We start from the raw sequence: 144179 nt of genomic DNA on the forward strand, positions 1-144179 counted from the left end.
CTCCTCCTCCTTCTCCTCCCGCTCTCCCTAAAATCAATAAAAACATATCCTTGGTATGTTCTTCCATTTGTTTATGTCTTCCTCTATCTCTTTTTTCAATGTCCTGTGATTTTCTGAGAACAGGTCTTTTACGTCATTGGTTAAGTTTATTACTAACCTTAAGTTTATTAAGGTATCTTAATTTTTTTCATGCAATGGTAAATGGGATTGTTTTTTTCATTTCTCTTTCTGTGAGTTCATTATTGGTGTATAAAAAGGCCATAGATTTCTGGGTGTTAATTTTGTATTTTGCTACATTGCCATATTCATTTATTTGGTCTAATAGTTTTTTGATGGAGTCTTTGGGATTTTCTATGTATAATATCATGTTGTCTGCAAATAAGGACAGTTTTACTTCTTCTTTTCCAATTTGAATGCTTTTTATTTTTTCTTCTTGTCTGATTGCTATGGCTAGTACTTCTAGTACTATGTCGAATAAGAGTGGTGAAAGTGGGCATCCTTCTCTTATTCTAGTTCTTAGGGAAAATTAATTTAGTTTTTGCCCATTGAGAATGATGTTGGCTGTAGGTTTGTCATATAGGGTTTTTATTATGTTGAGGTGTGATCCTCTATTCCCACTTTGCTGAGAGTTTTTATCAAGAAAGGGTGTTGGATTTTGTCAAATGCTTTTTCTGCATCAATTGATATGATTATGTGATTTTTGTCTCTCAGTTTTTTTATGTGATGTATCACATTTATTGATTTGAGTATATTGAACCATCCTTGCATCCCTGGAAAAATCCCACTTGGTCATGGTGTATGATCTTTCTAATGTATTGCTGAATCCGATTTGCTAGGATTTTGTTGAGGATTTTAACATCTATGCACAAATGGAAGAACATCCCATGTTCATGGATTGGTAGAATCAACATCATTAAAATGTTTTTACTACCTAAAGCAATCTATAGATTCAATGCAATACCTATTAAAATACCAATGGCATATTTCAAAGATCAAGAACAAACTCTTCAAAAATTCATCTGGAATAAAAAAAGACCCCAAATAGCCACAGCTATCCTGAGAAAGAAGAACAAAGTTGGAGGGATCACAATACCAGACATCAAACTATATTACCAAGCCACGGTTCTCAAAACTGCCTGGTACTGGCACAAGAACAGACATATAGGCTGATGGAACAGAATAGAGGACCCAGAAATTGACCCACGCTATTATACTCATTTAATATTTGACAGAGGAGGCAAGAACATACAATGGAGTCAAAACAGTCTCTTTAATAAATGGTGCTGGGGAATTTTGTTAGATACATGCAAAAAAATGAAACTAGATCACCAACTTACACCATACACAAAAACAAACTCAAAATGGCTAAAGAACTTGAATGTAAGTCGGGAAACCATAAAAATCCTACAAGACTCCATTGGCAGCAAAATAGCAGACATATGTCATAGCAATATATTTACAGACACAGATCCTAGGGCAAGAGAGACTAAGGAGAAAATAAACAAATGGGCTTACATCAAAGTAAAAAGCTTCTGCACAGCAAAAGAAACCATCAACAACACAAGAAAGCCCACTGCATGGGAGAACATATTTGCCCATGTTATCTCTGATAAGGGTTTAATCTCCAACATTTATAGGGAACTCATACAACTCAACAAAAGGAAAGTAAACAATCCAATCAAAAAATGGGCAAAGGATCTAAATAGAATCTTTTCAAAAGAGGACACTCAGAAAGCCAAGAGACACATGAAAACATGCTCAAAGTCACTAATCTGAGAGATGCAAATCAAAACAACAATGAGGTACCATCTCACACCTGTCAGAATGGCTATCATCAACAAATCAACAAATGACAAGTGCTGGAGTTGATGTGGATAAAAAGGAACCCTCCTTAAATGCTGGCGGGAATGCAGACTGGTGCAGCCATTGTGGGAAACAGATTGGCATTTCCTCAAAAATTTAAAAATGGAACTGCCATTTGACCCAGTAATACCACTTCTAGGAATATATCCCAAGAAAACAGAAACACCAATCAGAAAGGATATATGCACTCCTCTGTTCATAGCAGCACAATTTACATTAGCCAAGGTTTGGAAAAAGCCTAAATGCCCATCAACAGATGAGTGGATTAGAAAACTATGACACATCTACACAACGGAATACTACGCTGCTATAAAAAAAGAAGGAATTCTTACCATTTGCAGCAGCATGGATGGAACTGGACAGCATTATGGTAAGTGAAATAAGCCATGAAGTGAAAGAAAAACACCGCATGATCTCACTCATTTATGGATAATAAAGAACATTATAACCTTATGAACCAAAAGATAGATACAGAGGCAGAGAAGCATGGAACAGACTGTCAAATTACAGTGGGAAGGCTGGGGAGTGTTGGGCGAGGGGGAGGTAAGAGATCAACCGAAAGACTTGTATGCATGCATATAAGCATAACCAATGGACAAAAGACACTGGGGGTGGAGTGTGGTGAGGGCATGTGCTGGGGGGTAGGTGAGGCCAGGGGGAAGGTCAATGGGGGGGAAAAGGAGTCATATGTACTACTATCTGTAATACTTTAAACAATAAAATAAAATTAAAAAAAAAACATACCCTTGGGTGAGGATTAGAGAGAAAAAAGAATGTTTCTTTATATTATTTGAAGAAAAACCTGATTTCTGAATTCTTACTCTCAAGAACATGAATGTTCATTTTTACTTTATAGAATGCCCTACTGTGTCTGTTAATTTATGTGGCTTTGTTTAATTGCTAATTCAGTGCTGTTTCTGAGGTACTTAAAATTCAGTAATGAAGACTCACATAATGAAGTATTATGTAGACTAATTAATGAGTATATAATGCCACATAAAGCCATATAAAGTTATTGCAAATGCCAACTGTTATCATCATATATGTCAGACTTAATTTTGCTTTTGAATACTGAGCTAGGTTCTTCATTTAGTATAGCAATAGCCCTAACTCCTCATTATAGGAACCTTCTATTTAGCAGAAAATCAGAGACACACGCTGATTTTGAAGAAAAACAAAACATATATTTAATTAATTTTTAAATTGGAGTATAGTTTACATGCAATTTTATGAGTTTCAGGTGAACAACATAATCATTTAACATTTATAAATCTGATGAAATAATCACTGCAATAAATCTAATAATTATCTGTCCCTATATAAAGTTACCACAATACTATTGACTATATTCTGTATGTTGTACATTAAATCTCCATGACATTTATCTTATAACTAAATATTTGTACTATGGCCCTCCCCTTTGGCAATGATCATTTTAATTTTTTGTATGTATGAGTCTGTTTCTGTTCTGTTGTTTCTTTTGCTTGTCTTTTATATTCCACACATAAGTAAAATGATATGGCATTTGTCCTTTTCTCTCTTACTTCATTTAATTAGTGTAATACCCTCTAGGTCCATCCATCTCATCACAAATGGCAAGATTTTATTATTTTTTATGGCTGAGTAATATTTTATTTTATATGAAATTATATATATATATATATATATATATATATAGAGAGAGAGAGAGAGAGAGAGAGAGAGAGAGAGAGAGAGGATGATGATGATGTCTTCCCAAAATGTATACATACACTTTGAATAATTACAAAGGGAGTGTTTATTAAAATACATTTTATTTTCAAAATTGAGCTATTGGTTATTAAAGTGTGTATATATTCTGGTGGAACACCATATATAGATTAGATATAGATTAGAGGATATAGATAGATATAGATATAAATTTAGAAATAAAGATATATAGAGAGATGATATAGAGATAATACTGGTATGTGCACACACACACCACATCTTCTTTATCCATTCATTCATAAATGGATTCTTAGATTGCTTCTGTATCTTGGGTACTGTGAATATTGCCGCAATGAACACAGAAGTGTACATATCTTTTTTAATTATTGTTTTCATTTTCTTCATATAGTTATCCAGAAGTGGAATTGATGGACCATTGGGTAGTTTTATTTTTAGTTTTTTAAGAAATCTCCATACATTTTCCATAGTGCTTATACCAGTTTGTAATCCTACGCAATACAAAAGGGTTTCCTTTTCTCTACATTCTCACCAACACATTACTTCTTGTCTTCTTGATAACAGACATTCTAACATGTGTGAGGTGGTTACCTCACTGTGGTTTTGATATGCATGTCCCTGAGGGTAAGTAATGTTGAGCATGTTTTTTATGTGTCTGTTGACCATCTGTATGTCTTCTTTGGAAAAAAAATGTTTAATTAGGTTCTTTGATGTAATCGCATTTGTTTATTTTTGATTTTGTTGTTTTTGCTTGGAATGACATATCCCCCCTCCAAAAAAAAAAAAAAAATACTATTTAGGCTGATGTCAAAAAGTTTAATGCCTATGTTCTCTTCTAGGAATACTATAGATTCTGGTCTCACATTAAGTCTTTTTTTTTTTTTTGCTTTTATAGATTTATTTTTATTTTATTTATTTATTGATTAAGGTGTTACATATGTGTCCTTATCCCCCCATTTCCCCCCTACCCCCAACCTCATGCCCTCACCCCCTGGTGTTGGTGTCCATTGGTTAGGCTTATATGCATAAATACAAATCTTTTGGTTGATCTCTCCCCCTTACCCCAACCCTCCCCTACTACCTTCCCTCTGAGGTTTGAAGGTCTGATAGATGCTTCTCTGTCTCTGGATCTGTTTTTGTTCATCAGTTTATGTTGTTCATTATATTCCACAAATGAGTGAGATCATGTGATATTTATCTTTCTCTGATTGACATTTTGCTTAGCATAATGCTCTCCAGTTCCATCCATGCTGTTGAAAATGGTAAGAATTCCTTCTTTTTACCACAGTGTAGTATTCCATTGTGTAGATATACCACAGTTTTTTAATCCACTCATCTGCTGATAGGCACTTAGGCTATTTCCAACTCTTAGCTATGTTAAATTGTGCTGCTATGAACATAGGGATGCATATATCCTTTCTGATTGGTGTTTCTAGTTTCTTGGGATATGGTCCTAGCAGTGGGATCACTGGGTCAAATGGGAGTTCCATTTTTAGTTTTTTGAGAAAATTCCATACTGTTCTCCACAGTGTCTGTACCAGTCTGCATTCCTACCAGCAGTGCACTAGGTTTCCTCACATTAAGTCTTTAATACATTTGGAGGTAGAGTTTATTTTTGTATATGGTCCAAGGAAGTTTTGTGGTTTTTTGCATTTAGCTGGCCAATGGGGAAATCATATAATTTAAATGAGAGTTCTTTAATTTACTAGCTCTTTCATTTTGCCTAACCACTTTGAAATTCAGCATTATAAGTTTTAAAATGAAAATAGTTATATTCTTCTACTCAACAAATATTGGCTGAGTATATATTATATTTCAAATCCATCTCTAGGCACTGGGGATACAACAGTGGACACAATATAGCCCATGTCTCAAGGAATCAAGTGGAAAGTAGACAGATTTTGACAAATACACTAGAATATATGGATTCTTATGGGTTTGTTCCCTCAACTCTGAGGTCTGAGGAGAGTTACTGAAGAACAACTCAATTTGTTTGACTTCTAGGTTGTTTACTTGCTAAGCCTGACCAATAAATGATTTCTGACATTTCTAAAAATTAAATTCACTATTCAAGTTAGCCATTCAGATATATGTCAGAAGTGCTGAAAAAAAAAATCTCAAAGAAGAATTTTAAAACAATCTGGAGTCAGTTGGTGATATCTACTATTTGTTAGTCATTGTTTCAGTTTCTCTATAAACAATATTTTATTTTATTTTCCCCATAATTCTATGATTAGATCCTTTAATATATTTCCATAGTAACTGGTTTTTGCAACCATCATGGCACTTAACATACTCTACTTCCCATTAGACTCCTTGAGACAGGGACTGCATTGTATCCACTGTTGTATCCCCAGTGTCTAGAGCAGGGGATTGAACATGACATACACTCAGCAAATTCTTGTTGAGTAGAACAATATTATTGTCTTCATTTTAAAATGTATGACACTGAGTTTCAAAGGTGTTGGCAAGATCAGAGCTAGTAATGTCAAAACTATCATTTAAAATAAATATATTGTTTTCTGTATTAAAAATCCAGCTTCTCTCTGATTTTCTGCTAAATAGAAGTTCCTATACTGAGAAGCTAGGAAACAACTGTGATCCATGGTCATAAACTAAATGACGTTGTAAAGGTAGAATTAAGTATCAAATATTGTGACTAATTCAATAATGAAGACTCCAGTTGGGGTGCAATACTGTTGTGGGAATACAAAATGGTACAACTATATTGGAAAACAGTGTGGTAGATTTTTTTAGAGTTAAGTATATACATACCTCATGACCTAGCAATCCCACTCCTAAGTATTTACCTAACTGAAATGAAAATCTATGTTTACATAAAAAACCCGTACATGGTTATTTACAGCAACTCTATTCACAATCACCAAAACTGGAAACAAAGTACATATCCTTCAACTATTGGATGCATAGAAACAAACTGTGCTACATTCCTACAATGGAGTACTACTCAGGAATAAAAAGGAACAAACTATGAATAGATACAAAACAAGGATAAATCTCAAAGGTATTATACAAAGTAAAAAGTCAGATTTAAAAATTTAGTTACATATTATAAGATTCCATTTATATGATATTCTGGAAATGACAATACTACAAGAACAGAAAACAGAAAGAAATTGTCAGGGGCCAGGGTAGGAGGAAGGATTTACTACAATGTACTATGAAAAAATTTGGAGGAGCAATAGAACAATATCTTGATTGTGATGACTGGTACACTTGTTGGTGATCACAGTACTTTGCAATAAAAAGGTTAATTTTACAATAGTTTTTAATTAAAAAGAGCAAAAGACAAAAGAAACAAAAAGTTGTAATTAGGTACACATATAAGGTCCAGCAATTCAACTCCTAGGTATTTACCCTATTCCCCAAAACAACAAACCACTAAAAAGAGTGTTTATAAAGCTAGAATCTATACTAATAATAGAGGAATATGCAAATTATCTGGGACTTCATCACAGAAACAGTAACAGTAACGGCCGAACAGCAAGCTGCATGGGTCAACAAGGCTGGCAGGGAGGTTAGTGATGGACAACCAAACAACTGAACAGCAGGCTGTGTGGGGCGACCAGGCTTGCAGGAGGGCAGTAAGGGGCAACCAGGCTGATAGAGGGGTCAGTTGGGGGCTACCAAGCCAACTGGGGTAGCAGTTGGGGGTGACCAGGTTGGCAGGGGGGCAGTTAGGGGCAACCAGGATGATGGGGGGCAGTTAGGGGTGATCAGACTGGCAGGCAGAGGCAGTTAGGGATGATCAGGCTGGCAGGGTGAGTAGTTAGGGGTGATCAGGCAGACAGGCAGTTGAGCAGTTAGGAGTCAGTGGTCCTGGATTGTGAGTGGGATGTCTGACTGCCAGTTTAGGCCCAATCAGACAGTCAGACATCCCCCGAGGGGTTCCAGATTGGAGAGGGTGCAGGCTGAGCTGAGGGGACCCCCCATGCATGAAATTTGTGCACCGGGCCTCTAGTATAATAATATTGGGCTAAGGAGATAGGGTTGATGTGAGCTACTTCTAATCTTTTATAATGGGAAAACAATTTATATTGTCTTAAGCAGGTATATTAAGAAATCATAGATGTCTGCATATTATTCAGAAACAATTAAGAATGTTGCCTCTAGGAGAAACCAAGATGGCGGCATAGGCAAACACCGGAAATTGCTGCCTCCCACAACAAATTCAAAAATACAACTAAAAGACAAAACAGACATCATCCAGAGCCACAGGAAGGCTGGCTGAGTGGAAATTCTACAACTAGAAGGAAAGAGAAAAGCACACTGAGAATCAGAGGAAGTGCAGAGGTACGGAGGCACATGCAGCAGGGGCTGGCAACTGAGGACACAACTGTCTTTTTGAATCGGGAGGGAGTCACAAGCCCCTGACTGCTCTGAACTCCAGTTCCAGGTGAGTCTCTTGGGACCCAGACTCATACAGGGAGAAACTGGACTGTCTGGCAGCGGGCAGAACTCAGAACTCGAGGGCGGCTTTCTCTCAGGGGGGGCTTGCAGCGATTACCAGGACACTGAGATGTGGGGCCCCTTAGGGCAGGGCTGAAGATCAGCCATAGTTTCTTGCTCCACCCTGTTGATTCCCTGAGACCCCGCCCCACCCAATCTGCGGCAGAGGCTTTTGCATATTAATGCCCTGGTCCTTTGCAATCTGAAAATTACCTAACAAACTGAAGCTGAGCCAGACAGACCCAGAACTTCCAAGAGAAGGCCCAAGGCCCCACAGCAGCTTGCATTGCTTCACAGCTGGGCCTCATTTGGGCACCTCCAAACCCCAAACAAGGAAGGGAAATCTGCAGATCTTCTCATAGCTCCTGCTGGATAGCCTCAGGCAGAGGCTAAATTAGCACCTCCTTAGATCCAAGAGCCAGTGTACCCAGTGGTCAGAGTGGGAGCATCAAATTACAACTCCTCAGATCCATAAGGGACACACTCAGGGTGCAGACTCAGTGAGCACCAAAGCCCCACTGAAGCAAGTCTTTCCCCAGAGGAGTGTCTCCAGCACAGAAGTTCTCCCACTGCAGACACAGCTGATTCTCACAGCCAATTGGCCTGGAGGTCAATTCCTTCCATTGATACCTACAACAATCAAGGCTTAACTACAGCAAGACTGCACAAAGCCCACAAAGGGGTACACCAAGAGTGTCCACCTCAGGTAATTGGGGAGGCTGAGCCACTGGGTTCTATAGGACACCTAGCACACAAAGCCACTCTACCAACACAGGGGAGCATAAAAAATGCAGAGAAAAAGAAACAAGTCACAAATGACAGAAATGGAGAAAAGTAAACTACTGGATATGGAGTTCAAAACCACACTTTTAAGGTTTTTCAAGAACTTTCTAGAAACTGCCAATAAATGCAGTGAGACCCTCAAGAAATCTAGTGAGACCCTCGAGGTTATGAAAAAGGACCAACTAGAAATTAAGCATACACTGACTGAAGTAAAGGATATTATGCAGAGTTCCAACAGCAGACTAGAGGATCCCAAGAATCAAGTCAAAGATTTGATATACAAAGAAGCAAAAAACACCCAACCAGAAAAGCAAAAGAAAAAAAGGATGCAAAAATATGAAGATAGTGCAAGGAGCCTTTGGGACAACTTCAAGTGTACTAACATCCAAAATATAGGGTTGCCGGAAAAAGAGAGAGAGCAAGATATTGAAAACCGCTGTGAAGAAATAATGACAGAAAACGTCCCCTACCTGGTGAAAGAAATAGACTTACAAGTCCAGGAAGTGCAGAGAACCCCAAACAAAAGGAATCCAAAGAGGACCACACCAAGACACATCATAATTAAAATGCCAAGAGCAAAAGACAAAGAGAGAATCTTAAAAGCAGCAAGAGAAAGAAACTCAGTTACTTAAAAGGGAGTACCCATATGACTGTCAGCTGATTTCTTAACAGAAACTATGCAGGCCAGAAGGGAATGGCAAGAAATATTCAAAGTGATGAATGCCAAGAACCTACAACCAAGATTATTTTATCCAGCAAAGCTATCATTCATAATTGAAGGTCAGATAAAGAGCTTCACAGATAAGCTAAAGGAGTTCATCACCACCAAACCAGTATTATATGAAATGCTGAAAGGTATCCTTTAAGAAGAGGAAGAAGAAAAAGGTAAAGATACAAATTATGAACAACAAATACACATCTATCAACAAGTGAATCTAAAAATCAAGTGAATAAATAATCTGATGAACAGAGTAAACTGGTGATTATAATAGAATCAGGGGCATTGAAAGGGAGTGGACTGACTATTCTTCAGGGGAAAGGGGTGTGGAGTATGTGGGAAGTGACTGGACAAAAATCGTGCCCCTATGGATGAGGACAGTGGGGGGGCAGGTGAGGGGGAAACCAGATGGAGGGGAGCTATGGGGGGCAAAAAGAGGAACAACTGTAATAATCTGAACAATAAAGATTTAATTAAAAAAAAAAAAAGAATTGAACCAGCAACCTTTTGGTGCACAGGACAATGGTCAGCCAACTGAGTCACACTGGCCAGGGCTTCTTCCCCTATATTAAAAAAATCTGTTCTTGAGAAATTATATTAAACAGAAAATTTACAAAAAAAAAAAAATGTTGCCTCTAGTGAGTGAGATTAAAGGTAGAAAAACAGCAATTTTTTTATTATGTGTTTTTTACTATTTGACTATTTTACATGGTCAATATATTAATTTGATTAAACATAATAAAATCAAGAAAATTTGATATTTCTCAAATGTAATATCAAATTAAATAATATTTTTCCAAGTAAATCTCATCATTACACCAAATATTTTTATATATAGCTACTAGTAGCCCAGTGCACAAAGTTCGTGCACTGGGGTGGGCGGGGGGGAAGGGCCCCTCAGTCTGGCCTTCACCATCTCCAATCTGAGACCCCTCAGGGAATGTCCAACTACCTGATTGTGCCCACACTTTTAACAGATAACAGTAACAGCTCCATTGTTGTTTCTTTCTTATGCTTAAAACCATTGGAATTAGTAGGTATTCAAAGTGTGTATACATTTTGGGGGGACACCCTGTATATCTCTAGTCAGCGGTGAAAGAAACCAACAGCAGATTTGGAATCCCCAGACAGGGAACCTCGCTCACTCTCCACATGTATCCCCACTTCACTTTCCACCTTTGTGGGCAGCAGGAGAATCAACGTTTTCTCTCATTAATTTGGAAAAGCACGTCCTGTCACCCGCTGCCCAGAAGGAGTGCGCTAGGCCCCAAGCAAGCAAGGCTCAGTCAGGGCAGCCTTCGCTCATGGGTACTGGCACCCAAAATGCACATTCCTCCTCTACAGTAGCCCCGACTATCCCACTGTTTCACTGAGAGGACGGAATTCCTCTCCACCTCTGGGTTCTTGATCTTGAACACTGACCGAAGACACCTCAGCGAGGGCTGCCCATGCCCACCAGGTGTGTCTGTCTGCATCTGCTCCCACCTCAGCACCTGCATTAACCTCCTAGAGGTGATCTCGTAGCTGCACTGGCCTCCATGGGAACGGCATCACCACTCCGCCCTCTCACTGTCATCTCACAGGCGCACACCCTCAGCACCCAGAACACCCAGACACTCTCCAAAGGACGTGAGCACATCAGAGGGGATGTGTGCACATCCTGTGGGGGTGTTAGGCATGCTGGGTGATGGAAGTGCAGTGGAGAGGTAGGGGAACTTGTGCATGCCTTGGTTTGCAACTGTTGCAGGCGCAGGAGGGTGACAGTGTGCTGGGGGATGTTCACACGCCAGGAGGGGATGTGCACACCAGAGGCCTCTGGCTTTGCAGATCCGCAAACCCCCGTGGTGCAGCCAGGAAGATGTCAGTCTGGCCCGCCACAGTGGCTGTCCCTGTGATCCTGCACCTTCTGAGCCAGGAGGCGGATCTTGCTCAGCCACTCCTGGGCGCTGATGGCCTGCAGGCGCTACTTCAGCTCAGCCTGCAGGCTCCGCTTGGCTCGCTCACATCTGTCACCACCACCATGTGGGGAGTACAGGCCATCCTCCCCTGACCTGCCTCCCCTGTCCAGAGGCTCTCTGCGCTGCTCACCTGCCCAGAGTAACTGGGGCTGGGTGGAAGCCAGGCGTCCTGCCCTGCCCAACCCCGGCCGATCCGCCCCTGTGCAAGCTGCCACCCCGCCAGGAAGGGTCATGGATCCGGGTCCCGGGACTGTGGACAGCCTCAAGCACTGCCCCCCACCCGCCAGGGTCATGGATTCGGGTCCCAGACCGTGGACAGCCTCAAGCACTGCCCCTGCCCACCAGGTTATGGATCCAGGTCCCAGACCGTGGACAGCCTCAAGCACTGCCCCCTGCCCACCAGGGTCACAGATTCGTGTCTTGGTCCTGTAGACAGCCTCAAGAACTGCCCCCCACCCGCCAGGGTCATGGATCCGGGTCCCAGACCGTGGACAGCCTCAAGCACTGCCCCCTGCCCACCAGGGTCAAAGATCCGTGTCTTGGTCCTGTGGACAGACTCAAGCGCTGCACCCCGCCCGCCAGGTCATGGATCCGGGTCCCAGATCGCAGACAACCTCAAGCACTACCCCCACCCAGCATGGTCACAGATCCAGTCCTGGACAGCAGACAGCATTGCCTGCTGCCACCCGCATTCAGTATGCAAATTAGCCACCATCTTGTTGCTTCAGGGTGGGGGTCCCCACTGGGGTGCCTGACCAGCCTGGATGAAGGGATGATGGCTGTTTGCAGCTGGTCACACCCCCTTCAGGGTGGGTGTCCCCACTGGGGTGCCTGGCCAGTCTGGGTGAGGGGCTGAAGGCTGTTTTCAGGCTGGTGGGCGAGTGAAGCTCCCAACTTCTCCTTTTTTTTCTTTTTTTTTTAATTCTGGGATTAATTTACCTTCTATGGCTGTCACTGGAGCTGAGAGCCGGCTTTAGCTCTGAGGCCCGGCTGCAGCTCTGAGACCTCGGCTGCTGAAAGCAGGGATCTGGGTTTGTTTGGGTTCTATAATTGAAACACTGTTGCAATCCTGCTGGCTGAAGCCCGGCTGGCTGAAAGCAGGTTTCTCGGTTTTGTTTAACTTCTATAATTGCAACATTGTTTCTTGGAGTGCAAGCTCAGAGGCCGGCAGCGGCAGGCGGGGAACCTTGGCTTCCTCCTTCACTGGAGCAAGCAAGCCTCCTGTTCGCTTCAGCTGCCTGGCTGCTGGCTGCCATCTTGGTTGGCAGTTAATTCGCATATTGCCCTGATTAGCCAATGGGAAGCGTGTCGGAGCTACGGTTAATTTACCATGTTTGTCTATTATTATATAGGATATTTTATAAACATAATTATACACATTAAGTTTTCAGCTGTACTTGAGATATAAATTAGAATAATAATTATTTGTGAATGTACCTGTGTATTTAAACCTTTTGCTAGGCACCGTACAGCGGAATAAGTAGAGAAGGAGCTCACTTTCTGGACAAGAACACATTTTGGGAAAACATAGAATGAGATTAATGTCAAGGAAGAAAAAACTTCCTTTTAATCTGTAAGGATGTGTAAGGCAAGTTTCTTTTCCCATTAACAGTGGTTCTCAACATTGGCTGCACATTAGAATCACCTGGGAATCTTTTTAAAATCCAGATTCCTGGGCCTCATCCTCCAGAAATTCTGTTTCTTTGTTACTAATGTTGTGGCCCCACCCCACAAAAAAGAAACAGAATTTCCAGAGGATGAAGCCCAGAAATCAGGATTTTACAAAGATTCCTAGGTGATTCTAATGTGCAGCCTGGGTTGAGAACCACTGCATTAAAACAAGCCAAGGCCAGAAGAGAAGTAAAATGGTTTCCAGGTGAGAAGGCTCTTAGGAAGTTTTATATGGCACAAAGGAAAGCAGAGCACATTCATTTGCTTCTCCTACCAGCTGTTCTAATGGCATAAAGTGCTGCTGTTCTACCCACATACATCTGTTTACAGACTGGCACCTGCAGATGATTTGTCTCAAGGTGTTTGCCTGAAGAAAGACCCTGAAAACCAATGCAGGCTGGAAGCCTGGCCTCCAGGGGCAGGTACTGGCCTGCAGGTTTCCACAGACTCTGCAGATGTATTTTGAGAAATAAAGTTGAGATCAAGTTCTGAAAAACAGAAATGGTATAAATTAAGAACTTGAAAAAGTATCTTCGGTACATTTTAAATTTACATATTTAAAACTTTTTTTATAAAGCTTCCGTGTGGCTTATGAATAAAACGTTTGGCTTCTATTTCTTTCTGAAGAAGACTCAGTCTGCAATTTATGCCAGATATTTTGTATTTGTTATCACAACTAGTCTAAAATCTAATAACTTAGAGATTCCAAAGGAGTAAAATCAATATAGAGTGAAGCAACTATGCAAAACTCAAAGACTGAATAATGGTAGGGATCACTACAATGTATTTCCATCAGTGAATTCCCCTTAGTTAAAAACAACAAAGCAAAATAAAACTTGTCATAAAACAGGAAGAAATATCAAATGTCATATTTACAACCACCTCTTTGAAGAATATTGCTCCAAAGAACACCCTGAAATGACCCAGGTTAAGCTGCAGAAAAATAAAGCAGAATAGATCATTAAGTTTCCTGTTAAATAGAAATGAATGACACTTCTTTGTGCATCCTGGTTGTCCCCATGAGAGTGCTCTTGTGCTACATATTCTGTCACATGTTCTAGTAGATTTAATTAATCAAAATCACAGTGGTACTGAAATTTGTATGTTGTTGCAGAATATTGTATGTGTGTATACTAATGGTTAAGCACATTTTTAAAAAAGAATTTAAAAAATATTAGGATCTGAATAGGAAAATAAAACGTGTAAAACCCATAATGTAAGCTGGAGTATAAATAGGAGAGATTCTGGTGACGCATTAAGGGGTTAGGGGACTGGAAATGCCACAATTTTTATGGCACAGGCGGTATTAAGACTGAGTCTTGAAGATGGGTAGGATTTAGGGAGACGAATGTGACAAAGAAATAACATTATAGTTAGAAGAAAAGGCTTGATATGTGTGGCTCCATGTCTTGTTTTGTTTGCAAAATATCTAAAATAAGCAGAAATACTAGATTACAACTTTTATGGTAATTAACTATTGGCAAAGAGAAACTAACAGAAATGTGCTCTAAAAGTCTAATTTCTTTAAGTAGGAATGTAGCAATTATACTAGATATGTAAATATGAAGCATTATATTAGAGGTCTTATCTAACACAATAAGACAAGAAGAAGTAATAAAGATTACAAGAATTAAGAAACAAAAATAAAGTAGTCATTATTTATGCATGACATGATTTTTTATCGGGAAAGTGCAAGATTAATTACAGAACAACATACAAAAATAAATAAAATCTTTTAAACAGTAAAAACCAAGGTGTATAAGTAAAAAGAATTGGAGTAGTGCCAATAATTCAAGTATAATCAGTGCTTTATTCTAGTTATGTATTAGCTCAGTTACTGTTCACAATAACCATATTGATAGTGCTATTATTGTTTCCAATTTGGAGTTAAGTAAATTGAGACATACCTTGTAAATGATAGAGCATGTATTTAAACTCAGGCACTTGAATCAAGAACCCAGACTTCTTAACTCCTACACTAGGAAATTCCATTAACAATACCAGTATAATCAATGAGGGTTTTAGGAATAAATCTAACAAAAGAAGAATAAGGCATGTAAAAAATATTACTAAATTCTAAGAAATGACATAAAAATCTTCAATAACTGGAGTTGGAAAGACAATAGCATCAAGTGCTATTTTCTCTATAATTAATTTATGGATTCAATGAAATCCAATCAAAATACCAACATATTGTATTTAATAGGCTTATCCTAAAATTAATATGAAAAGTGAATGACCAAAACTGCCAATACAAAATGGTAGAACTTGCTCTAGCATATGTTGAGAAATAATATAACATTAGTTAAAAGAATGTAACATTTGTACACAAATAGACCAATAGATCAATGATACATGATTGAGAGGACAAAAAAAACTCCACATATGTATGGAAATTTGGTATATGGCATCACAGTACAATGAATAAAGGGTATTCTACTCCAGAAAAAAGGCCAGGAAAATTCTTTTTCCATGTGGCATAAAATAAAATGTCTAACACAGTACATCAAAATAGATTCCAGATAGAAAAGACGTAAATTACCTCTTTCATGCGAAAAGAAGAAAATACGGTAATACATATTTATGAACTCATAATATGTAGCTTGTTTAAATAAAACAAAAAAGATTGATAAATGTGTCTGCTTTAAAATTAAAATAACTATACAATAAAGATACTATAATCCTATCTAATAAAAGAGAAACATGGTAATTAGCATGCGTCTGCTACCCTTCCCATTGGCTAATCAGGGCAATATGCAAATTACTGCCAACCAAGATGGCGACCGGTAGCCAGGCAGCTTGAAGCTAACATGAGGCTTGCTTGCTTCAGTGACGGAGGACTCCAATGTTCCCCGCCTGCCTTGCCGGCCTCTGAGCTTGCAGTTTGTTACACATATAGAAGCTAAACAAAACCCCAGAAACCTGCTTTCAGCCAGCTGGGATCTCAGAGCTGAAGTTGATACAGTGTTTCGATTATAGAACCCAAACAAACCAGATACCTGCTTTCAGCAGCAGAGGCCTCAGAGCTAAAGCTGTCCCAGAATAAAAAAAAAAGAAAAAAAGAAAAAAAGGAGCAGTTGGGAGCTTCAGTCACCCGCCAGCCTGAAAACAGCCCTCAGCCCCGCACCCAGACTGTCCAGGCACCCCATTGGGGACCCCCACCCTGAAGGGTGTATGACCAGCTGCAAACAGCCATCATCCCCTCACCCAGGCTGGCCAGGAACCCAAGCGGGACCCCCACCCTGATCCAGGACACCCTTCAGGGCAAAACAGCCAGTGCCCACCCATGCATCAGGCCTCTATCCTATATAGTAAAAGGGTAATATGCCTGCCAGCACCGGGATCAGTGGAGCCGAGAGGCCTCCCGGCATCGGGATCAGCGTGACATGGGGCAGCACCCAAACCCCCTGATCACCCTGTGGCTCTGTGTGTGACAGGGAAAGGCGCCCCAAGCCCTTGATCGGCCCTGCTCTGTGTGTGACAGGGTGCAGCACCCCAACCCCCTCCCCCACGGGCCCTGCTCTGTGTGTGACGGGGTAGAGTCATAACCTCCCCATTGACCCTGCCCTGTGTGTGAGAGTGGTGGTGCTCCAAACCCCTGATTGGCCCTGCTCTGTGCGTGACAGGGTGTGGCGCCGCAGCCTCCCCATCAACCCTACCCTGAGTGTGACTGAGCCCGACCAGGGGCTGCACCTAGGGATTGGGCCTGCCCTCTCCCACCCGGGAGCAGGCCTAAGCCAGCAGGTCGTTATCTCCCGAGAGGGCACAGGCTGGGCTGAGGGACCCCCCCTCCCACCCCGAGTGCACAAATTTTTGTGCACCAGGCCTCTAGTTATTTATAAACTAGTGACCCAGTGTGCGAAATTGCACAAGACCCGGGACCCCAGGGGCTCCTCAATGGATTGCCCTAAAGAAGTAGGCCGGAGCTGGGGGTCCCGACTCCATGGTGTGCAGCCGCGGACCCCCAGGCCTCACCACACAGAGCAGCGGCCGGGCCCGCCTCCATGGCACACTCAGCTCTGAGACCCCCAGGCTCCGCCCACCCACATGCACCAGCTGTGTACAGCCTCCTTGTGATCGAATGAGGGCATCATGGTGTGAGGGCTTGTTCACCACTTAGGCTATTATTAGTATAGATACATCAAATAGGAAGAGGATATTGAAAATGCATATAACTTAAGGGTTTTTTAGTAAAGAAATGCGCAAAGAATGTGAATAGGCAATTCACAAAACAGCAAACTCACAGGGCAAATAAACCTATATTACTTTGCTGAGTCTTACTAGAAATTAGAGAAATGCTAAAGTAAATTAAAGTGACAGTGAAATAAGACCTTATACATTTTAAGTTCACCTGATTTAGAAGAACATATAGAGGTTAAACCTTTTTTCATATGTTTATTGGCTGTATGTATGTCTTCTTGGGAGAGGTGTATTTTCAGGTCCTCTGCCCACTTTTTGGTTGGATCATTTATTTGTTTGCTGTTAAGTTTAACGAGTTCTTATATACTTTGGAAATTCAACTTTTGTCGGCGCTACTGTTTGTAAATATCATCTCCCATCTGTTTGGCTGCCTGTTTGTTTTGTTGTCCATTTCTTTTGCTGTGCAGAAGCTCTTCAGTTTGATATAGTCCCATTCATTTATTTTTGCCTTTACCTCTCTTACCTTTGGGGTCAAGTCCATAAAATGTTCTCTACCACCCAGGTCCATAAGTTTGGTACCTATATTTTCTTCTATGTAACTTAAAGTTCTGGTCTGATGTTTAAGTCTTTGATCCATTTTGAATGATTTTTTGTACATGGGGACAAACTGTAATACAGTTTCATTTGTTTACATGTGGCTTTCCAGTTTTCCCAATACCACTTATTGAAGAGACTATCTTTATTCCAATGTGCATTTCTGACTCCTTTGTGGAAAATTAGCTGTCCACATGTGGTTTTATAGCTGCGCTCTCTATTCTGTTCCACTGATCTGTGTGTTTATTTCTCTGCCAATACTATGCTGTTTTGATTATCATAGCTCTGTAGTATAATTTTAAGTCAGGTAGCATGATACCTCCAGATTCATTCTTCCTTTTAAGGATTGCTTTGGCTATTCTGGGTCTTTTGTGGTTCCATACAAATCTGATGATTTCTCATTCTATTTCTTTAAATAATGATATTGGGATTTTGATGGGGATTGCATTAAATTTGTATATTGCTTTGGGTAATATGGCCTTTTTAACTATGTAGGGAAATGCAAAGTAAAACTACAATGATATACCACCTTATACCTGTTAGAGTGGCCATTATCAACAAGACAAGCAATAACAAGTGTTGGAGAGGTTGTGTAATAAAGGGAACCTTCATTCACTGCAGGTGGGAATGTAGACTAGTACAACCACTATTAAAAGCAGTTTGGCGATTCCTCAAAAAATTAAGAATAGAGCTACCATATGACCCAACAACCCCAATCACAAAAAACTCTAAATTATTTATATGCAAGGATGTATGCACCCCTATGTTCATTGCAGCATTATTCATGGTGGCCAAGACATGGAAACAGACATGTGATAGAGGACTGGATAAAGAATATGTGGTACATATACACAATGGAATACTCTTCAGCCATAAGAAAGGATGAAGTAGGTCATTTAAAACAACATGGATGGACTTTGAGAACATTATGCTAAGTAAAATAAGTCAGACAGAAAAAGCTAAGAACCATATGATTTCAATCATATGAGGGATATAAAACTGAAACTTATGACCACAACCAGCAATATGGTGGTTGCCGGAGGTGGGTCCTAATATGAGGTGACAGGAGAAGATTTGACTTTGGGTGGTGGACACATGGTACTATATACAGACTTTGTAACTTAGAAATCCATACATGAAACCTATATGTTCTTGTTAACCTATGTCACCCCAATAAAATTTAATTAAAAAACACAACAAAAATATAGGACACATAGAATGCAACACCATTTATGTACATTTTAAGCATGAAAATCAATACACTATTTTATTTATAGATTATATTTTAAAATGCATTCAAAAACATGAAAAGTAAGTAAACATACCAACATCAGAACAGTGATTGCCTTTGGGGAAGAAGGGACGTGAAGGAAACTGAAGAAGATTAAAGTTTTTAGCTACTTTTAAAAATGATTTGAAGCAAATATGGCAAACTGTCAACATTTGTTACATCTATGTGTTTGCTACATTCTTGTTTTGTAGCTTTAAAAATTTTTAAGTATTTTTTAAATTTTAGTGATGGTTTTTCTAAAACCACTACATTTCCACAGTATTTTTTTCCCGAGTATTCCAATAAATGTACTTGTTGCTTTAGGTCATACAGTTCAGGGAAGGTAAATGATGAAATTTAATCCCTGCCTTCAGATTTCATAGTGTGGTTGGAGAGTTATATATGTTAAGAAAGGAAAGACAACTAGTCAGTGGGAAGTTCCTGAAGTTAATAAAAACAAAAAGGAAACAAGTTAGGAGTTAACAATATATTTTACCTATATCTGTTTTCTACCTATTTGTCTTTAAATTACTTAAAGGGACTATATTTATCTATTTTCTCTCATCTAGCTCTAATACCATAATTTTAAACACTCTCTACCTCTTTATGCATCTACCACCTAAGTACTGATTCCTTTTGAAAGTCTAGTACCACTGGGCATTAAGGATGTCCACATTATTTTTTCTTCACTCACATTTTTGTTTGGGCCAAACCAGACTCGCTAGGAGTAAGATAAATGATTTCAGAATAGTGAGTCATTTCCATGAGTATGAGCAATATGGGTTATTTTTTATAATTTAACGTAGGCTCATTCTCCAAATAGAATGATAAATGATAGTCACCATAATTCAAAGCACCGCTTCAGTTATTCATTGGTCATTCCCTTGTAGAGTAAATTCAAAATGGAGACAAATATTTTTAAAGACAACTTAATGTGCTTTTGCAGCATACATAGACTTATAACTGCAAAACAGGAGAAATAAATTATTTGAAGCAATTTTGCAACAATATTTTATTTTTCCAGAAAAATTAACTAACTAACTAACTAACTGAAAAGAGAACATTGAGGACAGCTAATTTAAGAAAACTGAACAGGATTTTAGATATACGTGTGGACATTTGGTATAAAAGTTTGGAGTCTAAATAAGTGCATTTCTTGCACAGTGGCTTTTGAGATTGCTTTTCAGAGAAATTAAAAGGTATTTTTTTTAAATCATGGGATTATGAAACAGGATACATAAACTTTTTGTTTTGATAGTATTTTAACAACTCTATTACATTGAAATTTAAAATATATTTATAACAGCTTGGTGTCCAACAAAGTAAATACTGATATTTCTAGAGTGCAAAATAGACCCAAGAATTTAAAACTATTATAAAATACCAATTATATATTTGTTTTACTAAGCCATAGTTTTCACAATGTACTTTCTAAAAAAAAAAATTATGAGAATTTAAAAAAATTATTACTTTTACTTGTATTTTTTTATTACAGTTTACATTCAATATTATCTTGTATTACTTTCAGGTGTACAGCATAAAGAGTACACAGTTATAAATTTTATTAGAGGTCCGATGCACAAAATTCGTGCAAGGGTCTTGACCCTTGCAAGCTGCAGCAGCTTGCCTCAGCCCTCGCAGCCCCTGTTCCATCCAGAAGGTCATCCGGAAGGATGTCCAGAATGTCGTTCAGATGTCCAGTCTAATTAGCATATTATGCTTTTATTATTTTAGATAAAATCTTCCCCCTGATATTTTCAATACCACCTAGCACTATACATAGTAATTACACTATTATCGGTTGTATTCCCTATGGTGTACTTTACATTCCCATGTCCATTTTGTAACTACCAATATGCACTTCTCAATCCCTTGACCTTTTTTACCCAATTCCATAACCCTTTTCCTCTCTGGCAACATCAATCTGTTCTCTATATTTATGAGTCTGTTTTCAATTTTGTTCATTTATTTTGTTCTTTGGATTCCACATATAAATGAAATCATATGTTTTTTCTCTGGCTGACTTATCTCACTTAACATAATACCCTGTAGGTCCATCAATGTCAGAAGGGTAAAATTTTATTCCTTTTTATGGCCAACTAATATTCCATTGAATATATGTAACACAACTTTGTTACCCACTCATCTACTGATGGGCACTTAGGTGTCTTCCAATTAAATAATGCTCAATAAGTGTAGGAGTGCATATATTGTTTTGCTTCAGATATAAAGCAGTTCCATTTTTAATTTTTTGAGGAACCTGAGGTTGTTTTTAAATGTTAACTCTGGCATAGAATTTGTACTGGCTTTTGGTAAAAAATTGCCATTACTAAAATTTCTCTAACTATGTTAATGGAGATATATGAAAGATATTTTAAAAACTAACATCATAACAGGTTTTCTCCCGAGGGCTTTGTATCAAGTTTCAGGGGAAGAAGAGAAAGAATGATTGAGGCTGAGAACAAAATGAGTAAATGCCCTATGCTATATTCAAAACTATGCTTTTCAATCTCAACTAACCACAGATAGATGGAGGTAACATTTCTTTCCCATAAGATGCAATTTCCTCAGAAAAATAAAATGGCCCAGTGGACCTATCTTTTTGGAAATGTATATAGTCAGCACAAATACAATTTAATTTGATGGAATCCTTGCTACAAATTTGTAAAAAAAGATAATATAGGAGTAAATATAGATAAAGAGTTCAATCTGGGAGAGGAGAAATCAGGTTAATTTTATATATATATATATATATATTTAAAAGCCCAGGGACCATTACAGTGGAACGACTGGAAGAACCAGAATAATTGGTTGCTATGACATGCACTGACCACCAGGGGGCAGATGTTCAATGAAGAAGCTGCCCGCTGGTGTTCAGTGCACTCCCACAGCGGGAGCACCGCTCAGCCAGAAGCCGGGCTCACAGCTGGTGAAGTAGTACAACAGCAGTGTCAGGAGCCTCTCCTGCCTCCACAGCAGTGCTAAGTGGAGAGCCAAGTGGTAAGGAGCAAGCAGGCGGGCAGTAAGGAGCTAGGAGGAGGGCAGTTAGGAATGAGCAGGTGGGACGTTAGGAGTGAGGGCTCCTGGATTATGAGAGGGATTCCAACTGCTGGTTTAGGCCTGACTGGGCCTAAACTGGAATACGGACATCCCCCAAGGGGTCCCGTATTGTGAGAGGGCACAGGTCAAGCTGAAGGACATCCCCCCATGCATGAATTTCATGCATCAAACCTTCAGTTTTAACATAAAATATTTAAATTAGGGGGCTTCCAAAATGGCAACCAGCAGGAAGGTAGGGAGGGAGAGAGTGTGAGAGCGCAAGGAAGTGATAGAGGAGTGTGTGGACGCGTGTGGTATGTGTGTATGAGCTAGGGACAGTTAGATTCTGCAGGTCTTCTAAGGGGTTGCTAAACCGGGCAGTCTTAGGCAGCGGAATCCCGCTCCCTGTGCGGACAATCCTGGGCGGCCAACACAGGCACAGCGACCACGCCATCTTGGGAAACAGAGCTGCTTGAGACTAGGATCCTGGCCTCAGCACCACCCAGTCTGATCTCAGACGCATACCAGGACCCTGCAGCCACTGGGGACAGAGACCTGTGACCACAGCTACAGACCTGCGGACACCAAAAGTTCAGAAATCCCCGTGGCAGATCCCCGTGAGTAACAGAACCCTTCCCCCCTTCCCGCAGGCTTGCGGGCAGCCCCAGAATAACTAACTGATAGACCCACCCCTTGCCAGGGCCTCAGCGCTCCAGGAACTTTAGCCTGGAAGTGCGCAAGCACCTTGGAACTGATCCCGCGTAGGGCCGGGTTCAGGACTCCTGGGCTAGGAGCAAGCGTGCGAACCCCAGGAACTGATCCTACTTTCACTGAGGGCTTCTGAGCCCTGGGCTGGGAGCAATCACGCGAACACCGGTAATTTGTCCCGCTTATCACAGGCCCAGGGACCCTGATTCTCTGGGCAGGAGGCAGCACCAAGCACCAGTGACTTGACTGTGTTTCTTAACACCTGCGCCTGAGATCCTGATTGCTTGTGCGTTCATACTAAGAGCCATTGACTCCAATTCCTGGTGCAAGGGCACACAGGGACCCTGATTCTCAAGGCAAGGTTGCGTGAAGCAACAGAGACTCTGATTCTGGATTCTGGGGAACTCTGACTCCTGGTGCACACTAGGGGGCTCTGATTTTCAACACGCTTCAGGGGCGTCTCTGTTTCAGCACGGTGCAGGCACGGTCCCTGATTCTAAGGGCATGTACGAGGCCACACTGAGCGCTGAAAACACTGACTCTGAGCGAGCCTGGTTCCCACCAACCCACAACAACAACACATCTTAGTGTCAGAGCTCTTCAGTGACTCTAGGGTGGTGGGAGGCTCCCACTGCACACGGCCCAGGAAATGCAACTCGACATTTGAACCATCGGGAGATAATCAGAATGAAGAGATGAAACAACACCCAGAGGAAAGACAATGAGGAGTCACCAAGAAAGGACATTAATGAAGTTGAAGCATGCAACATGACAGAAAAAGAATTCAGAATAATGGTTGTACAATTCATTCACCGGATGGATGAGAAAATCAACAACCTATGCAAGAATCAGGAAGAAATGAAAAGTGATATAGCTACAATCAAAAACACCATGGAAAGTTTCAACAGCAGACTAGAAGAAGCAGAGGACCGAATTAGTGAATTAGAAGATAAGGAAGAGAAACAAGCTCAATCTGAACAGCAACTGGAGAAAAAAATTAAAAAGCAGGAGGAGAGCCTAAGGGAGATTTGGGACAACATGAAAAGAAGTAACATACGCATAATAGGGCTGCAAGAAGGACAAGAAGAGCAGCAAGGATTAGAAAATCTATTTCAAGAAATAAAGTCAGAAAACTTCCCAGATATGGGGAAGAAAAAAGTTACACAGGTACAGAGAGTCCCAGGAAAGATGAACCCCAAAAGACCCACACCAAGACACGTCATAATAATGATGGCAAATGTACAAGACAAGGAGAGAATCTTAAAGGCTGCAAGAGAGAAACAGAGAGTTACCTACAAAGGATCCCCCATCCGATTATCAAATGATTTCTCAACAGAAACACATCAGGCCAGAAAAGAATGGACAGAAATTTACAAAGTGATGCAAAGCAAAGGACTGAATCCAAGAATACTCTATCCAGCAAGGCTATCATTCAAAATTGAAGGGGAAATAAGAAGCTTCACAGACAAAAAAAGGCTAAGGGAGTTTATCACCACCAAGCCATCAATGAAGAAATGCTAAAGGGACTGGTGTAAAAAGAAGAACACACACACACACACAAATAGAAATGGCTACAAACAAGTACCTTTCAATAGTAACTTTAAACATGGATTAAATGGTCCAATCAAAAGACATCGAGTGGCTGAATGGATAAAAAAACATGACCCATATATTTGCTGTCTACAAGAGACCCACCTCATTAGAAGGGACTCACACAGACTGAAAGTGAAGGGATGGAAAAAAATCTTTCAGGCAAATGGAAATGAAAAAAAAAGCTGGGGTAGTAATAGTTATATCTAACAAAATAGACCTCAAAGTGAAGGCCATAACAAGAGATAAGAAAGGCCACTTCATAATACTAAAGGGATCAATACAACAAGAGGATATAGCCCTGATAAACATATATGCACCCAATGCAGGAGCACCCAGATACATAAGAAAACTCCTGGAAGATATCAGGGGAGAGATCAACAACAATACAATCATAGTAGGGGACTTTAATACACCACTGACAGCACTGGATAAGTCCTCTAGACAAACAATCAGCAAAGATACAGCAATCCTAAATGACTCACTAGATCAGATGTACTTAATAGACATCTTCAGAACACTTCACCCCAATGCCACGGAATATACATTCTACTCAAGTGCTCATAAGACATATTCAAAAATAGACCATATATTGGGTCACAAGCAAAGTCTCCCCAAATTCAAGAAGATTGAAATCATAAAAAGCATCTTCGCAGACCACGATGGCATAATATTAGAAATAAACTACAATAAAAACAACCCAAAATACTCAAACACATGGAAGCTGAATAGCATGCTATTAAATATTGATTGGGTTACCAATGAGATCAAAGAAGAAATTCAAAACATCCTGGAAACTAATGACAATGAAAACACAACAATCCAAAACCTATGGGACACAATGAAAGCAGTCCTGAGAGTGAAGTTTTTTTTTTTTTTAAATATATTTTATTGATTTTTTACAGAGAGGAAGGGAGAGAGATAGAGAGTTAGAAACATCGATGAGAGAGAAACATCGATCAGCTGCCTCCTGCACATCCCCCACTGGGGATGTGCCCGCAACCCAGGCACATGCCCCTGACCAGAACCGAACCCGGGACCCTTGAGTCCGCAGGCCGATGCTCCATCCACTGAGCCAAACCGGCTTCAGCCTGAGAGTGAAGTTTATACCTCTACAGGCCTATCTCAAAAAAAAAAAAATGGTAGTAAATCATCTAACTCTACAGCTCAAAGATTTAGAAAGAGAGCAACAAGAAAACCCCAGAGTGAGCAGAAGGAAGGCGATAATAAAGATTACAGCAGAAATAAATGACATAGAGACCAAAAAAACAATACAGAAAATCAATGAAACCAAGAGCTGGTTCTTTGAAAGGATAAACTAGATTGACAAACCTCTAGCCAGACTCACCAAGAAGCAAAGAGAGAGGACCCAAATAAACAAAATCAGAAACGATAGAGGCGAAATAACAACAGACCCCACAGAAATACAAATGATTGTTAAATAATACTATGGACAGCTCTACTCCAACAAACTAGACAACATGGAGGAAATGGACAAATTCCTAGAAAAATACAACATTCCAAAACTCAATCAGGCAGAATCTAAAAATCTCAACAGGCCAATAACTATGGAAGAAATTGAAGCAGTCATCAAAAAGCTTCCAGCAAACAAAAGCCCAGGACCAGACGGCTTCACATGGGAGTTTTGCCAAACATTCAAGGAAGAACTAAAACCTATCCTCCTCAGACTACTACAAAAATAAAGAGGAAGGAACACTTACAAGCTCATTCTATGAAGCCAGCATCACCCTAATACCAAAACCAGGTAAAGACAACACAATGAAAGAGAATTACAGGCCAATATCCCTCATGAACATAGATGCCAAAATCCTCAACAAAATCTTAGCAAATCGGATCCAACAGTACGTCAGAAAGATGATACACCATGACCAAGTAGGATATATCCCAGGGATGCAAGGATTGTACAATATTCACAAATCAATAAACGTGATACATCACATAAACCAATTGAGAGAAAAAACCCACATGGTCATATCAATTGATGCAGAAAAAGCATTTGACAAAATTCAACACCCATTTTTGATAAAAACTCTCAGTAAGGCGGGAGTAGAAAGATCATACCTCAACATAATAAAAGCCATATATGACAGCCCCACAGCCAACATCATACTCAATGGACAAAAACTAACACCATTTCCCCTAAGAACAGGAACAAGACAGGGATGACCCCTCTCATCACTCCTGTTCAACATAGTACTGGAAGTGTTAGCCATTGCAATTCGTCAAAAAGAAGAAATAAAAGGCATCCAACTTGGAAAAGAGGAAGTAAAACTGCCCTTATTTGCAGATGACATGATATTATACATACAAAACCTTAGAGACTCCATCAAAAAGCTACTAGAGTTAATACATGAATTTGGCAATGTAGCAGGATACAAAATTAACCCCAAGAAATCTGAGGCATTTCTATACACCAATAGTGAACTTTCAGAAAGAGAGATTAAAAAAACAATCCCGTTTACCATCGTACCAAAAAAAATTAAGCTACCTAGGAATAAACTTAACTAAAGAGGTAAAAGACCTCTACTCAGAAAACTACAGGACGTTGGAAAAAGATATAGAGAAAGACATAAACAGATGGAAGAACATACTGTGTTCATGGCTTGGTAGAATGAATATCATTAAAATGTCCATACTACCCAAAGCAATCTATAAATTCAACGCACTTCCCATTAAAATACCAACGGCATACTTCAGAGATCTAGAACGAACTCTCCAAAAATTCATCTGGAATAAAAAAAGAACCCGAATAGCTGCAGCAATCCTGAAAAAGAACAAAGTAGGTGGGATCTCAATACCAGATATCAAGTTGTATTACAAAGCCACTGTTCTCAAAACTGCCTGGTACTGGCGCAAGAATAGACATATAGATCAATGGAATAGAATAGAGAGCCCAGAAATCGGCCCAAACCAATATGCTCAATTAATATTTTAAAAAGGAGGGAAGAACATGCAATGGAGCCAAGATATTATCTTCAATAAATAGTGTTGGGAAAACTGGACAGATATATACAAGAAAATGAAACTAGACCACCAACTTACACCATACACAAAAATAAACTCAAAATGGATAAAGACTTAAATGTATGACAGGAAAACATAAAAATTCTAGAAGAATTCAAAGGCAACAAAATCTCAGACATATGCTGAAGCAATTTCTTCACTGATACAGCTCCTAGGGCACTTGAAACTAAAGAAAATATGAACAAATTGGACTACATCAAAATAAAAAGCTTCTGCACAGGAAAAGAAACCATCAACAAAACAACGAGAAAACCCACTGTGTGGGAAAACATATTTGCCAATGTCATATCTGATAAGGCCCTAATCTCCAAAATTTATAGGGAACTCATACAACTTAACGAAAGGAAGATAAACAATCCAATCAAAAACTTGGCAAAGGATCTAAATAGACACTTTTCAAAAGAGGACATTCAGAAAGCCAAGAGACATATGAAAACATGCTCAAAGTCACTAATCATCTGAGAGATGCAAATCAAAACAACAATGAGGTACCATCTCACACCTGTCAGACTGGCTATCATCAACAAATCAACAAACGACAAGTGCTGGAGAGGATGTGGAGAAAAAGGAACCCTCCTGCACTGCTGGTGGGAATGCAGACTGGTGCAGCCCCTATGGAAGACAGTATGGAGTTTCCTCAAAAAACTGAAAATGGAACTCCCATTTGACCCTGTGATCCCACTTCTAGGAATATATCCCAAGAAACCAGAAACACCAATCAGAAAGGATATATGCACCCCTATGTTCATAGCAGCACAATTCACCATAGCTAAGATCTGGAAACAGTCTAAGTGCCCATCAGTAGATGAACGGATTAGAAAACTGTGGTACATCTACACGATGGAATACTATGCTGCTGTAAAAAAGAAGGAACTCTTACCATTTGTAACAGCATGGATGGAACTGGAGAGCATTATGCTAAGTGAAATAAGCCAGTCAATGAAGGAAACAAACCACATGATCTCACTCATTTATGGATAATTAAGACCATTATAAACTTATGAACAAGAATAGATACAGAGGCAGAGCTGCCTGAAACAGACTGTCAAACTACAGCAGGAAGGCCTGGGAGGGTGGGAGGGCAGGAGGGGGGTGGGTAAGAAATCAACCAAAGGACTTGTATGCATGCATATAAGCATAACCAATGGACATAAGATACTGAGGGGTAGGGGAGGCCAGGTGATTGTCAAGGGTGGGGGGAAAGAAAAAGGAGACATATGTAATACTCTTTGTAATACTTTAAGCAATAAAAAAAAGTAGTTTCATAGAAAAAAAATATTTAAATTAGTCATGCTTGGAGTGGTTCCAGATTGTTTCAGAGTAGGTGGAAGCAACATACACCTCCTACCAGCACCAAATTGTATTTCCAGATAAGTTACAGAGCAATCAACCTGAATGACCAACTGAAAGACAACGGAACAGGAGTATAATATATAAGAATTTGCAGAAGAGGCTATATAGAGACCGGTAAGAAGTGCAGAGATTCAGTGAGGGCTGGCCCCTGTACCCATGTGAGACTGTGGAGAAGTCAGAGAAATATCTCAGCAGCAAAAGTCCCCCATGATGAGTGTAGGGTCTCAACCCCATGCCAGGACCCCCAACCTAAATCAGTGAGAAGTATGACTTCCTGGAAGATAAGGAAGTTTGTTAGAAACCAAGGTGCTCTCTTAAAGAGCCAACCTTTTGGGCACTCACCCAAGGCTCTAGTAGAAAGAAGGTGACTAAGGGCACACTGGAGTAATAAAGGGAAACTCTAGGTTGCATGACCCCAGAAAGATCTGGAGGATCAATTACTGAGATCCCAGTCCTGAGCCAAATATTTCCCAAACCAACACCAGGCACCATCTTCCCAGGATCATGTCCTACTATTCTTACAGCATCAACTTGGGTAGTGCATAAATCTAGTCCTCTAACTACTGGCAACACCACCATGCCAAGCTTGAGTCCGGGAGAAAGGTCTTTTGGCTACACCTAACAGAGACCTTTGGTTTACTATTTTTCTGGAGACACTGTAGGTAAACACTCAGAAATTAATTGAGCTGTGTGGCTTTGTAATGGGGCAAGACTTGCCTCCCATCTACAGGTTCAGCAGGCACCACCTCCAACAGGAAACTGTTTCAATCTGTTTTCCCCAAGTCCTGGTGGCCCTGCCCTGCTAAGCTCAGTTCCCTTGGGGAAGGGAATGCCTCCCAGAGCTGGAATATTCAAAGCTTGTCTCCACCAGATCCTCCAGTTCAGGATTGACAGGCATGTCTGAGGAGCAATCTCTGTGGCTACCCCGTGCTGAGCTTGCTTCTGTAGTGGGGACAGCTAGCTGCACCCAATCTGAACCTGTACTGTGTTTCCTATGGGAGGTAGAGTGGGAGACTCTGGCAGAGACTGAGTGATGGGACTCTGCAGTAGGGGCCACATTCTCCCCATTGAGTGCCTGACCACACTGCTCCCAATAGGGGCCTCACTTGCTCCATTATTCTGACCTCAATGGCCCCCGTCTACCAAGCTTGTGCTCTGTGGAAGGGTCACTGGATCATGGCCATCTTTGGCCTACTCTATAGTGTTTCTTCAGAAGGCTCTGGATGAATCCCAGGAACCTACAGGGGGTAGAAGAGTAGATGACAGATGGACACTGACAACAGGGAGCCTTGGACCTTTTATTGATTTATCCCCAGCTCAGAGCTGCAGGAAACTGACCCTTGTACATAACTTGCCTCTTCCCAAGCATACCCATGCCCAGTAGATGCAGCCACAAATGGATAATAGTGTGGTAGCTCCAGACAGGTAGTCAAAGGTTGGTTACACACAATATCTGACATCAACCTGCACTGGAAAGCTGCCCAAGTGCATCTATAGCCAACACAACCAGTGGTGGTCTTCAGATCACACCAGAATTTCACCCAACTAGTCACATACACAGAATACCCAAAGGAGGAGCCCATCAGGCACCAAACCCTACTGGAAACAACTGCACCTTAGTGGGCAGCCCTTGAATAGTGACTCATACTTGGTAATTGAAGTGTATACTTATGGTCAGAGAGCCTGAGGGTTAACTCTGAATGGGATAAAAGCATTTAAGACTCAACTACCACAAAACGGATTACATTATGTACTCAAGAAACATTTTTGGAGCACCTATCCCAGATGATCTGAAAAAGTATGCTAGTGAGTCCTATAAGAAACCTACATCAGAAAGCCCTCATAAAAAAACACACACAAAACAAACAAACAAACAACCCTGGGAGACATAACAGATCAACCTAATACACAGAGGAAAACAAAACTAGGCAGACAAACTGAGAAAATAAATATACCCCCTGCCCAAAAGAGCAAAAAATATTTTCCCAGAAAAAGAATTAAATAAAATGGAGGCAACCAAGATATCAGAAGCAGAGTTTAACAATGGTTATAAGGAGAATCGAGGACTTTATGGGAAGAACGGATGATCTCAGTGAGAACATTAACAAAGAAATAGTAAACATTAAAAATTACATGGAAACCATAAAAAAGAAGTAGTCAGAAATGAAGAATACAATATCAGAAATGAAGACTACACTAGAAGGAATTATCTGCAGGTTAGATGAAATGAAGAATTAAATTAGCAATTTAGAGGACAAAATCAAAGTAAGCACAAATCAAGCAGAACAACAAAACTAAAAGAGAATTTTTAAAAATGAGGAAAGTCTAAGGGACCTTCAGATGATATCAAGTGTAACAAAATCATATCATAGGGGAATGGGTGTTCTAAGAGTAACAGTGTGAGCAAGGGATTGAAACGTGTTTAAAGAAATAGTTACTTGCCAGGTGAGTCTGACTCTGTGGTTGAGCATTGATCCATGAACCGGGAGGTTACCATTTGATTATGGTCCAGGCACATGCCCTGGATGTGGGCCCAATCCTCAGTAGGGAGCATGCAGGAGGCAGCCAATGGATGATTCTTTCTGATCATTGATCTCTCTCTCTCTCTCTCTCTCTCTCTCTCTCTCTCTCTCTCTCTCTTTCCCCTCTCCTCTCTCTGAAATCAATAAAAACATATTTAAAAAAAAAAAAGAATGACTAAAAATTTCTGTAACTTGTTAAAGAAAAAAGTCAAACAAGTTAAGGAAGCAGTGCCCCAATCAAGATGAGCCCAAAGGCCCAGACTAGATAGCTCAGTTGGTTAGAGCATCATCCTAATATGCCAAGGTTGCAGGTTCAATGTCCAGTCAGGGCACATACCAGAAGCCAACAATTAATACATAAAAAAGTAGAAAAACAAATTAATATCTCTCTCAAACTAAAAAAACAAACAACCCCCCCCCCAAAAAAAAAACCCTCAAGATGAACCTAAAAAGACTCACACCAAGACACATAATAATAAAAATGGCAAAGGTTAAGATAAAGAGGGGCTTTTAAGAGCAACAAGAGAAAGACAGTGAGTTACAAGGGAGCTCCCATAGGCTATCAGCTTATTTCTCAACTGAAACACTATAGGCCAGAAGGGATTGGCTTGAAGTATTCAAAATAATGAAAAGCAAGGAACTGAAAAACAACAACAACAACAACAAAAAAAACAGACTTTTCTATTCAGGAAGGCTATCATTCAAAATTGAAAAAAAAAGAGCTTTCAAGACAAAAATAAAAATTAAAAAAGGCTTAAAAAGTTTATTAGCACATAACCAGCATTGCAAGAAATGCTAAAGTGACTTTTGTTAGAATTAGAAGAAATATATATATAGAAAGAGGCACATAGGCATAAAGAATTAAAATGGCCATGAATACTTATCAATACTAATCTTAAATGTAAATGGATTAAATGTTTCAATCAAAAGTCATAGGGTAGCTGAATTGATTTTTTAAAAAGTATGAATCTAATGGGAAAGAAAGGGGGTGACATATGTAATACTTTCAACAATAATGACTGTTTTTATAAAAAGCTGACTCATATATATGCTGTCTACAAGAAACTAATCGCAGAAAAAAAGACTCATTCAGGTTGAAAGCGAAGGGATGAAGAAAAGTTTCCAAGCAAATGTAAAGAACAAAAATAGTGGGGTTGCAAAATTTATATCTGACAAAATCGATTTCAAAATATAGGCTATAAAAGAGACAAAGAAGATTACCATATAATAATAAAGAGATTATTCCAAGAGGATATAACCCTGGTAAACATATATGCACCTAGTATAGAAGCACCTAAATATATATATGTATATATATATTTACCCCCTGCCCAAAATATATATATATATATATATATATATATATATATATATATATATATACTGTAAGGGAGAGATAGACAGCAATAAAGTCCTAGAAAGGGACTTTAAAACCCCACTGACATCACTAGATAGATCTTCCAGACAAAAAATTAGCAAGTAGATGTTAGGAGACAAAATGGCAGCCGAATAGGCAGACTTGTCCTGGAGCAGATAGAAGGAGCAACTAAATTGAATAACATCCACCCAGAATTGATGAAGTAGACACAGCTGGTGAGACAATTGCAGCCAGTAAGGGTAGAGGACACCTGGAGAATGGTAAAATTAGGGATCTGGGCTGGAGAGAGTTGCGAGACCTCTGAGCCCAGAGGGTCAGAAGGAAGCCTCACAGCACCAAGGCCACATCCCTTGGTGACAGGCATAACATATGACTGTGGAAAGGAGGTCCACAGGGCTGCTGGTGGCAGGGTATTCAAGATCTAAGCCCACAGTCATGAGAGGCTGAGCCCAGAAGTGGCAGCCTGAATAACTAACTGCCCAAGCCACGCTGTACCGAGGGGAGAGAAACTAACAGTGGCACAGCTCTTTCTTCTCTTATTGGTCTTTGCTTTTATTCACTAAACCCAAGTTCATAGGACCTTTCAAATGCAAACTCTCACCCATGGCTGAGGTTCAGGTAGATCTGTGGACTTGTGGAGTCTGGGGAGAGGCTGGCGAGAAGAGCATGTCAAGGACAGTTGGCTGGGAGTCTGGCACTGAGACATACCTGACACTCCAGACCTAAGCAGCCATTTTCTCCTAAAGAGATAGCCCCTCCCTGCAGTATCCAGACAACCAATACAGCCACACCCAAACTACACCCTGAGTGGTACAAAGGATACAAAAAAAAAATCTGAATAGTTCCTGAGAGCTCTCTGACTGGGCTAAAGAGAGGCCGTTTGGTCCTGGAAAGCCATACATCAACCCCCCTGACTATAGCCCTGTCAGAAACAGCCGCTTGAGATATTAAGATTGAAAGCTGGCAGACAGGTTAAGTGGGCAGATTGGTCCCCCCTGCTGGCAGTCAAGGCTATGGAGATAAACACAAACAGAGTAGCGGTGGATGCTTGAAACTTAAATACAGTGCTGACTATCTAATAGGAAACTGAGAAGTGGCAGACAGTACAGAAGAGTGGGATCTCAAACCAGCCCCAATGGGGCATTAAAACTTGGCGAAAATGAACGACACTTCACTTCTTTTTATTATTATTATTTTATTATCTCTTTTTTCCTTTATTTTCTTTTATTTTCCATTTGTTTCTTTATTTTTTATTTATTTTCACATTATTTCTTCATCATTCTATTTTTATTATTATATCATACTAGAGGCCTGGTGCACAAAATTCATGCACTGGGGGGTGTCCCTTAGCCCAGCCTGTACCCTCTCCAATCTTGGATCCCTTGGGGGAAGTCCTACTGCCTGTGGGATCCCTGTGGGATCAGGCCTAAACTGGCACTCAGACATCCCTCTCACAGTCTGGGACTGCTGGCTCCCAACCGCTCACCTGCTTGCCTGCCTGATTGCTCCTAACTGCTTCTGCCTGCCAGCCTGATCACACCCTGACCACTCCCCTGCCAGCCTAATAGACACCTAACTGATCCCCTGCCAGCCCGATCACTCCCAAATGCCCTCCACTGCCAGCCCAGACGCCCCCAACTGCCCTCCCCTGCAGGCCTGGTCAGCCCCAAATGCCCTCCCCTGCCGGCCATCTTGTGGTGGCCATCTTGTGACTACATGGGGGTGGCCATCTTGTGTGAGGGCATGATGGTCAATTTGCATATTACCTCTTTATTATATAGGATTTTTATTATTTAAAATATTTTTAAATGTTTTTTTTTCTTTCTCTTTCTTTTTCTTCTTATCCACTCATCCTCTTTCTACCTCCTCTATAATGAACTGAGGCCCTCCCCATATTCATCCAATTCCTTCACATATCTTTCTGTATTCACTAAACCCAGTTCATAGGACCTTTCAAATACAAACTTTCATCCATGACTGAGGTGCAGGTGGAGGTGTGGACTTGTGGAGTCTGAGGAGAGGCTGGAGAGGAGAGCAGGTCAGGGAGAGATGGTCGGCGAGACTCGGCCTCTATAGATTCTTCCCCCACACTCTTTTCTGGGTGTATGTTGTTTCCATTTTATGGTTTATCTGTTTGTTCTGTGGAGTTTTCTCCCATATATATTTTTTTCCTTTTTCTTCCTTTTCTTTTCTCTTTTACCATTTTTTCTTTCATTGATATCATTTGTGCTCTTTTTTCTCTCCCCTAATTCTCTTTTCTCTGGTGGTCATTTATTTTGGGGTTATCGGTGTTATGAGTATATTTGTGTTTTGTTCCTTTAATGTCATTTCTTGTCAGGTTGCATTTTGTCCTGTTTGGTCAAAGTGGTAGAGAGTGAGCCACATAACAAGACAGCCAGAGAGGAGATTCCATCCTCAAATGAGTCAATAACACTCCAGATCCAACTACAGGGGCAGGAAGGTGGTGGCCAGGAGGACAGCAGTGAGGAAGAGAGTGTGGGTGAGGGAGTGAGGGAGTGAAAGGGGAGTGTGTGGACGTGTGGTATGTGTGTGTATATGTGATTGAGGGACAGTTAGATCCTGCAGGACCTTCAAGGGCTGGTGGACCAGGCTTGCCTAGCCAGGCAGCCTCTGCTACCATTGCAAAGAGTCCCAGGGTGGCCAGCTCTACTATAGAGGCCACACTATATTGAAGGAGAGAGCTGCTGTGACTGGGAGCTGGGAGACCAGCATCACAGAGTGCCCTCAAACACCACCTGGGACTCTACAGCCACCCCCACTAAGGGCCTGCTGCCTCAGCTACACTATTATGGACACTGAGACTCCAAACTCCCTGGTCACGAGATCCTGAAGGTTCCAAAGTGCGCTCTCCTCTGGCTGGTGTGATGCATTGGCTCAGGGGACCACAAACACGTGATCAGTAGCAAAATGAGCAGCCCTCCCCCATCTGAGGAGCTGAAGCCATGCAAGGAACCAGTCCCCATCCAAGGAGCAGCAGCTGTGCACAACCTGCCCCCATCCAAGGAGCAGCAGACCCGCAAGTGCCCCCCGCTCCAAGGAACACCTGATGCGCAAGCATCCAGCCCCCATCCACGGAGCAGCAGCCATGAAAGCAGCCCACCCCCATCTGAGATCAGCAACTGCCCAAGAAGCCAACCCCCCATGCTGGAGGAAGCACAACTGCTGTGAGCAGCCATGCAAGAGGTGCCCAACTGAGGAACCACTGCCAACTGAGGAGTAGCTGCTAAAGAGACCATGCATGGAGCAGCCACTGCCCAAATAGCCACTGCTGCCCAAGAAGCAGCCCCCACATGACTTGAAAACTAGATCATTTGGTGAGAGCAAAAATGGGGAGACAAAGAAAATCACCAGAAAAGGAGCTAAGTGAAATGGAGGTATGCAATATGTCAGAAAAAGAATTCAGAATAAGGGTCATACAGTTCATAACCGGATGGATGATAAAATCAATAACTTCTGTAAGAATCAAGAGAAAATAAAGAGTGATATGGAATAAAAACACTATGGAAATTTTCAACAGAAGACTAAGAGAAGTGGAGAACCACTTTTGCAAATGAGAACACAGGGCAGCAAAACAAACAAACTGAACTGCAATTGGAGAAAAATATTAAAAGACAGGAAGAGAGCCTAACAGAGCTTTGGGAAAACATGAAATGAAGAAACATACAAATGATAGGGGTTCCAGAATGACAAGAAGAGGAACGAGGGTTAAAAAACCTATTTGAAGAAATCATGTCAGAAAACTTCCCCTGACTTGGGAAAGAAAAAATTCACAAGAGCACAGAGAGTCACAAACAAGAGGAACCCAAAAAGACCCATACCAAGACACATCATAATTATGATGGCAAACATTCAGGACAAAGACAGAATCTTAAAGGCTGCAAGAGAGAGACAAAAAGTTATGTATAAGGGATCTCCCATTAGGTTATCAAATGATTGCTCAACAGAAACATGTCAGGCCAGAAAGGAATGGAAGGAAGTATACAAAGTGATGCAAAGCAAGGGACTGAGTCCACGAATACACTATTCAGCAAGGCTATTATTCAAAAATTGAAGGGGAAATAAGGAGCTTCATGGACAAAAATAAGGCTAAGGGGGTTTATCACTTTTAAGCCAGCAATGCAAGAAATGGTAAAGGGACAGTTGTAAAAAGAATAAATAAAAAGGGAAGAAAAACACAGGCACAAAAAATAAAAATGGTTATAAACAAGTACCTGTCAACAATAACTTTAAAAGTAAATAGACTAAATGCTCCAATCAAAGCACATTGAGTGTGTGAGTGGATAAAAAAAAACAACAAAACAAAACATGACCTATATATATGCCATCTACAAAAGAGAACCTCAGAACAAGGGACTCACACAGACTGAAAGTGAAGGGATAGAAAAATATCTTTCAGGCAAAAGGAAATAAAAAAAAGCTGGGGTAACAATCCTTATATATGACAAGGTAGACCTCCAAATGAAAGTCATAACAAGAGATAAAGAAGGCCACTTCATAATAATAAAGGGATTGATACAAAAAGAGGACATAACCCTGATAAACATATATGCACCCAATGCAGGAGTACCCATATACATAAAAAAAACCTCCTGGAATATATCAAGGGACAGATTGACAGCAACACAATCTTACTAGGAGACTATAATACCCCACTGACATCACTGGATAAATCCTCTAGATAAAAAAAATCAACAAGGAAACAGCAATCCTAAATGACTCACTAGATCAGATGGACTTAATTGACATCTTCAGAACATTTCACCCCAAAGGCACAGAATATACATTTTTCTCATGTGCACATAGGCTATTTTCAAAGATAGAGCACATATTGGGTCACAGATAAAGTCTCTCCAAACAAAGAAGATTTAAATCATATCAAGCATCTTCTCAGACCACAGTGGCATAATATTAGAAATAAATTATAATAAAAACAATAAAAAATTCAAACACTTGGAAGTTGAATAGCATGCTATCAAACAATGATTCGGTTACCAAGGAGATCAAAGAAGAAATTAAAAACATCCTGGAAATGAATGATAATGAAAGCACAACAATCCAAAATCTATGGGGGCACAATGAAAACAGTCCTGAGAGGGAAGTTTATAGCTCTACAGGCCTCCCTCAAAAAACAAGAAGAAATGGTAGTAAATTATCTAACTCTACAACTTAAACAATTAGAAAGAGAACAACAAGAAAAGCCCAGAGTGAGCAGAAGGAATGAGATAATAAAGATCAGGGCAGAAATAAATGACATGGTGACCAAAAAAAAAACAAAACAAAAAAAAAACACAATACAAAAGATCAATGAAACCAGGAGCTGGTTCTTTGAAAGGATAAACAAGATTGATGAAACTCTCGCCAGGCTCACCAAGAAGCAAAGAGAGAGGACCCAAATAAACAAAATCAGAAATGAAAGAGGTCAAATAATAACAGACCCCAGAGGAATACAAAGGATTGTAAAAAAAAAATACTATGATCAACTCTATTCCAACAAACTAGACAACCTAAAGGAAATGGAAATATTCCTAGAAAAATACTACCTTCCAAAATTCAATCAGGATGAATCTAAAAATCTCAATACGATGTTAACTATGGAAGAAATTGAAGCAGTTGTCAAAGAGGTTCAAAAGCTAGGGAACAGCCATCTTCACTGGGGAGTTTTACCATACATTTAAGAAGAACTAACACCTATCATTCTCAGACTATTCCAAAAAATTCAAGAGGAAGGCATACTTCCAAGCTCATTCTATGAAGCCAGCATTACCCTAATCCTAAAACCAGATAAAGACAAAACAATGAAAGAGAATTACAGGCCAATATCTCTCATGATGCCAAAATCCTCAACTATATTCTAGCAAATCGGATCCAGCATTATATTAGAAAGATCATATACAATGACCAAGTAAGATTTATCTCAGGGATGCAAGGATGGCACACTATCTGCAAATCAATGCATGTGATATATCGCATAAACAAATTGAGAGATAAAAGTCACATAGTCATATCAATTGATGCAGAAAAAGCATTTGACATAATCCAACAACTTTTCTTCATAAAAACCCTCAGCAAAGTGGGAATAGAGGGATCATACCTCAACATAATAAAAGCCTTATACCACAAACCTACAGCCAACATCATACTCAATGGGCAAAAACTAAAACCATTTCCCCTAAGAACAGAAACAAGACAGGGACGCCCACCTTCACCACTGTTGTGAAACATAGTACTGGAAGTGCTGGCCATAGTGATTACAAAAGAAGAAGAAATAAAAGGTATAAAAATTGGAAAAGAGAAGGAAAACAGTCATTATTCACAGATGACATGATACTATACTTAGAAAACCCTAAAGACTCCATCAAAAAAATTATTAGACTTATTAAATGAATTTTGCAATGTAGCAGGATACAAAATTAATGCCAAGAAATCTATGGCATTTCTACACACCAATAATGAACTTACAGAAAGAGAAATTTAAAAAAATCCCATTACCATTGCACCAAAAAATTATGATACCTAGGAATAAACTTAACTAAGGAGGTAGAAGACCTGCACTCAGAAAAATACAGGACACTGAAAAACAGAGATAGAGGAAGACATAAACAGATGGAAGAAAGTATATATTCATGGATTAGTAGAATCAACATCATTAAGAAATCCGTACTACCTAAAGCAATCTATAGATTCAAGGCAATCTTCATTAAAATACCGATGTCATATTTCACAGAATTGGAACAAACTCTTCAAAAATTCATCTGGAAATAAAAAAGACCCAGAAATAGCTGCAGCAATCCTCAGAAAGAGAACAAAGTATGAGGGATCTCAATACCAGTTATCAAGCTGTGTTACAAAGCCACTCTTCTCAAAACTGCCTGGTACTGGCACAAGAATAGACATATAGGCCAATGAAATAGAATAGAGAACCCGGAAATTGACCCAAACCACTATGCTCAATTAATATTTGAAAAAGGAGGCAAGAACATACAATGGAGTCAAGACAGTCTCTTCAAATAAATGGAATTGGTCAAATTGGACAGATACATGCAAAAAAAAAATATGAAACTAAACCACCAACTTACACCTTGTGGGGCGCGGCTACAGTGTTTTGGCCAGGTTCAAGCTTCAGACTAATGAAAGGACAGGGTCCTCTCATTGCCATGTGTAATTCCTAGCTGGAGGGCAGGGCCCTCCCAGCAAAATCATAGCCAACGGCTGTGGTTGTAAGCTTGAACGTATGGTCCGAACACGTAGCCCCACGTGCATTGTGATAGAGTTCGGGTGCATGTGTTAAGTGAGGATGAAACTCACGAGAATGCTGTAAACAACTTGATCATGCCCCTACTTTGCCTCATGGCATCTGCTATAAAATAAAGACACGGCTTGTGGGTGCTGGCACTGTCTCCTCATCAGGGAGCAGCGTCTCACCAAGACCCAGCTTTCATTCTCTTGTCTGTCCTTTCTCGATCCTTTCTCCTTCCCACTCAGGATCATCTTTGGCCGTAATAAGTGGCGCCCGAGCAGGCCCCCTTGGCTGTGCTGGCGTGTAACAACACCTTACACAAAAATAAACTCAAAATGGATAAAGGACCTAAATTTAAGATGGGAAACCATAAAAATATTAGAGAAATCCACAGGCAGAAAAATCTCAAACATATGCCAAAGTAATATCTTTAATGATACAGCTACAAGGGCAATGGAAACTAAAAAGAAAAGAAACAAATTGGACTACATCAAAATAAAAAGCTTCTGCACAGCAAAAGAAACCATTGACAAAACAAGAAAGCCCACTGCATGGGATAACATATTTGCCAATGATAAGGGTTTAATCTCCAGAGAACTTATGCAACTTAACAAAAGGAAGATAAATGATCCAATCAAAAAATGGGCAAAGGACCTATGTAGACACTTTTTGAAAGAGGACATACAGAAGGTACAGAGACATACGAAAATATGCTCAAAGTCACTAATCATCTGAGAGATGCATATCAAAACAACAATGAGATACCACCTCACACCTGTCAGAATGGCTATCATCAACAAATCAACAAAAAAACAAGTGCAGGTGAGGATGTGGAGAAAAAGGAACCCTTGTGCACTGCTGGTGGGAATGCAGACTGGTATAGCCACTGTGAAGAACAGTATGGAGTTTCCTCAAAAAGGTAAAAATTGCACTCCCATTTGACCCAGTAATCCCACTGCTAGGACTATATCCCAAGAAACCAGAAACACCAATCAGAAAGGATATATGCACCCCTATGTTCATAGCAGCACAATTTACCATAGCTAAGATTTGGAAACAGTCTAAGTGCCCATCAGCAGATGAGTGGATTAGAAAACTGTGGTACATCTACACAATGGAATACTACACTGCTATAAAAAAGAAGGAACTCTTATCATTTGCAACAGCATGGATGGAACTTTAGAGCATTATGCTAAGCGAAATAAGCCAGTCAGAGACAGATAAATATCATATGATCTCACTCATTTGTGGATTATAATGAACAACATAAACTGATCAACAGAAACAGATCCAGAGACAGAGAAGCATTGATCAGACCGTCAAACCTCAGAGGGAAGTCAGGGAAGGGTTGGGGAAGGGAGAGAGATCAACCAAAGGACTTGTATGCATGCATATAAGCATAACCAATTGACACAGATACTAGGGGGGTGAGGGCACTAGCCAGGGGTGTAGGGGGACAGTGGGCTGATAATGACACATGTGTAATTCCTTAATCAATAAAGAAAAAAGATGAGAGAAACATCAACGATGAGAGAGAATCGCTGATCACTTGCCTCTTGCCTGCCCTTTACTGGGGATTGAGCCTGCAATCCCGGCATGTGCCGTGACCCAAATGGAACCAGTGACTTCTGGTTCCTGGGTCAATGCTCAACCACTGAGCTACACCAGCTGGGCAACACCGTTTTATAGATTCAACTAAATTAAAATAAAATGGAATTGTTATAAATTAAATAACAGTTGCCTAGAATGCTCAGTGCTAAATTTCAGGTGAGTTTTATTATTTATATTATATATCTGTATTATTGAGTGTCATCTTGCAACAAACTAATGGATATTTGGGTCAAAAATTATAAAATATCATGGTAAATTATTCTGTATGTAAATGTTTAATTCATAAGTTATAAAATACACAATGAATTCTAGATTTACACCTTGTTATATATGAGAATCAAATATTTTACATGTGAATCATCGTTGAAGAATTTTGGAGCTTCAAGAACGTTTACAAATGGTCTATGTAATAATGTTTTTTGCAAGTAAGTTACAGACTAGTCCATTGGCTCTTTCAAGGCTACTTAGCAACTTGTTTATAGAAATTGGGAATCAAGCCAAAGGTATAGATTGCCTCATTCAGACTCTCTTCACTCATTTATTACTTACCTCTGAAGTTTTACTGCTGTTATCACAGACTAAATTAGCTTCCTTATATAAGCAAAGAGGGTTGAGTAAAAAACTTTTACCTTGTCTTAGTTGAAGATTAAAATAGTCATATCTGTGAATACATTATGGATTATGTACATATATCATTTGATCTTAGATAGGGAGAGAATAAAGCTAGAAATAGATCTGTGGTTTCTTGACTCTTAGTTTAGGTACATTAGCCATTAAACCTCTATTGACTGTACTGAGATTTTACAGCTTATTTCAGCAATTAAACTTGTATGGTTTTATAGGCATACAAAACAAATAAGATAATTTTATTTACCTCATCTGTTTTTTCTCAAGGGCTATTATATTGGCAAACAAATTGTGAATATGTACTTAAATATGCAAGATAGTGTGAATAGGATGAAATATCATGGTTTATAAAAATTTTCTTTTGCATTTCTTTCTATTAAAAAAATTAACAAGTAGACAGCGACCTTAAATGACATACTAGATCAGAAAGATTTAACTTATATTTACAGAACATTTCATCCCAAAGATGGAGACTATACATTTTTCTCACATGCACATGGAAAATTCTAAAAGACAGAAAACATGTTAAGACAGAAAAGAAGTCTTACAAGTTCAAGAAGGTTGAAATAACATCAAGCATTTTCTTAGATCACAACAACATGACACTAGAAATTAACTACAATAAAAAAAAATCAAATACCTAGAGGCTTAATGGTATATTCTTAAACAATGATTCTGTTACCAATGAGATAAAAGAAGCAATAAAAAACTTCCTGAAAAAAAAAATGAAAATGAACACATAACAAGCCAACATCTACGGGACACAACAAATGCAGTTCTGAGAGGGAAGTTCATAGTATTACAAACCTACCTCAAGAAACAAGAAAGAGGGAAAATAAATTATCTAACCCTACAATTAAAAGAATTAGAAAGAGAATAACAAGAAAAGCACAGAGGAAGTAGAAGAAAGGAAATAATAAAGATCACTGTGGAAATAAATGACATAGAGACTAAAAAAATGATACAAAAGCTCAATGAAACCAAGAACTGTTTTGTTTTGTATTTATTTTTATTGCTTAAAGTATTACAAAGGGTATTACATATGTGTCCATTTTATCCCCCCGCCCTAGACAGTCCCCCAGCCTCCCCTATCCCCCAGTGTCTTATGTCCATTGGTTATGCTTATATGCATGTATACAAGTCCTTTAGTTGATCTCTTACCCCCCTACCTCCTGCCCCCCAACCCTCCCCAGCCTTCCCGCTGCAGTTTGACAATCTGTTTGAGGCAGCTCTGCCTCTGTATCTATTATTGTTCAAAAGTTTATAATGGTCTCTATTATCCATGAATGAGTGAGATCATGTGGTATGTTTCCTTCATTGACTGGCTTATTTCACTTAGCATAATGCTCTCCAGTTCCATCCATGACGTTGCAAATGGTAAGAGTTCCTTCCTTTTTAGAGCAGCATAGTATTCCATCGTGTAGAGGTACCACAGTTTTCTAATCCATTCATCTACTGATGGACACTTAGGCTGTTTCCAGATCTTAGCTATCATAGCAGCACAATTCACCATAGCTAAGATCTTGTTTTGTATTTTTAAGAAAAACAATACTGATGAACCTTTAACCAGACTGATCAATAAAAATTAGAGGACCTAAGTAAATAAAATCATAAATAAAAGAGGCAAAGTATCAGCTGACACTACAGAAATACAAAGGATTGCAAGAAAATACTATGAACATCTATACCCCCAAAGTCTAGGCAAAATGTACAAATACCTGGAAAAATACAATCTCCCAAAACTCAACCAGGGGAAATCAGAACACCTGACAAGGCCAATAACAACTAATGAAATTGAAAGAGTAATAAAAACAAAACAAAACAAAACAAAAAAAACCCACAAAACTTCCAGCAAACAAAAGTCCTGGGCCTGATGAATTGACAGGCAAGTTTTAACAAACATTCAAAGAAGAACTAATATTTATCCTCATCAAAATATTCCCCAAAAAATTGAAGAGGAAGGAAGATATCCAAGCTCTTATGGGAGGACAACACTATCCTAATTCCAAGACCAGATAAAGTCACTACAAAAAAAGAGAAAATTACAGGCCAATAACCCTGATGAACATTGATGCTAAAAATTCTCAATAAAATATTAGCAAATTGGGTCCAGCAATACATTAAAAAAATCATAAACTTGGGATGCAAGGTACATACAATACTTGCAAAAAAATAAATATGATATATCACATAAACAAAATTAAGGATAAAAATCACATGGTTATATCAATAAGCACAGAAAACACATTTGATAAAATCCAGGACCCATTTATTATAAAAACTTTTAGCAAAGTGGAAATAGAGAGAACATATCTCAACATCATAACGGCCATATAACACAAATCTACAACCAACATCACACTTGATGGGCAAAAACTAAAACTGTTTCCCTTAAAATAAAGAACAAGACAGGGATGTTCACTTTTACTACTCTTATTCAACATAGTACTAGAAGTTCTAGTCACTGCAATCAGACAAGAAGAAGAAATAAAAAACGTCCCAATTAGCAAGGAAGAAGTAAAACTGTCATTATTTAAAGATGACATGATACAGTTATAGATAACCCTAAGACTCCACCAAAAAAAAAAAACTACTAGAACTGATAAATGACTTCAGAAAAATAGGACACACAATTAATATTTAGAGAACCGTAGCATTTTTATACACCAATAATGAACTATTAGAAAGATAACTTTATAAATAACTCCATTTACTGTTGCAACAACAACAACAAAAAATAAGGTACCTAGGAATAAATTTAACCAAGAAGGAAAAGGAAAATTATAGAACACTGAAGAAGGAAATCGAGGAAGATACAAATAAGTGAAAGCATATAGCTTATCCATTGATAGGAAGAATTAACATAATTAAAATGTCCATACTACAACAAACTATCTACAGATTCAATGCATTTCCTATTAAAATACCAATAGCATATCTCAAAGAACTAGAATAAATATTCCAGAAAGTGTTATGTAACCTCAAAAGACCCCAAGGAGCCTCATCAATGTTCAAAAAGAACATAGCTGGAGGTGTCACACTACCAGATATCAAACTATATTACAAAGCCATAGTAATCAGACCAGCCTGGTACTGGCATAAGAACAGGCATATAGATCAATGGAACAGAACAAAAACCCCAGAAATCAACCCAAACCATTATGCTCAATTAATTTTTGACAAAGTAGGCCAGAACACACAGTGGGGTCAAGACAGTCTATTCAATAAATGGAGCTGGGAAAATTGAATGATTACATGCAAAAAATGAAACTAGACCACCTACTTACACCATACACAAGAATAAACTAAAAATAAAGACTTCAATGTATGTCATGAAATCCATAAAATTCCTGAAAATAACACAGGCAATAAAATCTCTGACATTTCTTGAAGCATTATTTTTATATATCCCCTCAAGCAAGAGAAACATAAGAAAAATAAACAAATAGGACTACATAAAACTAAAAAGTTTTTGCACAGCAAAAGAAACCATCAATGGCATGACAAGACAGCTCATTGAATGAGAGAATATATTTGCCAATGATACATCTGATAAGGGGTTAATTTCCAAAATATTTAAATAACATACAACTCAAAACAATCCAATTAAAAATGGTCAAAGGACCTGAATAGAAACTTCTGCAAAGAGTAAAAACAGATGGCCAATAGACATATGAAAAGGCGTCACTAATCATTAGAGAGATGCAAATTAAAATCACAATGAGATATCACCTCATGCCTGTCAGAATGGCTATGATCAATAAATCAACAATCAGTGTTGGAAAGGATGTGGAAAAGAGGGAAGCCTCATGCATTGTTGGTAGAAATGCAGAATGGTGCCACTGTGGAAAATAGTATGGAATTTCCTCAAAAAAAAATTAAAAATAAAATTGCCTTATGACCTAACAATTCCACTTCTGTAAATATATCCAAAGAAACCCAAAACACTTATTCAAAAGAATACATGCATCCTTATGCTCATAGCAGCATCCTATATAATAAAAGGATAATATGTAAATAGACAGAACAGCAGACCAAGTGAACAACCAACCAAAGCATAATATGCTAATGATATGCTAAAGATGGTCATCCGCTCACTATGATGTGCAGTGACCACCAGGGGCCAGTCAGTAAACTGGTCGACCAGTCTCTATAACATACACTGACCACCATGGGGCAGATGCTCTCACTGGTAGATTAGCTTGTTGCTGGGGTCTGGCCGATTGAGACTGAGCGAGATGGTACAGACATGCCCTGGAGACCACCTGCAGTCCCTCCCTGGCCTGATCGTGCATCAGTGGGGTCCCTCAGGCTGGCCTGCACCCTCTTGCAATCCAGAACCCCTCAGGGGATGTCGGAGAGCTGGTTCAAGCCCGATCCCACAGGCTACTCCACTTAAGAGGGCGCCAGATGCATGGCTCATGGCTGGTGAGTGCTGCTGTGGCAGCACAAGCCTCTCCCAATAGGGACTGATTGAGCATAAGCCCACAACAGATACAGTGGGGCCAGGATGGGCAGGAGCAGCAAGTAGGAGCTATAGGCTGCGTTGGATTGTGGGTTTTGGCCCGATCCCTGCAGGACACCCAGAGGGACCTCACCTGTGCATGAATTTGTGCACCAGGCCTCTAGTCTATATATATAAAACCCTTATATGCAAATAGACAGAACAGTGGAACAATCAAACAACCGAACAACCAGTAACTATGATGTGTGCTGACCACCAGGGGATGTGTGTGGAACATGGCAGGCATCAGCAGCAGGTGGCAGAGCATGGAACATGGCAAGCATTGGCCACAGTGTGACGGTGGAGCCGGTGAGCAGGGGCAAAAGACCAAGGCAGGGCGCCGGTTCCTGTCATTGGGGTGAGCCTCTGGTGGTTACTGAAAATTCTTTGCTCCTGTGCACCGTGGTCCCACCCAGTGCTCACACCTGCCACTGGAGCCAGAGCTGCTGCTCACATCCACTGCCGGCGCCCAGCACCGGCCCCTATCGCTTGGCACTGATAGCAGGTGTGAGCAGCGGCTGCTGGCCCTGATTGCCCCTGAGGGCTTCTCCACCTCCCCCTGCTCCTGAAGGGCAATCAGGGCAGCAGCTGCCGCTCACACACATTGATGGTGCTAGCCCTGCTTGCACCTGCTGCTGGTGCTGGCCCCAATCGCTCTGTGCAGTCAGTGGGGCCGGCGCCATCAGTGTGTAGGAGCAGTGGTGGTGGGAGTGGGGCTTCCAGCAGACAGGAGACTGGGGGCTGTGGCAGGAGGAACTGTGCTAGGGTGCAGAGGATAGACCGAGGCCCACCGCAGCCTCATGGCCCACAGTTTATTTCAAGGTGCACGAATTTGTGCACTGGGCCCCTAGTTATTTATAATAGCAAGTATCTGAAAACAGCCCAATTACCCATTAGTAGAGATCAGTGGATTAGAAAGCTGTAGTACATTTACATGATGGAATATTATGCAGCCACAAAAAAGAAGAAAATCTTACTTTTTGCCATAGCTGGTATGGACGTGCAGAATATTATGCTAAGTGAAATAAGCCTGTCAGAGAAAGTCAAATACCATGTGATTTCACTTGTATGTGGTATCTAATGAACAAACGCATCTAAAAAACAAAACAGAAACAGAAGAATAGATACATAACACAAACATCAGAATGGTGATTGCCAGACTGAAAGGCGGTGGGGGCGGTGGAAGAAGACAACAGTTGGATAAACGGTGGCGGAAAGAGACTTTAATTTGGTTAGTGAGCACACGAGAGAGTATTCAGATGATGTGTTTTTTGAGTTGTACACTTGAAACCTATATGATTTTATTAACCAATGTCACCCTAATAATGTCATAAAATAAAGTCATGTTACTAAAATATGCAAAATAACTGCCTAATTTTTTCTGCCTAATAAAATGCATATGATTTCTATGACTTTTCTATTTACTTTTTCTTTCTGTGTCTCTGCTTTCTGTCCACAAAATAAACTATTTAGTATAAAGGTAAAATCTGTATAGTAAAATGTATACTTATACATAAATATTTAGAAACAGGCTAATATAATTTCTATAAGAAAAATGCATTTCACATTCTGCACTAGATTTAGTAAAATATAGAACAAAGGAAAAATTATATGCATTTTTTACATTTTAATTTTTTTCCTATTTTCCCATCAAAGATTCTTTTTTGAATTTTTGCTGTTTAACTGTATGACCCTAAAATTTTATATAATTCAAAGTTTTACAACTTTTGCACTATTGAGACTGTGCTCTATAGTTTTTGTTATCTTAGGATCAACTTATTTTCCCCCAAAGGGCCTCAAATTTCAGAAGGAAATAAAAGATGGGAAAGTTAGTACCTCGTAAGTTTATGTAAGAGTATGACAGGGAGGCAGGTGAATCATCCTGTACATTGTGGAATGTTTAGTAACATCCCTGAACCTTTCCCCGGATGCTAATAGCATCTGCACTCCTCCAAAACCACCATCACCCCCCAGACACATCAATTGTAAGAAATGAAAATGTCTCCAAACATTGCCAAATTTCCAATTAGGGGCAACACCACCCCTGATTGAGAATCACTGATGGAAATCTTTGTAAAGGATAAAAAGCAACAAATATTTATTGTGTGCCTATTACAAAGCTGTGAATTATGAGCTATCAATTGTGGAAGTACAGAGTTTGCTTTTAAGGAAGTTACAATGTACTTGGAGGTAAAAAATTTACTTGTATGATTATCTAAAGAATAGAAGGTTACAAATCTAAAGTCAAAACTACACATATATAATATAAGATATATATATATATATATATATATATATATATATATATATATAACATTACTATATGTTATATAGATATATACCTATCTAGGTAGATATAGGTATAGATATGTAGTTGTCCAAGGCATTATTGAGACAATCCTAATTCTGAAAACCAAAAGTGAGAAGACAGAAGACACATAATGGAAAAACAAAAGAAGGCTTTGTGGAACAGTACAATTTCAGTTGTACCTTCAACTGAAATTCAGTTGCATCTTGGGTTTGGAGAGAAAACACTGAATAAAAATCATTTTGTCCTTTTTTGCAGAGGCACATGTAATGCAATTCTGGAAACAAGGATTATAATTTTTAAATTATTTTTTATTGATTAAGGTATTAAATATGTGTTCTTATCCCCCATTGCCCCCCTAATACCCCTATCCATACCCTCACACCCTGATGTCTGTGTCCACTGGTTATGCTTATATGCATGCATACAAGTCCTTTGGTTGATCTCTCCCCCTTTACCCCCACCGTCCCCTACCTTCCCTCTGAGGTTTGATGATCTGATCGATGCTTCTCTGTCTCTGGATATGTTTTTGTTCATCGGTTTATGTTGTTTATTATATTTGACAAATGAGTGATATCATGTGATATTTATCTTTCTCTGACTGAATTATTTCGCTTAGCATAATGCTCTCCAGATCCATCCATGCTGTTGCAAATGATAAAAGTTCCTTCCTTTTTACAGCAGCATAATATTCCACTGCCTAGAAGTACAACAGGTTTTTAATCCACTCATCTGCTGATGGGCACTTAGGCTGTTTCCAAATCTTAGCTATGGTAAATTGTGCTGCTATGAACATAGGGGTGCATATATCCTTTCTGATTGGTGTTTCTAGTTTCTTGGGATATATTTCTAGAAGTGGGATCACTGGGTCAAATGGGAGTTCCATTGTTAGTTATTTGAGGAAACTCCATACTGTTCTCCACAGTGGTTGTACCAGTCTGCATTCCCACCAGCAGTGCACGAGGGTTCCTTTTTCTCCACAAGGATTGTAAATTTTTAAAATGAAGAAAAGATTCTTCTCTTTCCATTTTTAAAAATAATTTATGCTTTAATTATGTTGTGAAGCAAAAATTTTTTCTGTAATTACTAACATTCATTTATATTTCAAGTTTTAATCATACAATTTTCAGAGTCTAAATATGTATTTTACATTTTAAGGTGTAGAGTTTTGAGTTTAGCATAAAGCAAGCTAACAGATCAATATTTTGGGCAGTCTTCAAAATGCAACATAGTGTAAAGTCTTTGGTAGCTTGTTTTTTATTTTATACTAGAGGCCTGGTGCATGGGATTCATAAACTGGTGGGGGGCGTAGCCTGAGGGGATCACCCACTGTGGGAGTGCCACTCATCCCGGTCAGCCCAGCAGCATTCTCACTGTGGGAGCTCAATGACCACCAGGGGACAGCTCCTGTGTTGAGAGTCTTCCCCCCGGTGGTCAGTGCATGTCATAGCAACTGGTCGACTGGTCGTTCCTCTGTTCGGTCGCTGGGCTTTTATTATATAGGATATGTAGAATTCATATTATATATAACAATTATGATTGTTTTAACTTTTCAAAATTTATTTAACTTTCTGAATATTACTGTCCTTAACCTTATATTAAATAATTAAATATTAATTACTAACATCCCAAACAAGTGGTTATATAAGAGATTAAGTTTCCATCAGTTGGTTTTAAGAGCCTCTATTTACTGAGTCTTTAAGTCTAGGCACTATACTAAAAAACTTATTCTGGTAGATAAGTGTGAAAACATGAAAGTTTTTAATCATATGAACATGACATGTTTCACATGAAGAAACATCACTTTGTGGAAAGAAATAACTTACTAAATCTTACTGATGTTCTTCTATGCTAGCAGATAAATTTAGATATAAGCATTTAATGAAAAAAATGAAGTCTAGGAAAATATTATCTAGTTATTTTTTTCAATATTAATATTTTTTTTAATTTTAAATTTTTTTTATTTTATTGACTATTTACAGAGAGGAAGGGAGAGGGATAGTGAGGTAGAAACATCAATGAGAGAGAAACATTGATTGGCCACCTCCTGCACACACCCCACTGGGAATGTGCCCACAACGAATGTACATGCCCTTGACCAGAATCAAACCAGGGACCCTTTAGTCCACAGGTCAGTACTTTATCCACTGAGCCAAACCAGACAGGGCAATTTTAATAAATTTTAATAAAGTTACACCTTGTGTTTTATCTCTATTCGTCTTTACTTGTATTTTGTTGAATTTCAGAATATGATGCAAATATTTTTTTTTTTAATTTGTAGATCTACTAAAGCAGGCTTTGCTTTATCTGAAATGATTAAGTAAATCAAACTGCAATTTTTTTAAGAAAAAAATTTTAAAGAAAATAGTAACTGAAAATCTTTATCTGTTTTAAAGAACCAATGTGCAAAAACCTAACTAATAAATTCTTTGAGTATAAATTTCTATAGTTGGATTAACATATATCAAATGATACACTATAGCTTATAAATATTGGCAACATTCTTATTATCTGCTCAGGCACTCAATTTTAATATGGCCAAAACAACTGCAAAAGGGGTGTGGTCAAATTATATCTACAAGTATACTTGCTAATTAAGAAACACCTAATAAAATGAGTTGGGAATAAACAATAATTTTTATCAATTTATGTAATAAATTCAGGGGGAGGTTGAGGACATGCTGACAAGCAGTGCCCAATCTTATCAAATTGGGTTTATGGTTATATTTTTACTTTATATTTAAGAGTGGTTCTCCTTAGAAGGAAAGGGATAGTAAAATAACCTCATAATGTTCAGCTAATACATGTAACTTCAAATAACAATTACATGGGAAACTTGGTAAAGACTTTATTCAAAGAGAAATACAAAATTTTATAGAATACTCTATTAATGAGGTAGTGAATTTTACTAGTACATTAAGTAAAGAATTTACCATAATTACCAATGAAATTTTAAAGTTTGGAGTAAATGACTGTGCTTATAATTGTATATCTACTAAGTACTTAGTACTTATTAAGAAAATTTAAAAATAAGTTTTCTATGATCCAAATAAACATCACTCCCAAATTAAGAAAGTTTTAGGTATTTGATACTAAACTCAATGATTTTCAATCATTACTTTCCTATTATAACTAGAAAGTACCAACAATTTTGCTAGACATGTATAAAATGTTTCATGTAAAATACTATCTTACTGTTGCATCTTTATTTAACATCAACTTCCAGATGGAAACTATTTTTCATGGTTCATAAAGTCAAATCCAGCTGGTACATTTGGACCTACATAAGGAATCCACATTTTATTGCTTTCTTGGTAATTATAAAACAACTAAGGGCCCAATGCATGAAATTCGTGAAAGAGTAGGCCATCACAGCCCCAGCTTCGTCTAGAAGGTAGTTGAGAAGGTTGTCCAGATGGTTGTTCTGCTGTTTGGCTGTTCGGTCAATCTACATATTATTATTATAGATTGCTGTTGTTTCCTTATCTGTGGTGTAAATCACTCTGCTCAGTGCAAACAAGAGATCCAAAAAGAACTTCTAATGTCTTTATATTTGATTACTTAGCAGTGCTATGGGTAATAGGATCCTGGTTTTACAAGATTTTAAAGATCTCTGATCTAGCTTAAGCAAAAACAACATCCAAATGGTAACTGTAGATTGAGTGGATTACCAAAGTGTTCATACAATTTCCTATTAAAACCCACAGTGATTATTAAATAATTCTGACATCTCAGCTTTATTAAGAGACAGGAAGTCCACAGTTTCCTTTCCCTTCTCACTTGGCTAATCTGGCCCTTTGATGGTAATGCGCTTGAAATAACCATGGGGTTTCCACTGCAGCAAGGTCTTTTCACAGTTAAATAGAATTAATGCAGTCAAGCCTCAAAAAAAAAAAAAAAAAAGGAAAACAAGAGAAGGAAGAGAAGAGAAAAGAAAGTAAAGGAATCTCATTATTACAATAGAAATACATTCTGAACTTAATTTGAGTGAGTAGCAGGGTGTTAAAATATAGTCAATTTGAGATAGAAAAAAAGGCTGAATCAAACAACACCAACCCAGAATTAGTGAATTAAACACAGCTGGGGAGGCAATCCATGAACAGAAAGGTCAAATATCGCCTAGGGAAATTCAACACAGGAGAGAGAGAGATCTACATAACCAGACACCCTGAGAGGAGTGATCATGAAGATACAAAGAACAGCCTGCATATGAAAGAAAAGGAAGAATCACCAGAAAAGAAAGTAAACGAAATGGAGGCAAGCAATATGTCAGAGAAAGTATACAGAGCAATGGTCATAAGTACACTGAAAAGGATGGAAGACAAATTCACCAATAAGTGTAAGAACCAAGAGGAAATCAAGAAGAAATTAAAAATGACATTGTTGCAATAAAGAACTCAATAGAAAGCATCAACAGTAGACTAGAAGAAGCGGAAGGACCACATCAGTGAGCTAAAAGACAAAGTAGAAAAAATAGCCAAGCAGAGCAGTGTCTAGAAAAAAAAAACAACTTAAAAAAAAAAAAAAACAGGAGAGGCTGTTACCGGCGTCCAGAGATCACTTTCTAACCTGGAAACAAGGGATCTCAAGCAGCGTGACTGCATGAACTCAGACAAGCACTGCTTCTTCTCATGGAAAGCAGAGAAAGAACTACATAACCAAACACCTGGAGAAGAGCGATCATGGTGAAACAAAGAACCAACCCACATATGAAAGAAAAACGGGCATCATCAGAAAAGGAAGTAAATGAAATGGAGGCAATGGAGGCAAGCAACCGGTCAGAGAAAGAATTCAGAGAAATGGCCATAAGGTGGATGAAAAGAATGGAAGACAAATTCAACAGTTTGTGTAGGAACCAAGAGGAAATGAAGAAAAACCAAGAAGAAATGAAAAATGACATCACTGCTATAAAGAACTCAATAGAAAGCATCAACAGTCGACTAGAAGAAGCAGAGGACCGCATCAGTGAGCTAGAAGACAAGGTAGGAAAAAACACCCAAACAGAACAGCTTCTAGAAAAAAAAATTAAAAAGCAGGAGGAGAGCCTAAGAGAACTCTGGGACAATGCTAAACGAAACAACATCCGAATAATAGGTGTGCCAGAAGGAGAGGAAACTCAGCAAGGAATAGAAAACCTGTTTGAAAAAATAGTAACAGAAAATTTCCCTGATATAGGGAAGAAAAAACTCAGACAAATCCAAGAAGCTCACAGAGTCCCAAACAAAATGAACCCAAAAGGACCTACGCAAAGGCACATAATAATTAATAGGCAAACACCAACAACAAAGCAAGAATCTTAAAAGCAGCCAGAGAGAGACAGAAAGTTACCTACAAAGGATCCCCCATCAGACTAGTGACCGATTTCTCAACAGAAACACATCAGGCAAGAACGGAATGTAAGGAAGTATACAAAGTCATGCAAAGGAAGGGTCTGAATCCAAGAATACTGTACCCAGCGAGGCTATCAATCAAAATTGAGGGTCAAATCAGGAGCTTCAAAGACAAAAATAGTCTACGGAAGTTTATTACAACCAAACCAGCAATGCAAGAAATGCTAAAGGGACTGCTGTAAATGGAAAAAATAGGAAACAAAGAAGGAACGCAGAGGTAAAGAACAAAAATGGTGACTAACAAGTTTCTATCAATTATAACTTTAAATGTAAATGGATTAAATGCCCCAGTCAAAAGGCATAGGGTAACTGAGTGGATAAGAAAACATGACCCATATATCTGCTGTCTACAGGAAACCCACCTCAGAAAAAAGACACACACAGATTGATGGTGAAGGGATGGAAAAAGGTTTTTCAGGCCAATGGAAGTGAAAAAAATGCCAGGGTAGCAATACTTATATCTGACAAATTAGATCTCAAAGTGAAGGACATAAAAAGAGATCAAGAAGGCCACTTCATAATAGTAAAGGGAGCAGCCCAACAAGAAGAAATAACTCTGGTAAATATATATGCACCCAATATAGGAGCACCCAAATACATAAGAAATCTTCTGGAGGAGATCAAGGGAGACATTGACTGCAATACAATCATAGTAGGGGACCTTAACACCCCATTATCACCACTGGACAAATCCTCTAAACCAAAACTCAGCAAAGAAACATCAATCCTAAATGACTCACTAGATCAGATGGAATTAATTGACATCTTCAGAACATTTCACCCCAAAGCCACAGAATACACATTCTCCTCAGGCGCACATTTGTCATCTTCAAAGATAGACCATATATTGAGTCACAGACAAAGTCTCTTCAAATTCAAGAAAATTAAAATCACATCAAGCATCTTCTCAGACCACAAAGGCATAAGACTGGAAATCAACTACAACAAAAACAATCCACAGAAATCAAACACATGGAGACTAAATAGCATGCTATTAAACAATGACTGGGTTACCAGTGAGATCAAAGAAGAAATAAAAAACATCATGGCAACAAACGACAATGAAAACACAACAGTCCAAAACCTATGGGACACAGCAAAAGCAGTCTTGAGAGGGAAGTTCATAGCTCTACAAGCCTACTGCAAGAAACAAGAAACAATGAGAATAAATGAACTAACTCTACAACTTGAAGATTTAGAAAGAGAGCAAAAAAAAAAAAAGAGCCCACAGTAAGCAGAAGAAAGGAAATAACAAAGATCAGAGCGGAGATAAACGATATAGAGACCACAAAACCAATACATAAGATCAACAAAACCAAGAGCTGATTCTTTGAAAGGATAAACAACATTGATACACCTCTAGCCAGGCTCACCAGGAAACAAAGAGAGAGGACCCAAATAAACAAAATCAGAACTGAAAGAGGAGAAATAACAACAGACCCCATAGAAATACAAAAGATTGTTAGAAAATACTATGAACAATTCTACTCCAACACACTACACAACCTGGAGGATATGGAAATATTCCTGGAAAAATACAACATTCCAAAACTTAATCAGGAAGAATCTAAAAATCTCAACAGGCCAATAACTATGGAAGAAATCGAAGCAGTAATCAAAAAGCTTCCAGCAAACAAAAGCCCGGGGCTAGATGGCTTCACACGGGAGTTTTACCAAACATTCAAGGAAGAACTAAAACCTGTCCTCCTCAGACTATGTCAAAAGATCCAAGAGGAAGGAACACTTCCCAGCTCATTCTATGAAGCCAACATTACCCTAAACCCAAAACCAATAAAGACAATACAATGAAAGAGAATTATAGGCCAATATCCCTCATGAACATAGATGCCAAAATCCTCAACAAAATCCTAGCAAATCGGATCCAGCAGTACATCAAAAAGATTATACACCATGACCAAGTTGGATTTATCCCAGGGTTGCAAGGGTGGTACAATATCTGCAAATCAATAAATGTGATACATCACATAAACAAATTGAGAGAAAAAACCACATGGTCATATCAATTGATGCAGAAAAAGCATATGACAAAATCCAACACCCTTTCTTGATAAAAACTCTCAGCAAGATAGGAATTGAGGGATCATACCTCAACATAATAAAAGCCATATGTGACAAACCCACAGCCAACATCATAATCAATGAGCAAAATCTAAAACCATTTCCCCTAAAAACAGGAACAAGACAGGGATGCCCCCTCTCACCACTCCTGTTCAACATAGTACTGGAAGTACTAGCTGTTGCGATCAGACAAGAAGAAGAAATAAAAGGCATCCAAATTGGAAAAGAAGTAAAACTGTCCTTATTTGGAGATGACTTGATACTGTACATAGAGAACCCTAAAGACTCCATCAAAAAATTGTTAGACTAAATAAATGAATTCGGCAATGTAGCAGGATACAAAATTAATGCTAAGAAATCCATGGCATTTCTATACACCAATAGTGAACTTACAGAAAGTGAAACTACAAAAGCAATCCCGTTTACCATTGCACCAAGAAAATTAAAGTACCCATAAATAAACTTAACTAAGGAGGTAGAAGACTGATATGCCAAAAACTACAGGACACTGAAAAAAGAGATAGAGGAAGACATAAACAGATGGAAGAACATATCGTGTTCATGGATTGGTAGAATCAACATCATCAAAATGTCCATACTACCATAAGCAATCTATAGATTCAATGCAATCCCCATTAAATTACCAATGGCATATTTCACAAATCTAGAATGAACGTTCCAAAAATTCATCTGGAATAAAAGAAGACCTTGAATAGCTGCAGAAATCCTGAGAAAGAACAAAGTAGGTGGGATCTCAATACCAGATATCTATCTGTATAACAAAGCCACTGTTCTTAAAACAGCTTGGTACTGGCACAAGAACAGACATATAGATCAATGGAATAGAACAGAGATCCCAGAAATCGACCCAAACCACTATGCCCAATTAATATTCGACAAAGGAGGCAAGAGTATAAAATGGAGTCAAGACAGTCTCTTCAATAAATGGTGTTGGGAAAATTGGACAGATACATGAAAAAGATGAAGCTAGACCACCAACTCACACCATACACAAAAATAAACTCAAAATGGATAAAAGATTTAAACTTAAGACAGGAAACCATAAAAATACTAGAGGAATCCACAGGCAGTGAAATCGGAAACATATGCCGAAGGAATTTCTTCTCTGATAATGCTCCTAGGGCAATGGAAACTAAAGAGAAAATAAACAAATGGGACTACATCAAAATTAAAAGCTTTTTCACAGCAAAGGAAACCATCAACAAAACAACAAGAAGACCCACTTCATGGGAGAACATATTTGCCAATGATACCACTGATAAGGGTTTAATTTCCAACATTTACAGGGATCTCATGAAACTTAACAAAAGGAAGATAAACAATCCAATCAAAAAATGGGCAACAGACCTAGATAGACACTTTTAAAAGAGGACATACAGAAGGCCGAAAGACATATGAAAACATGCTCAAAGTCATTAATTATATGAGAGATGCAAATCAAAACGACAATGCGTTATCATCTCACACCTGTCAGAATGGCTATCATCAACAAATCAACAAACAACAAGTGTTGGAGAGGATGTGGAGAAAAAGGAACTCTTCTGCACTGCTGGTGGGAATGCAGACTGGTGCAGCCACTGTGGAGAACAGTATGGAGCTACCTCAAAAAAACTATAAATGTAACTCCCATTTGACCCAGTGATCCCACTTCTAGAAATATATCCCAAGAAACCAGAAACACCAATAAGAAAGGATATATGCACCCCTATGTTAATAGCAGCACAATTCACCATAGCTAAGATTTGGAAACAGCCTAAGTGCCCATCAGCAGATGAGTGGATTAGAAAACTGTTATACATCTACACAATGGAATACTATGCTGCAGTAAAAAAAAAAAAAAGGAACTCTTGCCTTTTGCAACAGCCTGAATGGAAATGGAGAGCATTATGCTAAGTGAAATAAGCCCGTCAGAGAAAGATAAATACCACATGATCTCACTCATTTGTTGATTATAGAAAACAACATAGACTAATGAAAAGGGACAGATCCAAAGACTGAGAAACAGCGATCAGGCTATCAATCCCCAGAAGGAAAGTAGGGTAGGTCGGTGGTAAGGGGAAGAGATCAACCGAAGGACTTGTATACATGTATATAAGCCAAACCAATGGACATGGGCAACAGGGGGATGGGATCGTGAGTGTGCGGGGCAGGGGTGGGGGGAGAGAGGTGGGGGGATGAGGACACATTTGTAATACCTTAACTAATAAAAAAATAATAAAAAAAAGCAGTAGAGCTTAAAGGAAATTTGGGACAACACAAAACGAAAAAGAATCTGCATAATAGGGGTGCCAGAAGAAGAGGAAACTGATCAAGAATAGAAATCCTGTTTGAAGAAATGACAGAAAACTTCCCTGATATTGGAAAGAAAAAACTCACAAAAGTTCAAGCTCACAGAGTCCCAAACAAGATGAACCCCAAAAGACTGACACCAAGACACATTAAAATTAAATTATCAAACACCAATGACAAAGTAAGAATCTTAAAGACTGCCAGAGACAGAGAGAAAATTACCTACAAGGGATCTCCCATCAGACTGTCAACTGATTTCTCAACAGAAACACCTCAGGCCAGTAGGGAATGGAAAGAAATATACAAAGGCATGCAAAGCAAGGGTCTGAATCCAAGAATACTGCACCTAGCAAGGCTATCAAAAAAAATTGAGGGTGAAATCAGGAGCTTCACACACAAAAATGGACTAAGGGAGTTTATTACCACCAAATCAGCAATGCAAGAAATACTAAAGGATCAGCTATAAAAAGAAGAAACAGGAAGGGAAGAAGGAACACAGGGGTAAAGAATAAAAATGGTGACAAACAAGTACCTATCAATAACTACTTTAAATGCAAATGGATTAAATGCCCCAATCAAAAGATATAGGGTAGTTGAATGGATAAGAAAACATGAAGCATATATCTGCTGTCTACAGGAGACCCACCTCAGAACAAGGAACTCACACAGACTGAAATTGAATGGATGGAAAAGGTTTTTTCAGGCAAATGAGAATGAAAAAAAAAAGCTGGGATAGCAATACTTATATCTGACAAAATAGACCTCAAAATAAAGGCCATAACAAGAGATAAAGAGGACCACTTCATAATAACAAAAGGAGAAATTAAACAAGAAGATATAAATCTGGTAAACATATTTTCACCCAATACAAGAGCACCAAATACATTAAAAAAATAACTTCTGGAGGATATCAAATGAGATTGAGAGCAATATAGTCATAGTAGAGACTTTAATACCCAACTAACACCACTGGACTAATCCTTTAAACAAAAAAAATAAGCAAAGAAACATCAATCCTAAATGACTCACTAAATTAGATAGAATTAATTGACATCTTCAGAATATTTCATCACAAAGCCACAAAATATACATTATTCTCAAGTGCACATGAGGCATTTTCAAAGAGAGACCACATGTAAGGACACAGGCAAAGTCTCTCCATATTCAAGAAGATAGAAATAATATCATGCATCTTTTCAGATCACAATTTCATAAAATTAGAAATCAAGTACAATAAAAACAATAAAAAATCTGGAGGCTAAATAGGATGCTATTAAACAATGATTGGTTTACCAGAGATCAAAGAAGAAATAAAAAGCATCATGTCATGGCAACAAATGACAATGAAAACACAACAACCCAAAATCTATGTGGCATAGTGAAAGCAGTCTTGATAGGAAAGTTCATAGCTCTACAGGCCTACCTCCAAAACCAAGAAAAAATGGTAACAAATTACCTAACACTACAACTCACTGAGTTAGAAAGAGAGCAACAAGAAATGCCCAGAGTAAGCAGAAGGAAGGAAATAATAAAGATCAGAGCAGAAATAAATGATATAGAGCCCTAACCGGTTTGGCTCACTGGATAGAGTGTCGGCCTGCAGACTTAAGGGTCCCGGGTTCAATTCCGGTCAAGGGCATGTGCTTTGGTTGCAGGCACATACCAAATAGGGGGTGTGCAGGAGGCAGCTGATAGATGTTTCTCTCTCATCGATGTTTCTGGCTCTCTATCTCTCTCCCTTCCTCTCTGTAAAAAATAAATAAAATATATTTAAGAAATAAATGAAAAAAAAGAAATAAATGACATAGAGACAAAAAAAATACATAAGATCAACAAAACCAAGAGCTGGTTCTTTGAAATGATAAACAAGATTGATGAACCTCTAGCCAGGCTCACCAAGAAACAAAGAGAGAGGACACAAATAAACAAAATCAGAAATGAAAGAGGTGAAGTAACAACTGTTCCCACAGAAATACAAATGATTATGAAAAAAAATACTATGAACAACTCTATTCCAACAAATTGGACGACCCAGACAAAATGGACATATTCTTAGAAAAATATAAGCTCTCAAAACTCAATCAGGAGGAATCAAAAATCCTGAATAGGCTGATAACTACCAAAGAAATTGAAGCAGCAATAAAAAATCTTCCAGCAAACAAAAGCCCTGGTCCAGTTGCCTGTACAGGGTAGTTCTACCAAGCATTCAAAGAAGAACTACAACCTATCCTCCTCAGACTATTCCAAATAATTCAAGAGAAAGGCACACTTCCAAGCTCTTTCTACAAAGCCAGCATTACCCTAATCCCCAAACCAGATAAAGACACCACAAAAAAAGAACTACAGGCCAATATCCTTCAACAAAATTCTAGCAAATCAGATTCAGCATTACATTAGAAAGATCATACACCATGATCAAGTGGAATTTATTTCAGGGATGCAAGGAAGGTACAATGTCCACAAATCAATAAATGTGACACATCACATAAACAAATTGACAGACAAAAATCACATAATCATATGAATCAATGCAGAAAAAAGCAGTTGACAAAAGCCAATACCCTTTGGAGCTGGACATTTGTAAACCAGGATCTGAAGTCCTGCCAAGAAGTGAATGTTCTATCAGGAACACAGCGTGACTTGCAAGCGAGTCATGCTAGGTCAAGATTGCACACAATCTTGAGTTCCAGGAATATTTACCTCCCTGAGAAAGGCTAAGATTAAATAGTCGTGGGTGTAGATCAGAAAGGGAGGGCACAACTGCAAGTTGTCTTCAATACACTATTCTAATAATATAGAACAAAACAAGATTTAGTTGATTAACTGCTAACACACTAACCTTGTACCAAACCCCAATAAAAGCGATGGTGAGAGTGCAGAGTTTGCTACATGCCTGAGTGAGCTGTAGCACTCTGTCTAGCATCAATCATCCTGTGTGCTCATCTTACCTCTGCATCTTCGGTTCATTAAACATCCCTCAACAACCCTTTCCTGATAAAAACTCTCAGCAAAGAGGTAATCGAGGGATCATACCTCAACATAATAAAAGCATTATATGACAAACCTATAGCCAACGTCATACTCAATGGGCGAAAACTAAATTCATTTCTCCTAAGAACAGGAACAAGCCAGGGATGCCCACTTTCACCACTCCTGTTCCATATAGTACTGGAAGTGCTAGCCATAGCGATCAGACATAAAAAGAAATAAAAGGCATCCAAATTGGAAAAGAACAAGTAAAACTGTCCTTATTCACAGATGACATGATACTATACATAGAAAATGCCAAAGACTCCATCAAAAAAATACTAGACCTAATAAATGAATTTGGCAATGTAACAGGACACATAATTAACACCCAGAAATCTATGGCCTTTTTGTACACCAATAATGAACTCACAGAGAAATGAACGGAAAAAAACAATCCCATTTAACATTGAACCAAAAAACTTAAGATACCCAGGAATAAACTAAGTACATAAAAGACCTGTACTCAGAAAACTACAGGACATTTAAAAATAGATAGAGGAAGAAAGAAACAAATGGATGAACATACCATGTTCATGGATTGGTAGAATCATCATCATTAAAATGTCCATACTACCCAAAGCAATCTACAGATTCAATGCATTCCCCATTAAAATACCAATGTCATATTTCATAGACCTAGAACAAACTCTCCAAAAATTCATCTGGAATAAAAAAAGAACCTGAATAATCACAGCAATCCTGAGAAAGAAGAACAAAATTGGAGGGATCATATTACCAGATATCAAGCTATATTACCAAGCCATGGTTCTCAAAACTGCCTGGTATTGGCACAAGAACAGACATATAGACCAATGGAACAGAATAGAGAATCCAGAAATAGTTCCAAACCATTATGCTCAATTAATACTTTATATAGGAGGCTAGAGCATTCAATGGAGTCAAGACAGTGTCTTCATTAAATGGTGCTAACAAAATTTAGATACATACAAAAAAGTGAAACTAAATCACCAACTTACACCACACAAAAAAGCAAACTCAAAATGGCTGAAGGACTTAAATGTAAGACAGGAAACCATAAAAATCCTACAAAACTTCATAGGCAGCAAAAAAGCAGACATATGTCGCAGCATTATCTTTACAGACACAGCTCCTTGGGCAATAGAGACTAAGGAGAAAATAAACAAATGGGACTACATAAAAATAAAAAGCTTCTGCACAGCCAAAGAAACCATCAACAAAACAACAAGAAAGCCCACTGCATGGGAGAACATATTTGCCAATGATATTTCAGATAAGGGTTTAATCTCCAAAATTTACAGAGAACTCATATAACTTAACAAAAGGAAGATAAATGATCCAATCAAAAAAATGGGCAACGGACCTATGTAGACACTTTTCGAAAGAGGACATATAGAAGGCCCAGAGTCATATGAAAGCATGCTCAGTCACTAATCATCCAAGAGATGAAAAACAAAACAACAATGATATAGCATCTCACACCTGTCATAATGGCTATCATCAACAAATCAACAAAGGACAAGTGCTGGAAAAGATGTGGAGAAAAAGGAACCCTTCTGCACTGCTGGTGGGAATGCAGACTGGTGCATCCACCATGGAAGACAGTATGGCGTTTCCTCAAAAGTCAAAAATGGAACACCCATTTGACCCAGTAATCCTACTACTAGGACTATATCCTAAGAAACCAGAAACACCAATCAGAAAGGATATATGCACCCCTATGTTCATAGCAGCACAATTTACAATAGCTAAGATTTGGAAACAGCCTAAGTGCCCATCAGCAGATGAGTGGATTAAAACTGTGGTATACCTACACAATGGAATACTATGCCACTATAAAAAAGAAGGAACTTTTACCATTTGCAACAGCATGGATAGAACTGGAGAGCATTATGCTAAGCGAAATAAGCCAGTTGGAGAAAGGTAAATATCACATGATCTCACTCATATGTGGGATATAATGACCAACATAATTTGATGACTAAGAATAGATGCAGAGATAAATGGCAGGGGAGGGGGCATTAGAGAGCAACCAAAGGACATGTATGTATGCATAGTGGCATAACCAATGGACATAGATACTGAGGCAGTGGGGGCTTGCCCCGGGTGGGAATGGCTGGCCGGGGGGAGGGGGGGGTCAACTGGCAAAAAAGTAGACATATGTAAAACTAGTCAATTTGTGCTTAGGATATTTTTGCTAAGGCCATCAATAAAAAAAGAAGCATCAATTTCATAAAATAAGCATTACTCAGCTTGCAAAATTACCCATGGTTATACTTTATTACTATCTATGGATGTCAAAAGTTTGGTACCTTTTCAATCATGTTCATGAAATACTTTTTAGGTTCTCAATTAATGTATTTTACTCTTTTTAGCCAAGAGACCTAAAATCCCAGAAGGGAAAAGTAGATTAAAAAGTCAGCACCTAGTGAGTTAATGTAAAAGTATGACAGAGAGGCAAGATTTTTATGAATCAGGAAGTACAGACTATAGTAACCTGCTGGATAATCCCTATCCTGCTGAGTGGTGCCCCAGAGGTCTGATACAGTGCCAAAGCCTCTTACACATATTGAGACAAAGCTTATTTCAAGCTGAATTCAGCTCCTCACACTACCGTACTGCTCTTTGACAAACTCCAGTTGCACTGCCTCTGTATTTGGGTTTTTTGCTGTTTATATTTACTTGTTCCCAAAGTCACAATAGTGACAAAAACAAATAAATGTTATGCAATGCTTTGTATTGATGCAGATAAAGTGTTCTGCTCCCATTTTTCACTTGTACATAGCTTGTGCAAATAGGTTTTTAATATATTCTGAGATTAATTTTATTTTTTATTTTTTTAAAATATATTTTATTGATTTTTTACAGAGAGGAAGGGAGAGGGATAGAGAGTTAGAAACATCGATGAGAGAAAAACATCGATCAGCTGCCTCCTGCACACTCCCCACTGGGCATGTGTCTGCAACCAAGGTACATGCCCTTGACCAGAATCGAACCTGGGAGAGGAAAGAAGGAGAGAATCAAAGAACCACAGTCTCTATACATAGAAATTGCCTAGAAAGCTAGGTTTACAAAGATGTCCCCAAAGGAAGTGAATAATGAAGGTGGGAATGTTGAACTTTCTAAACTCATTTGCCATCCTGGGGTTTAGATAAAATTTGTTTCTCTTTATTTAAAAATGAAAACACAATAATCTCTAGTCCAGCACTGCCCAAAACATATTTCTAGCTCCTTGAGAAAAGGATTAGATGGTCAAATAATATTAGCCAACATAGCAAACTTTCTACTGTCATCCTTAGAAATTCTCAATACACATTATGTAGCAAAAATTTGAGAAATGCTACAATAAAAGTCTTATTTTAGAGTTTTGATTAACCTAATTTTTCTCAAATTTTACCAGAGGAATTGCTTATAGTTAGTTTTGCTATCCTCATTGCACCTGTTAATATAGAATTAAAACATGACGTTCACCCCATCTTAAAGAGCATATGAACTTATAACCAACTGAAGACTACCTGGAGATAACCAAGGATGGAAAGTGGAGACCACATAGAAACTGGTAGGAAGGGCAGAGGTGCAAAAGGGCTGGATGAGCACCCACAGATAGGAGTTGAAGTTCCAGAGGGATATCTCAGCTGTGGGGGGTTGACACTGAGAACACTTGGGTCTAAACCCCAAGCTGGACACCCCATCAGAGAGCACCACAACTGAGAAAGGTGCCCATATAACAGCTGGCTGTGAAAAGTAGCAGGTTTGCTGTATGCCAGGGGAAAATGGCAAGAAATAGAGGCTCCCTCTTAAAGGGCCAATGCACAAAATTCTGTTCCTGCAGAGGGAGGACAGAGTGAACTGGAGCCATGTGAGCAGAAGCTAGGGTTTTGGGCTCTGGGGTTAGAGCTCAGAAGGCAGAAAACCCAGTTTCCTGTGCTGAGTCATTTCCTCATGCAAAGAAGGACATCATTCTCAGGCAGACATTTGCTATCCAGGCACTTTTGCCTGGGGAAGACAGTTGACACACCCTATTGGAAAATACCTTGCCTCACCCTGTGGAGTTTCTGAAGCCCATTAAGAGACTGAGAATAAAAATTAGCCTCCAGGAAAAAGCAATTGCCCCACCCTGTTGGAAAAAACTCTCCTCACTCCTGTAGATAATTGCCTGAGGGCTGCTCAAGATAGAATCCTGTCAGTCTACAGGCAGAAGAGGTCCATGGAAGCTTTGACTCTTTCCTGGATCTAATTAGTCAGAAACAGCATTTGACACTTTCCTGCACTAGATATTGAGAGGCATAGTAGATCTACTTAATACATAGTCACAAACAAAAACAGGCAAACAAAATGAGGAGTAAAACATAATAAAACTAAAATGAATGGACAAGAAAATTCTCTAGAAGAAGAGATAAATGAATTAGAGATAAGAAATTTATCTGACATAGAGTTCAGAATAATGATGGTAAAGATGCTCAACACATGAAAAAATATAGTAACTAGGAAAAAAGAACAGTTAGAAATAAAGAATGACATAGAATAAATAAAGAATACATTTGAAGAAATACACAGCAAATTAGGGGAAGCTAAAGATAGAATCAGTGAATTAGAAGACAGTGTAGAAAAATTACTTGATCAGAGACCAAAAGGAAAAAAAAAACAATTAAAAAATAGGAGGACTGCTTGTGGGAGCTGTGAGACAACATGAAACATAACAATATGCACATAGTATGTGTTCCAGAAGAGACAGAAAGGTAGAGAGAGATAGAAAACATGTTTAAAGAAATAATGACAGAAAACTTCCCTAACCTGGTGAAGGAAAGAAGTAACACAAGTTTAGAAGGCACAGATAGTCCCAAGCAAGAAGAACCCAAACAGGCCCACATCCAGACACATCATAATTAAAATGCCAAAATTAAAAGCAAAGAGAGAATATTAAAGGCAGCAAGAGAAAGGCAAACTATTACCTAAAAAGGAGCTCTCATAAGGCTGACACTTGATTTCTCATCAGAAACTCTGCAGGCCAGAAGGGAATGGCATGAAGTACTCAAGATAATGGAAAGCAAGGATCTGAAATCAAGACTATTATACCCATCAAGGCAATCATTTAAAATAAAGGTGAAATAGAGAGCTTCCCAGACAAAAAAAAAAAAAAAAAGCAGGGAGGGCGGGGGGCTAATGGAGTTTATAACCAACAAGCCAGCATTGCAAGAAATGCTAAAGGGAATGCTGCAATGAGAAGAAAAGATCGAGAAAGAAATCTAGGCATACACAACTAAAATGGTAAAAAAGTAGCTATCAATAATAACCTTAAATGTAATTGGATTAAATTCTCCAATCAAAAGACATTTGAATGAATACAAATATGTGGCACACAACTACATGCTGTTTACAAGAGCCCCACCTCAGAACAAAAACACACACAGGATGAGAGTGAAGAGATGGAATATTTTTTTCCATGCAAATGAAAAAACAAAACAAAACAAAACCTGGGGTAGCAATACTCATATCTGACAAAATAGACTTCAAAAAGAAGGCCATCACAAGAGACAACAAAGGTCACTACATAATACTAAAGGAATCTATCCAACAAGAGGATATAACCCTGGTAAATATATATGCACACAATATAGGAGCACCTAAATCCTATATAATAAAAGGCTAATATGCAAATAGACTGAATGGTGCAACAACCAAACAACAGGTTGCTATGACATGCACTGACAACTAGGGGGTGTGCGTAGAACATGGCAGGAAGGTGGAGCAGGTGAGTGGAGGTGCAAGACCAAGGCAGGGAACCAGGCACTATCATCAGGATGAGCCTCTGGTAGTTACTGAAAATTCTTTGCTCCCGCATGCCACAGTCCCACCCGGTGCTCGCACCTGCTGCCTGCTCTGGCCCTACTCGCACCTGCTGCCATTGTCCAGCACCAGCCCCAATTGCTTGGCACCATCAATGGGTGCAAGCAGCAGCTGCTGGCCCCAATCACCCCTCAGGGCTTCTTTACCTCCCCCTGTTCCAGAGGGGTGATTGGGGCAGCAGCTGCTGCTCACACTCCCTGTTGTTGCTGGCCCCAATCACTCTGTGCCATCAGCGGTGTGAGCAGGGCAGCGCCAGCCAGCAGATAGGGGACTAGGGGCCGTAGTGGGAGGAGCCAAGCAGGGGCGCAGAGGATGGGATGAGACCTGCCCCTGGGCCCACCTTTTCAAGGTGCAAAAATTTGTGCACTGAGCCCCTAGTATATATATTAAAAAAAAACTTCTAGAAGACTTTAATGTAGAAATTGACAATACATTGATAACGGGGGACTTTAACACCCTGCTAACTTCACTGGATAGATCTCCCAGACAAAAAATTAACAAGGAAACAGTGACTCTAAAAGACACACTGGATCAGGTGCATTTATTTGACATTTATAGAACATTTCACCCCAAAGCTACAGAATATACATTCTTCTCAAGTGCACATGGATCATTCACAAACATAGACCACATGTTAAAACACAAAACAAATTTCCACAAGTTCAAGTAGATTGAAATCATATTAAGAATTTCTCAGATTTCAGTGGAATAAAATTAGAAATCATCTATAGTAAGAACACCCAAAACATTCAAATGCCTAGAGACTAAGTATCATGTTACTAAACAATGAATGGGTTAGCAATGAGATCAAGAAATAAATTAAAAAAAAAAAACCCTGGAAACAAACAAAAATGAGCACACACAACCCAAAATTTCTGGAACACTGCAAAAACAGTCCTGATAGCAAAGATCATAGCAATACAGGCCTAACTAAAAACAAACAAACAAAAAACAAAACAAAACAAAAAAAAAAAAAAAAGAAAAATCAATAAACCATTTAATCCTACAACTTAAAGAAATAGAAAGAGAACAACAAGAAAAGCCCAGAGTGAGTAGAAGGAAGGAAATAATAAAGATTAGAGCAGAAACAAATGACATAGAGACTAAAAACATAATACCAAAAAAATCAATGAAACCAAGAGCTGGTTCTTTGAAAGGATAAACAAGATAGATGAACAGTTAGCCACATTCATCAAGAAACAGAGAGAGAGGACCTCAATAAATAAAATCAGAAAAGAAAGCAGAGAGGTAACCACTGACACTACAGAAATACAAAGGATTGGAAGAAAATACTATGAATAACCATATACCAACAAACTGAACAACTATATGACAACAATGTGGAAATGGACAAATACTTTAAAAAATACAATCTCCCAAAACTGAATCAGGAAAAATCAAAAAACCTAACTAGGCCAATAACAACTTATGAAATTGAACCAGTTATCAAGAAACTGCCAGGAAACAAAGCCCGGGTCTGGACAGCTGCACAAAGAAGTTTTACCAAACATTCAAAAAAGAACTATCACCTATCCTCCTCAAACTATTCCAAAAACTTGAAAAAAAAAGAACACTTACAAGTTTTTTTATGAGGCCAGCATTATCCTAATTCCAAAACCAGATTAAGACATTACAAAGAGAGAGAGAATTACAGGCCAGTCTTCCTGATGAACATAGATGCTAAAATCCTCAACAAAATATTAACAAATCAGATCCAGCAATACATTAAAAAGATCATCCACTATGACCAAGTGGGATTTATTTCAGAGATGCAAAGCTGGTACAACATCTGCAAATCAATAATTGGGATAAAGTACATTAACAGATGGCAATACAAAAATCACTTGATCATAGCAATAGATGCAGAAAAAGCATTTGCCAAAATCTAACATCCATTTATGGTAAAAACTCTCAGCAAAGTGGGAATAGAGGGATCATATCTCAACATGATAAACACCATATATGACAAATCTACAGTGAACATCATACTCAATGGGCAAATACTGAAACCACTTCCCCTAAGAACAGGAACAAAACAGGGATGTCTGCTTTCACCACTCTTACTTAACATAGTACTGGAAGTCCTAGCCACAGCTATCAGACAAGAAGATGAAATAAAAGGCATCCAAATTGAAAAGGAGGAAGTAAAACTCTCATTATTTACAGATGACATGGTTTTGTACAAAAATGAATTTGGCAATGTAGCAGGATACAAAATGAACACCCAAAAAATGATGGCTTTTTTTATGCACCAATAATGAATTCTCAGAAAAAGAAACTAAACAAATAATTCTATTTACCAGAGCAACAAAAAAAATTAAGATACTTTGGAATAAACTTAACCAAGGAGGTAAAATCCTATACTCAGAAAATTATAGGACATTCAAAAAAAGAGATGGAAGATGATATAAACAAGGGGAAGAAGATACCATGTTCATGGATTGGTAGAATCAACATCATTAAAGTATCCATACTACCCAAAGCAATCTACCAATTCAATGCAATCCCTATTAAAATACCAACAGCATATTTCACAGATCTAGAACAAATACTTCAAAAATTTATTTGAAATAAAAAAGACCCCAATAGCTGTAGCAATCTTGATTTAAAAAATTTAAGTTGGAGGAATCACAATACCAAATTTCAAGTTATACTACAAAGCCACTGTACACAAAACAGCCTGGGACTGGCACAAGAACAGGCATATAGATCAGTGGAACGAACACAGAACCCAGAAATCGACCCAAGCCATTATGCTCAATTAATATTTGACAAAAGAGGCAAGAGCATATAATGAATCAAGTGAGTATCTTCAATAAATGGTTTTGGGTAAATTGGACAGATACATGCAAAAAGAATGAAATGAGACCACCAACTTACACCATACACAAGAATAAACTGAAAATAGATAAAAGACTTAAATATAAGTCGGGATACCATAAAAATCCTAGAACAAACTATAGGCAGCAAAATATCAGACATCTCTTGAAGAAATATGTTTAAGGATACATCTCCTATGGCAAAGGAAACTAAGGATAAAATAAGCAAATGGGACTACATCAAAATCAAAAGCTTCTGTTCAGCAAAAGAAACCATCAACAAAATGAACCATCCCCCACTGTATGGGAGAACATATTTACAATGCTACATCTGATAAAGGGTTAATATCCAAAACATAAACAGAAGAAAGATAAATAATCCAATTAAAAATGAGCAAAGGACCTAAATAGACACTTCCCCAAAGTGGTCATACAGATGACCAAGAGACATATGAAAAAAATGCTTAAAGTCACTGATTATCAGAGAGATGCAAATTAAACTGACAATGAGCTATCACCTCACACCTGTTGGAATGGCTACCATCAACAAATCAACAAATGACAAGTGCTGGTAAGGATGTAGAGAGAAGGGAATCCTAGTACACTGTTGGTAGGAATGCAGCCTGGTGCAGCCATCATGGGAAACAGTATGGAGTTTCCTCAAAAAATTAAATATGGAACTGCCATTTGACTCAGTGATCCCACTTCTAGGAATATATTCTAAGAAACCCAAAACACCAATCAAAAAGAATGTATGCATCCCTATGTTCATAGCAGCACAATTTATAATAGCTAATATCTGGAAACCATTCAAGTGTCCATCAGTAGATGAGCGGATGAAAAAGCTGTGGTATATTTATACCATGGAATACTATGTATCAGTAAAAAAGAAGAATATCTTACCCTTTGAGACAACCTGGAGGGACCTGAAGAGTATGATGCTAAGTGTAATAAGTCTGTCAGAGAAAGACAAGTATCCCATGATCTCACTCATATGAGGAATCTAAGTAACATAAACTGATGACTATAGTGGATACAGAGACGTGGAAGCATGGAACAGAGTTAGGAATCTGGGAGGAAGGTTGGGGGAGGGTGGGTAGGTGGGAGGTAATCACCAAAGAACTTGTATGCAAATATGCAAAACCCATGGACACGGACAATAGGGCAGTGAAGGCCTGGGGCAGGCAATGAAGTTGGACTAACGGGGGTCAATGTGGGGGAAAAGGGGACATATGTAATACTTTCAACAATAATGATTTATAAAAATTCACAAATAAAAAATGTTGAAAAAGAGCATATGAGCTTATGCATATGAGCTTTATATTATAAAACACAATATTTTATTTAAGATAATAAGGAATATCTCTGAATGTTCAAAAGCCATCTAGCTAATGTGGCATGCACTAATTACTAAAGATGTTAGAGAAATTAAACTCTATCAGGTAATTCAAAGCACCCTCTAATTAAAAACAATATTTTCAGGGGGGGAGGGGACAAAATGGTGGCCAAATAGGTGGATGGGTTTGGCACCTTCTCACAGAGCAGATAGAAAACACAGTTGAATTGAATAATTTCCACCCAGAATTGGCAAAATAAACACAGCTGAAGAGAAATCTGTAGACAGAAAGGTCAGAGCTAGCCGAGAAACCTGTGGGATCAGGAATCTGGACTGAAAGAAGAAACGCACACAGCCTAGACCAGTGGTTGGCAAACTGTGGCTTGGCAAACCACGGCTAGCAAGCCACATGCGGCTCTTTAGCCCCTTGAGTGTGGCTCTTCCACAAAATACCGACTTCTGCACATGGGCCACGAAGTTTTAATCGCACTGTATGTGCATGCCCACACGTGGTATTTTCCCCCATATTTGGAAGACTGTGCCCAGAAAGGCAGCCTGAAGTTCTGCATTGGCCACGCATTGCTGGGGTGAGAGAAACATGCAGTGATACAGCTGCTCTGTCTTTATAATCTCCTTGCTTTTACTCTCTAAACCCAGGATCTTTCAATTACAAATATTCACTGTGGTTGCGGTGTAGGGGAAGGTGGCTTTGTGGAAGATGGGGAACAAAATAGGGATGAGGCAATCAGGAGGTCAGCTCTGGAACAGTCTGATCCCTCCAATCCTGAACAGACTTTTTTCTCCTAAAGACTAGGCCCCTCTTAGCAGCACAGCCGGAGCCAGCCTAAAGCTTGGCAGGGAAACAAAGATTCCAAATACTCCCAGGGAGCCTTTGGAAACTGGGTTGAGGGGCCATTTGGTCCCAGAAACTAATACAGAAACACCACCAGCTGGAGTCTGTGTCAGAAATAGACACATGTGTAAATACTACAGGAAGACAAAGCAGGCAGAGTGGTTCTGCCTGGCTGACACCAAAGCTGTGGCATCTGACACAGAGGAGCGATGGATCACTGGGAATTTCAACACAGTGCTGACTATCTAGCAGGAAGCCGAGACGTGGCAGCTAGAACAGTGGAGAGGGGTCTTAGACCAACCACCATGGGACATTAAATACTCAGCTGAAGTGAACAAACTTCACTACTTCATTTTTTCTTAATCTTTTAATTAAGGAACTAAATTGTTTTTCTTTTCTTTACTTTATTTTTATTACTTATCATTATTATTGTTATTTTTTAACCTTTTTGTTATTATTCTTGTTTTTATTTGTTGTTTTTGAATTTGTATTCTACATTCTATATTTATTTTATTTTTTTTATCATTACTTTACTCTGTCTCATTTTTTCCTTTATGCCAACCCTTTCTTCCTTACTTCTCCCTTTTTTCATCCTGTTTCTCTTCTGCAGTTCCTGCTTTAGTTTTTCTCTCTTATTTCCTTTTACTCTTTGCAAAAAATTGATCTTATTTATCTGCTTAATTGACACATTACTATTACAGTAGTCTCTACTGCCCTACTCTTAAATCTAATTTCCTTTCCCCTGCTGCAAGTACATGCACCCTTCTCTTTTTTCTTTCTTCATTAGCCAATTTTTTCCTTGTTGTTGCTTCTTTGATAGCTTGTTAGTTTTTTTTTTGTTTTTTATTTTATGCTTTTATTTTTGCTCTCCTTGCTTGTTCTCTTCTTCTACTAATAGCTTAATTAGTTTAACTCACCAAACTCAGGCCTATCTGCTGCCTATTCTATTCTTCTTTTCCAAAAGTAGATGAAGATACAGATAGATTGATAGAGGAAAAGGGGAAACGATATATATGAAATAATTTTTAATTTTTACATTTTATTATTTTTATTTTTTTAATTGAATATTTTTTTTAACTTTTCTTCTTATACACTCATTCTTTTTCTACCTCCTCTATACTGAATCATGGCCATTCCCCCATTCATTCAATTCCTTTACCTTACCTTCTGGGAGGAAAAAAGCTCTGCCTCATCAGACTCAGCTCCCCTCCTTTTTTTCTGGGGGTTTGTTGTTTGCGTTTTTTGGCTTAGTTGTTGGTTTTGTGGAATTTGCTCCCCATACACATATCTTTTTTCTCTTTATTTCTTTCCTCTTCTTTTCCTTTTTTCTCTTACCATTTTTCTCTTCCTCAATATCATTTTTGCACTCTTTTCTCTCTTCTAAGCCTCTTTTCTCTGGTGGTCACCTTTATTTGGGGTTATTGGTGGCATGAATACATTCATGTTTTGTTCCCTCTGTGTCATGTCTTGTTGAGTTGTTTTTTGTAGCTTTTGGTCAACGTGGTAGACAGTGAGCCACATAACTAGACACCCTAAGAGGCATTAAAATGGGGAGACAAAGAAAAAGCCCCCATATGAAAGAAAACGAGGAATCACAGAAAAAGAAAGTAAACAAAATGGAGACAAGCAATTTGTCAGAGAAAGAATTCAGAGCAATAGTTATAAGGATGCTGAAAAGGATGGAAGACAAATTCAATAACATGTGTAAGAATTAAGAGTAAGTGAAGAAGAACAAAAAAAAAAAATGAAGCATGCCATAGCTGTAATAAGAAACACAATAGAAAGCATCAAGAGTAGGCTAGAAGAAGCTGAGGACCACATCAATGAACTAGAAGATAAGGTAGGAAAAAATACCCAAGTAGAACAACAACTGGGAAAAAAAACTTAAAAAACAGGAGCAGAGCTTAAGGGAGCATTGGGAAAAAACAAAACATAACAACATCCACATAATAAGGATGCCAGATGGAGAGGAAACTAAGAAAGAATAGAAAACCTGTTTGAAGAAATAACAACAGAAAACATCCCTGACATTGCGAAGAAAAAACTCACACAAGTCCAAGAGGCTCACAGAGTTCCAAACAACATGAACCTAAAAAGACCAACAACAAAACACATCATAATTACTTTGGAAAACACCAACAATAAAGGAAGAATCTTAAAGGTTGCCAGAGAGAGACAGAAAGTTATCTATAAGGGATCTCCCATTAGACTATCAACTGATTTCTCAACAGAACCACAAGATGCCAGTAGGTACGGAAGTGACATATACAAAGTGATTCAAACCAAGGGTCTGAATTCAAGAATACTATACCCAGCAAGTCTATCATTCAAAATTGAAGGTGTAATCAGGAGCTTTATAGACAAAAAAAGGGTTAAGACATTTTTAACCACCAAATCAGCAATGCAAGAAATGCTGAAGGGACTGTTGTAAAGAGAAGAAATAGGAAGAGAAGAATAAACACAGGTGTAAAGAATAAAAATAATGACAAACAAGTACCTATCAATAATAACCTTAAATGTAAATGGATTAAATGCCCCAATCAAAAGACATAGGGTAGCTAAATGTATAAGAAAATATGACCCATTTTTCTGTTGTCTACAAGAGACCCACCTCAGAACAAAGGGATCATACAGACTGATGGTGAAGGGATGAAAAAAGGTTTTTGTAGGTGAATGAAAATTTAAAAAAAAAAAAAGCCTGGGTAGCAACACTTAAATCTGAAAAATTAGATCTCAAAGTGAAGGCCATAACAAGAGATAAGGAAGGCCACTTCATAATACTAAAAGGAGCAATTCAACAAGAGGATATAACTATGTTAAACATATATGCACCCAATTCAGGAGCACCCAAATACATAAAAAAAAATATTCTGGAAGATAGCAAGGGAGATATTGACAACAATACAGTCATAGTAGGGGAATTTAATACCCCATTGACACCACTGGATAAAACCTTGAACCAAAAAATCATCAAAGAAACAACAATCCTAAATGACTCACTAGATCAGATGGACTTAATTGACATCTTCAGAGCATTTACCCCAAAGCTACAGAATATACATTCTTCTCAAGTGCACACAGGACATTTTTAAAGATAGACTACATATTGGGATACACGTTAAGTTTCTGAAAATTCAAGAAGATAAAAATTATATCAAGCATCTTCTCAGATCACAATGACCTAAAATTAGAAATCAACTACAATAAAAACAATGAAAAAAATTCAAACACTTGGAGGCTAAGTAGTATGCTATTAAACAATGATTGGGTTACCAAAGAGATCAAAGAAGGAATAAAAAGCATCATGGCAACAAATGACAATGAAAACACAACAATCCAAAATCTATGGGACACAGTGAAAGCAGTCTTGAGAGGGAAGTTCATAGCTTTATATGACTACCTCAAAAAACAAGAAAATATGTTAATTAAATTATCTAACCATACAACTCAAAGAATGAGAAAGAGTGCAACAAGAAGAGCCAAGAGTAAGCAGAAGGAAGGAAATAATAAAGATCAGAGCAGAAACACACTACATAGAAACCAAAAACAAACAAAACAAAAATAAACAAACAAAAAATAAAAAAGATCAATGAAACCAAGAGCTGGTTCTTTGAAAGGATAAACAAGATTGATGAACCTCTAGCCAGGCTCACCAAGAAGCAAAGAGAAAGGCCCCAAATAAACAAAATCTGAAGTGAAGGAGGTGAAGTAACAACTGATCCCACAAAAATACAAAGGATAATGAAAAAATACTATGAACAACTTTATTCCAACAAACTGGACAATCCACAGGAAATGGACATATTCTTAGAAAAATACAAGCTTACAAAACTCAATCAGGAAAAATAAAAAAATCTTAATTGGCCAATAACTACCAAAGAAATTGAAGCAGTAATCAAAAATCTTCCAGCAGGTAAAAGATGGCGACCGGCAAGAAGGTAGGGAGGGAGAGTGTGCGAGAGAGTGAGGGAGAGCGATAGAGGAGTGTGTGGACATGTGGTGTGTGTGTTTGTGTGTGTGTGTGTGTGTGTGTGTGTGAGCTATGGAGAGTTAGATACTGCAGGTCTTCCAAGGGGCTGCCAAAATGGGCAGTCTTAGATGGCGAAACTCCCTTGCCACCAAGGACACTCTGGGGATGGCTAGCATGGGCACAGAGACCATGCCATCTTGAAAAACAGAACTGCTTGAGACTAGGATCCTAGCCTCACCATCACCCAATCTGATGTCAGATGCAAACCGAGACCCTACAGCAGGGGTGGGCAAACTTTTTGACTCAAGGGCCACAATGGGTTCTTAAACTGGACCGGAGGGCCGGAAAAAAAGCATGGATGGAGTGTTTGTGTGAACTAATATAAATTCAAAGTAAACATCATTACATAAAAGGGTACGGTCTTTTTTGTTTGTTTGTTTTAATCATTTCAAATAGGCCGGATCCGGCCCGCGTGCTGTAGTTTGCCCACGGCTGCCCTATAGCCACTGGGAATGAAGACCTGCAATCACAGCTGTAGATCCACAGACACCAAGAATCCAGACATCCTGGCCAAAAATTTCTGAGTCAGAGTCTATCCTCCTCCCCACAGGCTCACTGCAGCCCCATAGTAACTGCTGGTCCCGCCCTGCTCAAGCAGGCCTCCTGCCCACATAGGGAAGCTCCGGCTCTGCTGCCTGAATTTGAGCCTGGGTGCGTGCAGACACAGGGAATATGCTTCCCACAGAGACCAGACCCCATGCCCAAACAGGGTGGCTCTGGCTCCGCTTTCTGAATTTGAGCCTGGACACTTGGACAGAGGGACTCTGCTTCCCTCAGAGTACACACTCGAGACCAGACCCCATGCCCACTCAGGGCGGTAGTGCCACCTGACTTTGATTCTGGGCAAGCACACACTGAAGTCTTTTTTTCACAGCTTAGGTGTGCACATCCTGCCAACACAGGGTGGCTGTTCAAGCCCATCCCACAAGTAGACCAGGGACTCTGGTTTTCTGCATGAGAGGCAGCACTGAGCACCAGTGACTTGACTCTGTTTCTCCTCATGCATGCCTGGGATCCCTTATTCCCATTGCATTCACATGAAGAGCCAGTGACTCCAATTCTTGGTGCAAATGCACACAAGGACCCTGATTCTCAGTGTGAGGACACACCAAGTAACAGAGACTCAGATACTCGAAACTCAGTGTTGGCACGGGGGGACTCTGACTCCTGGAATGCACTAGGGAACTCTGCTTATCAGCACACACCAGTGGGGTTTCTTTATCAGTATGGTGCAGGCGGGAATCCTGATTCTAGGTGCATGCACGAGGCTGCACTTAGCGCTGGTGACTCTGATCCTGGGCAAACGTGGCTTCCACCAACCCAAGGCAGCCTCAGGTCTTGGTGTGAGAGCTCTTCAGTGACACTCAGGTGGCCCGAAGTTCTCAATGCACACCACTCAGACCCCCATAACTCAGCATTTGAACCTTCTGGTGATAGTAAAAGTGGGGAGATAATGAAATAATCCCCAGAGGAAAGAAAAAGAGGATTCACCAAGAAAGGGAATAAGTGAAATGGAGGCATGCAACATGACAGAAAAAGAATTCAGAGTAAGGGTCCTAAGTTCATGCACTGGATGAAGAATATCAACAATCTATGCACAAATCGGGAAAAAATCAAAAGTGATATAGCTACAATAAAAAAGCACCATGGAAGGTTTCAACGGTAGACTAGAAGAAGCAGAGGACCAAGTAAGTGAGTTAGAAGATAAGGTAGAGAAATAAGCCCAATATGAACAGCAGCTGGAGAAAAAAATTAAAAAGCAGGAGGAGAGCTTAAGGGAGCTTTAAGACAACACAAAATGAAGTAACATACATATAATAGGGCTGCCAGAAGGACAAAAAGAGAATCAAGGATTAGAAAATCTATTTGAAGAAATAATGACAGAAAACTTCCCTGATATGGGGAAGAAAGAGTTACACAAGTACAGAGAGTACGAAGCAAGATGAATCCCAAAAGACCCACACCAAGACAGGTCGTAATTACAATGGCAAATGTTAATGACAAAGAAAGAATCTCAAAGGCTGCAAGAGAGAGACAGGGAGTTACCTAAAAAGGATCCCCCATCAGATTACCAAATGATTTATCAACAGAAATACATCTAGCTAGAAGGGAATGGAAGGAAGTATACAAAATGATGGAAAGCAAAGAACTGAATCCAAGAATACTCTATCCAGCAAGACTATCAATCAAAATTGAAAGGGAAATCAGGAGCTTTGCAGAAAAAAAAAAGGCTAAGGGAATTCATCACTACCAAGCCAGCAATGTAAGAAATGCTTAAGGGAATGTTGTAGAAAGAAGAACTAAAAAGGGAAGAAGGAACACAGGCACAAAAAATAAAATGGCCACAAACAATTATCTATCAATAATAATATTAAACGTAAATGGATTAAATGCTCCCATCAAAAGACATCAAGTGAATAGATAAGAAAACATGACCCACATATATGCTGTCTACAGATGACCCACCTCAGAACAAGGGACTCACACAGACTGAAAGTGAAGGGATGGAAAAATATCCACCAGGCAAATGGAAATATTTTTTAAAAAAAGCTGGGATAGCAATACTTATATCTGACAAAATGGACCTCAAAGTGAAGACCATAATAAGAGACAAGAAAGGCCAGTTCATAATTCTAAAAGTAACGATACAACAAGAGGATATAACTAGTAAACATTTATGCACCCAATGCAGGAGCACAAAATTACATTAAAAAACTCTGGGAAGATATCAGGGGAGAGATTGACAGCAGCACAATCATAGTAGGAAACTTTAATACCCCGTTAACATCACTGGATAAATCCTCTAGACAAAAAATTAGCAAAGAAACATCAATCTTAAACGACTCACTAGATCAGATGGACTTAATTGACATCTTCAGAACATTTCACCCCAAAGCCACGGAATATACATTCTTCTCAAGCGACCATGGGACATTTTCAAAGATAGACCATATATTGGGACACAGGCAAAGTCTCTCCAAATTCAACAGGACTTAAATCATATCAAGCATCTTCTCAGATCACAGTGGCCTAAAATTAGAAATCAACTACAGTAAAAATAATCACAAAAATTCAAACATTTGGAAGCTGAATAACATACTATTAATCAATGAGTGGGTTACCAAAGAGATCAAAGAAGAAATAAAAAATAACTTAGAAACAAACAATAATGAAAATAATCCAAAATCTTTGGGACACAGTGAAAACAATCCGGAGAAGGAAGTTCATAGCATTACAGGCCTACCTCAAAAAACAAGAAAAACTGGTAATAAAATATCTAACTCTGCAATTTGAATAATTAGAAAGAGAGAATCAAGAAAATCCCAGTGTAAACAGAAGGAAGAAAATAATAAAGATCAGAGTGGAAATATATGACACAGAGACCCCGAAAAAAAAAATACAAACGATCAATGAAACCAAGAGCTGGTTCTTTGAAAGGATAAACAAGATTTATGAACCTCTAGCAAGGCTCACTAAGAAGCAAAGAGAGAGGACACAAATAAACAAAATCAGAAATGGAACAAGTGAAGTAACAACAGACCCTACAGAAATATGAAGAATCATTAAAAAAATACTATGAGCAACTCTACTCCAAAAAACAACAACTGGTCAACCTAGAAGAAATGGACATATTCCTAGAAAAATACGACCTTCAAAACTCAACCAGGTGGAATAAAAAAATCTGAATAGGCCAAAAACTATGGAGAATATTGAAGCAGTAATAAAAAAAAACTAAAAAGGAACAAATGTCCAGGACCAGACGGCTTCACAGGGGAGTTTTATCAAACATTCAAAGAAGAAATAAAATCTATCTTTCTCAGACTATTCCAAAAAAATTCATGAGGAAAGAACACTTCAAAGCTCTTTTTACAAAGCCAGCATTACCCTAATCTCATAACCACATTAAGACAATACAAACAAAGAGAATTACAGGCCAATATAACTCCTGAATATAGATGCTAAAATTTTCAACAAAATTCTAGCAAACCGGATCCAGCATTACATTAGAAAGATCATACAACATGACTAAGTGGGATTTATTGCAGGGATGCAAGGATGGTACAATATCCACAAATCAATAAATGTGATACACCACATAAACAAACTGAGAGTTAAAAACCATATAATCATATCCATTGATACAGAAAAAGCATTTGACAAAATCCAACACCATTTCTTGATAAAAACTCTCATCAAGGTGGGAATAGAAGGATTATACTTCAATATAATAAATGCCATATGTGACAAACCCACAGCTAGCGTCATACTCAATGGGCAAAATTAAAACCATTTCCCCTAAGAACCGGAACAAGACAGGGATGCCCACTCTCACCACTCCTCTTTGACATAGTACTGGAAGTACTATCCATTGTGATCAGACAAGAAGAAGAAATAAAAAGCATCCAAATGGGGGAAAAAAGAAGAAAAAATGTCCTTTTTCACATATGACATGATATTGTACATAGAATACCCCAAAGACTCCATCAAAAAACTACTAGACTTAATAAATGCATTTGGTAATGTGTCAGGATACAAAATTAATACCCAGATGTCTATGGCTTTTCCATTTTCAAAGTAGAACTTTAAAAAGCTATCCCATTTACCATTGCAACAAAAATATTAAGATACCTAGGAATAAATTTAAACAAGAAGACAAAGGACCTGTACTCAGAAAATTTCAGGATGCTGAATAAAAGCATAGAGAAAGACATGAACAAATGGAAGAATATACCATGTTCATGGATAGATAGAATCAACATCATAAAAATGTCCATACTACCCAAAGCAATCTATAAATTGAACGCAATCCCCATTAAAATACCAATGGAATACTTCAAAGACCAAGAATAAATTCTCCAAAAATTCATCTGGAATAAAAAAGACCCCAAATAGCTTCAGCAATCTTGAGAAAGAAGAATATTGGAGGGAGCACAATATCAGACATCAAGCTATACTACAAAGCCACTGTTCTCAAAACTGCCCGGTGCTGGCACAAGAATAGATATATAGACCAGTTAAACAGAACAGAGAACCCAGAAATCGACACAAGCCAGAATGCTCAATTAATATTTGACAAAGGAGGCAAGAGGATACAATGGAGACAAGACAGTCTCTTAAATAAATGGTGTTGGGAAAACTGGACAGATAGTTGCAAAAAAATGAAACTGTACCACCAACTTACACCATACACAAAAATAAACTCAAAATGGATAAAGAACTTAAACGTAAGATGGGAAACCATAAAAATCTTAGAAGAAGCCATAGGTAGCAAAATAGCAGACATTTGTCGTAGCAATATCTTTACTGATACAGCTCCTAGGACAATGGAAACTAAAGAGAAAATAAACAAATGGGAATACATCAAAATAAAAAGCTTCTGCACAGCAAAAGAAACCATCAACAAACAACAAAAAAGCCATATTTTCTTTCTTTTTTTTCAGTGTAATGTTTTATTTTTTTATTTTTTTCTTTTTTTTATTGCTTAAAGTATTACAAAGGGTATTACAAATGTGTCCATTTTATCCCCCCGCCCTAGACAGTCCCCCAGCCTCCCCTATCCCCCAGTGTCTTATGTCCATTGGTTATGCTTATATGCATGCATACAAGTCCTTTAGTTGATCTCTTACCCCCCTACCTCCTGCCCCCCAACCCTCCCCAGCCTTCCCGCTGCAGTTTGACAATCTGTTTGAGGCAGCTCTGCCTCTGTATCTATTATTGTTCAAAAGTTTATAATGGTCTCTATTATCCATGAATGAGTGAGATCATGTGGTATGTTTCCTTCATTGACGGGCTTATTTCACTTAGCATAATGCTCTCCAGTTCCATCCATGACGTTGCAAATGGCAAGAGTTCCTTCCTTTTTAGAGCAGCATAGTATTCCATCGTGTAGATGTACCACAGTTTTCTAATCCATTCATCTACTGATGGGCGCTTAGGCTGTTTCCAGATCTTAGCTATGGTGAATTGTGCTGCTATGAACATAGGGGTGCATATATCCTTTCTGTTTGGTGTTTCTGGTTTCTTGGGATATATTCCTAGAAGTGGGATCACAGGGTCAAATGGGAGTTCCATTTTCAGTTTTTTAAGGAAACTCCATACTGTCTTTCATAGTGGCTGCACCAGTCTGCATTCCCACCAGCAGTGCACAAGTGTTCCTTTTTCTCCACATCCTCTCCAGCACTTGTCGTTTGTTGATTTGTTGATGATAGCCAGTCTGACAGGTGTGAGATGGTACCTCATTGTTGTTTTGATTTGCATCTCTCGGGTGATTAGTGACTTTGAGCATGTTTTCATATGTCTCTTGGCTAAGAAAGCCATATTTTCAATGTTATCTCCCTTAAGGGTCTAATCTCCAACATTTAGAGGGAACTCATACAACTTAACAAAAGGAAGATAAACAATCCAATCAAAAAATGGGCAAAGGACCTAAATAGGCACTTTTCAAAAGAGGACATTCAGAAAGCCATGAGACATATGAAAACATGTTTAAAGTCACTAATAATTCGAGAGATGCAAATCAAAACAACAATGAGGTACCATCTCACATCTGTCAGAATGGCTATCATCAACAAATCAACAAACGACAAGTGCTGGAGAGGATGCAGAGAAAAAGGAACCCTCGTGCACTGCTGGTGGAAATGCGACTCATGGTGCAGCCACTGTGGAAGACAGTATGGTGTTTCTTCAAAAAATTAAAAATGTTCTCTGACTGGTTTGGCTCTGTGGACAGAGCGTTGGCCTGCGGACTGAAGGGTCCCAGGTTCGATTCTGGTCAAGGGCATGTACCTTGGTTGCAGGCACACCCCCAGTGGGGCTTGTGCAGGAGGCAACTGATTGATGTTTCTCTCCCATCAATGTTTCTAGCTCTCTATCCCTCTCCCTTCCTCTCTGTAAAAAATCAATAAAATATATTTTTAAAAAAATTAAAAATGGAACTGCCATTTGACCCAGTAATACCACTTCTAGGAATGTATCCTCAAAAAACAGAAACACCAATCAGAAAGGATATGTGCACCCCCATGTTCACAGAAGCACAATTTAAAATAGCTAAGATTTGGAAACAGCCTAAGTGCCCATCAACAGGTGAGGGAATTAAAACCGTGTTACATCTACACAATGGAATACTATGCTGTTATAAAAAAGAAGGAACTTTTACCATTTGCAACAACATGGATGGAACTGGAGAGCATCATGCTAAGTGAAATAAGCCAGTAGGAGAAAGATAAATATCATGTGATCTCACTCATATGTGGGATATAATGATCAGCATTAACTGAAGGACAAAAATGGATCCAGAGACAAGGTGGCACTGAGCAGACCATCCAACCCCCAGTGAGAAGGCAGGGGAGGGCTTGGGGTTAGAGATCAACCAAAGGACTTGTATGCATGTGTATTAGCATGACTAATGGACACATTTACTGGGGTAGTGAGGGTTTGCCCTTGAGGGTGGGAGTGGCAGGTGGGGGAGCATTTAATTGGGGGAAAAAGGAGACATGTAATACTTTAAAAGATAACAAAAGACTTAAAAAAAAACAAAAAACAGTATTTTCAGGCAAAGCCAGATAGACTTTCTAAAGCCACCTAGTTTGTGCTCATATGCTATTTTCCAAGGAATATAGAAACCTAAATAACAAAAATTACTTCTTTCAGTTAATATTGCTCTAATTGGAATTACCCCATTACATGTAAATCTTAAATTTTGCATATTCACACACAATGTGTGGTTATTCTTTTCATTGCATTTAAAAAAATTAATCTCATTTCTCTACCATTCTTGTAATCTATATCAAGTATCTGTATTTGGTCTGCTTCTGAGTAAAAACAAAAGTCAGTGGACTAATAATAAAAAACATGTAAAGGTTCTCAGGAACTCTCCAAACTGTTTATACTATATGTATAGCTCCCTTCTAACAACTCTGAGCAATAAGCACAATCATCATTTTCATTTGAGAGCCAAGACTCAAATTTATGGCACAATTAACAGTTTTAATAGATTTAAATGAAACAAGCATTTTACACTTAGCAAACATTTTATACATTATCTTCCTTTTCTCATACCAAAAAAAAAATGTAGAAAAACATGATTGTAAGGTAGGCATTACTCCTTTTGTTCCCCATGTGAAGAAATGAAAGAAGATAAGTAACTTGTCCAAGATCACAAAGCCAAAATATGAATCCAAAGAAAACGTTTTCCAGGGCTTTTCTCATAAACAACTGCATCCTTAAGGCCTCTGGAAAACACTTCAAGCTGGCTCCCAGCACTTCCATAGGACAAAACAATCACTAATCTCTGAGCTGCTTGTCCTTTGTGGTGCTGCTTGGCTAAGACATGAGGAGAGACAGTTGAGAATCATAATTATTTGGATGCCTAGAAATAACCAACTGGTAAAAATTACCTGTAAAATAATGTGTTCATTAAATAGAAAAGGTCTTTCTGAATTTCTAGCTGGGGTTTTCTTTCATAAATTAACTTTGCTTAACCTTGTTCTAGTGTTCAGTGGTATTTATAAGTATCATTTCTGTGTAGCAATAACAACAACAATAATAATTAAAATAATGAGAAAATGATGAGGAAATGTGTTTCATAAAAAATGTTAAATATTTTCCATTGAAAATTCATCTAGAATTTTATATTAAAACAATATAATAATATTGCCTATTTGTTTTCTGGGAAATGTATCCTACATAATAAATGCCTAATATGCAAATTGACCGAACGGCAGAATGATCAGTTGGTGGGGGGTGGGGGTGGCAAGTGAGTGGCACCAGGCCACCCAAGGTGGGTGCCAGGTGGCAGAAGGAGGGGACAGCAATTGAAGGGTGGCGGTGACCGGTGGCAGCAGTGGGGTGATGGGGAGTGGGACCAGAGCTGCCCCCTGTTGTTCAGTGTGCTCCCATACGGGGAGCACCGCTCAGCCACAAGCAGGGTTGAGGGTTGGCAAGCACAATGGTGGTGGCAAGAACCTCTCTTGCCTCCGTAGTAGTGCTAAGTATGTCCAACTGATGGATTAGGCCCACTCCCCAGGGGAAGCGGGCCTAAGCCATCAGTCAGACATCCCCCTAGGGTTCTCGAACTTTGAGAGGGCACAGGCCAGGCTGAGGGGCCCCCCACCCTGAGTGCATGAATTTTCATGCACCCGGCCTCTAGTATTTATAATTAGTTACATAGAACTGGCATAGATTTGCCAAAGAACATTTTGTGCAATAGAAAGAAATAACCAGGATTTTTTGTTTGTTTGTTTTAATATTTTGTTTAAGAAACACAAAATGCTGAAGGACTTCTAAAAGATTTTCTTTCACTTACCTTAATCTAATTTCTCACAGAAATGTTATACAAGAACAATATAACATAAACTGGTTTCCTTCTTAAGCCACCTCTTCTTTTATGTAATACTAGTGGCCCAGTGCACAAATTCAACCTGTGGGATTGAGCTGAAGCTGGCTCTCCAACATCCCCTGAGGGGTCCCGGATTGTGAGCATGCATAGACCAGGCCAGAAACTCCACCAATGCATTATCGGGGCCAGGGAGGGTCATGGGATGTTGGCCAGTTGGGGAGAGACCACAGGAGAGCTCCAGCGCGTGTGTGGCCCATCTCGCTCAGTCCCGATCTGCCAGACCCAGCAGCAAGCTAACCTACCAGTCGGAGAGTCTTCCCCCATGTGGTCAGTGCATGTCATAGCGAGCAGTTGAGCAGCCTTAGCATATCATTAGCATATTACACTTTGATTGGTTGAATGGACAACCGGATGACCAGACACTTAGCATATTAGGCTTTTATTATATAGTATGTTGGTGCCCTTAAATATAATATCTAACTATAAAACCAAGGAAATGAGAGGTTTGTGCTTAAAAGTGAACAAAGTAAATTGACTCAAAACACAAAGTTTTCTTTACTCTAGATAAATTGGTTATGAATATTTAAATTCTAGCACCCACTTGCATTTTGAATTCTACTTATTGATGCACTTAGCTGTCTCTCTCTCTCTCTCTCTCTCTCTCTCTCTCTCTCTCTCTATATATATATATATATATATATATATATATATATACACACACATATATATACATATATAAACACACACACACACACATATATATATATATATATATATATATATATGTATTCTTCACAACTGTTGTATAAACTTTTTCTTATAATTGATAAAATGAGAAAAGCCCCAGTAGTCACTTAGCTATCACCAAATTATCCACTGATGCTTAGACTAATAACAGCAAAAATAACAATACTAATAGATGGCCTTTATTTAGTGTTTACTTTGAGCTAGCACTGTGTTAATTTAGTGTAATCCTCACCATACTATGTTATACTAATGCCAGGAAGCACCAAGGAAGGCAGTGACCTTGATATTTCCCTTGTTTTTGTTTCCCCATTGTGCTGTCAGAGAAGATTGGTTTCCAGGGAAATTTTAGAACTTACCAGACTTTCTGGAAGAACTTCAGGGCAGGGATGCCTTGAGATCATGTCATATCAAACCTAGCTCTGAACAGTCATTCCAGCTTAAAGTCATCCTAGAGCATCCCAGGTGCTGCCTTATGGAAGAAGGAAACCATCAGTCAGTCACCTGAACATCTGTACCACTCAACAGCTATTGCAAGAACCAGGGCCTTACTCAGTGCATGTTAGGCCCTCTCTTGGAAACAGAAGGTCACCCTGCTGGTTTATAAATTTGAAAGCTCTTAGTCAAGTGAGAGATGTAGCATCTTTGCACAAGATGTTCCTGCATAACATCATCCTGTTCTTGAATAACTTAAAAGAAAGTTAAATTTTTTTTAAAAAAAATCTATATTTACTAGATTCATGAACAAAAAAAGTTTACTACAAACTCAAATTATCCTAAATCCATAAACTAGAAACTTTCTGCAATAACCATAATTTTTTCAGTAACTACAGGAAGAAAAGGAAGGCTAAAGAAAAATGAGAAGTGGGAAGGAAGGAAGGAAGGAAGGAAGGAAGGAAGGAAGGAAGGAAGGAAGAAAGGAAGGAAGGAAGGAAGAAGGGAGAGAGACAGAGATTGAGGAAAGGAGGGAGCAAAGTGGGGTAAAGAAATAATTATTGAAAAACTTATAAAATTCAAGTCCCATAATCCCATAACAGAACCAACTATTTTTTCTGTTCCTCGCATGAGTTGAAAATATTGTGTAGTCCTAACATATTCCTGGGGAATAGAATATGGAAATGTGACAGATGTGATGAGGGGCACTATCACATAATATATGTAACTTGTTTTTTAAGATGGCATTTTAGTGATTTAAGGGACTCTATTACAGCATATTTATAGAAGCTTTGTAAATCTAATTTAGATATGTGAATTCAATTTTTACTTCTATATAATCCTACTTTTAGAAACATATATTTTTCTTAGAACTGAATAAAATATGTGGGGGGTATAGATGTGTTTTTTCCCAACAGAGTGTCTATCCTTTCATATGTTATCCCTTCTACATGTTTGTGTGTTGGCCTACATTCAACATATAAGGTGTATATTTGAAATATATGTAATTAAATGTTTTTAAATTTATACTTGTAAATAAATTAGGAGAAGTTATTTAATAAAATGTAACTTTATAAAGTAAAAAAAATAGTCTCTTTGAGCACCCTGTTACACTAATTAAATAAAAATATTTAATTCATCAATTAATATAGCATAAATTCATCTTCTCATTTTTTAATTTTCAAAACCAATTGTTTAATGTCAAAAGACATTAAAATAATGTCTTTACTTATGAATTTATTAGGATGACATTGGTTAATAAAATTATATGGTTTCAGGTGTACAAATCTATAATACATCATCTGTATGTCATATTATGTGTTGACCTCCCAAAGTCAAGTCTCCCTCCATCATTACTTATGCCCCCTTTACTCGCTTCTACTCCTCCCCCCCCCATCCCTTTCTCTCTGGCAATCATCATACTGTTGTCTGTGGGAGGTTTTTTGTATTTGTTTTTTTGCTTAGTCCTTTCACATTTTTCACCCAGACCTACTACTTGACCTTTTGGTTAAGATAAAGTTTAGTATCTATTCATATCAGTTTATATTCATCTATTCTTATATCATGTCTAACTAACAGAAAACATTTGGCCTTGACCTAGTTGAAAATATCTCAAATATTTTAAATTACATTCTCTTCTCTTCTATTTCCTGAACTAAGAGAGAAAAGGGGTTTCAAGATTGTGGCTGGCAGTGAGGGACAGAGTGTGAGTGAGTGAGGGAGTGAAAAGGGAGTGTGGGGACGTGTGTGTTGTCTGTGTGTGTGTGTGTGAAGAACAGTTAGATCCTGCAGGATTTTTGGGGACTGACAGACAGAACCCTCTTTGACAGGGAGTCCCTGCTACCATTGCAAGCACTCCCAAGGGGCCAGTGCTGGCACAGAGATCTTGAAGGGGAGTATAGCTGCACCACTACCCAGGCGGGCCTCAGACACCACCCAAGACCCTTCAGCCACTCCAGTCAAAGAACTTCCACTGCAGCTGCAGTCACACAACACCAGGACTCCAGCCTCTCTGGCTGCAGGCTCCTGTGAGTTCCAGAGTGTGCTCCCTTCCCCTGCAGGCCCATGATTTAGCCCTGGGCCATGTGTGTCCAGGTGCCTGGGCTATCCTGTGACTCTAGGGGCAAGTGACACTCCTGCTAACTCATTGCCATGGCGCAGACCCTGGACATCCTGGTACCTGAGCACTCCCATGACTCTAAGGGTGCACGACTATACTGCAAACCTGCCGCTACAACACAGATCCCAGGCATCTGGCACCTAGGCTTTCCCATGAATCTGAGGGTGCGCAACACTCCCACCAACCCACCGCCATGACCACAAGCCCCATGCATCCTGGTGCCTGGGCTCTCTGGTGTCTCTTGGAGTACATGACCCTCCCACCAAGCCCTCTGCTTCAGCCTCAGGACCATGTGACTCAGCACCTGGACCCTTTGGTGATAGCAAAAATGGGGGGCAAAGAAAGAAAGAACCCACAAAGGAAAGAAAAGGAATAATTGCCAGAAAAGGAACTAAATGAAATGGAGGCATGCAATATGTCCAAAAAAATAATTCAGAGTAATCGTCATACAGTTCATAATGGATGGATGAGAAAATAAACAACTTCTGTAAGAATCAAGAGGAAGTCAAGAATGATATTGCTACAATATAAAACACGATGGAAGGTTTCAATAGTAGACTAGAAGAAGCAGAACAACAAATTAGTGAGTTAGAAGATAGGACAGAAAAACATGCCCAATCTGAACAACAATCGAAGAAAAAAATTAGAAAGCAGAAGGAGAGCTTTGGGTTACTATGAAAAGAGGTAACATACGTATAATAGAGGTGGCAGAAGGACAAGAAGGGAAGCAAGTATTAGAAAACCTATTTGAAGAAATAATGACAGAAAATTTTCCTGACTTGGGGAAGAAAATATCACACAAGAATAGAGAGTCCCAAACAAGATAAACCCAAAAAGACCCATACCAAGACATGTCACAATTACAATGGCAAACTTTAAAGACAATGAGAAAATCTTAAAAGCTGCAAGAAAAAGAGAGAGTTACCTACAAAGTATCTCCCATTAGATTATCAAATAATTTCTCAACAGAAACACATCAGGCCAGAAGGGAATGGAATGAAGTATACAAAGTGATGCACAGCAAGGGACTGAATCCAAGATTACTCTATCCAGCAAGGCTAACATTCAAAATTGAAGGGGATATCAGGACCTACATGGACAAAAAAAGGCTAAGGGAGTTTATCACCACCAAGGCAGCACTGCAAGAAATGCTAAAGGGACTGTTGTAAAAAGAAGAAATAGAAAAGGAAGAAAAAACACAGGCTTAAAGACTAAAAATGGCTACAAACAAGTACCCATCAATATAACCTTAAACATAAATGGGCTAAATGCTCCAATCAAAAGACATACAGTGGTTGAATAGATATGAAAAGATTATCCATATACACTATATCAACAAGGGACCCACCTCAGAACAAGGGACTCAGAGTGAAAACGAATGGATGGAAAAACTTTTTTCAGGTTAATGGAAATGAAAAAAAAGCTGGAGTTTCAGTACTTGTACCTAACAAAATAGACCTTAAAGACCATAACAAGAGATAAGGAGGGCCACATCATAATATTAAAGCAAGCAATTCAGCAAGAGGATATAACTCTGGTAAACATATGTGCACCCAATACAGGAGCAGCCAAATACATAAAAAAAAAAAAAATTCTGGAAGATATCAAAGGAGAGATCCACAGCAATACAATCATAGTAGGGGTCTTTAATACACCACTGACACCACTGGATAAATCCTCTAATAAAAAAACCAACAAAGAAACATCAATCCTAAATGACTCACTAGATCAGATAGACTTAATTGAAATCTGTAGAACATTTTAGAACATTTACCCCAAAGCTACAGAATATACATTCTTCTCAAGTGCACACGGGACATTTTCAAAGATAAACCACATATTATGACAAATGCAATGTCTCTTCAAATTCAAGAATATATAATTCATAACAAGCATCTTCTTAGATCACAATGGCATCTTCTTAGATACAATTAGAAATCAACTACAATAAAAATAATGAGGAAAAAAAAACACCTGGAGGCTAAATAGCATGCTATTAAACAATGATTGGGTTACAAAGAGATCAAAGAAGAAATAAAAAGCATCCTGGAAACAAATGACAATTAAAACACAACAATCAAAAATCGATGGGACGCAATGAAAGCAGTCCTGAGAGGGAAGTTCATAGCACTACAGGCCTAACTCAAAAAACAACAAAAAACAGTAATAAATTATCTAAACTTGCAACTTAAAGAATTAGAAAGAGAGTAATAAGAAAATCCCAGAGTAACCAGAAAGAAGGAAATAATAAAGATCAGAGCATAAATAAATGTCAAAGAGACAAAAAAAATATATACAAAAGATCATTGAAACCAAGACCTCTGTCTTTGAAAGGATAAAGAAGACTGATGAACTTCTAGCCAGGCTCTCCAAGAAGAAAAGAGAGAGGACCCAAATAAACAAAATCTGAAATGAAAGAGGTGAAGTAACAACCGACCCCAAAGACATACAAAGGATTGTAAAAAAAAAAATAATATGAACAACTACTCCAACAAACTGGACAACCTCAACAAAATGAACATATTCTTAGAAAAATACAAGCTTCCAAAACTCAATCAAGAAGAATCTAAAAACCTGAATAGGTTGATAACTACTGATGAAATTGAAACAGTAATCAAAAGCTTCCAGCAAACAAAAGTCCAGGACCAGATGGCTTCACAGGGGAGTTTTATCAAACATTTAAAGAAGAAATATATCCAATACTTCTGAGACTATTCCAAAAGTTTCAAGAGGAAGGCACACTTTCAAGCTCTTTCTATGAAGCCAGCATTACCCTAATCCCCAAACCAGATAAAGACACTACAAAGAAAGACAATTATTGGCCAAAATCCCTGATGAACATAGCTGCCAAAATCCTCAACAAAATTCTAGCAAATCAGATCCAATATTACATCAGAGGGATCATACTACATGACCAAGTGGAATTTATTACAGGGATGCAAGGCTGGTACAATATCTGCAAATCAATAAAGGTGATATATCACGTAAACAAACTGAGAGATAAACATCACATTATCATATCGATTGATGCAGAAAAGGCATTTAACAAAATCCAACAGCCCTTTCTGATTAAAACGCTCAGTAAAGTAAAGTGGGAATATAGGGATCATACCTCAATATATTAAAAGCCTTATATGACTAACCTACAGCCAACATCATACTCAATGGGCAAAACGTAAAATCATTTCCCCTACGAATAGGAATGAGACAGACATGCCCTCTTTCACAACTACAGTTTGACATAGTACTGTAAGTGCTTGCCATAGCAATCAGACAAGAAGAAGAAATGAAAGAGTTCCAAACTGGAAAAGAATAAGTGAAATTGTAATTATTCACAGATCACATCATACTTCCCATACAAAACCCCAAAGACTCCATCAAAAAATTACTAGACTTAACAAATGAATTTGAAAATGTAGCAGGATACAAAATAACCCAGAAATCAATGACTTTTTTCTACACCAACAATGAACTCACAGAAAGAAAAACTAAAAAAACCCAAACAATCCCATTTACCATTGCAACAGAAAAACTAAGACGCCTAGGAATAAATTTAACCAATGAAGTAAAGGGCCTGTACTCAGAAAATTTCAGGACACTGACAAAAGAGATAGAGGAAGACAAAAACAAATGGAAGAATATACCGTGTTCATGGATTGGTGGAATCAACATCATTAAAATGTCCATACTACCCAAAGCAATCTATAGATTCAATGCACTCCCCATTAAAATACCAACAGCATATTTCACAGATCTAGAAAGAACTCTCCAAAAATTCATTTGGAATAAAAAAACAGACCCCGATTAGCAGCAGCAATATTGAGAAAGATGAACAAAGTAGGAGGGATCTAAACACCAGATATCAAGCTATATTACAAAGCCACTCTTCTCAAAACTGCCCGGAACTGGCACAAGAACAGACACATAGACCAATAGAACAGAACAGAGAACCTAGAGATCAACCAAAGACATTATCCTCAACATTTGACAAAGGAGGCAAGAGCATACAATGTAGTCAACACAATCTCTTCAATAAATGGTTCTGGGAAAATTGGACAGATACATGCAAAAAAATTAAACTAGACCACCAACTTACACCATACACAAAAATAAACTCAAAATGGATAAAGGAAATAAATGTAAAACTGGAAAACCATAAAAATCTTAGAATACTCCATAGGCAGCAAAATATCAGACATAAGTTGTAGCAATATCTTTACAGATACTGCTCCAAGCAAAATGGAAACTAAGGAGAAAATAAACAAATGGGACTACAACAAAATAAAAAGCTTCTCCACAGCAAAAGAAACCATCAACAAAACGACAAGCACACTACATGGGAGAACGTATTTGCCAATGTTATCACCAATAAGAGTTTAATCTCCAATATTTACAGGGAACTCATACAATTTAACAAAGGAAGATAACAACCTAATTTAAAAATGGGCAACCGACCTAAATAGATATTTTTCAAAAGAGGACATAAGGAAGAAGAAGAGACATATGAACACACACTCAGTCACTAATCATCCAAGAGAGGCAAGTCAAAACGACAATGTGGTACTATCTCACACCTGCCAGAATGGCTACCATCAACAAATCAACAAAAGACAAGTGCTGGAGAGATGCAGAAAAAAGACCCTTCTGCACTAATGGTGGGAATACAGACTGATGCAGCCACTGTGGAGAACAGTATGAGAAGGAATTCTTACCAGTTGCAACAGCATGGATGGACCTAGAGAGCATTATGCTAAGCGAAATAAGCCAGTCAGAGAAAGATAAATATCGCATGATCTCACTCATTTGGGGAACATAATGAACAACATAATCTGATGAACAAAAACAGATCCAGAGAAGCATTGATCAGACCTTCAAACTTCAGAGGAAAGGTAGGGGATGGTGGGGGTAAGGAGGAGAGAAGAACCAAAGGACTTGTATGCATGCATATAAGCCAAACCTATGGACACAAACACCAGGGAGGGGTGAGGGCATGAGTTGGGGTTTAGATGGAGGCAGTGGTGGGATAAGGACACATATGTAATACCTTAATCACTAAATAAATAAATAAATAAATAAATAAATAAATAATAAAAATTTAAATATGAAAATAATTAAAAATGGGACTTCCATTTGACCCAGTAATCCTACTTCAAGGAATGTATCCCATGAAAACAGAAACACCAATCAGAAAGAATATATGCACCCCTATGTTCATAGAAAAACAATTTACAATAGCTAAGATTTGGAAACAGTCTAAATGCCCATCAGCAGGTGAATGGATTAGAAAACTGTGGTACATCTACACAATGGAATTCTATGCTATTATAAAAAAGAAGGAATTCTTACCATTTGCAGCAGCAGTGATGGAACTAAAGAGCATTATGCTAAGCAAAATAAGCCAGTCAGAGAAAGATAAATATCACATGATCTCATTCATTTATGGAATATAATGAACAACATAAACTGATGAACAAAAATAGAACCAGAGACATAGAATCATTGAACAGACTGTACAACCTATGAGGGAAGGCATGGGGTGAGGTGGTAAGAGATTAACCAAAGAGCTTGTATGCATGCATATGAGAAAACTCAATGGATACAGACAGTGGGAGGGGGGGCGGTGAGGGCTTTTGCTTGGCAGAAGGAGTGGTGGGGGAGAATCATATAATACTTTAAACTATAAAGAATTAAAAAAAGACCCACACCAAAACACCTCATAGTTACATTGGCAAACGTTAGGGACAAAAAGAGAATTTTAAAAGCTGCAAGATAGAGACTGCGAGTTACCTACATAGGATCTCCCATTAGATTATCAAATAATTTCTCAACAGAAACACATCAGGCCAGAAGGGAATGGAATGAAGTATACAAAGTGATGCACAGCAAGGGACTGAATCCAAGATTACTCTATCCAGCAAGGCTAACATTCAAAATTGAAGGGGAAATCAGGACCTACATGGACAAAAAAAGGCTAAGGGAGTTTATCACCACCAAGGCAGCACTGCAAGAAATGCTAAAGGGACTGTTGTAAAAAGAAGAAATAGAAAAGGAAGAAAAAACACAGGCTTAAAGACTAAAAATGGCTACAAACAAGTACCTATCAATAATAACCTTAAACATAAATGGGCTAAATGCTCCAATCAAAAGACATACAGTGGTTGAATAGATATGAAAAGATTATCCATATATATGCTGTCTACAAGAGACCCACCTCAGAACAAGGGACTTACACAGACTGAAAGTGAAGGGATGGAAAACATCCTTCAGGCAAATGGAAATGAAAAAAAAGCTGCGGTAACAGTACGTATAAATGACAAAATAGACCTCAAAGTGAAGGCCACAATAAGAGATAAAGAAGGCCACTTCATAATACTAAAGGGATTGATACAACAAGATGATATAACTCTGGCAAATATATGTACACCCAATGCAGGAGTACCCAAATACATTAAAAAAAAATACTCCTGGGATATATCAAGGGAGAGAACAACAGCAATACAATCATAGTAGGGTCCTATAATACCCCATTGACATCACTGGATAAATCCTCTAGACAAGAAAGTTATAAAAAAAAACAGCAATCCTAAACAATTCACTAGATCAGATGGACTTAACTGACAGCTTCAGAACATTTCACCCCAAAGCTACAGAATATACATTCTTCTCAAGTGCACATTTTCAAAGATAGATAACATATTGGGATACCAGCAAAGTCTCTTCAAATTAAAGAAGATAGAAATCATATCAAGCATTTTCTCAGGTCACAATGGCATAATATTAGAAATAAACTACAATAAAAGCAATAACAAAAGTTTAAACACTTGGAGGATAAATAGCATGTTATTAAACAACTAGAGGCTCAGTGCACAACATTCGTGCATGGGAGGGGTCCCTCAGCTCAGCCTGCACTCTATCCAATCCGGGACCCCTTGGGATATGTCCAACTGCCGGTTTAGGCCCTATCCTTGTGGAATTGGGCCTAAACTGGCAATCGGACATCCCTCTCCCAATCCGGGACTGCTGGCTCCTAACTGGTCTCCTGCCTGCCTGCCTGCCTGCCTGATCGCCCATACCCACTCTGGCTGTCTGCCTGATTGCCTCTATCTGCCTCAGCCAGCCTACCTGCCTGATTGCCACTAGCCCCTCTGCCTACCTGCCTGATAGCCCCTAACTGCTCTCCCCTGCCATCCTGATCGCCCATAACTGCCCCCCTGCTGTCCTGATTGCCCCCTAACTGCCCCCTGCTGGCCTGATCACCCCCTTACTGGTGCCCTGCCAGCCTGGCTGCCCCCTAACTGCCCCCTGCCAGCCTGGTCACCCTCTAACTGCTCCCCTGCCAACCTGCCTGATTGCCCCTAACCACTCTACCTGTGAGCCTGATCTCCCCCTAGCTGCCACCCAGCTGGCCTGGTCACCCCCTAACTGCTCCCCCTGCCAGCCTGTTCGCCCCCTAACTGTCTGGAAGGAAGTTGGACATCGGGAAGATGTCTGGTCAACCTGGTCTAATTAGCATGTTACCCTTTTATTAGTATAAATAATTGGGTTACCAAGAGATAAAAGAACAAATAAAAAACATCCTGGAAACAAATGACAATGAAAACACAACAATCCAAAAATCTATGGGAGACAGTGAAAGCAATCCTGAGAGGGAAGTTCATAGCCTTACAGGCCCACTGCAAAAAAAAAAAAAAAAAAAAAAAAAAAAAAAACAAACAACAACAACAAAAAACAACACACAAAGCAAACAAACAAAAAAAAAACTTATAGAATTAGAAAGATAGTGACAAGAAAATCCCAGAGTGAGCAGAAGGAAGGAAATAATAAAGATCAGAGTGTAAATGAATGACATACAGGCCAAAAAAAACAATACAAAAGATCAATAAAACCAAAACTTGAGTCTTTGAAAGCATAAACAAGATTGTGGAACCTATAGCCAGGCTCACCAAGAAGCAAAGGGAGAGGACCCAATTAAACAAAACCAGAAATGAAAGAGGCAAATAACAACAGACCCCACAGAAACATAAAGGATGGTAAAAAGAAAATTCTATGATTAACTCTATTTCAACAAACAAGTCAACCAAGGAGAAATGGACATATTCCTAGAAAAATATGATGTTCCAAAACTTGACCAGGAAGAATAAAAAATCTGAATAGGCTGATAACTATGGAGGAAATTGAAGCAGTAATAATAATAATAATGATAATAATAATAAAAACTTCTACCAAACAAAAGCCCTGAGGCAGATGGCTGCATGGGGGTTTTACCAAACATTCAAAGAAGAACTAAAACCTATCTTCCTCAGACTATTCCAAAAAAATTCAAGAGGAAGGAAAACTTCCAACCTCCTTTTATGAAGCCAGCATTACCCTAAACCAAAACCAGATAAAGACACTGCAAAGAAAGAGAAATACAGGCCAGTATCTCTGATGAACATAGATGCTAAAATCCTCATTGAAATCCTAGCAAATAGGATCCAGAATTACATTAGAATGATATTATATCATGACAAAGTTGGATTTATCTCAGGGATGCAAGGTTGGTACAACATCCACAAATCTATAAACATGATGCATCACATAAAAAAATTGAGAGATAAAAATCACATAGTCATATCAATTGATGCAGAAAAAGCATTTGACAAAATCCAGCACCTTTTCTTGATAAAAACGTTCAGCAAAGTGGGAATAGAGAGATCACACCGCTACATAATAAAAGCCTTATATGACAAACCTACAGCCAACATCATACTCAATGGGCAAAAACTAAAATCATTTCCCCTAAGAACAGGAGCAAGACAGGGATGCTCACTCTCACCACTCCTGCTCAACATAGTACTGGAAGTGCTAGCCATAGTGATCAAACAAGAAGAAGAAATAAAAGAGTTCCAAATTGGAAAAGAAGAAGTAAAACTGTCATTATTCACAGATGACATGGTATTGTACATAGAAAACCCTAATGACACCATAAAAAAAAACTATTCGATTTAATAAATGAATTTAGCAATACACAAAATTAACACCCAGAAATATATGGCTTTTTTATACACCAACTGGAGGTCCAATGTCTGAAATTGTGCAATAGCCAGACCTCCTACTCCACGGGACCCACAAGTTCTGCCCACCATGGCCACCATGGGACCCAGAATTCCTGCCCACCATGGCCGCTGCAGGACCCATCAATGCTCATCCTGGTCATTACAATGTTATGGCCAGAGGCCTTTTATAATATAGACTAGTGGCCCAGTACACAAAATTCGTGCAGGGGGGTTCTCCAATCAGGGAACCCTTTGGGGGATGTCCAACCAATGGGGGATGTCTTGCAATCTGGGACCGCTGACTCCTAACTGCTCACCTGCCTGCCTGCCTGATCGCCCCCAACTGCTTTCCCCTGCCAGCCTGATCTGCTCCCAACTGCCTCTGCCTGCCTGATCACCCCTAACTGCCCTCCCTTGCTGGCCTGGTTGCCCCCAACTGCCTTTCCCTGCTGGCCTGATCTCACCCCCAATGGCCCTCCCCTGCCAGCCTGATCTCACCCTCAACTGTCCTCCCCTGCCATCCTGGTTGCCCCTAAATGCCCTCACCTGCCGACCTGATCTAGCCCTCAGTGGCCCTCCCCTGCCGGCCTGATCTCGCCCCCAACTGCTCTCCCCTGCTAGCCTGATTGCTGCTAACTGCCTCTGCCTGCCTGATCGCTCCTAACTGACTTCTCCTGCCGGCCTGATCTTGCCACCAACTGCCCTCTCCTGCCGGCCTGATCTGACCCCCAAGTGCCCTCCCCTGCCAGCCTGATCTCACCCCAACTGCCCTCCCCTGATGACCTGATCGCCCTTAACGGCCTTTGCCTCAGCCCCCACCACCATGGCTTTGTCCGGAAGGAAATCAGACATCTGGAAGTTGGAAGGTCAACCTGGTCTAATTAGCATATTACCCTTTTAGTAGTATAGATAGTTTATATAAGATAGGATTGCCTAAATGGCGGGGGCGGGGGGGGGGGCTTTTTCATCAGGAGGAGATGCTCTTGGCAGACAAAAATACATAATCCTTATATCTGGAGTGATAGCCAGCCACATGCACTATATTGCCAAATTGGTCATTAAAAAATGGAACTGCTTTCTTACACCTTACACCAAACAGCTCTTGCCCTTAAAGTTCCTCTCCAGCCTCCACCTTAAGTTCAGCCTTCACAGTTCACCCAGATTAGATTCTGATTGGTTGCTTTCTATGCTAGTCAATGTCAAAAGCTTCACCTCCTGGGCAGCAATTGGCTAGTCACAGTACACCCAAATTTGGTTCTGATTGGTTGGTTTCCATGCCAATCAGCGTCAAAAGCTCCGCCTCCTAGGCAACCATTGGCTGCTCACACTTCACCCAGATTTGGTTCTGATTGCTCGGTTTCTATGCCAGTCAGCATCTCTGGGCCTATCAACAGGCCGGATCCAAGAGGTGGGGCTGATCAGCAGCCCCAGCAGAGGCCAGAGGGAAAGAGAGGCACCGCTGCTGGGCAGGCCCAGAGAGAAAGAGAAAGGCAAGTGGTGATCAACAGTTGACACAGAAGCTATGGATCAGACCCTGCTTCTCTTTCCAGGCCTTTTTGGAGCTTAATCCGCTGCCCCCTTGGCAATTAGTGCTGGGTTGCAGGACATGCAGTGGTGGCAGTCAGTGCTGGGTTGCCATGGCAACCCAGCACTGACTGCAGAACTGACTTCCAGTGAGTCGGGCCTTTGGTCATTTTGGATGTTACAGACCCTGGATTTTTATATATTAGGATAATGAGCTCCCAGAAAGAGAAATACAAAAATCAATCCGATTTACCATCACACCAAAAAAATTAATATACTTAGAAATAAACTTAACTAAGGAGCTAAAAAACCTGTACTTGGAAAACTATAGACATTGAAAAAAGAGATCAAGGAAGACATCAACAAATGGAAGAATATAACATGTTCATGGATTGGTAGAATCAACATCATTAAAATGTCCATATTACCCAAAGTTATCTATAGATTTAATGCAATCCTCATTAAAATACCAATGGCATATTTCACAGACCTAGAGGAAACTCTCCAAAAATTTATATGGAATAAAAAAAGACCTCACATAGCTGCAGCAATCTTGAGAAAGAAGAACGAAGTTGGAGGGATCACAATACCAGATATCAAGCTATATTGCAAAGCCACTATTCTCAGAACTGCCTGGTAATTTCATAAGAACAGACATATAGATCAATGGAACTGAACAGAGAACCCAGAAATTGACCCAAGACATTATGCTCAATTCATATTTGACAAAGGAGGCAAGAACATACAATGGATTTAAGGCAGTCTCTTTAATAAATGGTGTTGGGAAACTAGACCATCAACTTACACCATACACAAAAATAAACTCAAAATGGATAATGTACTTAAGTGTAAGATGGGAAACTATAAAAATCTGAGAAGAATCCATAGGAAGCAAAATATTAGACATAGGTTGCAGCAATTTCTTTACCAATACAGCTCCTAGGGCAATAGAAACTAAAGAGAAACTAAACACATGTGATTACATCAAAATAAACAGCTTCTTCACAGCAAAAGAAGCCATCAACAAACAACAAGAAAGTCCACTCCATGGCTGAACATATTTGCCAATGATACGTCTGATAATGACCTAATCTCCCAAAATTTATAGGGAACTGATACAACTTAATGAAAGGAAGATAAACAATCTAATAAAAAAAATAGGCAAATGACCTTAAGAGACACTTTTTGAAAGTGGACATACCGAAGGCCAAAAGACATATGAAAACATGCTCAAAGTCACTAATAATCTGAGAGATGCAAATCAAAATGACCATGAGATAACCATTTCACAAGTATCAGAATGGCTATCATCAACAGATCAACAAGCGACAAGTGCTGGCAAGGATGTGGAGAAAAAGGAACCCTCATGCACTGCTGGTGGGAATGCAGACTGGTGTAGCCACTGTGGAAAACAGTGTGGAGATTCCTCAAAAAGTTAAAAATGAAACTCCCATTTGACCCAGTAATCCCACTTCTAGGAATATATCCCAAGAAATCAGAAACACCAGTCAGAAAGGACATATGCATCCCTATGTTCATAGCAGTACAATTTACCATAGCTAAGATTTGGAAACAGCCTAAGTGTCCATCAGCAGATGAATGGATTAGAAAACTGTGGTACATCTACACAATGGAATACTATGCTGCTGTAAAAAAGAAGGAATTCTTACCATTTGCAACAGCATGGATGGAACTGGAGAGCATTATGCTAAGTGAAATAAGCCAGTCAATGAAAGGAAAATACCACATGATCTCACCCATTTATGGATAATAAAGACCATTATAAACTGATGAACAAAAAAGATACAGAGGCAGAGCAGCATCAAACAGACTGTCAAACTACAGTGAGAAGGCCGGGCAGGATTGGTGGGGCGGGGGGGGGGGCGGGGGGGGAGAGGGGGAGATCAACCGAAGGACTTATATGCATGTCCTAACCTTTGGAATAGAATGGATAGGATTAAAATCAATGGGCATAAATGCTGATGTAACAGGAGAATAAAGACAGAACCTGTCTGGAGAACCTGGCTATGCTGATCAACTGAACGCTGTCTCCGCGCCAATCATTCTCGCTGACTCCGTCCACACCTTTGGGAATGCCTGGACCTGTTGGGGCTGGACCCCAACAACCATGTAAAAAGTGAGACTGTTTACTCAAGTCACCTCCATTTATACTGGGACCATCCTTCACTTTGAGCTGCATAAGAATAGAGTCTATGTGCTTAAACTCCCAGAAAGCATTTTGGGTAAGTTCTACTTTCTCTAGAGGCACATAAACATAAAATAAATTACCAGAAATGAGGATTTACACTTGCCTTCATCATCCCATAGGGAGATAAAAGTGTGTTTTTACTTAATTTTGAACCTGTGCTATTTGTATATTTCTGAAGAGGCTTAGTTCTAAAGATTAATATTTCTTCTAATTTTTAGGTTACAGCTTTTTTTCTTTGTACCTCTTTTCTGCCTTTTTTATATTACCAAAAAATATCCATTAATTGAAAAGCATGTGATGTTTGTTGAATCTTCATAGTTAGGTTTATAGTGTGGCAGCCTGTTTTAGAGTTCAGTGTATGGTGTGAGTGATACATTTGAACACACAGATCAACATTATGATCTGCTGAGTGAATATATTTATAAATGTCTGAATATCAGTGATCATTAGAATCATATTTAGAAAATATCTTATTTAGTTGCTTATTTTGTTAATTACAGGCCAACTTTAGACTTTAAGAAAGTAAATGATTGCTATATTTTTACACATATATATGATTTTCTCAAGTTTTGCATTTGCATGCCATATTGCCTAATTCAGAACTATAATCAAATAGACTAATTCTTGCAATTAAAAAACTCTCCACTGAGCTTTATGAATCGAAATAATAGTAACAGCTTTTTTTATTTTGTTGTTCACATTGGTTTTTAAAGCTAACGGGAGTAAAAATCTTAGGTGCTCACAGCTGTGGCGGGTAGGGGCCAAGGCAGAGGCAGCCACCTCCACAGTGGGGGCTGAGCCCCCTGCACAAATTCCATGCATTGGGACCCTAATATATATATATCAGCCATATTATAAATTTTTAATTTATAATTGTATACTATTTTGTTATATATCATACATTTCATAAATATAGCTTGGCATACAAATTATTATAATCTATTTTGATCTATGACAAGCTTGTTGACTTTAGGCAGTTTTTCATCCTCTCTGTTTCAATTATTTATCTGCAAGTGGGTCGATAACACCTGACTCATAGTGTAATTGTCATCATAATTGTCAGGATTTGGTAGGACAATATATGTAGTGTCCAAGAGCTGACATTATGAAGAGTCCTTTCCATCAGCAGCAGTAGTGTCATCATTGCTAAACAACTCAGTTGCAAAGTTTGTTGCCAATAATAAATACAAGTAAGCTATCTGGGTTTCTGAAATTTGGAATTCACTTTGCTACTTAAACAAAATACTTTACTCTCAGAACATCCATACACTAGTATAAGTGAAATTTTCCTATGTAGTCAGTTCTGAACATTTTAATTAAAATGCAATCAAATCCCTTTATCTCACATTCATATTAGAACGCATTTCATTTGCTTAGACGTGGTGTAAGGCTCTGTAAATATGAAGACATGTTGAAGGAAAAGCCCTGTCAAGTAGTAAAATCTCAAAAGGAAAATACACTGGATACTACCAATGGCAATGCCTGGTTGCATAAGTTATTATAACTGGAAGAGAGTGATAATGTTAGAAGAAAAAATGGTTAGAAAAGGTTCTGTAGGGCTTTGTATATCCAAACCTTTACAATAAATATTAATATTGAACTACTATGTCCTATAGGTTATATTTGGGAAAAATAAGACCAACACACACACACACACACACACACACACACACACACATTTTCTTGCTACATATGCACTGGCTTTCTAAATGCACACGCCTTCCATCTCAAACCAAGTAGGGCAGTTTTCTCTTATATTGTGTTAGACATTATCCAAGTAGCTGGAAATACAAAAGCATATTAAGAAATAAATGCATATGTTAATGCAGTTAGCATATGTGCTTATTGATACATACATCAATGTGAAATTTTCTCAGATAATTCTTCCCGACCAAGCTAATTGCATCTTTTCACTGCTCTCTAATCGATCCACATTATGTTCTTCACAGACAACACTAATTGAAATTAATTGTTAATTTGTTTCTATATTTTTGTCTTTTTGTCTATCTTCCAAACTAGAATATACACTTCATTTTCCTCATCTACAGTCTATACTTCTCTCATATGGAGCATCGCGAAAGCCCTTTCAGAACCGTGTACTATGTGTATACTAATGTTAATGGTTTATGTATGTATATATAAAATTTAAAATTCTCTTAAAACTTACATGAACATTTATTTTTTAAATGTAGGTATGTGTATATCTTGTATATGAAAGAAAAATAATCCAATGGAATAAATTATTTTATTTTATTCACATAATTACAATAATTCCTACCATGTCATTTTTTTTCAAATGATGTGTATATTGGAATTGTGGCTATAAGAACATCATTTTCATTATTTTTTTGGAAAGACTTCAACATCTCTATTCAAGGACTAACTGGATCATGTTTATAGAGGCTTTTCAAGGCATCTGTTCTTAGCGATGGCTGAGAATAGGGCCCACCTTGAGGACTGAAAGAATCCACCTAGAATTTGTTGATTAAGTCCTTGCACCTGGATGTAATTGTCATGCCACTGTGCTGGGGTTTTCTTAAGCTACTGGTAAAACAAATTAGCTCAATTTAAACTGGCATCCAGTGGAGAAGCCACAACTCACCTCATAAAATGTTTTCCAAATAATTATTTTTGTATTGCCAGTTTTACCTCATGAATATTTTCCAGGGTGCTGGGTAAAAAAAATAAAGCTAAACCAGAGATAAAAATTCTACTCATTTTATAGCCTTTAATATTGCAGTATAATTAAGATATGGGTAACTAGGTGATTATAATTTCAGTTCAGATAAATTGTTTTCCTAGTAAACAAAACATAAATTCATATATTTAGTTGTGAGGTAGAATTTACGTCTTAGTCTCATATTTGTATTCAAGTTTCATAAATCATTGACATATTTGCTATGGCTTTAATGACATAAATATTTTTATAGATAGAAAAGATGCGTGTGAGAGTCATGATACACAGCAGACGAAATTCATTTTTGTCAGTAAACTTCATGGAACTCATTTGGGTTTGCATTTCTGAAACATTTTATACTTAGAAACCAAATTCACACGTTTTTTGAAAATCCAATAAATTTAAAAGTTTAATGGTTGGTAAGAATGGGGTTAGTGCTTGTGGGATTATGGGACTAATACATGTATGTATTTCTTTGTACACTCACTACTTATTCATTTAGTACACATTTCATGGGCACCAATTAGGTGTCAGGCAGAACAGAGCAGAGAAGCATGGTAAGTTCCCGCCTTCCCATGCTCATGAACTAGCTTAGCTTGAGAGACCCCAGGCAATAGTGTAAATGCCCACAGCCTCTCCTTTTCAAAGTCATAAATTTTTAAAATTAAATAAATGTCACGTTCTTGTCTTATTTAGTTTTTAAATAACTTTCTTTAAATGATATTGAGCAAAATAAATGGAAGTATTTCGTGATTTTAGGGCTAGAAACATATAGCCATGTAATGACTATTTCATTTTTCCAGCATACTCATCCTGTATAATAAAGAGCTAATAGGTTAATAGTCGTGATGCCCGCACGCTAGAACATCTGATCAGCAGGTGCACACGATGGGCAGGAACTTGACTCTGGAGGACTTGACCAGAGGCACGGGTGGATTTCTGGGTCCTGCTGGCACAGCGGGTGGGTTTCTGGGTCCCGCCTCACAGGCTGCTGGACTCTTTCTGGGCGGGAGAGTGGGGCTATGCGCTGGGGGAGGTGCGTGCGAGGAGGGATTCTGGGACTCTCGCGATTTCGGGTGCCGGGAAAATAGTAGGTAATAATTTTCTCATATCCTTGGTTGGTATATCACTCTTTTTGCTGATTAAGTTAGGAAGAAATCTCTAATTTAATATTGTAGCAAACTGCCTTTTTTTAAATTACCAAAATACTTACAGGTGTGCAGATGTATAATGGATTTAGACATGATTAAAATGTACTACTATTAGTATAGCAAGACTAGCAGCAAAGTATTCTCTAAGTACCTCTCCATAACCTTCCCTTTGCTAATGTTGCTAAGTCTAAAAATTTTAATAGATGACTTTCAAGATTATTTCATATTGAGAATTTTATCATCAGAAATAGTTACTTTGGCTACTCTGTCATTTCTCACTTTACCCCAACTAAAAGTTTTCTATCAAAATCAGGTTTTTTTAGACTTAATTTTTTCTTTAAAACTTCTAATAATTTCCACATTATTTTTTATTTTAAATTATTTTATTTGAATTATGTTATTATTTTTTTATTAAAATAAAAAGCTTTATTTTATAAAGAATAATCTGTAAACCTTACAATACAAATTAGAAATATGTCAGACAATTTTAATTAAACCATTGGATAGTGCTTGTTCAAATCTAATGTGAATAGTCTGGACATTTTGAAAAATATCCAAATGGGATGCAAATAAAAAACTGTCAAAAACCTAAACCAAGTTCATCCAGGCATACAAGACCAGTTCCCATGAACTGAGAGGAAAAATTAAACACAGTCAGAGGTGCTGAGAAATCTTAAAAGCTGGGTAACAACTTTTCTCATCTTTGCTAGTGGATCCTAAAAAAGATATTAATAATTTTAATAGACAATGAAAATCTGCAAGTCAGAGATTTTATATAATAACTAGAGGCCCGGTGCACAAAAATTTGTGCACTCGGGGGGGGGGGGGGCGGGGTCCCTCAGCCCGGCCTGTGCCTTCTCGCAGTCTGGGACCCCTCGGGAGATAATGCCCTGCTGGCTTAGGCCTGCTCCCGGGTGGCAGAGGGCAGGCCCAATCCCTAGCTGCAGCCCCTGGTCGGGCTCAGAGCAGGGCTGATTGGGGAGTTGGGGTGCCGCCCCCTGTCATGCACAGAGCAGGGCAGATTGGGGAGGTTGCGTTGCCACCCTCAGTCACGCTCAGGATAGGGCCGATTGGGGGGTTGGGGCACAGCCCCCTGTCACACTCAAGGCAAGGTCAATGGGGAGGTTGCGGCGCCACCCCCTGTCACGCACAGAGCAGGACCAATCAGGGGGGTTGGGGCTCCGTACCCTGTCACGCACAGAGCAGGGTCAATCAGGGGGTTGGGGAGCTCCCCCCTGTCAGGCACAGAGCAGGGCCTATCAGGAGGTTGAGAAGCTCCCCCTGTCACTCACAGAGTAGGGCCGATAGGGGAGTTGGGGCACCACCCCCTGTCACACACACAGCAGGGCAGATCAGGGGGTTGGGGCGCCGCCCTCTATCACCCACAGAGCAGGGCCGATCAGGGGGTTGGGGCACCACTACTGTCACACTCAGGGCAGGGCCAATGGGGAGGTTATGGCTCTACCCTGTCACACATAGAGCAGGGCCTGTGGAGGGTGGGGGGTTGGGGCGCGGCACCCTGTCACACACAGAGCAGGGCAGATAGGGAGGTTGTGGACCCGCCCGCTGTCAAACACAGAGCTGCAGGGCGATCAGGGGGTTGGGGAGCTCCCCCCTATCAGGCACAGAGCAGGGCTGATCAGGGGGTTGGGGCGCCTTCCCCTGTCACAAACAGAGCAGGGCGGATAGGGAGGTTGTGGACCCGCCCGCTGTCAAACACAGAGCTGCAGGGTGATCAGGGGGTTTGGGCGCTGCCCCTTGTCGTGCTGATCCCGGTGCCGGGAGGCCTCGTGGCTCTGCTGATCCCGGTGCTGGGAAGCATAGTACCCTTTTACTATATAGGATAGAGGCCTGGTGCATGGGTGGGGGCCGGCTGGTTTGCCCTGAAGGGTGTCCTGGATCAGGGTGTGTGGGAAACTGATATAGGGTTGAGCCTTGGACTGACCTGCTGGCAAAGTCACAAACAAGTCCCAGCTTAGAGGGCTCAGTCCTCTTAGCATAATTAGGCTTGACCTTATAACACTCCCCAGATCTTACCTGGGAAGCTAATGGGCTGAGGGAAGTGCAGGGAGTGTAAACATGATCAAAACAGGTGAAACTCACAAGAACTGTAACCATGGTAACCACTGCATTGTTTACCTCAGACTATAAAAGGTCGGTGCGGACTGAGCACGGGTGGAAGTCCTTCCTCTTGAGTTGGACTTACCCGCCTGGTCCCCCAATATTTCCAAATTATCTCTTGTCTTTTCTATTTCATTTGTGTGCGGCTCCTCTTCCAAATATTGAACCCTGAACCACGCAGGACGTGGAAGGAAACATTTACGACAAGGGTGGGGGTTCCACTGGGGTGCCTTGCCAGTCTGGGTGAGGGGCTGTGGGCTGTTTTCAGGCTGGCGGGTGACTGACTGAAAACTGCTCCTTTTTTCTTTTTTTTATTCTGGACGAGCTTTAGCTCTGGCTCCAGCTCTGAGGCCTCTGCTGCTGAAAGCAGGTATCTGGTTTGTTTGGGTTCTATAATCGAAACACTGTATCAACTCCAGCTCTGAGATCCCGGCTGGCTGAAAGCAGGTTTCTGGGGTTTTCTTTAGCTTCTATATTTGTAACAATGTTTCAAACTGCAAGCTCAGAGGCTGGCAAGGCAGGCAGGGAATGTTCTCATAAGAACAAAACTATAATAAACAAAATTATACTTTATTCAGTATTTTACTTAAAAATCATAATTATATAAATATTAGCTTTTAAATGTATTTTAAAATGTCTATATTTAAAATTCTAATCCATATCTAACATATTTGATGAGGTCTAAACATTCAAGGTAAGAAAATTCCACTTGTAAAATGAACCCCAAATAATTATAATAATCTAAAACTTAATGTTTTCACAGAATTTAAGCAGAGATACAAGAGGTAATTCCCAGTCTCATGTGATACTATTACAAAGCTTTCCACAGACATTAAAGCCTATAAATGACCTTATGGGTGACCTAATACAAAGCTCCCATTTCTCAGGTCAGAAAACCAAGGCCCAGAGACAGTCAGTGACTTGCTGGCTAATTAGAGATACAGACAGGCCTGAGATCTCCTAGATTCCAAAATGGAGAATCCCAACACTGTTCTCAGGTAAGGTTTATGATTTTTTTTCTCACATGTAAAATACATATGCCGAAGTTGTTGGTAGTCTAACGAAAGAGGAGTCTACAACTGCTTGACTTTACAAAATCAAATTGTATCATATGAAAATTGTATGCATATCACCACCCTCTATCCCAACTTATAGTGGGTAGTGTTATAGGAAAATTACTCTTTATTTTTTTTTTTACTTTTATAAACCCATTAGATAAATAAAGTAAGTATTAAAGAGTACTAAAATTGTTTAAGTGGTAAGTAACCTGGAATTTCTTAACCATAGATAGGTAGTAGGAAGCCAGTAGGGGTAGGGGTGGGGGAATCTCAAGAAGAATGTAGGAAATATTTTCTGATACTAAAATTTACTTTAAATTCCTGAAATCACTGACAATTATACTGCCTACATTAACATAAATGTGCCAAGTATAACTAAAGTTATACCTAAAAGTAAACATATATGTCCCATTATTTACACTTTTACTTCTGTACCTACAGGGTAAAACTGCAAAACATTGTAAAAACTAGTCTTTTGTAACTTATTCAAAACTGGTGGAGATGATTACAAAGTCATGAGATACCATTTAACTGTTGAGTTGTTAATATGATTTTTGGCATAGTTTAATAATATAGTTTAATTTTAACTTAAAAGAACATAGTTTTTTATTTCAATATTTTTCTGCTTATACTTCACAATAGATAATTGCATGTGTAATCATTATTGGTCATTGGCCATTAATTTGTTTCAGTGTATGTACCTCAGTGGGCAGTAATTACTGCACAGCCTTTAATAAGATATCATTAACAAAATGAGAAGACCAGAGAAAAGATATTAATTACTGTAGGTGCTCCATTGGCTTCTCCCTGGAATAAACAAATCTAACAATTAAGATCACACTTACTTTTTGGCAGACTATATTACTCAGTGCAAAAAAGGGGGGGTTGGGAGGGGAAGGGAATGCTACATATTTTGAGGAAAAGATATTTGAGGGAATTAATATTGTTTTCCCTTTAAATTCAAATCAGCAAATCTAAAAAATAGAAAAACAGCTGTTACACCAAACAGCAATTTCATAAATGCTCATAAAGGTTTGCAATGAAGGAAAGGAAAAAAAAAATAACTACGCTATTATAATTACGATGAGAAATATCTCAAAATACAGAAATGTTTTAATATTTTTAAATTATTGTAGGGCAAGTTAAACTTATTTCCAATTAGTCTTAGTAAAAACAGACCAGGGAATTTTTTAAATGCTCCAGTGAAGAACTTGCAACATACCAGACTCACTAAGAACATAATAGGTTTTGGTGACCAGTGTAGAGTTCCAAATATTTCTTAGCATAGTATTCAAAGTATGTTGCTAATCTGAAAGCATAATAAAAATATCTGTCTATTCAATTATTTCTGGCTTTTAATCTCCATCCCTCCAGTTCATCACTCAGAACTTTCTAAACATGCTAATTTGTCCTAGCATTTGCTTTATGAATCTTCAGATATAAATACATATGTATGCATTTCTTGTCGCTGTTTATTTAGGCTTTCTCTGCAACTGGGTTTGCATGCATCTAAGATCCAGACCCTGAAGCTGTTCCTGCCTTTCTTTTATTGTCCTGAACAGGCACATCTCATTTCACCTTCATTATTCTGCAGTTTCAGGCCTTTCCAATCTCTCTTCCAGCTCTTCCAGCTGTACCTTTTACAACCCAGCTGGTGGGAGCCTTTAATAGAAATTCTGTCTTTTTCTGACCACAGGCAACTCTCACCCTAAGTTTCTTTTTACTTTTCTTATTTGGAATGGTTTACACATAATTTTTTATTTTTTTCTTTATTGATTAAGGTATTACATATGTGTTCTTATCCCACCATTGCCCACCCACACCCCCCACTAATGCCCTCACCCCGCTGGTGTCTGTGTCCATTGGTTAGAATTATATGCATGCATACAGGTCCTTTGGTTGATCTCTCCCCCTTTACCCCCCCCTCCCCTACCTTCCCTCTGAGGTTTGACAGTCTGATCGATGATTCTCTGTCTCTGGATCTGTTTTTGTTCATAAGTTTATGTTGTTCATTATATTCCCCAAATGAGTGAGATCCTGTGATATTTATCTTTCTCTGACTGCCTTATTACTCTTAGCATAATGCTCTCCAGGTCCAACCATGCTATCGCAAATGGCAAGAATTCCTTCTTTTTTACAGCAGCATAATATTCCATTGTATAGATGCACAACAGTTTTCTAATCCACTCATCTGCTGATGGGCACATAGGCAGTTTCCAAAACTTAGCTATGGTAAATCGTGCTGCTATGAATATACGGGTGCATATATACTTTCTGATTGATGCTTCCAGTTTCTTGGGATATATTCCTACAAGTGGGATCACTGGGTCAAATGGGAGTTCCACTTTTAGTTTTTTAAGGAAACTCCATACTGTTCTCCACAGTGGCTGCACCAGTCTGCATTATCACTAAAAGTGCACAAGTGTTCCTTTTTCTCCACATCGTCGCCAGCACTTGTCATTTATTAATTTGTTGATAATAGCCATTCTAACAGTTATGAGATGGTACCACATTATCATTTTGATTTGCATCCCTCAGATGATTAGTGACTTGCAGCATGCTATCTAATAAATGATAGCTTTGCTGGATAAAGTAATCTTGGCTGTAGGTTCTTGCTATTCATCACTTTGAATATTTCTTGCCACTCCCTTCTGGCCTGCAAAGTTTCTGTTGAGAAATCAGCTGACAGTCATATGGGTACTCCCTTGTAGGTAACTGACTTTCTTTCTCTTGCTGCTTTTAAGATTCTCTCTTTGTCTTTTGTTCTTGGCATTTTAATTATGATGTGTCTTGGTGTGGTCCTCTTTGGATTCCTTTTGTTTGGGGTTCTCTGTGCTTCCTGGACTTGTAAGTCTATTTCTTTCACCAGGTAGGGGAAGTTTTCTGTCATTATTTCTTCAAATAGGTTTTCAATATCTTGCTCTCTCTCTTCTTCTGGCACCCCTATAATTCTGATGTTGGTACGCTTGAAGCTGTCCCAGAGGCTCCTTACACTATCTTGGTATTTTTGGATTCTTTTTTCATTTTGCTTTTCCAGTTGGGTGTTTTTTGCTTCTTCGTATTTCAAATCTTTGACTTGATTCTTGTGATCCTCTGGTCTGCTGTTGGGAGTCTATATAATATTCTTTATTTCAGTCAGTGTATGCTTAATTTCTAGTTGGTCCTTTATCACAACATTGAGGGTCTCACTAGATTTCTTGAGGGTCTCATTAAGTTTATCGGTGGCTTCTAGAAAATTCTTGAAAAACCTTAAAAGTGTGGTTTTGAACTCTGTATCCAGTAGTTTGCTTTCCTCCATTTCTGTCATTTGTGTCCTGTTTCTTTGTCTCGGCTTTTTTTATGCTTCACTGTGTCGATAGAGTGGCTTTCTGTGCTAAGTGTCCTATAGGGCCCAGTGGCTCAGTCTCCCCAATTACCTGAGGTAGACACTCTTTGTGCAACCCTCTGTGGGCTTTGTGCACAGTCTTGTTGTAGTTAAGCCTTCATTGTTGTAGGTAACACTGGGAGGATTTGACCGCCAGGCCAATTGGCTGTGAGAATAAACTGTGTCTATGGTGGGACACAGCTGAAGACACCCTTATGGGTCAAGACTTGCTTCAGTGGGGCTTTGTTGCTCACTGAGTTTGCCCCCTGAGTGTGTCCCTTATGGATCTGAGGAGTAGTAATTGGATGGTCCCACTCTGACCACTGGGTACACTGGCTCTTGGATCTAAGGAAGTGCTAATCTAGCCTCTGCCTGAGGCTACCCAGCAGAAGCCAGCTGTAAAGCGATGCAAGTTGCCCTGGGGCTTTGGGACATCTGCAGTTTGTTAACTGATTTTCAGATTACAAAGGGCCGGGCCTTTCATATGCAAATGCCTCTGTGCATGGCTTGGGCAGGGCGGGGTCCCAGGAAATCAACAGGGTGGGTGGAGGGAGCAGTTATGGCTGCTCTCAGTCCTGCCTTCAGAGTTCCTGGCAATCGCTGCGAGTGCCTCCGAGAGAAAGCTGCCCTCGAGTTCCGACCAATGCCAGACAGTCCAGTTTCTCCCGTATGAGTCTGGGTCCCAAGAGTCTTGCCCAAAACTGGAGCTCAGAGCTTGAGACTCCCTCCCAATTGAAAAAGACAATCTTGTCCTCAGCCATCAGCCCTCTCCGCATACACCTCCACACCTTTGTATTTTACTTCTGCACTGTACCTCCTCTGAGTCTCGGTATGCTTTTCTCTTTACTTCTAGTTGTAGAATTTCCACTCAGCCAGCCTTCCTGTGGTTCTGGATGATGTCCATTCCATCTTTTAGTTGTATTTTCGAAGTGATTGTGCAAGTCAGCAATCTCCAGTGTTTACCTATGCCGCCATCTTGGTTTCTCCCTGACTGTGATTTTTATCTCTCAATGTGTTTATGTGATGTATCACATTTATTGATTTGCAGATATTGTACCATCCTTGCATCCTTGGGATAAATCCTACTTGGACATGGGGTATGATCCTTCTGATATAATGCTGTACCTGATTTGCTAAAATTTTGTTGAGGATTTTGGTATCTATGTTCATGAGGGATATTGGCCTGTAATTCTCTTTCATTGTTATGTCTTTGTCCCATTTTGGTAGTAGGGTAAAGCTGGCTTCATAGAATGAGCTTGAAAGTGTTCCTTCCTGTTGACTTTTTGGAATAGTATGAGGAGGATAGGTTTTAGTTCTTCCTTGAATGTTTGCTAAAACTCCCTCATTAAGCCATCTGGCCCCGGCCTTTTGTTTGCTGGAAGCTTTTTGATGACTGCTTCAATTTCTTCCATAGTTATTGGCCTATTGAGATTTTTAGATTCTTCCTGATTGAGTTTTGGAAGGTTGTATTTTTCTAGAAATATGTCCATTTCCTCTTGTTTGTCCAGTTTGTAGGAATAGAGTTGTTCACAGAATATTTTAACAATCCTTTTTACTTCTGTGGGATCTGTTGTTACTTCACCTCTTTCATTTCTGATTTAGTTTATTTGGATCCTCTCTCTGTTTATTGATGAGGCTGGCTAGAGGTTCATTAATCTTGTTTATCCTTTCAAAGAACCAGCTCTTGGTTTCATTGATCTTTTGTATTGTTTATTTGATCTCTATGTCATTTATTTCTGCTCTGTTCTTTATTATCTCCTTCCTTCTGCTCACTCTGGGCTTTTCTTGTTGCTCTCTTTCTAATTCTTTAGAGTTAGATGATTTATTACTATTTTTCTTGGTTGTTTTTTTGTTTTGTTTTGATGTAGGCCTGTAGAGCTATAAACTTCCCTCTCAGGACTGCTTTCACTCTGTCTCATACATTTTTGGAATGTGTTTTCATTGTCATTCATTTCCAGGATGTTTTTAGTTTCTTCTTTGATCTCTTCAGTAACCCATTCATTGTTTAATAGCATGCTATTCAAGATCTAATTGCTTGAATTTTTTATTGTTTTTATTATAATTTATTTTGAATATTATGTCACTGTGGTCTGAGAAGATGCTTGATAGGATTTCAATTTTCTGGGATTTGGAGAGACTGTGCCTGTGACAGAATATATTGTCTATCTTTGAAAATGTCACATGTGCATTTGAGACAAATGCATATTCCTTGGCTTTGGGGTGAAATTTTCTGAAGATGTCAATTAAGTGCATCTGATCTAATGAGTCATTTAGGATTGCTGTTTCTTTCCTGATTTTTTGTCTAGAGAATTTATCTAGTGACATCAGTGGTGTATTAAGTCCCCTACTATGTATTGTTGTCAATCTCTCCCTTGATATTTTCCAAGATTTTTGTTCATTTGTTTGTTTGTTTGTTTATGTGTTTGGGTGCTCCTGCATTGAGTGCATTTATGTTTACCAGAGTTATATCATCTTGTTGTATTGCTCCCTTTAGTATTATGAAGTGGCCTTCCTTATTTCTTGTTATGGCCTTCACTTGGAGGTCTATTTTGTCAGATATAAGTATTGCTACCCCCGTTGTTTTTTTTTGTTTTTTGTGGGGTTTTTTTCCATTTGCCTGAAAGATATTTTTTTCCTTCCATGCACTTTCAGTCTGTGTGTGTCCCTTATTCTGAGGTAATTCTCTTGTAGACAGCACATATATGGGTCATTTTTTTATCTATTCAGCCACTCGGTGTCTTTTGACTGGAGCATTTAGTACATTTAATGTTTAATGTTATTGTTGATGGGTACTTGTTTGTAGCCATTTTTAGTTTTTGTGCCTGTGTTCCTTTTCCCCTTTTTATTTCTTCTTTTTACTCCAGTCCCTTTAACATTTGTTGCATTGCTAGCTTGGTAGTGATAAACTCCATTAGCCTTTTTTGTTTGTTTGTTTGTGCAGATCTTTACTTCCCCTTATATTTTTATTGATAGTTTTGTTGAATAGAGTATTCTTGAATTCAGTCCCTTGCTTTGCATCACTTAGAAACTTGCCTTCCATTCCTTTCTGGCCTGATGTGTTTCTGTTGAGAAATTAAATCCAATGGGAGATCTCTTGTATATAACTTTTTGTCTCTCTTTTGCAGCCTTTAAGATTCTCTCTTTGTCCCTGAAAATTTGCCATCGTAATTATGATGTGTCTTGATGTGGGAATTTTCAGGTTCATCTTATTTGGGACTCTCTGTGCCTGTGTGCCTTTTTTCTTCCCCACCTCAGGGAAGTTCTCTGCCATTATTTCTTCAAATCAGTTTTCTAAACCTCTTTCCTCTTCCTGTCATTCTGACACCCATATTATTCATATGTTACTTCATTTAATGTTGTCCCAAAGCTCCCTTATGCTCTCCTCCTGTCTTTTAATTTTTTTCTCCAATTGCAATTCAGTTTGTTTGTGTTTTGATGCTGTCTTCTAATTCGCTAATTCAGTCCTCCACTTCTCCTAGTCTACTGTTGAAACTTTCCATGGTGTTTTTTATTGCAGCTATATCACTCTTTATTTCTTCTTAATTGTTACATAAGTTGTTGATTTTTTTCATCCATCCCTGTATGACCCTTATTCTGAATTCTTTTTCTGACATATTGCATGCCCCGATTTCACTTAGCTGATTTTCTGGCAATTTCTCCTTTTCTTTCCTTTGGGGTTTTCTTTGTCTCTCCATTTTTACTCTCACTGAAGGATCTATGTGTCGAGTTGTGCAGGGGCTGCTCCTCAGGTGGCAGTGGCTCATTGGGCAATGGCTGCTCCTCAGTTGGCAACTTCTCCTCTGATGTACACTATTTGCAGCTGTGGTGGCTTCTCTGGCTGGCAGGGACAGGCTGCTCCTGCAACTGCTGCTCCTCAGATGGGGGCACACTGCTCACAAGGCTGCTATTCCTCAGACGGTGGGGGGGGCGGGTGCTGCTCACACTGCTGTTACTTATTGGATGGCAGCAGGATGCTCGCAGAACTGTTCCTCCTCATATGGGAGCAGGCTTCTTGCGTGACTGCTGCTCCTCAGATGGGGTCGGGCTTCTTCCACAGCTGGTGCTCTTCAGATGGGGGCGGGCTCCACATGGCTGTTACTCCTCAGATGGGGGAAGCTGCTCATATGGCTACTGCTCCTCAGACAAGGATAGGCTGCTTGCACAGATGGTGCTCCTTGGACTGGGACAGGCTTCTCATGCAGCTGCTGCTCCTCAGATAATGGCAGGCTGCTCACAGGGCTGCTCCTCCTCGTATGGGAGCAGGCTGCTCTTGGGGCTTCTGCTCTTTGCCTGGGGGTGGGCTCCACATAGCTGCTGCTCCTCGGATGGGGGCAGGTTGCCCACAGGGCTGCCACTCCTCAGATGGAGGAGGGCTGCTCACGTGGCTTCTGCTTACATGGTCTGGTACCCAGGGCTAAATCATTGGGCTGGCCAGAGGGGAGTGCACTTTGGAACTCACAGGAGCTCATGCCCAGAGTGGCTGGAGTCTCAGTGACTGCAGAACCACAGCCGAGGCAGCAGGTCCCTGGCAGGGGTGGCTGTAGAGTCCTGGATGTTGTCTGAGGGAATCCTGGGTAGAGGTGAAGCTAGGCTCCCAGTCACAGCAGCTCTCCCTTTCAAAAAAGTACAGCCTCTGTGGAAGAGCCAGCCACTCTGGGACTGTTTGCAATGGCAGCAGAGGCTGCCTGGTTAGGTGAACGCTGTCAGCTGCCCCCGAGGTCCTGCGGGATCTAACTGTGCCTCACTCACACACATGCACACACTGCACATGTCTAAACACTCCTCTTTCACTCCCTCACTCACTCACACTCTCTCCCTCACTGCCGCCTTCTTCCTGCCTCTATAGTTGTGTCTGGAGTGTTATTGACCCAATTGTGGATGGAGTCTCCTCTCTGGGTGTCTGGTTATGTGGCTCACTCTCTACCACATTGGCCAAACAGGACAAAATTCACCTTGACAAGACATGACACAAAGGGAACAAAGCACAAATGTGCTCACAACACCAATAACCTCAATATAAGTGATCACCAGAGAAAACAGAAATAGGGGAGAGAAAAGAGAGCACGAATGATATTGAAGAGAGAAAATATGGTTTGAGAGAAAAGAAAAAGAATAAAAAGGAAGAAATAGGAATATATATATATATATATATATATATATATATATATATATATATATATATATATCTACTTATATAAAAACCATGGGTGGTGTTCATCACATCCAGAAGAACCGCTGCGACCAAGTGAAAGGAAGTCAGTCCTGCAGGAGTTTTCTTGGCAATGACTGTGCCCTCCTCCAAGCTGTTTCCCGAAGCTGTTTCCTGTAAGGGTGGGCTTTGAGGCAGGAACCCTCCCTTGGAGCCTGGAGGCAGATCTTTCTAAAGTGTGCCACGCGCCAGCATGGCCAGGGGAGAACCTGAGTGGGGGCGGCTGAAAGGCTTAGAAAAGACAGACAAGAGGATGAAAGCAGGGACTCGGTGGGACACTGCTTCTCTGAGAGACAGCAACCAAGCCCACAGCCATGCCTTTATTTTATAGCAGATGCTATGAGGCAAAGTAAGGGTGTGACCAAGATGTTTACAACATTCTCCTGGGTTTCAATCCTACTCAATTACATGCACCTGAAGTCTATCAAGCCTACATCACTCAGACACGTGGGGCCACGTGTTCTGACCATAGGTTCAAGCTTACAACTACAGCTGTTGGCTATAATTGTGCTGGGAGGGCCCTGCCCTCCAAGCTGGGACTTGCACGTGTCAATGAGAGGACTGTGCCCTCTCATCAGTCCAAGGCTTGAACCTGTCCAAAACACTGGGGATGTGCCTGCAACCAAGGTACATGCCCTTGACCAGAATCGAACCTGGGACCCTTTAGTCCTCAGGCCAATGCTCTATCCACTGAGCCAAACCGGTTAGGGAAGTTAATTTTCTTTTAATGTGCACTAATTTTGTGCACAGGGCTACTAATATATATATATATATATATATATATATATATATATATATATATGGAGAAAACACCAGATGACAAACAGATAAATCAAAATATACGAACACCAAATACCCAGGAAAGAGGGTGGGGTAAGAATCTGTAGAGGCCAAGCTTATATACAGAAAGTATGGTTAAGGAATTGGATGAATATGGGGAGGACCTCAGTTCAGTACAGAGGAAGTAGACACAGGATGAGTGGATAAGAAGAAAGAGAAAGAGAAGAAAAAAATAATAATAAAAATAATTTTTAAAAAGGATAAAATAAAAAAAATTAGAATGATGAAAAAATAATGTGAAAAGAAATAGAAAATAAAGAAACAAAGGGAAAAAAGGAAAATAAAGGAAAAATAAAAAAGAGATAACAAAATAATAATAAAATAAAATAAAAATGAGAAAGTGAAGTTTTATTCCTTTCCGCTGGGTTTTAATTCCCCATGAGGGCTGATTTAAGATTTCACTCTTCTGTACTGTCTTCCACTTCTCAGGTTCCTGTTCCTGGGACTGAATGGCCTCTCTTTAGGCCAGTCCCTGAGGACTCTCGGGGACTATTCAAATGTTTTTTTTGTACCACTCAGGTTATAGTCTGGGTGTGGCTGTATTGGTTGCTGGAGACTGCAGGGAGGAGCTATATCTTGCAGAGAAAATGGCTGCCTAAGTCCAGCAAGTCAGGTTTGACTCAGCGCAAGACTCGTGGGCCACCTCTCCCCGACCCTCTCCTCTCTTCAGCCTCTCCCCAGACTCCACAAATCCGCACCTCCACCTGCACTTCAACCATGGGTGAGTGTTAGTATTTGAATGGTTCTATGAACTAGGTTTAGTGAATAAAAGCAAAGACCAAACAGGAGGGAAAGAGCTGTGCCACTGGCAGCCCCTCTCCCCCTGGCATGGCACGGCTTGGGTAGCCGTCTAGGCTGTCCCCTCTGGGATCAGTCTCTCTTGGTTATGGACTTAGATCTAGAATCCCCTGCCACCAGCAGTCCTGCAGACCTCCTTTCCACAGTCAGACTCTACACCTGTCCCAAGGGACGCAGCCTTGGTGCCATGTAGCTTTCTTCTGACCCTCTGGGCTCAGAGGTCTTACAGTTCTCTCCAGCCCAGATCCCTGATTTTACCATTCTTCAGGTGTCCTCTGCCCTTCCCAGCTGCAAATTGTCTCATCAGCCATGTCTACTTTGCCAATTCAGGGTGGATGTTATTAGATTTAGTTGCTTGTTCTATCTGCTCCAGGACAAGCCTCAGGACATGTCTGCCTATTCCGTCGCCATTTTCGGTTTATCCCGTTCCTCTGCACTGAGCAGATCCATGGAAAGATGAAAGCTTTAGGATGGCCACTGTCTCCTGCATCATGGTCAGAAGTCTGTCTAGCCCACAGCCAACTCTTCAGATTGCTGTGAAGTCAGCAGCCGTACCATGCAGCCCTCACTCTAAGTTTCTTATTCATTTCTGGGTTCTCTGGTCCTTTTTGACATGTTCTCAGGCCAATTCAAGTTCCAAATCTCCCTTGACTTAAGCAATTTCTAGTGAATTTGGACTTGATTATGATTATTTGTAAAATTATAGGATTGGCTATAAATAATTAAAACTTCTCACACATGAAGATAATCATTTTTGTAGTATAAATTTTCCTAAGTTTAGTATGTATACATATTAATAAGATTTTGAAATAGTATGATCTGGAATAGTAAGATCAATAATAATTGGCCTTGGCCAGTTAGCTCCATTGGTTAGAGCATCATCCTGATATGTCAAGGTTGCTGGTCCCATCCGGGGTCAGGACACATACAAGAATTAAGCGATAAATGTATAAATAAATGGAACAACAAATTGATGTTTCTGTCTGTCTGTCTCTCTCTCTCATCTCTCTCTATCAATAAATAAATATTAAAAAAATAATATAATAGCCCTGGGTGGTGGTTGAGCAATGCCCTATGGACCTAGAGTTTGCTGGTTCTATTCCTGGTCAGGGCAAATGAATGGTTTGTGAGCTTAGTCCCTGGTAGGGGGTATGCAAGAAGCGAGTGATTATATTATACTCTCACATCGATGTTTCTCTTTCCCTCTATCTTTCTCTCTCTCTCAAATCAGTTAAATCATATTTAAAAATTTTAAATAATAATAATAATAATTGAAGTCAAAAGATGATAAGCTAAATGGACCACTGTGATTCATTATAGGCTGCATTCCAGTGCTTTTTATTTTACTTTGTCAGAAACTTGAATACCTAGATCTGCTCCTCTTTAATGGTCAGAAATGTCCTTAGCAATGGTGATAGGTCACTTAGACGTTTTCAAAACTAACATATCATCTAATGCTTCAAAACACAGCTCATACCAATGAAATATAAAATAATCTCCGACTTTTGATCTTTTCCTTCATGAAATCCTTCTCTGGTATTCTAAACTCTAGCTCTTTTTTATGTTCCCAGAAAACCCTGGTGCATTTTTCATTTTGAATTGTGGTTCTTCGTTTGCTTGTTTGTCTCCCAAGCAGACTAGGAAGTGTTAAGGAAAGTGTACTATGCATCTCACACACAGCATATACTTCATAAATTAATTGAGTCAATGACCTCAGGTAGACATAACTTTTTAAAAAGTTTTTGAAGTTAACAAGTAGTTCTGAGACACTGAGAGTTTTGTTAGACATTTTAAAAGGAGTGTGAATTAATTGTTAATGTGATTTGTTTGTTCTTGTTTGTGATTATTATCTTAACTCCAAGCGTACATACATATTAGGTTTGAAAACTATTCTATTATTTTTTTGAACTTCAACAGGGCTATTCTGAGTATTTAAAGGCTGAAGTAGCTATTGGAAAATTGTCAGATTTCTACACAACATGCATTAATTTATCTGTTCATAGAAGTGCTTATATATCATATAGGTGCATATACACATATCTATAACTCATGAATCTACTAACAAAAACTCTATTTCCATTTTGTGAAAATACTTTTCTACAGACACTGTATCTCAGGAAGACACAAGGTCTTTCTTCACTAAAAATCTTCATATCTTACAATAGAAAACAAACAAGAATCTAATTAATAAACTTGTAATAAATTATTTCCATATGATATACAAGTAAAGCAAAGAATCTAAATCTGAGGAGCCCATAATTTTAAAAGTTAAACCCAAATATAACTTTAAATAATAGTAGAGAAGATAATAATTATCACTGAAATAAAATCAATCTATATAGTTTCAGAGTATATCCAAACACTGTATTTTTAAATGAGTATATAATGATGATTGGCTATTTGAAAAATGACCATCAAAATAATAAGAAAAAATTAGAAATCTCACAGAATACCTCAAATTTTACATCTCCTGAAAAATATTTTTTTTATGTTTAAAATTAAACTTAAAAATTAATCTTGTCTTTGTGTATTACTGGCCATGGGAATTTATAACTAGCAATTACAATAGTAATCTAGTTATATATCCTGTTTTTCTCAAGAAATTCATGAAGCCAGAATGAGGTTCTTTCTAGTCATTCCCCAGATTTGCCTTGTTTCTACGTAATTTTCTGACTTGTAGCCATGTATACCTGGAAATCATTTTGAACGTAGTATTACAATAATTTTTAAGAATATACTTAAATACCTTATTTTTTATTTTAATTTGTTGTAGTGTAGGTATCTCATCCTTGATAATTGTAAGAAACACCCTTACTTCTCCCTACTCCCTTCTATAGGCACTGTAAAATCCAAAGCATCCATCACTGAATTGGGAAGAGGCAGACAAATGAAAACTCTCTTTTGGTGTTAAGTATATAGAATAGAGTACCGTTTCCCAATAAAAATAACCTAATTACTTTTCTTGAATTCCATATAGCATAAGCCAGTCACTTGGTAGGTATTCAACAAATACTTGATGATTGACTCTTTAATTCACACTAAAGTCAAAAGAATACTGGAAGTGCAGCATTCAGCTTCCACCTACAGACTCCATTACCCAAGAGAAAAATGTCATCAACTGGTACCTTCATTGCTGATGAGACTACAAACTTCAGGAGTCAATTAGGTAATGTGTCAAAAGTCCTTTTTTTTCTTTTCAGTACATACCCTTTGACCCAACAATTCTACTTATGGGAATGTTTTAAGTAAGCAACCAGGCTAGTATGCAAAAGTATGAGAATGTTAGCAGATTGTTGCATACATTCATGAAAGCTATCAACCAAAATTTTTAACCAGAAATTGACTAAAGTAAAAAGGTGTTATGCAATCAACTAATGATAATATGAATAAGGAAAGAAGTTGAGATATATTGCTGAGTAAATAGACAGTATTATACAGCAGAATGCATAGAACATGAGCCTGGTTATGTGCATATATGCTATGGCAAAGAAGGCAGTGTGCACATCAAACCTGCTTTCTCTCCAGACTGGTCATATATTTAGACTCCATTTCCCAGTGTAAACACTGAGGCGATTCACTATTTTGTGGTCTGAAATGTAAAAACATCTCAGTTGCCATTTTCTCTCGCTACCCCCTGGCTAGAGGTAGATGGTCATGAGTCTCCATGAGCAGGTGTTAATAAGGGCCCTAAATGACTGCATGGAGCAGAGATTCACTGCACTGCCACCCCCACTGCTGGTAATCCTCTCTGGAGTTAGGAACAAACTACTGTCAAAGTCAATGATAATTTATTTTTAAATAAATTATTATTGTTCAGATTATTATAGTAGTTCCTCTTTATACCCCCATATCTCCCCTCCACCCAGTTCCCACCCCATCCCCTGCCTTTATCTCTAGCCCCCCTCCCGCCCCCCCCGCACCACTGTCCTCATCCATAGGTGTATGATTTTTGGCCATATTCTTCCCGCACCCCCCACACTCCCTTTCCCCCAAGAATTGTCAGTCCACTCCCTTTCTATGCCCCTGATTCTATTCTATTCACCAGTTTATTCTGTTCATCAGATATTTTATTCACTTGACTTTTAGATTCACTTGTTGATAGATATTTATTTGTTGTCACTTTGTTGTTCATAATTTTTATCTTTACTTTTTCTTCTTCTTCCTCTTCTTATAGAATACCCTTCAGCATTTCATATAATACTGGTTTTGCGGTGATGAACTCCTTTAGTTTTTTCTTATCTGTGAAGCTCTTTATCTGATCTTCAATTCTAAATGATAGCTTTGCTGGGTAGAGTAATCTTGGTTGTAGGTTCTTGCTATTCATCACATTGAATATTTCTTGCCACTCCCTTCTGGCCTGCATAGTTTCTGTTGAGAAATCAGCTGACAGTTGTATTGGTACTCCTTTGTAGGTAACTGTTTTTCTCTTGCTGCTTTTAATATTCTCTCTTTGTATTTTGCCCTTGGCATTTTAATTATGATGTGTCTTGGTATGGCCCTCTTAGGATTCCTTTTGTTTGGGGTTCTCTGCACTTCCTGGACTTGCAAATCTATTTCTTTTACCAGATAGGGGAAGTTTTCTGTCATTATTTTTTTGAATAGTTTTTCAATATCTACCTCTCTTTCTTCTTCTGGCACCCCTATAATTCGGATATTGGTATGCTTGAAGTTGTACCAGAGGCTCCTTGCACTTTCTTCATATTTTTGTATTCTTTTTTTTTTTTTTTTTGCTTTTCTGGTTAGGTTTTTTTTCTTCTTCTTCTTCTTCTTTGTATTTCAAATCATTGACTTGATTCTTGGGATCCTCTAGTCTGCTGTTGGACCTCTGTATATTATTCTTTATTTTAGTCAGTGTATGCTTAATTTTTAATTGGTCCTTTTTCATATCCTTGAGGTCTCACTAGATTTTTCAGAGGTTTCCGGAAGATTCTTGAGTAGTCTTATAACCGTGGTTTTGAACTCTATATCCAGTAGTTTGCTTTTCCATTTCTTTCATTTGTGACCTGTTTCTTTGTCTCTGCATTTTGGCTGCTTCCCTGTGTTGATAGAGTAGCTTTGTGTGCTAGGTGTCCTATAGGACCCAGTGGCTCAGCCTCCCTAATTACCTGAGGTTGACACTCCTGATGCATCCCTTTGTGGGCTGTGTGCACAGTCTTGTTGTAGTTAAGACTTGTTTGCTGTTGATATCACTGATAGGAATTGACCTCCAGGTCAATTGGCTGTGAGGACCAATTGTGTCTACAATGGGAGAACTTCTGTGCTGGAGACACCCTTATAGTGCAGGACCCTTATAGTTCAGTGGGGCTTTGGTGCTCACTGAGTCTGCCCCCTGAATGTGTTGCTTATGGATGTGAAGAGTTGTAATCTGGAAGGTCTCACTCTGACCACTGGGTACACTGGCTCTCGGATCTCCAAGGAGGTGCAAAGTCCGCCACTGCCTGAGGCCACCCAGCAGGAGCTACAGAGAGATCTGCATATTCCTCCTTTTTGTTTGGGGTTTGGAGATGCCCAGATGAGGCACAGCTGTGAAGTAATGCAGGCTGCTGACAAGCCTTAGGCCTTCTTTTGGAAGCTCTGGGTTTCTCTGACTCAGCTGCAGTTTGACATATTTTTAGGTAGAGAAAGGCCAGGCCATTAGTATGCAAAAGCCTCTGTGCACAACTTGGGTGGAGTTGTAAATTGAGTGGGGCGTGGTCTCAGGGAGTCATGGAGCAGTGCAAACAGCTATGGTTGATGTCGGCCCTCCCCCAATAGGTCCCTGGTTCTCTATGTCCCTCAGCCCCGGGAAGTAACAATGAACACTGCAAGCACCTCTGCAAGAAAGCTGCCCTCACGTTCCAGCCCAATGCCAGACAGTACAGTTCCTCTCCATATGAGTCTGGGTCCCCAGATTCTCACCCAGGACTGGATTTCAGAGCAGTTGGGATCTTGTAACTCCCTCCCGATTGAAAAAGACAACAGCGTACCCAGCTGTCAGCCCCTTTTTTGCGTGCCTCCGTACCTCCACACTTCCACACCTCTGTACCTCCTATCAGACTCAATGCACTTTTCTCTTTCCTTGTAGTTGTAGAATTTCCACTCAGCCAACCTCCCCGTTGTTCTGGATGCTATTCGTTTTGTCTTTTATTTGTAGTTTTAATGTGGTTGTATGCGGCAACAAGTTCAGGTGTTTATCTATGCTGCCATCTTGATTGTCCCCCCAAAGTCACTGATCATTTATAAGGTATTTGTTTCAGGAGTTATGATATCCTGACTAATATCATCCATAGAAAAGAGTAAAAAATTATACATGTTGAAATACTAACAGTAGTAATAATTGAGCTTTTATGTGACATTTTTCTTACTTAAACATATATCTACACTAATAAAGGAGAAACATGCAAATTGGTGTCACTCTACTATACCCACAAGCCACGCCCATCAACCAGTCAGGCACGAGTATGCAAATTAACCCATCCAAGATGGCAGCAGCCATGAATCTGGAGTGAGCAGGAGGCTTGGGTTGCCCCCATCGATGGAGAAAGCCAAGATTCCAGCCGGCCCTGGCCGGCCCTGGGCTCCACTCAAGGCTACAAAGTTTCAATTAGAGAAGATAAATAAATCCCAGATACCTGCTTCCCTCTGCTCATGGAGGCGCTGAAAAAATAAAATAAAGAAAGGAGGGCCTGGGAGCTTGGGTTCCCAGGGGCTGTGGCCAGCCTGCAAACAGCCATCAGTCCCTCACCCAGGCTGGCCACACCCTCATGGGGTGAAGGTCCCCGCTGGGGGGCTTAGCCAGCCTGCAAACAGCCATCAGACTCTCACCCAAGCTGGCCAGGCACCCCAGTAGGTCCCCCCACCCTGAAGGTGGTGTGGCCAGCCTGCAAACAGCCATCAGCCCCTCACCCAGGCTGGCCACACCCCCTCAGTGGGGACCCTCACCCCATGGGGGCATGGCTGGCCTGCAAACCACCACAGGCCTCTCGCCAAGGCCGCCTCACACCCCAAGAGAACCCCCACCCTGATCTGGGACACCCTTCAGGGCAAACCAGCTGGCCCCCACCAGTGCACCAGGCCTCTATCTATACTAATAAAAGGGTAATATGCTAATTAGACTCAGAGACCTTCCAAGAAATCTTCCGAACATTCTTCTGGACAAAGCCATGGTGGTGGAGCCAAGGTAGAGGTAGTTAGAGGCCAAGAGGGGAGGGCAGTTGTGGGTGATCAGGCTGGTGGTGAGCAGGGCCATTGGCAGTAAGCAGACCAACAGGAGGGCCAATTGGGGGCAAGCAGGCCATCAGTGGGGGTCAGTTGGAGGTGATCAGGACAGTGGGGGGCAGTTTGGAGAGAGTAAGCCAGCAGGGGGGCAGTTGAGGGCATGCAGGCCAGTGGGGAGGGAAAGTGGTGGTGAGCAGGCCAGCAGGGGGGTAGTTGGGGGTGAGCAGGCTGGCAGGGGAGGCAGTTGGGGGTGAGCACAGTGGCATAAGGGGCAGTTGGGGGTGATCAGGATGGCAGGGGGCATTCGGGGGCAAGCAGGCTGGTGGGGGGAAGTTTGGGTGTGAGCAGGCCAGCAGGCAGAGTGGTTAGGGGCAATCAGCAGGCAGGCAAGTGAGCGGTTGGGAGCCGGCAGTCCCAGATTGTGAGAGGGATGTCCGACTGCCGGTTTAGGCCTGATCCCTGTAAACCAGCAGTAGGACATCCTTTGAGGGGTTCCAGATTGGAGAAGGTGCAGACTGGGCTGAGGAACACCCCCTCCCCCATGCACGAATTTCATGCACCAGGCCACTAATTTTGTAATAAAAAAAGCATTTTAGAAAAAGAAAATCTTTGCTAATAAAAACTTTACAAATGGGATTTTTTACCCCTAAATACATGATTTCCAAATATCTATACTAATAAAAGGGTAATATGCTAATTAGACTGGCCATCTTCCGGACGTCCTTCTGGAAAAAGCCTCAGTGGCAGGGGCCGAAGCAGAGGCAGTTAGAGGCGATCAGGTCCACAGGGGAGGGCAGTTAGGTGTGATCAGGCCAGCGGGGAGGAACAGTTAGGGGTGATCAGGTCGGCAGGGGAGCGGTTAGGGGAATCAGGCGGGCAGGCAAAGGCAGTTAGGGACAATCAAACAGTCAGGCAGGTGAGCAGTTAGGAGCCAGTGGTCCTAGATTGTAAGAGGGATGTCCCCCAAGGGGTCACAGATTGGAGAAGGTGCAGGACAGGCTGAGGGACCCCCCATGCATGAATTTCATGCACCAGGCCTCTAGTCTGTATGTATAAAAGCCCAGTGACCCAGTGGCAGAACAACCAGAATGTCTGGTCATTATGACACACATTGACCACCAGGGAGCAGTTGCTCAATGCAGGAGCTGCCCCCTGGTTGTCAGTGTTATGACCAGAGTTCAGGGTCCCCAATAATCCACCACCAGGGAGCCTCTTCCAATGCAAAAGCAAGGAGTCTTTATTAATCAAACCTAGGTTTGGCTCCCAGCCTCTGTCCGACGCAGCGGTAAGGCGAGAGAGCGTGTCCCAGTAGAACAAAGGTTATATAGGGCAGGTTATTTGGGTGGGCTTTAGGGGTGACGTGAGTCACAGAGATTGGTCATTTAGGTCAGGGTTTTACAGCATAGGGGTCAGGAAGTGACCAACACATTCTGAAGGTTAGAGCCGTCCTCCACTATAGCCTTATTAGGCCCTTAGCTACATTTCTGGAGCTTCATTGGTCCACTCAGGTGGTGGTTGGGGGAGTTAAGACAATACCAGCATTCTTGTGGTCACTCTCAGAAAGGGGGTGGGGGGCTCAGGTTGAGGGCCCAGCCTTGCAAGACAAGATAGAGGAGAGGGAGGAGAGTGTGTATCTGCTTTATCCTTGAAGAGGGAGGAGGGTATGTTTCTCCTTGGTTCTTTCATTCCCCCCTTGTCTTGGAACTCACAGCTCAATCATGAGACGGACTGCATTTCTACCTCTCCCTCCATCGCTAGAGGCCGGTATTGAGCTTGTAAGACCATTAATTGAACTACCCCTATGCGTTCCTTGACAAATTGAACTAGCTTGTTAATAATGCAGGGCCAAAAGTTAGCAACATTAGGAGGATTACAAGGGGCCCGACAAGGGCAGAAATGAGAGTGGTTAACCATGGGGACCAATTAAACAGGGATTCATACCAACACTGAGACCGTTCTTTTTCCAACTTCTGTTTCTGCAACCCTTCCCTTATGAGGGCCATAGACTCTTTAACAACACCTGAGTGGTCAACATAAAAGCAACATTCCTCTCCCAAAGCTGCACATAACCGCCCCCTGCTGCAGGAATAGCAAGTCTAGTCCTCTTCTGTTTTGGAGCACTACTTCAGATAAGGAGGTGAGAGAATCCTGTAAATGGGTAATAGATTTTTCAATTCTTTCTATGTCTAAGTCAATGGCTGCTCTTAGGGCTCCATAATTCTTGTCTTGTATGACAAGCAAGGATATTCCAGTCCCTGCTCCCCTAGTCCTAATCCCAAGAGGGCGGCCATAGTTAAGGCTGTGATGGGCTCTCTTTTACTTCGGGGATTGGCAGCGCCGAATTTGTTAAGGACCTCTTTCTCTGAATGGTATATTAACTTGGGAATTAACTGCACGAGCACGCAAAAGCCCTCCTTCTGGGAATTAAGGACCAGGGAGTGGACACAAGGAGCGAGGCCACTGGAGCAGGCCCACCATGCATTCTCAGGAGGCAAAAGATATGCTGCCTCTTCAGGGATAGTCAGAGTTTCGTTGCAGAGATGTAACTGCTCAGGGGGTATGCTGCCTATGCAAGCCCCCTTCCCCATTACTGCCTGGAGGATTAGCCTTGCAACAGCTTGCTGCCACCTGCAGGAGCTGACAATCGTGGCGGTTGTATAGTTGCCCTTAACCGCGATACCCTCATAATACGGTGGCTCTACGTCTAGACATAGCCAGCAAGATTTGGCCAGGTCGGGCCTGGAGGCATTTAAAACATAATAGGCTCCTATAACCATGCTTATAAGTGGGTCTACTTCAGGCAGGGGGGTATGACTCAGAGTCAGGTTCTTCGTGGTAGGTGCGAGTGGGGTGTTGGGCAGTGATGCCAGGGTTCATGCTCCTTCGGTTGTAGATACCCGGGGTGTGGTCAGCTGAGGTCGAGGAGCTAGTACTTTGTTGGTCCCCACTTCCACAGGGGAATGATAGTGAAGGGGGGTGTTTTGAACCCGGAGGGTGAACAACATCCCAGGGTCTGCCCTACGCAAATCCCCCCTGCAGGAATAGATTCGGAATCCCCAAGTCTTTCCGGTGTCCCATCCTGTAGCCTTTCTGCCCTCTTTTGTGAAGGAGATGCTCACAGGGTTGCAGTAGACACGGCCACACCGGGGACAAGGTGGAGCAGCCGGCTGTCCGACGGTGATTAGGTCACCCTTCTTCGGGGCCTTCCACCAGATGTGTCCGGTTGACACACATGACCAGGAAGCACAGAAATAGTCTCCAGCACTTCCACAAGGGTCATTTCCCCTGGACCGAGCTTGTGAGTGCCCGGGGCAGACATAAAAATAGAGGGTTCTTCTTGGTTTTGAGTCCTCAAAAGCCTGGCGTATTGCAGCACCCAGGCAGTAATCTCTGGTGTCGAGTGGGTTGGGAAGGAGAGTTAGGAGGTCTACTCGCAGTTCAGGGAACCAGGTGTCTTTGGGATGGACTTGAGAAGTCTGATTAAGGATCACCCTTGAGTTAGTGTCTATGATCTGCCAGGTGATATTATAAGGAGTGTGTGGGCTCCCAGTGGCAGGAGTGATCGCAAGTAAGGTTACCAACATCAGGCAGGTCGAGTGCGCCGCAGCTTGTGCTTGAGCGGGTTTCGCTGGTCTTGGTCGATGCTCCATTGTGTGATGAAGTCTTCCTGGATTGCAGAGGGGTCAGCTGGGCGAGCGTGGGAGTGATGGACCCAAGTCGCGATACCGTCTACCTTGAGAGCGGTGGGTGTAGTCAGCACGACAATGTAGGGGCCCTTCCAGCACAGTTTGAGGGTCTCCCGGCGGTGTCTTCTGACGAACACCCAGTCTCCAGGCTTGTACTGATGAGGCATTGGGGTGGGGCCAGCCTCGTAGATGGCGCAGAGGCTCGGCCAAATGTCCTCATGCGCCCTCTGCAATTCTCTTAGGAAAAAAGATATCTCCTGATTTTCAAACTCAATAAGAAGTTCAGCTTTTAGGTTAGGGATGATAGGAGGAGGCCTACCAAACATGATCTCGTAAGGGGTGAGACCCAGGGTGTAAGGAGAGTTCTTCACCTGGTAAAGGGCATACAGAAGGAGAGCCACCCAGTCCCCGCCAGTCTCCATGGTTAATTTGGTAAGGGTCTCTTTTAGAGTTCTATTCATTCTTTCTACCTGCCCTGAACTTTGGAGCCTATAAGCACAATGTAATTTCCAATCCGCCCCTATGACTTTGGCTACTGCCTGTGTTACCTGCGAAATAAAGGCTGGTCCGTTGTCGGAGCCTATCAGCAGGAAAACCATACCTGGGTAAGATGTCTTCCAGCAGCTTCTTGGCCACCATCTGGGCTGTCTCATGCTTGGTTGGGTATGCCTCTACCCAGCCAGAGAAGGTGTCTATGAACACTAAAAGATATTTATAACTATACTTCCCTGGTTTGACTTCAGTGAAGTCAACCTCCCAGTGTGCTCCTGGTTTGGTGCCTCTGAGCCTGGTTCCTTGTCCACCTGATCCAGCTCTTGCGTTTGTGAGTTGGCAGGTCTTACAGGAGGTTATAATTTGATTGATTTTGGAGTCTTGTTGGTGAATCTTGATTTTGGCATGCTGAATTAAGTCCTTTAACTTCCGGGCTCCCAAGTGGGTGGACCGATGCATGCGTTCTAATACTGTGACCCCAAGCCAGTCCGGTAGTATGAGTTTCTCATCTGATGTGTACCACCATCCCTTCACCTCATTAGTGAAGGGAAGCTTTCTGATCTGCTGAAGCTCTTCCTGAGAGTACCTAGGCTGGTCTCGTAGAACTTGGTCCTGGGGTCTGGTAGTTGTAAGGCCATAATGGGGACCGAGGTGAAGGCTGCTGCCTTGGCTGCCTGATCAGCCTTTTAGTTACCTCTTGCTACTGGGTCATCTGCCTTCTGGTGCCCTTGACAGTGGATAATGGCTAGCTTCATGGGAAGCCATAGGGCCGCAAGCAGGTCGAGAATCTCCTGTTTGTTTTTCACAGTCTGTTCCTCTGCTGTCAATAGCCCTCTTTCCTGGTAAATCGCCCCGTGAACATGAGCCGTAGCAAATGCATAACGGCTGTCTGTGTAAATGTTGAGCCGCTTCCCCGCCCCCAGTGTCAGTGCCTTGGTGAGAGCAATGAGTTCTGCTCACTGGGCTGATGTCCCAGGGGGCAGTGCTTCTGCCCACACAGTGTCTGTGTCAGTGACCACCACTGCACCCGCGTACCTGCACCCGTCCCGCACGAAGCTGCTTCCATCCGTGAACCAGGTGGCCTCTGCATCAGGGAGGAGCCGGTCGGTCAAGTCCTTCCGAAGTCCATGTACCTGCTCCAGGATCCCCGCACAGTCATGCAACGGGGCATCTAGGTCGGGGTCAGGCAGCAGGGTAGCGGGGTTGAGAGCCACGCTGGGATGGAACCTCATTCTAGGAGGGTTGAGCAGTAAGCTCTGATAGTGGGTCATGCGTGCATTGCTCATCCATCGGTTGGGAGGCTGTTTTAGGACTCCCTCAATGGCATGTGGAGTTATTACCCAGATTGCCTGTCCCAGGGTCAATTTGTCGGCATCCTTGACTAAGAGCGTGGTTGCCGCAATGATTCTTAGGCACGGCGGCCAGCCAGCGGCTACGGGGTCCAGCTTTTTAGACAAATACACTACCGGATGGCTTCAGGGGCCTAAAGCCTGAGTTAAAACCCCTTTTGCTATTCCCTTGCGCTCGTCTACAAAGAGGCGAAAGGGTTTTGTAATGTCTGGCAGGCCAAGGGCTGGAGCAGCCAAAAGAGCTTTCTTTATCTGATTAAAGGCAATTTCCTCCGTCTCAGTCCATTCAAAGGCCTTTCCCTCCTTGGTAGCTTCATATAGGGGCCTGGCGATCTCAGCAAAACTTGGGATCCAGAGGCGGCAATAGCCAGTTGATCCTAGGAATTCCCTTACTTCCCTCCGGGTGGTGGGAATAGGGATTTTCAGGACTGTCTCTTTCCTAGCGTCCGACAACCGCCGCGGTCTGCCCTCCAGTAGGAGGGTGAGACTGGGGTGCTCTCTCCTGTACTCACCAAGGTCCTCGTGCAGTGCCTCGTCAAAGATGGTGGGCGAATTCTTGAACCCTTGGGGTAATCGCGTCCAGGTTAATTGTCCACTGTAGCCTTCCTCTGGATCATGCCATTCAAAGGCGAACAGGGGTTGGCTTTGAGGCGTGAGCAGCAGGCTGAAAAAAGCATCCTTCAAATCCAATACAGTGTACCAGACTCTAGCGGGTGCTAAAGAGCTTAGGAGAGTGTATGGGTTAGGAACGGTTGGGTGTATGTCCATAACTTTTTTATTTACTTCTCAGATGTCCTGGACTGGTCAGTAGTCATTCGTGTGGGGCTTCCTGACTGGCAGGAGGGGGGTGTTCCAGGCAGATTGGCATGGAACCAGTATCCCTAGGCTTCGCAGTCTTCAGATATGAGGCTGAATCCCCTTCTGGGCCTCCTGGGGCATTGGATACTGTTTAACTCTTATCGGACTTTCCCCTGGTTTTAACTCTACCAGGGTTGGGGCCCTGTGAGCGGCCAGTCCTATTCCCCCAATCTCTGCCCAGGCAGTGGGGAATTCTTGTAGCCATCTGTCCATATTGTTCTCTCCTGGGGGCGCCCCCTGGTGGAGGCGATATTCATCCTCCAGTCTCAGAGTCAGAACCTGGATGGGATGGCCTTTGCCATCAGTGACCTGGGGCCCCCCTTATCTGAAAGTTATTTGGGCTCCGATCTTGGTCAGCAAGTCCCGTCCTAATAGGGGGTAGGGACACTCCGGTATTACCATGATGGAATGGGATACCCGGCCCGTTCCTAGATCTACTGTTCTTCGGGTAGTCCATGAATACTGGCTTATGCCAGTTGCCCCTTGCACCCAGGACTTTTTGCTGGCTAGCTTCCCTGGAGGTGTGCGTAGGACCGAGTGTTGTGCTCCAGTGTCGACAAGGAAGTTAACAGGCATCCCCTCCACTCTAAGAGTTACCCTGGACTCGGGGAGGGGGTCCGAACCCCGACTCCCCTAATCACTCAGCCCTCCCAGCTCCAAGACCTCCACCCGATCTGTCTTGTTTCCTTTTTTACCTGCCTTCTTTGGGCATTCCCGGACCCAGTGTCCTATCTCTTTGCAGTAAGCACACTGGTTCCATTGCAGCTTCTTCTTCCTGCCCCGGGCGGTCCCCTTACCTCCTTCTTGGTCATCGGCAAGCTGGCAAAGCTGGCGGGTCTGCTCCTCAGGGTTCTCCATGGTGGTGGCTAGCAGAATCTTGGCCAGGTTTCGGGTCTGCTTGTCACTGGTAGCCACCATGGCATGGGCTTGCCTATCCTCAGGAGATTCTCAATTGTTAGACACCTTTTCAGCCACTTCCAACAAGTCCCGAAAACTTTTTTCCCCTAATCTATCTATCCTCTGCAGTTTCTTTCTAATGTCTGTGGCTAACTGGTTTATAAAGCTCATGATTACAGCCGCCTTATTTTCAGGAGCTTCTGGATCCATGGGGGTATAGGTGCGATATGCCTCCATGATCCGTTCTAGAAAGGCAGCTGGAGACTCATCCCTTTCCTGCTGTACGTTCCCTACCTTGGTCAAATTGGTAGGCTTTCTAGCAGCCATGGAGAGACCCCCCATTAGAGTCTGACGTTAGATGCCGAGCCTCTCCTTACCTTCTGCCGTGTTGAAGTCCCATTCAGGCCTAGTTAAGGGGAAAGAGACATCTACCTGGGCCTGGTTTGTGGTTGGATTCCCATCTACGCCGGGAACCACCTTCCGGGCCTCATTGAGAATTCTCTCTCTCTCCTCCGTTGTGAACAGGACCTGCAAAAGCTGCTGGCAATCGTCCCATGTGGGCTGTTGGGTGAAAAGAACAGAATCTAGCAAGTCTATAAGTCCCCCCAGCTTCTCGGAAAACTTAGGGTTCTGCCCCTTCCAGTTGTAAAGATCGCTGGTAGCGAAAGGCCAATAATAATAGGGTTTATTGCCGTCCGCATCTGGGAGTCCAGCAGCCCGTAAGGGCAGGGTCTTGATAGTGGAATCGGGTGCAGCGACTGACAGCTCCCGCTGTGCTCTCAGCCGGGTGAGGGGCGGACCTCCCATCGGAACCGCGGCCATTCCCGGAACTTCCACCCCCGGAACTGCGCTCCCGGCCACACCCGGAACCAGAACTGCACTCCCGGCCACACCCGGAACCAGAACTGCATCAGCTTCCCGTGACGGGGCAGGATCTAATCTCTCCAGCATTCTGGGGAGCTGATATGGGGGAGTAAAAATTAACTCTTCAGGGGGGTAATGAATACCCCCCTGCAAAACCGGGTAGAGGGGAGCTGGAGCCAACGGCAGGGTGGTTTTTTTCTCCTCCTTCTTCTTCTTCTTTGCATCCTGCAAGGCAAGTATGGGTGCCAGCTCCGGAGGGCATGGAGCCAGGAAGGGCTTGAGCCAGGAGGGAGGGTCTTCCATGAGGTCCTGCCAAGTAATAATGTAAGAGAACTGATTGGGATGACCCCCCGTCAGGCGAGATATGACTTCTCTGACCCGGCGAATGGTGGGGAGGTCAAAAGTCCCCTCCGGCGGCCACCCGGCATTGAGAGCCGGCCACTCGCTGGAACACAAAGTCTGCCATCAACCCTTCTTCACTTCTACACTGAGGTTGTTAGCCCTTCCCTTAACCTCTTTAAAATGATCAACCATAATGCTTAAAGGAGTAGTTTGAGTCTGTCCCATAGTGTCCATCCAGTGAGTCCACAAAATTAAACAAAATAACACAGACACCAAACAAACAAAGACACCTAAGAACAGCCTTCCGACCCCGCGGAAGAAAAACTGAAAACTGGATGATGGCCATGTGCTAGCCAGCGGGAGCAACCCGCCTCGTCCCAGAGGTTTGAGGGGAATCCACTTCCCTCATGAGGAGCTTTTACACCCCTCCAGATGGAGGTCCAGGGCGTCCCCTGACTCCTCCTTCCCGAGATCCACCTGTGCGTCCACTTAGATCATATCAGGCACAGATTTCAGAAGTGAGCTCACACAGGACAGAACAGATGACACAGAGACACCGCGGTCAGCAGACTCTCCGGAGTGAGGTCCCTCATGGGTTTTTCGGGATCCCGGATGCCCACCACATGTTATGCCCAGAGTTCGGGGTTCCCAATAATCCACCACCAGGGAGCCTCTTCCAATGCAAAAGCAAGGAGTCTTTATTAATCAAACCTAGGTTTGGCTCCCAGTCTCTGTCTGACGCAGCGATAAGGCGAGAGAGCGTGTCCCAGGAGAACAAAGGTTATATAGGGCAGGTTATTTGGGTGGGCTTTAGGGGTGACGTGAGTCACAGAGATTGGTCATTTAGGTCAGGGTTTTACAGCATAAGGGTCAGGAAGTGACCAACACATTCTGAAGGTTAGAGCCATCCTCCTTATTAGGCCCTTAGCTACATTTCTGGAGCTTCATTGGTCCACTAAGGTGGTGGTTGGGGGAGTTAGGAGAATACCAGCATTCTTATGGTCACTCTCAGAAAGGGGGTGGGGGGCTCAGGTTGAGGGCCCAGCCTTGCAAGACAAGATAGAGGAGAGGGAGGAGAGTGTGTATCTGCTTCGTCCTTAAAGAGGAAAGAGGGTGTGTTTCTGCTTGGTTCTTTCAGTCAGTGCGCTATCACAGTGAGAGCGCCGCTCAGTTGACTGGGATGAATGGAGTTCCCACAGCGGGCCAATCCCTTCAGGTCATGCCCTCCACCAGTGCACAAATCCGTGAACTGGGACTCTAGTAGTAAAATGAATGCCTATCTTCCATTACCATACTACATTTATGAAATATAAGGAAAGTACAGAATTTCACTAATGCTTCTTAAATTATGCAATATTCTGATGAGATCATCTTCTTCAGAAAATGATTTAAACATAATATGTAATTAGTTGATATATAGGAGCATTTTTACCTTGGTTAATGTTTTTTGTTTTATTTTTCCCTTGGTTAATGTTCTTAACAAAAGCCATAATTATCCTCTCAATTGTGGCTAATATAGAGCAAAACTCTACTGTGAGTCCACTCCCATTCCTCAAATCCTGAACAAATGAAAAGCCATCCTGCACCATCTTCCAACATCTCCACATGTGTCCAGATTATCTTGACTAAACATGTCAGACCTGACAAATTCTTTAGCTCTTAGAATGACGTTAACTCCATTTTTAAGCCTTCTGATATACCAGTCAAAACTATGTTAATGTGATTTACAGTAAAATTAAACATTACAACATCATTAAAATAATGATAGGTTTAAGATCTTGAACTAGAAATGCAAAGAAAGGAAGGCCATGCTTTGCTCAGGAGCTCAGTGAGCCTGGCTCAGCCAGCTCTGTCTTGGCTGGAGCCTCAGGGGATCTTCTGTCAGGGACACCTCAGCTAAAGCCAAACAATAGCCAACTGAGCATTTCAGAGCATTTATAGTCTGTGCATAGAAACATTCTAGAAATTGTTTTGATTTGCAAAAACAAGAAATGGCATTTTTGTCTGTCTTACTTTGCTTTTGCACAAGAATTATACACTTCACTTGCTTTTATGCTAGACTCACTTTACAGATGAGGAAACTGAAGTTTAGTTCATGTCAGTATTACAAGCTTGTAGGGAACAGAGGTGTAACCCTTCTACTTCCACCACCATAATCCAACTCAGGCAGCCTTTTTCACTGCTTCCTTCTCTTTCTTCCATGAAAGTCCTTTCCAGAAAAATACATCACATAAATCTTAGCTCCTGCCCACTCTGATGCTTCTTGAGAACTTCTGGCTCACTATCTTCTCCCACTTTGCTTCTCCCATCTGTGCCAGTTCAATCTGCAGATTTTACTTAAGTTGTCTGTTTGTCTTTGAAGGTCTTTCTGTATTTCCTAGGCTGAATTCTCATCACTCAAAACCTTTCATTTCCATATGACTGTCTGCAAGCCATAATATTACCAATTTGTGAACCCTCAGAAACAAAACATGTACTGTATATGCAGCATTATTTCTCTAGAGCAGTGGTTCTCAACCTTGCTCTAGAGTCTAATGTAATGCTTTACTCATCAGAAGTTCTCAAAAATAAATATATAAATGAATGATATAAGCTACTCTACTTTTAAAAAGATAGTAAATGAAATCCACAATGTCTGAAGGATTTCTTACAGTGTGTCACAATATTTCTGGTTCTGTTAGAATGGTCATTTCAATGTCTCCCTATCTACTAAGAATATCTTTCTTACCCTGGCTTAGCCTAGCCAGCATTAAAGGTTTTTAACTGAATCCCACACTTATCTCAAAGCTGGAACTGAAAACATTTTTCTTTACAAAATGACCCAAGTCCATTTTTCTTAGGAGTAAGTGCAGGCACTAAGTGAATAAACCTCAGTCATCCATTCTTTCTAACATTAATAATGAACATATGCTAAGTCTCAGGAATGTGGGTTCTAATGATCCAAGAGTATTTCAATCTAGTTTAATCCAGTTTCTACAGTTAAACAAGTCAGAGACTAATTAGGAAGAAAAATATTTAAAATGCAATTATAAAACAATGAAGGAGTGCAGTGGATATTAAGGGGGCACAGAGTATACTGACTGGAGGTGAAGACATCAAGGAAGACTTCCTAGAGGAGGCAATCCTTGATCTGAGCTTTAATAACAAGCTTGTGTTTGATAAACCAAAAAAGAGGCTGAAGTTCCAAGAACAGGAGAGATGATATGCAAAGCCATAGAGTTGAGGGGAAAAAACACACACAAGTATGAGGGGAGAATAATAGGACCTTCATGGCTAATGGAACATAAAAATATGAGAGCAGAAAGACTTAAAAGAGGCAATAAGTAAAGCAGGAAAGGAGACAGCAAGCAAGGGATCACTGTATACCATGTTAGAGTTTAGTTTTTAATTTTGAAGAATTATTATGTACACAAAAATCTATTTTTGAGACAAAGATTTATCATTAAAATTTTATATACTGCCTAGTACTGCAGGATCTGATTATTTTATGCCTTGTATTATTTGGGAGGGAATATGGATCTCATCATTTAGATCTTAAGTTCTTTTTATTTCTTTCTAGGAAAAAAATAATGCGCTTCTTAGATTCTTGAAGGTAACTTCTATGTATAAATAATTATTTTCTCAACCATGTTGGTCCTGTTAGTGTTCTCTCACTTTCTTGCATGCTTTCTCTCTCACTATAGATATTGTTGTTTCTCTTTTTTTCTTTACCAACCATGTGGCTTCAATGTCATTTCCACAAATAGGCTTAGTAACCATCTTTGTTTCTCCTGAAATGGTTTAGTAGGCCAACAATATGGAATGTCGGGTCAGAATACAGCTCTCTACTGCCCATCTCCATGCATCAGGCATTATCTTTCTCAGTTGTCATATTGGCACTCAGAAACACATCTGGGACATCAGGCTGCCCTGAGTCCTGAAAGAGTGGGGCCCTGAGTCCTGAAAGAGTGGGACATAAACCAAATTTTGGAATCATCTGTTAATAGTAATCCATTCAATATACACCTGGAGTGATTTAGTGATTTTTTTTTTTTTTTTTTTTTTTTTTAGTGCTGTGCTAAGCAACGGCAATGCAGTTTGATAGAGCTGCCCCTGAAATATAATAAAGAGCAGGAGACATGCTCCTCAGAGTGTGTTTCTGAATTAAAAGCCAATTGTTTCTGAGTTCTCTGGGAAACCCAGAGGAGAGAGTTGCTTCCCCCATGGCTGCTAGCAAAACTGAGCATATCATTAATCTATGCTAGTTAGCCATTTACTTCCAAGTGCAACTCGAAGTGTACTGAAAAAAATGCAAAACTTTATATTATGTTTGGTCCCACCTAACATAGCACATTCAAGCCTGTATACTCTTCCAGTAGTGAAAATGAAGTTTCACTGCTAATAGGTTCAAAACATAAAAATCATGTCACTGGAAGATGTGTGGTTCGTAACTCCCGTTCTCCCTGGTTTACCCTTAGGAGGTAAAGTATAAAATTTTGTCTTTTATTTTTGCTGAAGCCGGTTTGGCTCAGTGGATAGAGCGTCGGCCTGCGGACTGAAGGGTCCCAGGTTCGATTCCGGTCAAGGGCATGTACCTGGGTTGCGGGCACATCCCCAGTAGGAGATGTGCAGGAGGCAGCTGATTGATGTTTCTCTCTCATCGATGTTTCTAACTCTCTATCTCTCTCCCTTTCTCTCTGTAAAAAATCGATAAAATATATATATTAAAAAAAAATTAAAAAAAGAAAATTTTGTCTTTTTTATTTAAAAACATAGCATTTGGGGGGAGAAAAATCTAAAATATTAATTTTTATTACTTTACTTGCAGTTATTATTAAAAGCATCTAAATATTCTTAATTTTACATGAAATTAGTAGCTCTAGTACTTACATTTTCAGAGTAAGAGAAAATCCAAGAGTATTTTAATCTAAACACTCAGGGGAAATTATTTGATGATAATGTTAAAGCCTAGCTTCATATTATTTAATTCAATCATGCCTTATTTAAACAAGAAATATTACAAAAGTCACTTAATAGTCCCTTCAGTAACTTAAGGCTGAAACTTTCATTTTAAAATACACATTAATTTTATTATTTCTCCCACCCTTGTTGAAGAGCATATTTTGCAGATTCAATGGACGTTTCCAAAAAGATTCAACATTTACATTAAATCACTCATCATATAAAATGAGGTTCTATATTTCAAAACATATTGGCTAATATTTTGCTACCATAGTCATGATCTTAATTTGAAAGTTTTTTAGTTATACTCATTACTGCTGACCTGTCTTCATTGAAAACATCAAGATAAATGTGAAATAAGCTTTTGAAATAATAATGTCAACTATTGGTATAAACTGTATTTATGATCAAAGAGCATAAGTTTAGAAACATAATTAATTAGATGTTTTCTTAAGTACTAAAACCTCAACTCACACTTTTTAAAAGAATTAAATTCTCTGGATACTTCTGCATCACCTAGACAACATAGTTCAGTTTCCCCTAATGGCCCAACTCCTAAAACCTAATCCAGGTTAAATCCTATTTTAATTTATGAAAATTAAGAGGCTATTTTCATAGATTAAAATGTATACAACATCTGCATTATAGCTCCTATCTGTATTCCCTTTTAATGATAATAGTGTTTATGATATGGCTGAATAATTCATTTGTCTGCACTATTAGGGAAATTCTATATTTTCTAGAAAAGTTTTGCTTTTAATTAACATGTATTATATGACATCAGAATTTTTCTTCTTTATTATGCCAAGGAAGCAGGCGGATGCTAGAGCTCTTTGCTCTCATGTAAACATTTTCTGTGACATGAATATAAATAGCTTTGTGCCCTAGAAAAGTCTGTTATTATAAATAGCACTAGAGGCCTGGTGCACGAAAATTCATGCACTTGGTGGGTCCCTCAGTCTGGCCTGCACCCTATCGCAGTCCAGGAGCTGTCAGGGGATGTCCATCTGCCAGCTTAGGCCCACTGTTGGACATTCTTAGTGCTGCCGAGAAGGCAGGAGAGGCTCCCACCACCACTGCTGCACTCACAGCTGTCAGCCCGGCTTGTGGCTGAGTGGAGCTCACCCTGTGGAGCACACACCCTGTGGGAGAGCTCTGACCTCCAGGGAACTGCTCCTGTGTTGATCGTCTGCCCCCTGGTGGTCAGTGTGTGTCATAGTGACCGGTCATTCCCAGTAGTTCTTCTGTTAGGGTAAATTTGCATATTACCCTTTTATGATATAAGGTAAGGTTTTAACTCCTGAACCATGAAGAATATAACAAAAACCAGTTTGCCAAACAAGTAATTGTAAACATTTGGTATACCCCTAAATTAAGACAAAGATGATCACTGTATCTGGTTGTTGCTTTTTTAAGTAGCCAGCTCAATTGTAATAATTTCATTGTTTCACATCTATTTTTTCAACAGCTGAGTTGAAGTCTCCCTGCAACCCCTTAATTCTGAGCACACAGATGTTTGCATCAAGGCAAATGGCAGATGCATTCCACACCAATGCTTGTGTTTAGAGCATATGCCTTTTTCATTCAATCTTTCAATTTTAAAAATACACACTTTCACAAATGACATGGACTCTATCTTTTAGTTTATACTAAAAAACACAAAGTGAGCCACGAAGGATAGAATTTTTATGACTTTTCAAAGGGCTTCTAACTCTTCTGAAACAATATAAGGTAGACATTACTTGTTAAATCATCCAAGGACAAGGAAACAGATACTTATTTGAGTTATTGTTAGATTCTTTGCATACAAGATCTAATATATGTATATAATATATATATATGTAATGACAAAATGTTGAAGTAGGAATTATTATCCTTGTTATATAGATGTAAAATCTATAGCTGTTGAAGATTTTGTAACTTTTAGCATTCATAATGGCCAGCAATCTACACTAATAAAAGAGAAACATGCAAATTGGTATCACTCTGCTACACCCACCAGCCAATCAGAGCAACTATACAAATTAACCCAACAAAGATGGCAGTTAATTTGCATACGCAGGCACGGAGCAAAGACTAAAGGCTCCAGCCGGAGTAAAGACTGAAGACTGAAGACTGAAGACTAAAGAGGCTTGGCTTCTCTGCTGTGGCCGCTCTTGCCAGTTTTATTCAACATAATACTAAAAGTATTAGAGCAATTAGGCAAGAAAAAGAAATAAAGACAGGATGGACAGAAAGAAGTAAAGTTGTCCCTGTTTGCTGATAATACGGTCTTAATCTATAAGCAATCATAAATAGTCCACCAGAACTAATAAAGAAATTCAGGAAGCTTGCAGGACACAAAATCATCATGCAAAAATAAGTTGCTTTTCTATACACTAAAAATTAACTATCCAAAAACAGAAGTTAAGAACCACGAAAGACCCTGACTACCAAAGCAATCTTCGGAAAGAAATTTAAAAAAAAAGAAGTTAAGAAAAACAATCTCATTTGCAATTGCATCAAAAGAACAAAGTATTTAGGAATAAATTTAACAAGGAAGTGAAAGATCTCCACAATGAAAACTATAAGACATTGATGAAAGAAAATAAAGAAGATAGAAATAAATAGAAAGATATCCCATGTTCTTACACTTGAAGAATTAATGTTGTAAAAATGTCCATACTACTCAAAGATATATATATAAGTTCAGACAATCACTATCAGAATTCTAATGGCATGTTTCACAGAATAGAAAACAATTCTAAAATTCATATGGAACCACGAAAGACCCTGACTACCAAAGCAATCTTCGGAAAGAAATTTAAAAAAAAAGCAAAAAAAAAAAAAGCTGGAGGCATCAACTTCCTGATTGAAAACTATATTGCAAAACTATAGTAATCAAAACAGTATGTACTGTCATTAAAACAGACATATAGATCAATGGAATAGAACTGAGAGCCCAGAAATAACCCACACTTGTCACCTAATCTATGACACAACTGGGAAATATGAGTGCCTTCAATTAATAGTGTTGGAACAATTGAATATTCAAAGAATGAAATTGGACCTTTCTCTTACATAATATATAAAAAGTCAACTTAAAATAGATTAAGTACTTAAACATAAGACCTGAAACCATTAAACTCATAGAAGAAAGCATAGGGAGAAAGTTCCTTGACATTGGACCCAGCAATATGTGTGGGTTCTTTTGTTTTGTTTTGTTTTGGATGTGATACTGAAAGTACATGCAACAAAAGAAAAATAAGCAAGTGAGTCTATATCAAACTAAAAAGTTTCTGCACAACAAAGGAAACAATCAACAAAATGAAAATGCAACCTATGGAATGGCAGAAAATATTCACAAAGCATGTATCTGATAAGGGTTAATATCCAAAATAAATACTAAACTTATATGACTCAATAGAAAAAAAAATCCAAATAACCCAATTTTAGAAATGGGAAAAGAACCTGAATAGACATTTTTCAGAGCAGACACACAAATAGCCAACAGGAAGTGGTAGTTGTGGTAGTATCATACTTTTCTGTGACGTGATATGGATAAATTTATTAGAATATTTTGAAACATACATAAATATTTTAAGAATAGCTTTCTATTTTTCTTTAATATGTCCACAAATAGATACTATAGTCACATTTGTAAGTATGATAGATCTTACTAGTGCTCCTTATAACAAGACAATTAAGCTTCCTTGTACCTTGAAGTTTGTCAAAACCATGTGGCTTGATTCAGCAAATAAAATGTGAGCCTCTCTCTGGCCCTGATTCACAGCCCCCTGAACAGTCAGTGTTGGGGCACAGGCCTGTAGCGGAAGCAGTCAGCCCTGGGTTGCCGTAGCAACCCAGGGCTGACTGCAGGACTGACTTCTGGTTGGTGGTGCCTCCATTACTGGTCATTACGACTCCAGGTTTTTATATATTAGGATGTCTTCCATTTGACTTTTAGATTTAAAAATCATTGTCTACTAATATTGATCATCAAAATTCTATTTGGGGTTGTCTAAATTGATAAAAAGATGCAATAACTACTTCTTATGAAGGCATATAATTTAATCCCTGCATGGCAATTCACAGTTTAAAAAATGCTTTTTTAAAAATTTAATTTCATCTTCACAGCATCCCAGTAAATTTGGCTTACAAAT

The sequence above is a fragment of the Myotis nattereri genome (assembly GCF_964212035.1).
Source record: "Myotis nattereri genome assembly, chromosome: 3".
In the NCBI taxonomy this organism is placed as follows: domain Eukaryota; kingdom Metazoa; phylum Chordata; class Mammalia; order Chiroptera; family Vespertilionidae; genus Myotis; species Myotis nattereri.